Genomic DNA, 144,179 nt, shown 5'->3' with positions numbered 1-144,179 from the left:
AGAAACAGGCTAGAACTAAACTAAACAAAGAATACTGTCTTTGGATGCTCCAGTGGGTACACAGATGTCAGTGGCAGAAACCAAGCACTTGTCTGTCACTGTGTATTTCTGGAACTGATGGTTTTATGCAAAAACCAGCTAAATATAGCCTCTTCTAGCCACAAGATAACTGATAAGGGCAATGACAGAGGCTTGCTTTTATGAAGTTAGTTACATTGAGTAAGATTATTACGTCAGGTTGCATGGATATTTTTGACGCATTTTAGTTGCAACTTGAGTGAAAAAAATAGAAATGAGGAGTATTTTACCCTGATTGGTTCTACCCTATCTAGAGTAGTCCACCAGGGTCAGTATAAAAATACTCCTGGGAGATACCTTGGAGGAAAAGTAATCTTTTTGATTGCTGAACACTGTTATTTAACCATGCAGAATGATACATACAGAATAATTGTAGCCTACACACTAAATGTGCACATTCTAAATTCATTTCAGTGCAAAACTTAATGAAACTGTCCCTGGCAGCATACATCCCCAGAATCAGTTTAGCTGTACCTGTATGTCAATTAATCTCAGATTCATTACTCCCATTGACAAAAGTCCCTCCAGGCTAGCAGTGCCAAAGCTGGATCATGCAGGGGATTTTCTGTTGTGATTGTTGCCAGGTGATAACTCAAGCAAGTACAGGTCTCAACACTGCATGTTCCCTTCTGTAGGCAAGAAAAGATTACCAAAGGGAATTTAGACCACATATTTTGTGTTCCAATATTTTTCCTTAAGTAACAGAGCAGATTAAAGGAGCCAGTTTACCTTCCTGAAATTTAAGAGTTGGCTGCAGAGAAAACTTGTGAGTAACCACCCTCAGGACTTGTTCTTTAGCTCAGCTGAACCCCCACAAGGATGGAGAAAATTCAACACTATTCTTCACTGTGTATAAGGAGCTCTTCTCTCTTTATAAGGAGCAGGCTCTGTGTGGCTGCAGAGCCATTTGCTCCAGCCTTCCTGCTCTGCATTTTCAAACCCAGTTGCAGAAGGATCACAGGCTTACTCTCACTTGCAGGGAAATTAATTAAGTTCAATGCAATATCTTTTCCAAAGGAAATATGATATTTTTAATACAGTCTTTAAGCAAGTCCATTTTCTAATTTCACTCTACAACACTCACAAACTCATAAAGTTCCAAATATGTTAGTCCATGTGGTCTGGTCAGCAAGGGCAGGGAACATTTGCTGTCAAGTCCTCATCAGATTTTTTGTGATTGCTTTTGGTAGGACACAACAAGCTTACTTTTGCATATTGCTTTTATATCTTTTACAAATCATCAATTATTAAGAAACAGTCCTTTGGTTTGGGTTCATGCTTACATTATCCTTCATAAATCTTAAATCAAATTGCCTCTCACTGTTTATTTTCCCTTGTGTGAAATATGTTTGAGATGCCTGTTCCTGCTAGACTAACAGAAAAAATAGGTGTCTGTGATGTTCCACAGGATTCTAGCCACCTTGAAGTGTGCTGATTGCAGGGTCTGTAGGCTCATCAGGAGCACTGGGTTGGTGGTAGCAACAAAAATGGCACTTCCCTTGATTTTGCTGCTGGAAGTGGTGTCCTGGATCTGTGTTTCTTCTGGTAATCATGTATGGAGTGTCACCTACTCTTCATGCCTTCTTTAATTTTTTTGCCATCAGTCTTGACAAGCTTGCATATAACTGATGCTTATGTAAGATTTTAGTGCTCGGTACATCTTTCAAATGTAATTGCTAGTGATCACTGAGGTCAAGAACCTAAGCAAAACATCATTCGAGGCCCTTAGGAAGATGACTGCCAAAAATTTTATTGACTTTTTTGTACGCTAGTTCATTTCCAGAATCTTAAAGCAGTGCTCTCTGATGGAGTAAACAAGGGCTGAGTGTTGCTAATCACAGGACAGGATGGGTAACTGAGTATATTCAAATATAAGGTAAAGGAATAAAGGAGCAAAAGGTGCCCTATACTGCTATGTATGGAAAGTAAAGTTAAACTTTTCTCCCCAGCTGACCTGAGTAGCAGTTAAACTACTTTTATCTGTACAGTTGTTTGAACAGAAAGGAACAGGGGTGGAAAAATCAATGATGAGGTTGTTCTGCATCATGTTCTGGAAGGTAATACCTTATACAATTAATAAGTACCTTTTAAGATAGACCCAGAAAATCTCTAAAAATGGACTTTTCAAGATTATGAACCAGACAGCTATTGCTGGCAAGTACAATTATACGCTCAGAGGCTGCAACTGTGAATCTTTACAAGGTCAGCATCGACTTTCTTACTCTTTGTTCCGTGCTGCTAAAACCCATTCTTCCACTCTGCTGGGTGTCAGCAAGACAGCTGGGAAGTACGACTCAAAAAGAAAAAGGATGAGAATGAAGCAAAAGTCTTGCAAAAATTTGCTCACATTTATCTGGCCTTCCAACTATTACAGCTTTACCTGATGCAGCTACTGTGCCTCTGGTCAGTTGTTTTTAAAAATGAGCTTTCTAATGTGAGCCAAAGTGTTTCTACTTGGCTGCTGAAGGAATAGATCGAGCTCTCTCAGATGTCTAACACTCACAACACTTCTTTTCACAGAAGTGTACTGAGAAAAACTCTGCAAAGATTCTTGAGTGACAAGGGGTTATTCTCATCTTTCACCATCAAACAGCAGATATCCCCGAGGTTAAGGCTGCAGACTGTAGTCTGGGCTGGATTCTTGACACTATGACTGAAATCTTCCGTGGCCTTCAGCAAACCTGGGTTCAGTGCCAGTGTCTGGGTCCTGTGCCAAGGACCATCACGTGTGCTGGTGTTTTGTCTAGCCCTCTCTTCAGTGCTGATATCGGCACATTCTGGCGTTAGCTGGGCTTTCTGTTAGGCTGGGAGCCGAGATGAGCTGAGGCCAGAAGAGAGGTTTGTTAAGAGAGGTTTGTTAAGAGAGGTATGCTTTGTTACATTGGCTTATGTGACTGGAAAACACATGTAAACCTACAGAGGAGCTAAGCCTTTCTCAGTGCTTAGGGAGACATGAAACACTTGGAGAAAAATCAGGAAAAGTAATTTTCTGTTCAACAACATTGGTTGTGGGGTGGCAGGAAGATACACTCACCAAAAAGGGAATTAGTAGTCATGGATGTGAAAAATTACCAGCTCCTAGAGAAGGCAAAGGAAGAGAAAGTAAACATCTGGGGAACGGAAGCATACCCTAAATTCAGTTGTCTCATTTACTGGATAATTCTGGGATGACATTTCTCTTTCCTTACATTTTCCATTCATCAAATAAAGATAGCAAGGACTTGGTAAAGTACTACAGATAAAAGAAACTGTAGAAGAAAAAAATGTTTTCTTCAATTACTCATTTGGGTATTGAAACTAGTAATTTTAATCTGTAAATCAGGGAATAGTGTGTAATGGCTGCCTGAAACACTGAGGACTTGGATCATTTTTATTGGAGTAAACACACACCTTAATAGGGGGTTGCCAAGAAGTGTTTCTAATCTTTTGATCTATTTTAAAATGTCAGGTATTTAATGCTTATGTTGCTAGATGAACTTGTGAGAGTCTGTGTGAGTTCAGCCTCTTGAGAGTTTTTGTTTAACTTGAAGGAATAATTATTTTTAGATATCAAATTTTAGTTATAATTTAACCAGGCTAAAACTCATATTCACATGGTTAAACCCTATTTTCTTTGTCCTTTTACTATGTTTTGGAATTGCTTCTTCCCAAAATGATGCTCAAACTTTGCCAGGTAGGGGGTAGTTGCCAGGAGAAAAAAAATGTGTCAGATAATGTTGTAAGAGTTGAACAGTATCAATGTACATGTGCCACCCCTTAAGCCTTCACTCTGTTCCTCTTTAGGTTACAGGTATAGGGGTAGCCAAAGACACCAGATTCCTTTAATTGTAATAGTAGTAAGCTAGTTTAGTAAGTGAGAGCACACGTTATGGCTTCTCCATGCTGGAGGTGCCAAATCCAGCAGGGCAGAGTGGAGTCATTCAGAGCACGTTCTCTGTATATTTCAGCTAAAACTCAGACAGCTACAACAATCAAATCTGCTGGAAATCAGTTCCTGGGTTGCTCACAGGGCAATTTATTGTATTGTTGCCTGTGTTTGGAGAATTTGCAGAATGGACTTGCTGGTGCACAGTGGGTGGTACTGCCTGTCCTCAGGGGCTTTGCTGAGGATGCTGGCGGTGCTGGAAGTCAAAGGTTAGGCTGGTGTGGGTGTCTCATCCCTCAGCTTTCTGCTGTGTAGGCTGTGCTTTTTGAGGCAGCCTGGCTGGGGGTGCCAGGTGGTGCAGTAAGCTGCCAGCTCTGCTTAGCTGCAAGAAGTCCTGAGAGTTTCCAGGCATCAGCACAAGGCCTTGTCCATGCCAAATAATCCAGCTCTTCTGTCTCACTATAATTCCTGATTTCTGCACTGGATAGGAGTTCTAAAGGATCCATCCCAGACCTTGCTCCTGCTAGTTCAAATGGCATCATCAAGGCTCAGAGAGAGAGAGTATTTAATTCCACATTCAGTTCTGCAAATTACTTCTAACTCTTTATGATACAAACAAGATTATTCCAGAGGAAATAGATTTGGAGCAAACCCAGTTTTCTACAGCCACATGGCAAGTACAATTCTCAGTATCCTCTCACAGATTTTGGATTGTACACTGTCATGCTGTTATTTACTTGGTCAAGAACCAGGAGCCCAGTAAAATTACATTGACTGAAAACTACAATATAGGGGATGGGATCAGCTTCAATGTGACAAATCACCTCCAGAATCAGATATGCAAATAAAACTCTTGCGGCTTGTAACAATTGCAATTAAAAAACAATCACCATATCTCGTTCTAAGATAATTTCTAGCTTCTGCTCAGGATGACCTCCATACATAGATTATATTCTAATAAAAGCTGAGGTGGTATCATGAAGATATTTTCAGATGTCTTACCTAAAACACCACTTAACAATTTTAAGCATATAAAGCATGTTTTCATGAAGGAAAAGTTACTTTATCTGTCAGAGTTAAAACCAGAGCTGTATTATCTTTACACTACATAGAAAAGAGTTTATTTTATTTGCTTGGAAGAACAATCTGTTAATTCTGATCCTCAGGACAACTCACTGGATTGCAGTAGACAGTCTGCATGTCACAAAGATAAATTTGCATTACATCAAATACTCATCTCATGTCACAACCCCTTACTTCTTCAAATCATAGATTTATGGAATCATTATGGTTGGAAAAGACTGTCAAGGTCACTGAGTCCAACCTTTGGCCAAAACCCACCATGTAATCATAGCACATAGTGTCATGTCCAGTCGTTCCTCAAACTCCTCCAGGAGTGATTCCACCACCTCACTGGGCAGTCCATTCCCGTGCCTGACCACACTTTTAGTGAAGAAATTCTTCCTGAATGGCAGAGAATACAAGCTCTTCACCTGAGAGGAGAAACATTAGCCATCCACAAATTGCATAAAGGGATCTATGAACCTTTAAAGAGTTGGAGGCTATAATTCCTAGTTACAGGAAGAGCAATAGCACCTGTCACTTTGCCAGAATGGTGCTACCTCAGAGAAGGCAACACTTGGCCATACTTTTACATGTAATAGGAACACTAAAATAAAATATCATACTCTTTAGGAGACAGGGAGGTAATAGGGGATTGAGCGACTGTCTGGTAGTAAAACTTTACAGGTTTTGGCAGAAGTTCAAAATAATGGTTATTTGAAGTTAGGATGTTAGTTGAAATGTGAACTGTTAGGTTTCTGAGCAATTCAGAAACATCAACTGCTTTAGGACCCTAATGTTAGTGTAAATATCCAAGCAATATATCAGGCGCAATGATGAACCATGTTCAGCTGTGACAAGAAGCAAGAAAGGGATGAAACAAAAATAACATACTCCCATCTTTGGTTTTTTGCTTTAGACTCCTTCTGTTAGATAATTCAGTCCTTCAGGGGAATGTCAAGAGACTACATCTGGCCAGTTGTGTTTTGTACCTTTTTTCCCTGGCTAACAAGGTCTGCAGTGCTGTGTCCTGCATGGATTTCTCTCTATTATCATGTCTAATCATATGACAGATTAGACTATATACTGCAAAATATAGGCTAGAATTTCTTCTGTGTTGAAAGTTGCAATGACATGTTTTGAACCTGAGTTGTAATTAAGTTTTAACTTGGTTTGATGTTTAGATTGATATTGAAGCCACTAGATAAGCCAAGTCAGAAGAATGTAACTGTCTGAGCTCAATAATGGAGTCACAGGGTCAACCGTATGAAATGCTTCAGAAAACACAATCTGTTAAAACAGCAAGATCAAACAGAAAATGATGCATTTCCAGAATATCTGAGAGGTAAAAAAATCTGTATGGAAAAGACTGGTGATGTGTCAAATAATGAGTGTATGAAATACTGAAAGCAAACAAGAGTTTGACTCTTTTTAAAGGTGACCAGGCCCAAGGGTGTTTGTGCACTATAGCGCCTGCTCCAAAAAGATTTAGTCTGACTGACAATTGGGCTATGGCCCGTGTCCATTGTACTAAATCTCTTGCTATTGTTGTATCAGAAATCAGATTTAGATGCGTGTGAGTAGCATGTCTAATGAGTGCAGAAAGACAGCCAGGAGAAAACAGACAGAGATATGAGTTATGATTGTATCTAGTTTTTCATTTTGTTTTTCTTTGATTTCAAACAGAATTTGGCTGTTAAAAAATTAATTTTAATATTATGTCTTTTTTCCCCCTGTGAATTGTTGGTAGGTATATAGAGCTTGAACACTGTTTTGCTACTGGAGATTGCTATAGAGAACCATACTGAAGGTGATTCACTTATAATTCTTAAGGCATCTTTTACCAAAAGGAACATTCTTAAGTACTCTAACACTTGCTCCCATTTTGTCAAGTTTCTGCTGATCAAGTCTTTTGTCTGACTTTGTACCTTTTAGAAGGATTAATTTAGTTCTGATAATCACCTTTTCATTTTTAAGCTGCACATCCATTTTCTTTCTGGATGTGGCAAAGCCGCAATTAATTTATTCATACAGGTGCTTTTGCATATAGCCTGCCAGAGATCACGTTTAAAGTCTCCAGAAACTTTTACAATTAAACAGTTGTAGCTATTTAGCAACCAACTATCATTAGTAGCCTCTCTGTTCAGGTTACTTAATTAGTTACAACCAATTACCAGTAGGTCGTTCCTCTCTTCTGTGCAATTTGTGGTTTAGTGAAGCAGCTTTTCCCTCACCCATTTAAAAGCCTGTTGTAGGTTGTTGTGCCTGAATGATTAATACCTGCCTGGTAGGAGAGCCATAACAGGCGCTTGATCCTGCTGCGGCAGGACTTGCTAGCGAGGTTTCTCTAATGGCAGCACCAGCGCAATCCGCTCGGCAGGCAGATCAGAGGGTGAGGCTCAGTGTGATGTACAGAGGCACTGGTGGGAGAGTCACCTTTTTCCCCTTGAACTGTGTGGATTTATGATAAAGCCGAGGGCTTTATCCTCCCATGCGTTTATAATAAAAACGGCTCTAAACCAGCTCATTAAAATGTCATTGCGCTGCAACAGGAGCTCCGTTTTTTCCTGGGCACATTCAAAAGATCAGACTTATCAGATCTGTGCAGGCAGTAGAGAAAGAGGAAACTCATGCCTCTGGGGTGTGCTCCTCCCTGCCTCAGCGAGCACGTTAGAGGAGGGAGGAGAAGGCTCTGGGGAGATCCTATTTCTGCCTTTCAAAGGCAGCTTACAAGAAAGATGGAGACAGACTTTTTGGCCTGTAGTGATAGAACAAGGGGTAGTAAGTTTATATGAATTTAAACTAATTTTTTTTCTGATGAGAGTGGTAAAGCACTGGAGCTGGTTTCCCACAGAGGTACTAGACCCATTCCTGAACAAGGACAGGTTGGACAGGGCCCTGTGCAACATGATCAAGCTGAAGATAGCCCTGCTCACTGCAATGGTTTTGGACAAAATGACCTTTAAAAGTTCCTTCCAACTCAAACTCTTCTGTGGTTCAGCAATTCTGCTATCTTCCCCTCTTCATCAGATATGTTTCTGCTTCCTTGAGAAGTCTGCTGTGACCGCAGAAGCCTTTTCCTAACAATGGCTACAGGACCTGCCAGCTTTTTCTTGTAGGAGCCTGAAATTGAAATTCCCATAAGAGGACACGACACTTGCCTGAAAATGCCTAGTTCCCATCAGTTAATGTGTATCACTGAACAAGCCTTCCTTGGTCCTGTGAAACACTAATTTCTTCAGAAAGCTGAAATTTTAGTGCTTTGATTTTAACTAGGTATTCAATGTGTAAATTTAGAAAAGCATTTTCTAGTGCCAGAAATCTGCTGGGGGAGATGCTCGGTGAGATTCTGCAGACTCCAGGCCTTTTTCCAGGGAATGCTGCACAATAATGAATACCAAACAGAAATTATTGAAAACAGGTAAATTTTAATGAACAGCACTTGTGTGCTGAACATATGTAGAAAAAAGGTTTATTTATGAAGGCTCACCTGAGACTTGTTTGTGAAGATTCACTTGAGATTTGAACATCCCAATCTAAATGAACACTGCTCTTGATCTGTGCCACTTTGTCAAGATTTCTGAGCAGAGAAACAGGAAAAGAAACTTCCATTTAGCATAAAACACCAGTTTTATTAATATCCAATGAAACTGGTTGATCTTTAAAGCAAAGGGAAACTTCAAAAGGAAGAGTGAAATGAAAAAATTGCAAACAATCACAGTAGTCTTTTTATATGCTATGCCTATAGAATGGCCGGATACACTGATGTTTGAGCATTTCTTATTGCAAAGTGGTCAGAACTTGACTAGAACTAAAGAAAATTTGCATGAGGTAGCTTTTGTAGCCTGACAATTTGCTTTGTGTTTCTCAGCATATAATTAACATGGTATCTGCTTTACTTCAACTCATCAGAGCAAAAGTTCTTACTTCGTACTCTGGATGTGACCAAATAATATGTGTAAACTACATACAAAACAAATGATGATGTTAAGATTAATTATTGAGGCAAGGAGTCAAATAGTACATATGTGTAATTATTTCCAGAGGCTGAAGTCAGGGTACAGATTATGGTTAAATTACCTTCCTTTTACCCATTTATTTGGATAGAAAACAGAAACAGTTTTCTGAAAGTATTTATTAAGTCTATTTTAGGCTCTCTTTGGAACAGTTTTGGGTATTGAATACAAACTGGTATCAGCACTTTCCATGCTCCCACTGTAAGTGCAGTAACAACAGCAATTACATGATGCTGTATATGATTCAAGCTTGCAGTTTTTTTGGGTTATTCTCTAGCACAATAGATGGCTCTGTGTAGTGACACTTGCCTGTATTTTCTCAAGTGACACTTTGCAGACACATTTAGTTATAACACTGAATCTATCTTTTATGAAGTAATTAAGATGGTATTTGTGTTTCTAACTCCCTCAAGGAAGAATGTAAATGATGTATATTATGCTTAAAGTATTATTGTTGAGTTGGCTTGAAAATTTCAGCTTGAGATTCTGAATGTGGCTAGTGCTGTCTGTGTCAAGAAATAGAAGGTACCTGTAATCCCTTTCCTATTGAATACACACCCTATGTTTAAAAGAACTGACTGTAAATTTCTGTTACAGAACAGAGTAAAATATTAGATAGAATGCATATCATATTCTCTATAAAAATATATGTATCTGAATAAGTTTTATAGTTAAGCACACCAAAAATCGGGAAATCTGGAAACTGTTGACTGTATAGCTGAAATTTTCACTTTGTATTATCCGTGGAGGAAAATTCTTCCATTGTATCTTGGTTACCTATAAAAATGATAGTGCTGCAGTGACATACTTTAAACAGAACTTCTTTACTGGCGTGACAGCACTTTAAACAGAGCACATGAGGCAGCACAGAAGCTGAGATGCCAAATAATTTCAACTACATGTAGTTACATAGCTTTTCATATGATTCCTTTTTCTTTTTTAGCCCAGAATTAAGTTCTTAATTTCAGTGCACCTTCCAGCCATATAGTGCTCAGTTAAAATTAAATGGGTAATGTTTATTGAAGAAGATGAGCCCATGCCATTTTGGTTCTGGGTCATACAAGATGTTTGTCTGTTACTAGATTAAGTACTGTAATGATAAAAAAGCCCATTAGCCTTGAAACTGTGACTGAATCAATTGTTTATAGATTGGTAAATGTGCTATCAATGAGTATCAAGGGATCAGTAGTACAGACCTCTGCACTTGCACTCTCTTCTTCAATGGAAGTCCTCAAATGCTTCACGTGCGGATGAGTGTACCGTGGGTTTTAAAGAGGGAGAAATTAAGATGGGGGTGACTGGAGAATTTTCCAAATAAGGTGTGATTATTCAGGATGCTGTTCATTAGCCTTGGGCACAGGAGCCTCAGACGTCCTACAGCTTTATAGCACGTCAGCCTTCTCGCAATGGTTGCATATTGAAAGGCACTCCTACAAATCCGGTTAAGGAATGGCCACCTGAACGTGGCAACAACTTATTAGCAAGACCCAATTGTTTCTAGGTCTCAGGCTCTGATTGAGACATGTCCAAAAAAAAAGGGGTTGCAATTATCTGTTTGCCTGTAACTCCCAGAGTGTCCCATTTTTATTTTTTAAAGATGTAGAAATGCAATCCCATTTCTCTTTTAACTGTGATTTAAGAAGGCTGAATTTTTCTATGACAGGCAATATCTTAGTCTGACCCAAATTCACTATTTTTGGTGCTGCTTTGCTGGAACAAGATGAACAAATGTCAATCCTTGTTTTCTGTTTTCATGGGAATAGATGAGAGTGGATATATTTCCACCAATAAGATTTGGAGGGTGATGCGTAATGTTAACATGCAAATCAGGTTGAGATGATATTTCTGTCAGGGGAAATAAAAACTCTTCCATGAATTTCCCTCATCATTCCTTTCATTTTCTGCATATAAGCTCCATGTAAAACTGTCAGGCTGGTAATTAGGCAAATTATAGGGACCTTCTCATATGAAAACTAATGCAATTTCCAGAGAGAATTTCAAATGAAGATGCCCACAAGGAAGGCAGAAGTCTGAGCTCGTTTTCCTTTATTGAGACTGATTTATAAGTACACAGATTTTTCACTGTCTAAACCTGACAGCAGCAAGAGGATCTAAAGGTGGACTTTCTTGCAATGAATAGGTCTCTGAAAAGTACTTGTCTTCCAGAAAGTAACGTATTTAAATGCAATGTAATTTTTTTGAAAATATTCCTGCTTAGCTCTGGTAAAATTGTGCAAGCTGTCTGCATATTGCATGATTTTTATGAGAAGTCATGAACTGGTGAAGGTTTATCCAAATTCAGCACAGACTTGTAAAGCTGGCAGGAATCTTTCCCAAGAGAGAGTTTGTGGGAAAAGCCAATTATAAACTAGTTTCATAATTTGCTGCAAACTCTCTCTATAGAGATCTACAGAGAAACAGAATTTCTTGCTTTTAAGGATGTGGGGCAATAATAAAAAATGGTGATCATCACCTCTGTTTAGGTGTCCTTTTAAGAGCAACAAATAACATTCAATTAACAGAGAAGAGGCTGGGAAAAATGTAGTAAGCTATGTAAGAAGGAGCCACCTCTCAAAACAATCAGGGGAAGGTTTTGGGGTGGCAGAGTCAAAAAGGAATACAAAATATGAAATAGACAAATTTTTACAGTTAGAAATATATTGTCATTAATAATCTTATTCTTCTGTAAGACATTTTTCTCAGTCCTGCATGATACCCATATAAAAAGATTAGCATTTCTCAAAATCAGTGTGTGTTGAATGAATCCAATTTAGAAGAAACTCATTGTAAAATTGAGGAAGTTAAACCTGTTGGCATGTCATCCAGATGACCATTCCTAGCTGAGGTGTCCAGTGATTGGTTTATAACCTATATTTAATACTTTTCCATCAGTGATGCAGAAGGGGGAATGTCAGCTGCCTGCTTTGGTGGGTCTGTGAGGAAATCACTCTGGCCCTAAGAACAGACCTGCTCCATCTCCACTGTTCTGGAATGGAAACTCTCCCCAGATCCTGCAGCCCATTGTTTCTGGTCCCTCTTTACAATTATTAAATCATGTCTACCAAAATTTACAGCTCACACTGAGGTCACATTTTAAGCCAGCAAGAGGCTTTACTGAGGCATGTGAAGGATGTTTGAGAGCAGGCCTTGCTGTCTATGTAACACAGTTTAAGTTTGCTTTCTGAGCAGACACTGGATTGATCCCGTGTCTGGGACCTACCCCACCAGTGATGCTGGGCAGGTGCCCAGAGGCATTAGTGCTCCCTGCAGGAAAAAAGGCCACCCAAGGCTAATGTCCTCAGGAGGGCACATCCCTCAATCACACTGTCCTGGTGAAAAGACAACTAATTTAGATATAAAATCTATTTTCCTCAATCACATACCCTTCTTAACCACTTTGGAAATGATCCCCCAAATCCTAATTTTACTTCTGCAAGTAGAACTGATTGTTTTCAGTCTGTTTTTCTGTGTATGTCTGATAACTGTCCCTTTCCTTCACAACCTTCTCATTGTGAAGTGGAGCCTGAAAATAGAATCATCTGCTTCCAAATACTGGTTCCTGTGATCCATCTGGGAACATCTTTGGTATTGGAAGATGGATTGCCATTTATGCTTATCATATTTCAGTGAAAGGTTTTGAGGGCTGTTATGGAAACTAGGTAACCATTTCCTCATAAAACTGCTTCAACCAGTTGCTAGAGATGAAATGCATTCACCTCAATTTATTAATGAACTCAAACCATATAGAAATAACCTAGGAAGGAGAAGCACAGCCAATATACAGGAAAAATATTTTATTTCCTTCTTAACTTTTAATTAAGCTTCAAGTAAAATATCTAGGGACATCATGGAGTCCTAATTTCCTCATTGCTGAAGGGTTAATCTCAGATGTGTCTGCAGAGTGAAAGCTCTGAGGTGCAGGCAGGGATCATTGCATTAAGTAAGGGATGTTATCTAGAGGGTAACATTAGACAGAGAAATGTTTCTCTCATTTTTAACATGGTATTAACCTATGCCTTTCACTAAACTGGAGTGATTTTATTTTGATGATTTGCATTTTGAACATTGGTCCACTTACCTCCACCGTTAATGTATATGTTTACATTTTTGACAGCTGTGTCAATAAAGTTAGGGCTTATGTAATATTGTATCTATGGCATTGCATAGCATTTTCATTCTTAAATCCTTGGGTTTGGTAGTTCTGGAAGATAGTGAAGTAGAATTTAATATCCACAGCACGGAGAAAGTTCATATTTTTCTATCTATACAGCTGCAAGGATATGATGCCCACCCCTACTCACCTTTAAGTCTGTTACCTTAACACCCAAATAGGAAAGCCCTCTAGAAATAGTAATTTTATAAGCTTAGGGTAGTAAAGTGCTGGTTTTCATATCACAGTTATACTCTTGCTATTTTCATCTATTTAGTTGCTGAAGAATCTTGCTGCTTTATCTCAGTTTTTCTGAGCATTACCATGATTTCTAGGAGATCTGGATCAGCATTAATATGTTTTTATTACCAAAAGGTCTTATCCAGCACAGGGCACTTAATACGCGAGTAGAAGAGCCAGATGTGCTGACAACAGATCACAGGTCTCCTTCCACAAGGACTAAGGGCACAGAGAAGTTTCTGCTGACATCACTGGGAGAAGGCACTAAGAGTGTGTTTATTATCATCTTGCCTGAGATCATCACTGTAAATCACAGGCCATAACTTTGGAACCTTGTGATAAACTGCACAAGGTTTTTTTGAGATCACAGTGATGCAAAAATGGGGTCCTTTTTTTAAGAGAAAAGGAACAGGAAAGGGCTGGTGAATCACTTTCTTCTGATGTCCATTGTGTTTCTCTGGTCCCTTGGGCTCACAGGAATGTCTGTGTAAGAGTAGTTTTCCTAACTAATTTTATCACTAAAAGCAGAAATTATTTCCTGGAGATAGGGGAGGTATTTACCATAGCATTCTTGCCTGGGAGAAGCAAGACCCTTTTTGAAAATACCCAAACCAGCTCTTGCTCTGTCTCACTCCTTTGCTGGGTTGATTTTCAGTTCAGAGGCAAAGCTCCCACTCCACATTCCTTTGACCTGGACATTATATCAACATCCACAGCATGGTGGCAACTGTGTGGGCCGTGTGAAGGGTGGGTGAGGAAAGGGTGAGGGTGCCAGGCAACAGTGAGCTCGAGACACACAAAATAGTTCTTGTGGCTCCTGGATGATGTGCCTGTTAATTGGAGACCCATGCCTGCATCTCAGCCAGCTGATGGACTGACTTCCCTCCTCTCCCTGTTTACCTTCCAAATCTCTGACCAAATGGGGAGCTTCCTCTGACTGGGGATGCTGCCATCCTCTGAGCTCCTCCAGCCCCCTCAGGCTGCCTCTATTCTATCAGTCACGGTCTGCATCCTGCAGTGTGAGCAACTTTGGAAAATAATCATCAGTCAGGCCTTATCAGTGAAAGTGAAGATGAGGACTCTCAGGATAACTAAACCATCAACGCTCTGCTTACTGGTGAATTTCCGGACTCTAGGCTGTGCTCAAGTTTTTCACCCAACAGCTAAATCAACCAAATTCAGCATCCATAGATGCATCTGAGTAGATTGTTTCATATGTGTGTCAGGTGGGGAAGGAGAGAAAAAAAAATAGCTTTTTCCCTGCTGGTGAGTTTGGGAGGAACAAGAAAAGGGTTTGTACCTGAGAAATCTCTTGCTGTTTCAGATAATGAAACCATTTTTTCCCGTAAAGGTTTGCCTCCTCACCTTTCATGTGTGCCTAGGATAGGAAACCCTCCCACACTCTGCAGTGACTAATTATTGAACTGAGTTCAGAAAAAGCTCCGTCACATGGCAGTCAAATGGGAACAAGAAATTATTACAAATGACACTGTAGCCTAGAGGCAGTGGAAACAAGAAATCTTTAGAAATCAAAAACAAGAAAAAGAATCACTTGGTAAATACATGTGACATAGTTAATTATAGAATCATTATATCTATTTTTCTTGCCTGTGCTGGTCTTCTAGACCTAAATATTTTTCTTCATTTTAAATATTTTATTTACTTGTATGGCTTGACACAATTTTCTTCTTCTGATGTGCTTTCTTATCATATCATTGAAGATAGCTGCCTTCACTCTCTCTTGTCCTCTTTTCCCTGATGCTTACTTTTGCATAATTTTAAAGGCATACTTAGTCTTTTTACTTAGCGCAGCACTTCAATATATTCAGACTGTGTTTGACTCCATGAAGAATTTCTTTTGCCTCTGTGATTTTAGAGAGCCTGAATTTATAGCAGAATATCACACACACACACACACACACACACACACACACACACATATATATATATGTAAAAATTAAGATGCGAAACTGTGGGGAGAAATGTCTTTGAATTGTCATGCCAATGTAATTTTATTATTAAAGCATATTTGGAGACCTGTTGTTCATTGCTGTAGTGAGAAAAATCTTTGCATTTGCTGATCTGGCCTTGAAGCAGAGGCATGGGTGAAACCCGGCGTACTCTTGGTGTCACAGCAGTTCTGCTCTGGCGTCTGCAGATCTACAAGCCAGGCCTAGAGGTTACTCCAGACTGCAGGCTCAGATGGGAAGGGTGATACTGCTTCTAGCTCATGAGAAAGCAACCCTGTAGTGGGTGTAACCCAGAGCAGCCTTTACTCAGCAGCATCGGCCGTGTGACCAGGGAGAGTGATGGGGGCACAGGTCAAAGTGTATTACTTTAATGCCCCTTGAGCATATTCTCAGCCACAACACAGGGCATGCAGCTGCATGTCTGTGCCTCTGTGCATGTCAAAGTTAGATCATGCTTTAATTCCTCTTCTTGGATCAAGGGAGGGTGGAGAATCTCAGAACTTCTAAAGTAAGGAGAGCCTGACTTTGGAAAGGAGGTGCAGCCCTTCCCTGGATGGAGACAGCCTTGGAAAAGCAAAAGGCTTAAAAACAAGGGAGTTCGGCCCTTTTTTGGGTTGTCTATGTCTTTATACTTCTACCAAGGCCAGACTGTTGAACCTTTGGAACAGCACAGGGATAAGAACCTCACAGTTTTTGTTTGTGCTGTGGAAAAAGTGATCAGTCGCCCTGTGGATTGCTCAAGAGACCTGAGAAATGCTCATCACAACAGAAATAAGACTGTAAAGGTTTTTCTTACGTTATTATTATGCTGTCTATCTCAGTTTCAGTACTGATCCAAGCACCTTTCAACATTTGCTCAACAACACTTGTTTACCTAATTTTCTATTACAAAATTTTTAGTGTTCCAGATAAAAATTTTAAAAGGAGTAAGGTGTCTAAAGATGTGGACAGACTTTGAAATTTCTGAACTTAGAGAAGTCACCTGCCTGTGAATTGGGTGTCTCATTGACTTCAAAACTCTGAGGCTGTGACTGTTTACAGGGGTTCTAGGATGAGGGAAGAGATGAGAAAGTTGACTCCATGTTCAGAAGGCTGATTTAGTATTTTATGATCTGTATTTTATTAAAAACTATACTAAAAGAATAGAAAGAAGGATTTAATCAGAAGGCTTAACTAAGAATAGAAAAGGAATGAATCACAAAGGTTCAGACTGACTGAAACTGTCGGAGACAGACGGACTGTGATTGGCCATTAATTAGAAACAACCAGATGAGACCAATCACAGATCCACCTGTTGCATTCTACAGCAGCAAACAATCATTGCTTACATTTTGTTCCTGAGGCCTCCCAGCTTCTCAGGAGAAAAAATCCTAAGGAAAGGATTTTTCATAAAACATGTCGGTGACATGAGGCTCTGTAGAACTAAACTTCAAGGGCAAGACTTACCTGTCCTTAAAAAGTTTATTTGGAGTTTTCCATTTGGGGAAAAAAATGTTCAGTGACTGGGGACGATGAGAAAGGTGCAACTGTATAGCCTACAGAAGAGAAGTCTCAAGGAGGGATCCTTTTAATGGATGTAGGTGCCTGAGGGGAGGGTGCAAAAAAGATGGAACCAGGCTCTGTCCAGCAGTACCCAGTGACAGGATAGTGGGCAGAAATCGAAACACAGGAGGGTCCCTCTGAACATTTTTCCATGTGGGGTGACCAAGCACTGTCAAAGGTTGCCCCAAGAGTTTGTGCAGCCTGCATCTTTGGAGGCTTTTTAATATCCAGTTTTTGAACCTTTCTGGACACTGTTCTTGGCAACATGGTGTAGGTGATTCTTAACCAGGAGGCTGGACCAAAAGGTATCCAGTGGTGCCTTCCAAATTCAACCATTCTGTCATTGTGTGATTCTCCGGTGTCATTATCACACTTAGATGTCATTAATATTGGAACTTTATTAACATCGTTATTTAGCTTGTTGTTCTGGAGAGCTACAATACTGCTTTTGCCAGTTATTCATAAATCTGTATCTCATTGTATTGCCTGTTTCAGTTTGAAACCATTCATATTTCAATGGTTTTACATTAGTTTAAAAAGAATTTTGGCTTTTTGTCTCTAGTAATTTCCAATTCTTCATGTAGCCTGAAGTTTCTGCAACAATGTAATAATAGAAAACTAAAATTCGGTAGCCCTCACATTTTTCCCAGAAGGTTTAATTTGTAAACCATTAAAAAATCCTCCTTTGCTCACAGATTAAGGACAAATTTACCTTGAAGTTACAAAAGTAAATCTCCCTTCTATCAGATTTGTTGCACGGTAAGTAATTTTATTTTGCTATATAAATTTGAGGCTGTTACAGTAGTAAATATAATTTGCCCTTTCCTTTTCTTGGATGTTACGTTTTGGGGGCAATGTGTCAGTAGGAAGACCTCAATGAAGACAGGATGGTCCCACTCTGCTCTGCACTGGGGCAGCCTCACCTCAAGGTGTGAGGGCAGTTCTGGGTAGCACAATATAAAAAAAGCATTAAGCAATTAGAGCATCCAAAGCAGGGCTAAGACAGTGGTGAAGGGCCTTGAGGGGAAGCCTTGTGGGAGCAGCTGAGGTCACTTGGGCTGTTCAGCCTGGAGGAGGCTGAGGTCAGACCTCACTGCAGTTAGAGATTCCTTGTGTGGGGACAAGGAGGGGCAGGCACTGATCTCTTCTCGGTGGTGATCAGTGACAGGACTTGAGGGAGCAGCCTGAAGTTGAGCCAGGGAAGGTTGAGGTTGCATTATCAGAAAAGGTTCTTCACCCAGAGGGTGGTTTGAGCCCTGGAAGAGGATCCCCAGGGAAGTGGTCACAGCACCAAGCCTGACAGAGTTCAATGAGTGTTTGGACTTTCAGGCACATGGTGTGATTCTTGTGGATGGTGCCGTGCAGGACCAGGAGCTGGGCTTGATGGTCCTTGTGGGTCCCTTCCAACTTAGCATTTTCTGTGGTTCCTAGCTCCAGGGTACCCAGTATTCTCCCACATTGAGCTAATCTAGATGGATTCGCAACCGGAATCATGGCACTGAGGATGGTGAGGGATTCAGCAAAGCAAGAAGCTGGCACTAGCTGGTAGGGTTAAACTCCCCACTAACCTACCCTAGAGAAAGAGACAAAAATGGGGCAGGCCAGCAGAACCAAAATTACAACACATTAAAAAGTTCCCTGACCACTAGGTAGCAAGATGGAAAAGAAATGTTTTTTGACCAGTAGTTTGTCCTATTTGATACCAGGTGCACTGATTTCACATGATGCTTTTCCACACAAAGGACTGTATTTAGTGTTTGAATCCCACACAACAGCACGACATGCCTGTTCATTCCTTGCAATAGTGGGATCACCATGCTGCAGACTTCCTAATGCTCCTCCGGGACTGCTATCAAAGGGAAATGTCTGAATCACGTGGAGCATAATAATGAGAGGATAAAGTCAGGTGATCTACTTCTTACCCACTACCTTCAGGCAGTAGCGTTTCTGTGCCTGGAAACCTTGAGGGCAAGCATCCCACAGCAACCCTGGGTTAAGGAAGTGATGAGGTGTTTTGGGGGTTAAACCTCCTGATCAGGAAGAGGGCTGCACCTTCTGAAAAGAGGTGTGGGAAGTGGGGTTTCCGGACTTTGCTGTTCCTGGGGAGTTCTGCTGAAGAGAAGCACTTTCAGGAATTTAGAAAAGGGAAGGAAAATAGTGTTTTGTCACAAGCACTTGTCATGAAAATAAGTGAATTAAGCCAACACACATGTGCACACTCTGAGGGGCAGATCCAGAGACCTATTTCCTATGGTGGCTTACTTTTGTATCACACTGTAATTCACCCTGGGGCTCTGAGGGTAATGTAAATGAGCAGCAGTCATGACCATAGCTGCTCTCTGAGCTAGAGGTGGGGGGCAGAGTGCAACCTGTCCTGTGTTTCCACAGCTGTTTCAGCTGAGAGGGTTTAAGTATGCTTTTGGCACCAAAGGAGGATGGCAGGAGAAAAGGAGACTTACACAGCCTCTCCTCTTTCCCTCTGCATCTACCGCTGTCCATGATGAGGAATAGATTGCAAGAGACACAGCAGAAGAAGATGCAGGAGAAGAACTGAGCAGACTGTCTGCTCTTGATCCCATAAATAATACACAGATATGCACAGTTTCAGCTGATAACCCCAAAGTGTGATTAGGGTGAGGAACAGGGCAGGAAGGAGGGTGTTTGGGGTCTCGCAGTGCTGCTAAACAGACCATGTTTCCTTGTGATCCTGCTAGAAATTCCTGGCTTTGGCTTCAGCAGAAACAGGATCTCACTTTAGAAGAAGAATATCTTCCTTCAAGAAGGATAAGGTTTCATGCCCCAGCACTTGGTAGCAGGTCCTTCACCTGCTATTCCCATTTCTTCACAGGAGTATGAGGAGGAAAAAAAGGTAATTAAAGTTACCATCATTGCTTTTGCTCAAATACAGGAGATGGGAAAAACCTCATAGATTCCAAAGCATTTTTCTGCTTGCTTTAAAAGTAGATCTTGTCATATTAACCTCACTTTAATTATAAATTGTACCTATTCTGAGGGAAACTGAGGGAAAGATAGCTGTAGAGTATCCCTGGATAAGTGTATTTTATATACTCTTTTTAAAGACTGAAGAATAGCATTGGAAAGATGATCATATTTCCTTGGCAGCTCCATAACCTACATTTTTTCAGCTTCTTCAAGTTACAAGGACTATCACTAGCACTATCAAATTGAAATTCATGTGAAGGACCTCGTTTCTTTCCCCCTCTCTGCTCCCATCTCTTCCACTCCTCTCCCCTTTTCCCTTCCCCTTTCTCCCCTGCTTCTCTTTTTCTCCCCCTTCCCTCCTCCTCTCCTCCTCCACCCACCTCTATTTCCTTCCCTTTTACTCTTTATCTTCTGGCCTCTCACCTCTTGCACTTTCTCTGTCCTACATTTTCTCACAAGAAAACATGTTGGCTAGCAAGAATCTTCCTGAAGGGCTGATTCAAGAATAAAGGATGGTACTTATCTGGCCACAAGAGATTTTCTTTCATTCAATTTGAAATAATAAAACATAATTTATACAACATAAATAATGTTAGCTTTCAAAATTCTATCAGAGAATGGCAGTGTGTCTTTACTGAGCACAATCTAAAACCTCTTGTGTGAGCTGATCAAATTAAATAAAGCTCCTGTGCTGTCAAAGTTCGAAATCTACTGGTGTGCCAACATTCATTCTTCAGCTCCGTATTTAGCTTTGCAGGCAGACAAGGTCAGCTGTATCTGATTGATTCAGCTTCTGTCTTATAGCAATACCAGATGGTTGTTTCTCTAAGAAAAAGGGTGTTTTCCCCTATTTTCTTCCCACAGCAGAGCAGCTGATTTGGTCTCATTCCACCAGATGGCAAGCTTTAACCAAGGGAAAAAAAAAAGGTTTTTTGCAACTATCCATTTACCTTAGGGGAGAGGGGGAAGCGAGCTGTGCTTAGTGGTTATTTTTGTTGGTTTTTTCTTTCTGTTTTAAAAAATGTTTTTACTATGAGAGGCTCACATCCATCTTCTGGCATGATTTGTAGTGTTAGAAAAATAAATCAATAGAACAACATTTGCTGTCAGCTACTGAGTAACTGACAGGTGTCATCAAGGGAAGCAAAAAATGGTTTAGAATATATGATCCATCCCCAAATTTCACCTCACAGAGGCAGAATCAGTGCTCCTAAACAAAAAAATGGGTATAGTGATTCCAGTAATAAATGAGAAGATATTACTAAGCTCTGAGTGCTGCATAACTGACTCTGAGTTTTGGTTATCCCCAAACCCCACATTAATCCCTACCTTTGGCTCTCAGGAAGGAGCTGTATTTCAGCTGTTATAACCTGCCCTTAATGCGTGGACGATGCATGGAGCAGAGAACTCTGCTTGCTCTCTTCAAGCTACATTATCTCTTCAGTCCAGGGCAGTCTGTGTCTCAGATCTCCTGGGAATGGAGGTAAAGTCTGCTTGTATTAGTGCAGCAGACTTTTTCTGCTGTGTTAAAGGTGCTAATTTTCACTCCTTATGTTTTATGGACTGGCTGTTCCAGCTTCACAGGGGAGGCAGTTTTGTCACCAGGTTTGGCTCGGCATTGGTGACCCAGCCACGGAGCATCACAGAGATGTGTGAGGACCAACTCTCCCAAGCCAAACTCAGCAATCTGGCCCTGTGGATATGGAGATATCTGCTCTGTCTCCAGCAACAACAACTCCAGGGGACTCTGCAGGCTTTGGATTAGAAAATCTGGCACAGGAAAAATCACAGTTGCAAGTTCCTTCATTACTCTTCTACATGTTTTTTTGCTTTTTGTTTTGATTTTGTTTGTTTGTTTGTTTTTTTTTATTTTTATTTTTGTGGTTGTCGTTGTTGTTGTTTTTGTCAGCAGTTCTCTCCTCCTTGAGGTGATGGCTCCATCCCCTCTTGGTAACTGGTCTCCAGGTAAATTGCATGGTGGGAGCCTTGGCAACCCCGGGGGTTGCTGTCCCCATCCCTGCAAACAGAAAAGTGGTACCTGGCTGTTCAAGAGGACAGATATGATTGGTAAGCATCATGAAAGTCTTTAAAGGGTGGAGGGGAAATCAAACCTACATTTCAGCTGCTGACCTAATGACTGGAGAAAAAGAGCTCCCATTTTTTCCTGTAGGTTCTTTTCAAGTAAATTACTCTTCCGCTATAAACATCTTTACAAGTTTGAAAATGGCTTTACCTGTGTCTTTACACCTGTTTCTTAGCTCTTCTAAAGAATAAACTTCTAAAAAGTAAATGAATGCCATAGACATTTGGAAGATTATGCCAGATGAGCCTGAGGAAAATTTATGCAACAAACACAATTATCTGGCAGTTTGTAGAGTAGTCAAAACTTGTGAGCTTCAGTTCTGACACTGAAAAATAAATACATACATTTTAACTACTATTGGATTTCCTGGTTCATGGTTTTAACTTTTTTCTCAACATCATGGGAGGTTGGAAGCCTGAGTTTTTCCAGAAGTGGGAACTCATTCTTCTGTTCTGACTCCTAGAACTGAGGGTTTACAAAAGGCTCAGGATTGATTATACTATGATGATTGGAGAGCTGCAGCAGTGCAGACTGCAGTGAAATGGAACAGCTGAGGAATACAGGTGGAAGGCTGTGGGTGTCTGGCTCTGTATTTATGCTATGAGGACTGAGCTTGTGCTTCATTTCTCTCAGGGAGAGGATTATGGGCTTTGGAGTTTCGTACTGTGCCTGCAGTTTGTGTAGGTCTTAGATATTTTTTTTCCTTTTGGATAAAGCACTGCAATTTCATCCAGTGCCTCTGCTAGAGCTCCAGGCATGCCTGGGGAAGTTGTGAATACCCTCTGTGACTCAGGCATCCCTGACACACATATCTCCTCTCTCTGGACAAGCAATATCTCTCCAAACCACATAGGTTTGACCAACAGCACGATTCATGTCACCTTGCTTTGCTGTCACTCATCTTACTATTCACTTACTTTTTTGAATTAAGGGAGCTTTTGAAAGCATCACCCCAAGGTGACAGAAGTACAGGTCAGTAAGAACTGTTTTGTGCTTCCAAAGGCAATTTGTCCTCTGAGAGATATGGGAGCCCCCTGTCCTTCCCAAGCTGTTCTCAGCAGAGCAGTAGTGTGTCAGCTTGGCATGCTTCTGAGTGTAAGGACAGCAAAGTTATTTTTGTGCTGGGCCTTCCTTGTCTACTGCTACTAAAAATGCCACTGCAGTGGTATACAGTCACAAGAAGATTTTTTTATTTCTGCTCTTGCTTTGGGCTTTGGTTCTGTGAACTTTGCTTTGGTTTTCCCAGCGTGATTTAATTTAGAGATCATTTGTTTTTGAGACAGAATGCACTGGGGTGAGACCAGCGTGATGATTCTGGAACAAGACCACAAAAACCAGGCCAAAATTGCTCAGAAAGAGAAGTATTTTTCCTTAATTGCATCCAGTAAGTTTGAATACTGTACTAAAGTGAAAGTCCCCCAAAACCCTGAACATGTCTTTTACTTGGTTTTAATTTTACTATTGGTCTCATATGTGAAACTCTGCTGAGTCTGAATTTGACCTTTTGTTTTATAATTCAATTGTTAATATACAAACTAAAATAAAATCAGATTCCTTTTCCATATTCATAATGGATCTGCAATTCTGAAAGAACTTAAATAACCAATAGTAATATACCAATGTAATAAACATAAACCAACCAGTTGTAATAAACCAATGCACATCAAAATTCTTTTCTCTTCTGCTAAGAAAATTCTGTAATAAAACATGCAAGTAAATGTCAAGGATTGTACATCCACATAATACCTTTTCAAGGGTAGGAATAGATTTTGAAGTCATGCATCTTAGTTAAAAAAATGCTTTCAGTTCATCTCTGAATGACATTTTGCAATCTGTAGGGTTTGTTTAAGCACCAATCTGTCAAACATGGAGAGAGCTGAGATCACTAGTCTAAGTAATTTGTGGAGAGTAAACAACCCCTCTACCTTAAATAAATCTGAGCTTTCTTTGAAAGAGCTGCTTGAATCAGAAGTGCTGGGCTAGCAGGTGGCTGAATCCACACGTGATGTTTGATCTCAGATGTGTGTAAACCAGGCCAACAAAGGTAAATAAAAGATGTATCTGCAGTAGGCTAAGAAGGATGCCAGTGTTGCAAATGAAGGTGCTGTCGAGTTTTCAAGGAAAGTGCTAGATGTATTTGCCTTGTGCTCAGTCTTTTTTGGGATTCACCTTGCAGTCGGGCTGGAGTCAGGGTCCAGAAGCAGATGAGTCTTTGGTATGAAACGTATGGCTTCCCTCATGTTATGTGTTTGCAAACATTTTCTATGTTGTTATCTGTCGACAATATTCTGAAATCTCTAATTTTACTTACTGAGGTAAAAAACTTTTGCTTCTGATGGCAGGCTCCTACTCAGTCTTTCTTCTTCAAATAAATGTTGTTTTGTTGTTACTGCCTCTCTTTGCCACTGCTAAAATAAATCATAATCCCCATCTCAATGCCTGTAGAGACAGGAACATTTAATTTATAGCAATTTCCTTTTCTCTTCATGGCTTCTACTAAACAGAACATGCTGGGTCTCAACCTGCATTTGCATTTATGCTAAATTACAAGCAGAACAATCAATACTAGTCCCAGCTCACGCTGCCCACAGCTGAACAGCAGCAAAAAAAGAAAACTGCCAAGGAAATCTTTCCCACCCAGCCAGCTTGTTACTTGTTTGTTGTTAATTTACTTTAACAGATGGCATTTAGCCATCTATTTATTTATCACGGTGGTCTTGGAGTGCCTCCCAAGAGTTGTGGAGATGAAAAGAGTAGCTTATCCTTAAACACCTTGTGAAGGCACTAAGGTGGTCCCAGAGAGCCACTTCTCAGGGCAGGTCAGGACAGACAGAGAGGGTGTTGGGCAGCATCTCCTCTTTGAGTGCCCAAAGAGATGAGCACAGGACCTCCCTTCGTGCAGGACTGATCCTGAGACCTCCACTGGGGTGGTTATGGCAAGCACTCCAAGCATCCCTGACAACTGCAGTCCTCTTGGTGTGTGTGTGTCTGCTTTCCACCTCAGGGACCAAGCCAGCAGACCCAAGGTGACTGGGAGGAGGGATCTTAGTGCTGGCAGGATGCTGACCCTGCATTCTGCTGTGACCGCTCCAGCCCCTGAGTGACATCCCCTGTGCCCTGCCACCCACCTGCTGAGCTGCTGCTCTGAAGGTCTCTGCCAGCCCTCCTTGCAGAGCACACGTGGGAAGGTGTTTGCAGCTTTTGCCTTGGGACCCATGCTGAACTTAAAACAGGCAGAAGAGCATCTCTGTGATCCTGCAGATAGCAGCCATATCCTGCAGAGCTGCAGAGACTGACTGAATTGACAGGATTAATGTGACTCCAGGGGGTGTCCCTGCAGCTAATCAGAAGATGCTGGTCCTAATGAATGAAGCACAGTGGAGACAACTGGTATGCTAAAGGCAGTGAATGTCCCCTTTATTGTAGTTACAGTGCTTGTGATTAACACATTACTCTGTGGGATGCAGCTGACTCTCAGGCTAATTCTTGAGTTGAAGCAGGAACAGCTCATAAATGTCAGCTGCAAATGTAATGACAGTCACAGCTCAGGACACTCGTATGTTTTGATCAAGGGTCGTGCTGTAATTGAGGCAGGTTTTGGGGACTATGGCTCCAGCTCCTGCCTGTCTCCCATGCAGCTTCTACTCAGAGCCTGCTCCACGTCTCAGAAACAAGTAGGTTCAACAGAAATGAGATGAATTAATCATTTACCCTCCATAAACTGATGCTTATAATCCTGGCTGGGATTTCTTGTTATGTCTTCCCTTCTGCAGAGAACTTTATTCCCTACTGAGATGAAATAAAATGAACCAAACCATTGTCAAAACAATTCAAAGCGCTCTGCTCCTTTGAGCAGAGGGATCAGCTCTATAGCCTACTTTGCCTGTTAACTCCTCAAACTGCTGAAAAAACAGATGCAGGAAAAATGATAGTGTGTCTAATACTATGTATTAAATTGATGTGTTGATTTCATTGGTAACACAACATGGGGTGCAATACTCCTCTCTGTCCTTACAAACGCCCCGCCTTAGAATAAATCAAAATCTCTGTGTACCTGAAGATTATTGGCTGGGAGCCAAATGAGCTGTTGAATGAACATGCATGAAATATCACATAAAAGACAGACAAAAATAGCAGCTGTGAAGAATGGGCCCTCAGTCTCTGTTCAGTCACACATTTAGACCAGTGGCTTAAACCAGTGCCAATCACACCAAAGGTGCAGCACAGCTTCCTGGAAGGCATCAGCCTGGAGTTCTCTGGTCTGATGCACAAAGTGTGTGTGGGTAGGTTTGGGACAGAGTCCCTCATAACACACTTTGATGGAGTGGGTAGCCAACCAGCCAGTGTCTTGGTCAAACAGTAATATCATGGTTGCTGAATTATGTATGTATATAAGACCAGTAAGATTTGTTTATTTTACAAATAAAGGCTTTTTAATTTTTTTTATTTATTAAATTATCACTTCCAATGGAGCCCTCTTAGCAGCTCCCATTCATCTTTCCCCCAAAATCTTGTGAGTCCATGAAGGAATAGAAAAATCTATATTTACATTTCACTTTTGAAAAAGGCTAAATATGATAATGGTCAAGAATGTGTTTTTAGCAGGGAATAAAATGTTATTATTCATCCTCTCCTTAGCAAAACCTACTTTTCTCCTATCTTGTATTTCTAGGGGTTCTTTTAGCTTATCTATGCTAATTAGCTCCTAACTTCTACTTTCTCTTTTCCCCTCTCTCCTATTTAATTAACATGGTGGATGTGTTGTCTTTTGTCTTATGGCTACAATGAACAAGGCTCCTGTGAAAACAATGTTTTTTTTAAACATTTTTAATTGAAATGGCATGAATTCAAAGATTGTCAGGCAGTTCTAGTAATTTTGTCACATGAATGTTGCTTTGGAGACTCTTCCCCCAAAGCACATTTAAAAACCCCCAAACTAGCTTTTTGCTTAGGCAGCAACTGTTGTGTGAAGGAACATAAAAAAAGGCGAGGAGTTAAAGAATAATTAAATATTTTCTAAATTTTGGCAGTTGCACCTAGAATGTTGCATTCAAGTGTGGATGCACTCTATTCACACAAATATCTTTCCTCTAAGGTAGAAAATAAGCCTGAGATACAGCCTGTTTTTAAAGATTGGTGCTAGGTTCCTGTCCAGGGTGTATTTCCATATGTAGTTTCCATAACTTCTTTTCCCCCTGCAATGAAATCCTTCTCCTCAGCATGTGGGCTCTAGATATTTTGCTCCTGCAGGTCAAAGCACTCTCCTAGTTACCAGGATGAGGAGGTACGGGGCTGACCGACCTCTCCAACCCCACTGAAGCTGGATTACTCATCCATGTGGGAAGCAAACCACCGTCTGGGGAGGACAGCAGGGAAATGACAACCAGAGCTCAGCCAAGAGGGAGTGGACGCCGATGGGTTGCTCTGCTACTTTGCTGTGGCTCCGGTGATTTCTCACCCAGCTCATTTCAGCTGAAATTTCCATGGCTTTTTGCCTATTTGTCTGTATCAGACGTTTTGTTCTCAAAGGCTGCTCCTGCTTCTGTGGTGTTTTCTCTTTGTTCACAGAGCCTTCCACCTGTGCATGTGTAGTGCCCTGCATTGCTGAGGACCTGTGGGGCATCACGTTCGTGCGGAGCGCGGCTGTCACTCCACAAAGGACGTTAACAATTGTTATTTAAGTTTTCACTGAAAGACAAATCTGAGCAGGTTGCAGTAAGATGTAGTAGATGCTTTGATTTTTTTTTTTCCTCTAGCACCCCATAAACAGCTGAAAAACTCATTTAGGCATCTTCTGCTTCAAGTGTTACCTAGTGCAAGGTGCTGGCTGCAGAGTGGAGTGCCGAACAGAGGAGATTAAATGCTGCAGTATGTTTCTCTCTACTTATACTGCTAAAGCAGATGGGATTTGTTGTGAAAGAAGTCCAGGGTGAATCTCCTCAAACGGAGCTATAGGCCATAACTGCAGAGTTTCATTGATGCTAAAGTGTCTGATTTCAAATAATGAAGAACTGCCTTTGCAAAAAGCACCAACAACTGCCCCAGCCTGCTTCATTTCCCCTTTCCAGAATCCATAAACCTCCTGGGTCCTGATGCTGATAACTTTGTAATAGAATAATAATACTAAATCAAGGCCTTAGTCCAGTCATTATCACAGTTACTCACATTCTGAAAAAGTATAACAACATGAATATCTATAGTGATTTTTATCACAGAAAAAACGATGGAATTTTTCAACTGCAGAGATGCTTTGTAGTAAGTCTAAGATCTGCTCCAGCCTTGTTTTACTGCAGACACGCTCTGCAGACTTAACTTCATTTGATTCACTAATAGTCATGCCAGTTATAAAGTGGAGGCATTTAATTACAGTGCCTGCAGCTTGTGAGTTCTTGATTCAAAGCCCACCAAAGTCAAAGAATGCTTTAAAGCTGAATGAAAGAAATTCAAAGGACAGCAAGGATCCCAAAGTAAGCTGTGACTACAGAATCAAGGCTGGAAGAGACCTCTAAGATTATCCAGTCCAACTGTTCACCCTGCACTGCCACTGTAAGCCCTGAACCACTAAACCACATCACTCAGCACCAGATCCAAATGCCTCTTAAACACCTCCAGGCCTGGGGACTCCATCACCTCCCTGGGCAACCTATTCCAATGTCTATACATTTTCCAAAACAAGAAAAATTTTATGTTAAAAGAGTGCCTAATTTTGGAACTGTACTTCTAATAATTTCTATTTAATGGGCTTCTGGCCTCTCCTTCCTTGACATATTTTTTTGTACCACAATATTTGTTCCTTGATGTGTTAGTATCTTTAATTTATTCAATAGTGAGAGTGCTCACAAATATTCTGCAGTGGGTATCGGTGGGTTTCTTGCAATTCTGAATTTAAACAAGTTGCTTTTAGGAACTGAAAATTTTATTTCATGTATATTCTAATTGAGTTACGCTTACTCAGCAATGGAACACAATGCTTATTTGCCTTCTATTCTATTTTATGTTTCTATATTTTATGGTTTCTTTTCTCCAGGTTATTGTGTTTCAATAATACAATATGATCACAGAGCAGATTAAAATGCCTTGTGAAACTCTTGTACTTTGCTCTTTTGAACAGATGGCCAGGATGTGGGTAAGTGTTTATCAGTGCAAACTCAGTGAAACCAGTGGGAAAAGAGCATTTTGAAGAAACAATTTCTAAATATCTCAGAACTGTGAGATGTGATAAGGCTGGACACTGTTCTTGGTTACCCCCAATTTCTGTAAGCATTTATGCTCGAGGAGAGTGGATGCAGTATTTCTGCAGGATGCTGCCATTCTGACTGGGTGGAATGTTTACTCTCTGCTTCTTTTGAAGACAGTGGCCCAACCACAAGGTGGCATGAAGTAGACTAGCTTTGACAGCAAAATATTGTGATTCTGGTTAATTTTCCAAATCTTTCTCTTTCCTTATCAGTAAATGGGATAACAACGCATAAAATGGCACTTTATGGAAATGGCAAATCTTAGTTTTGACCTTTGCACATGGAGCAGTGATCCATAACTGGGAGAAGTAGGTGTGTGCAGAATTGGGTGGTGTAACTCTGAAAAGATGGTTTTACCCCAGAGATTGGTGTGCTACTGCTGCTCCTTAATGGGAAATTTTTGTAAAAATGGGACTGGTCAGCATTCCTTTTGCCCACTGAAGGAGCTGTGGGAGAAGAGTCTTCATGGTTTTCCACATTAGAGGTCTCCTCTATTTTTTTCTAGTCTGACTACTGTGATATCCTCAACATTTCTGCAGTACTATTAATGCTCCTGCTATTTTTTGAATTAAGTATTCAGCTATTGCTAATCAGATGGAGGCACAGAATTACTCACCCTTGAAGGTATGAAGAACCTACTTTAATGTTGGAAGCCAGAACATCAACTTGACTGAAGTTATGTTGTCTTTTTTTACCTATGGGTTATTAATATCAAGTAAGTTCCTGCTGATTATTTCAGCAGTTTGAACTCTTATGTCTTTTTCTTGGTCCTACACAATTAAAGCTTGCACTTTGATTTGTGCAGTGCAATTCTGCACAGTCCCAGAAAGCTGGAAAGACTTTTGTATCTAGTACCTCTTTACTCTGTGAGCTGATCTGCCTGTGCTCTCTGGATGGGGAAGGGGAACCTGGAAAATCAGGAGAAAGTCTGTAGACCATCACCACATATTTAGCTAGTGTACTTTTCTGAGAGTTGACGGAAGTGCTTCATGAAGCTAAATTTGTTAAATTTAATTTGAAAGATCTCATGTTTGTAGAAGTTATTTGCATTTTCCATGTTTTGGAAGTAGGTTGCTATCTTTCATACCTAAAGCCTTAGCAATTGTACTGTGTTTGAGTCCTGTAACTTAAATCATGGCAGAGATACTGTGTTTTATCAACTATTTTGCAAGGATTGCAGTTCGCTATTTTTCACAGAAAAATAAAGAAAAATTTCGTCTATGTTTGTCTGTAACACTATCTTTTAGATAGTCTGTTTCATAGGCATTTGGGTGTTTTGCCATTTTGGGTTTGTGGCCCAGTTCCTTGCAGTGCCAAGATATGTGCTTAGCATGAGTGAGGTAACGGAGCCATCAACTTTCACATCAGACCATGAATTTACAGCAATTTGTTTTTCAATACTGCCAAGGCTGAGACAAATTCAGTGATTTACATGTAGTCTGGTATCAATAGAGCTGTTTTTTTTCAGAGATGTGCCTGTTCCTGTAGCTCCTTTTGGAAGCATGGGAGCATGAAGAAGTTTTGCTCTGCTTGATTTCATCAAAACAGCATTTGATTGAGGATTGGACCTCACACTGTTTTGATAGGTGTCACTGCAGCTGAGACAATCTGGCTGTGGAGGGATCAGAGCTGTGAAATTAGTTTCTGCCTATTGATTGAGATGGTTCTGAATGCCACCAACACCATTAAGATAAATAAATTCTCTAACACTGTGAGAAAAGGGAACTAGCATTTCTCTCAAATTTATAATAATTATTGATGTTTCCAATATTCATATCATTGACTTACAGGATGGATTGTTAAAAGGGAAGGAACATTTAAAAAGAGACTACCCTGAATGTAATGAAGAGCGACTAAGAACTGCAGAAGTCTTAGAGTATAACTTCCTACCTGTTCTCTGCTACAAGAAAGATCTGAAATTATGAAAAGATAGGGCAATATTGCAGTACAGCTTGACTGGGACATTGAAAGGTTCCTTTTCATTTAGAAGTTAAATGGAATTATATGGATTAATGTAGCTTCAGATGTAATTAACCTGATGCTGTTTTATAAACATTAACTCCATTAATCTCTGGACTGGAATTAACTAATGTTTGGGCTTGCAATAAAAACAAAATTTTTTTATCTCAGCTTTATATTGAGATAATTTTAAGCAGACAAAGATTACACTGTGTCCTGGTACATGAGCTGTAAGGGCACAGGTTGGAATGTTCTAAGAAAGACATGGAGTGGTATACCCAACAAAATGGAATAATTGCAATCCAGTGAAATAAGCTCCCTATAAAATCAGAACTGCATTCAGGCAGGCAAAGTAAGCAATGACATCTTCATAAAAAACAGTCACATCTAAGCTGATGTTGGAAAGCTGAGCATCTATATCCCATTTCCTGAACCAGACTGTTGCAGTGAAGCAGCAATGCAGAAGCATGCCCTTGGTACAGAATTCAAGTTCTTACATCTGTCCTCAAGCAAGATCAGCCCCATTACAATTTTTTTCTGGCTAGGCCATTTCACTTCCTTGGAATGTTGGATGAATACCTAGGAACAGAGCATTAGGAAAAGATAGGCTGTTCATATTTGCATTTCCACAGATCCAGTTTTGCAATAACCAAAGGGAACTTTTAAAGCATTCTTTCTCATGTAGCCTGTTCATGCAAGAAGTGACAGATAGGCTTGGTCGCTAAGAGGAAAAACAGAATTGTGAGGAAACATGCATGCAGCCAGGTCAGGCTCACTATGATATAAGCCGGTGTATTGGGACCAGTACCTCTGGAGAGGAGATCTGGAGAGGAGGCCCATAGTGAAAGGAGAAAGGCCATCATGAATGGACATTTACTGACCCCAAAGTCAGAAGCAGGAGTTATTAAGGTGATGATCTAAGCCGAGACTTCCCCTGCTCACAACAGAGCATGCTTGTATCAGCTCCGCTTGTCATCACAACTGGGGACAGCAAGGATGAGAAAGAGAAAGGTACTGCTCCTTGAGAGCCTAATTTGGGGAGTCATGAAATGTACTTTTCACAACACTAGAAGAGAAAAACTTGTGCTAAAATTAGCTAAGCAAAAATTAAAGATCTGTAGTAGTTTGTATGTGTAGTAAGAAATCATATATATCAGTTTGGTATCACCATGCCATGCCTGACTGGCACAAACTTATTAGAGTCAGGGAGTTTAGGCATTCTTTGTCTGCTTCTTCTCTGCTCCGTGAGGCAAAGCAGCACCTCCACACCATGATAAGTCATACTGCTTGACTGGCCACCAGGTCCTGAGGGAAGTGGTGCCTGGTTCATAAACCCCGTGGCATTTCCCTTGAAAATATCCAAACTTAAGTCATGTTGCAATTTTTTGGCAAAGTACTATTTCCTAATGCATTGACTCTGGAAGAAAAAGCAGGCTTTTCCTACGAGCAGCTCGCTGTATGTGGAGTTCTTTTGGAAACTGCCTTGATGAAGGGTGTGAAAATCTGGCTCAGTGCCCTGTGCCATTGATGCAAAAAGCAAATTTCTTTCGTGTACCTGGTTGTTGCAGAGACCAATGACAAATGTTGTGCTTACTCAGACATCCTGGGTTAGATCTTTTCAATTATGCACAGCTCTCTTCTGTCTCCCCTGAATCTGATAAACTGCAGTGATAACACATCTCATTTCTTCCTTGTGGGTGCAAGGCTGGAAAGTTAAACTGGGCTAAATGCATAGCCAGCCCCATGACCTAGTGGCAGCTTCCTACATTTTAGGGTGAATGTATATGGATGTGATTTGTTTGCTCAGGGAAAGCACTCACAGGTTTCAGCCTATGGACCCTCCTTCATATAGGCTGGAATGGGAATTTCCATGAGTAGAAACAGCTGGATCAAACTCTCTGTAAGTAATTAACACACAGGAGAGACAGTTGTGCTTGCACTTTATCAAGCCTCTTGGTAAGATTATGTACTCCAGATAATTAATCATTACATTTCCCTATACACATAATTACCTCTACTTTCTTGCTCTCCCACCTCCACACATATAAACAATTCATATGCATGTATTTACAGAGTAATTACAGAGCGCATATGCTGTGATTAAAGGCAATATAAACTGTGTATCCCTAATTACAAGAGAAAACAACAGCAAAAAATACCCAAACAAGTGAAAGCTCAAGCAGGAAACCACACTACTTTAACTGGATCAAATCCTTTTCTCTTCAGACTAATACAAAGAAACTCAAATACTCTGTGCTACGAGCCTGGCAAAAAGATGAGCGTCAGCCAGCCCAGCAGGTCCCTGTGTTGTAAATTATTTAATATATGGGACATAAATCAGAAAGCAATGTTACTTGGGACAAGATGAAAGAAATGTTGCATCTCAAAGTTAGAACACTATTTGGGTTTAGTTCCCTTCCACCAAATAAGAGAAGATCCTGTAGGTATAGCTTTGGTGGAAAACACCTGCATCCCACGTGAAGTGAATACAGGTATGTTTGCCTTCTGAAAACCCTTGCTGGCTTTGTTTACGGGATGTGATGTGATGTGATGTGGCTCTTATAAAATGAGCAGCATTGCTTTCTCCTGCTGAAGTCTCACATTCCCTCATGATACTTTGATGTACAACCTGTGTGTTTTCCATGGCAGACTGCTCAGACTTCCCTTAAGAGATTTTGGGCCCAAAGCATGCCAAGCTGCTGGCAAATGAAGTAATTCTGTGGCATGGGGAGAGCAGGATCAAATGGAGTAATTCTGTATTTTCTTGGAAAATACTCTTTGGCACGTGGTGTGACTCTTGAGGATGATCCTGCTGAGGGTCAGGACTTGGACTTGATGATCCATGTGGGTACTTTTCAACTCAGTGTACTCAGTGATTCTGTAATCCTTTTGTCTGGGCTTCGTGAAGCAGGATAGTAAGAGTAGCCAACAACAAAGAAAGAAGGTGACATTGCTTAGATTTATTTCACCTGCCACAAAATTGTTTAGAAAATGCCATTCACTTTGGCTGCTAAAAGTCAGTGGTGAGACTACACTTCCAGCTTTTTGCTGACAAACCCCGCTAAGAATGACTCATCATCAGATCTGAGAGCAGGCATAGACTGATGGTTGGTTGTAGTTTTTATGTATCAGCAGGACAACTGGGAAAGCCTGTATGCCTCCCATGTACCCAGTGCTGAAGTTCAACACAAAGGGCTGCTATTTCCACATCTGCAATTTCAGACAAGCTACTGTAAGGTCTGTCTGAAGAGGTCCTGGACAGCAGCTCCAGAAGTAGGTCAACTTGCTTTCTGCCACAAGAGGAGGATGAGGCTCCATTGTCCCTGTGGATGTCAGTGCAATTGTTCTCTGCTGGTCATACTGGGACACCACACTTATTGCTGTGGGCATTCTCTGGACCTGTCTTTGTTGAAGTGGATGCATTGCCTTGTGCTTTGAAGTGGTTCCTATGCTAACATCCAGGCAAAATTTAGTGTGGTTAATGAAGTCTTAATGTTGACAGATGAAACGAAGTAGATGTGGAACATAGCAGAGGAGGATCAGAAGCACAAAATCCTAGGGCCGTTGAGGAAAAAGTATGTCATAGCAGAAGATTGGCAAGGAGGACAGACAAAGATACCAGACAAAGGAAGAGCAGAAATTATCATGAACAGAGACAGTCTGGTGGCACAGGAGTTCTCATGGCTTTGAGCAATTGCAATGTACTTATTGATAGAGATTGTAAAAATCCTCAGAGTCCCAGCATCCCTGTTGTCCCAGCAACAGGGAGTAAAACACCCTGGTGTCTTACAGCAGCCAGCTGATGTTGATGGCAGGGTCTGCTACAGACACTACAGACACTGTCTTGTGTTCTGTCCAAGTGAGTATGTGCAATAATTCTCCAGACCTTCACACTGCCTGTAACACCGCGACTGGGGGCCTCTGTTGCAACCCAGTGAATGACCATGAGATTAAATCATGTCCTTCCTTCTCACCAGAATACTTTGCAGCTAGTGGCAGGAAGTTACAGCTAATCGTCTGACATGTTATTATTCTGGCATGTACTTTGTTTCTGAGGCCTTTTAAGCTAGTTTAAAGTAGTCATTACAGCACCATTTGCTGTCTAAGAAGAAAAAAATTATCTCCCTGGTTGTCTGAAATTCAGAGCCTGACCCAACTTTCCTGCAGACCATGCAGCTTTGGATCACCACAGTGTCAGCCCCAACCCCTCAGTGTCTGGCTGGAGTAACAGTGTCACATTAATTAATACACAAGCTGTGAAATGGGATTGGAGCCAAGTGGCTTGAAATTCTGCAGCCTTTGAGGGGAAATTCTGCATTGTGTAAAGCTGAATATGCTGTTGATCCCAGCAGAAGTGAAAGTGAAGGTGTCTCTCTCCAGCTGAAACTATGCCTGGGATGAAACTCTTCGGTTTGAGCCAGGGAGGTGATTTAGGGTGATTTAAGAGTGCCATTACCTGAAGTGCAATTTAGCCAGGAAACAAACCTCCACTTAGAAAAAGCACTTGATGATCTTTAATTGTCACAGCAGGTCTGGACCTCAGCTTTCAATCTCATCAGGTAAGTGTTTGCCCTCTGATATCAGGCTGAGTCACTGGCTGAATGAAGAGGTCAGAAGAAGGAGAAGGTTTGCAATGTCAAAAGACAGAACCTCTTCTTACAGAGATCCTCTGTCTGAAGGGAGACTGGGACCATTCACAATTAGCAGTCTGCATCCCTTGAAAGAAAATTCACTGGTCCTGTAGGGTCACTTGTAGCATTTGTAGTGCTTTCAAAGTATCCAATAGCTGCTTATTTGCTCACCTAGAAAATACATATTGGACATTGTGTAGGTTGTTCTGTATGTTTCTTTGCTAAGTCCTGTGTTACAACACAGATTTTTATTTGGAAAATGTTAATAAAACTCTTGTGTTCCTCAGAGCATAGGAACAGTTTCCTGCATACCAATACCTTGTATAATAAATTTGTAGTGAGTAAATGAAAAAGGAAGCAAGGTCACCTTCAGGCTTGCTATGGTATCTGGAGTGAACACTGTGCAGAATTAGTGTTGCAGGGCCTTTGCTGAGGTGGTGTGGTCTTTTGCCAAATGGGTCATAGTGTGACAAAGGCCCAGGCTCTTTAGATCACATGTAGCTTGGGTCTTGTTAGGGCAGTAGAGCAGGCTCAAGGTTAACACACTTGGTTTGCAGAAGGAGCAAGTGCCTCAGGTGTCAGCCTGGCCAAATAGATATCTCGCAGCTATCCTCATAGTCTAAATTACACATGCATTCCACAAACCCACACATACTAACTGGGAATTATGTCAGCTGCAGACAAAGCAATTAGGCTAATTTCCTCAGTGCATATGGCATGTCAGCAGCTGGCAAACTGTTTGCAGGAGGGCTCCTAAAAGTGCAACCATTAGCCAAATTATTGTCATGGATAATCAGAGATGGGTTTCCTTACATTGCCAATGTAATGCACAGTTTGGTTAGGCTTTGAGATGGGAAATTTAATTGCAGCAAGAAACCTTTTTCATTTTAAAGGGATACAGTGATAAAATAGTTTACCTATGACTGGTCGAGGACTCCCTTACCTGTGTTAAATCTGATATTTGGACATAATAGCCAGAATTTATTTTACTGGTAGCAGTTGTTTCATCCCTTTGTTCCTTCTGCGAAATACAATTTGCTCACTCTTTTGTCACCTAAACTGTGTGACTAATGTTCTAAATTAAAACACTGCCCTGTTATTCTAACAGCCAAAAATTTCATTACAGTTATAAGTGTGATGCCAGAGGACTAAAGTTAAAAATATCCCTTTCTTTCTCTTTCCTCTGGGACCTTCAATCCACAGGGATTACATCCCGTATGACAAAAAGCGCTGGGCTCAGCCTCATTAAATCAAAAGGGAGGGAAAGGGGAACGTGGATGGGAGGCATAGCTGCATGTGTTATGTGTGCTGTACTATTAAGTTTGAAAGGCATTGCTGTGGAAAAGAGGAGGTTTGTTGCTTAGAGCATGAGTCTTGGTCAGTTAATGAATGTGCCTGGGGCAGAGGGAGCAGCGAGGAATACTCCTGGAAGGATGCTGAGCATCATTGAGTCACAGGAGCAAAGACAGAAGAGAGGGTTCTACCTTGTTTCAAGGTTCATCCAGAAATGTTTTTTGGGTGTGATCTTGAGGTGAGGCCTTCTCATTTGGCTTTCAAATGTGGTGTCCAGCGCTGCAGCTGTGACTCAGTCCAAGCAGTTCTCATCTGGTGCTGTGTCCTCACAGGTATTGAAAAGTGCAGACCTGTGCATCCACAATGCAGAATCGGCTGGCTGAGCTCCTCAGTGTCTCTTTGATGGCATAACACTCCATACATTTTGGGTGATGACTTGCTTGTCGGCTTGCCACCTCTTGTGTCATGTTGTGTAACATTCTGACACGTGGGCTCTTGTTAGATGATGGGGCGACATACAACGAGGCATCCTGCAAGCCTCAGCCAAAAAAGGCTGCATAAATTACTGCTTTGAGTCCAGGTAGGGAGAGACCATAAAACACAAGTTCAGAAAATATAAGACTTCATATTGTGCCTGTAAGGGCAAGTTAACATTGATAGGCTAGGATTTGTGCATAGTTTTAAAGTTTCTCCAGGATTTTACACACTGGGCCAAATTCAGATCTGTCATGCCATTGATCTCTGTGTTCCTCAATTATAATCACTGTTACATGATAATAATTGCTTGGGCTCCTTGAAATGGATTTGGGGCACGTTCAGCCAGGTATACATTCAGCTACAACACTGTATATGAAAAGGTCTGTTTGTAGTCCTGGCCCCAAGTTTTTTCATGGCTATTTTGATCTTCAAAGGGCTTTACAGTTATTGATTAAATCTCAGAGTAGACCTGTAAAATGGTTGCAGCCAGTAACCGTCACTTCTGCAAAAGCTGCAAAACTGAAACAAAGGGGTTTTGACTGCACAAGAAGCTGAATTGGCCACTGTGAGATCTTGGCTATCCACCCTGGCCTCAGACCTCTTGATCATATACCTGTGTCAAATAAGTATTCTACTCTTTCCTCTCCTAGCAAGTATTTATTTTGGATTAATTGTTGATCCCGTGGGGCACTGAATCCAATATAAATCTATTTTTAGTTGAAGAAATACCATCTGGAGTTAGCTCAGAGTGACTGACTAAAGTTACCTGAACTAGATTGCATTGTTCCTTCTCTATTTACAAGGAGAAGAGGTATAGAAGAGCACATATACAACCAAACAGAAACTGATGAGGTTTATTTGGATTGCCATTTAAATTCATCTGCCAGCATTTTTTTACTGGATATAAAATAAAATTCTCTGTACAAAGGTGTGAAATATGCACAGAATGATCTCTCTCTGCTGAACTGTGCAAGCAGTTGTGTTGGGACAGATAATGAGAAACACTATGAAGCTGATGTGTGATCTGGTAAAGAACCACAAAAAATTTGCAGGCAGCTGTCTTTTGCTGAGAAGCAGTCTTGCAGTGACCTCAACTGATTCAAAATCTTTTATGTGGATGAAGATATGGGGAAGTGAAAAAACTAGGAAGAGGAGCAGAAAACTCAGTGTTTGGAATTGACATTTGGGAAGAGGTTTCAAAACATAGTTAGATTTTACTTTCAAGAGGAAAACCCAGTCAAAATGATTCATCTGTTTTTTTTTTTATTGTTCCCTGGGGAATTCTGCTACCTATGTGTTAGCCTTTCTGTTGAGGGGAAGACATGAGGACAACTCATTTTGGAAGTTTTGATGTTACAGAACAAAAAACTTGAAGATGCCAAGATGTATCTTCCAAGTAGAACTTGGAGCTGGTAACAAACTTAGTTCGCTTGACAAATAACAAAAGTCACCAATCCAGCTCCAAAGAATGGCAGTTCTGATGTAGGTGGTGTTTAAAAGCGATATTTCTTAAACTGATGCACCCTACAGATGTTATAATTTCATCTTTCACCTAAGCTAATGCCCAGAGAAAGCTAGTGCAAACCTTTCCTCTGAGTTCCCTTTTCAAGGCTGAAATGAGTAGCTTGCACTAGGTGATGATGAGTGATCTTTTGCAGCTGGCATACAACTTTGAGTATTTCATCTGTGTTTTGAGGATCCAGGCTAATTATGGCACTATAGAATTACTTAAAACTAATTTTAAGGAAACACTTATATTTTAAAATAATTGGGGTAAATCCTGAGTGGTCTGATAATGGTGGAGAAATCTCTCAATAGGTAAGATTTGGTGGTTTGATTAAAAACAGTTTTCTATAATCCACGAAAGCCTTTGAAGTCAGAATTAGAAAAATCTAGATTTAAGCTACAAGTAATCCTATAAGTCATTTCAGGTTTTATAACTCACAGTAGTCTGTGAGGTTTTTGACCATTTTTACAGAAACTGAATTTGTTCTCAGGATACTATAAAAATATTTAAAGTTGGCAGCCTAATACATTCATTCAGATATGGTGATGAGATCTCTGGATTTAATAATTACATTCCCAGCAATCACAATTATAAAAGTTATGCTTGGAGATAATAATGCCAGGCAGATATAATTCTCTGTTGCTACCTGAATTTCAACTGGCTCTGTATCATTAAAGTCGAAAAATATTAATTAAACACCTTTCCCTAACATTAATTTCTCTGAATACATTTTTGTCTCCATTTTTCTTCTCTTTTTTAGGAAGTATCAAATGAAATATATTAATAAATTCAGAAATAAGTGTTTTATTAAGGGTATTAAGGATGTAGAGTGTAGCTGAACATAGTACCACAGGGGAAAAAAGAAGAAAACCAGGTTTTTATTTTAGAAAAAAAGAGAACATTTTTCCTTTATTTTTTTCCTAGACAAAGAAAGGTTTTTACCTAAAGGAAAATAATGTATCCATGCATTAAAATAGGCTTTTTAGATTATGAAAGGGAAGAAACTGCTTAAAAAAGGTGACGATATATTGGTAGAACTGAATTAAATGTATCTTTTCTTTTAGTGCCTATTCTCTTCTTTTTCAATAGAGTAAGAGATATGTGGATCTTCAGAAATGGTGGCATGCATTTGAATCAGAGCACATGCATCAACTTTCTTCAAGGATCTAGTGAACTAAAAGGGTCATGCTGCAGCAAATAGCATCTCATTTTTTTGCAGAACTGATGGATGTTTGATTCATCCAGGGTGTCACAAAAAGCTAGTGCTAGAGTCCACTTGCTGTAACCATTTGTAGGCAATTAAGGAAGTGTAAACAAGCAGCATATTAAAATAACCTTTCAGTGTGATTGAGTAACCTCTGGTATTGCATCCCTCTCAGCAGTGCCACTCACACACTTCACTTGATATTAAGCAAATTGCTAATGCTGAAATTTCAGTGGGTAGAGATGTTAATTAACTACAAAACCAGGAGTGCAGTGAGACAGGGATGGGCAAGGAAGACCTGCATCTCTTGGAGCTCACAGGAACTCCTTTGAGTGACATCTTTCTTGCACAATGTTTCTCACTTATTCTCTATTATCCATCTTACTAACCATATTTGTTTTTTCTGTTTTTTTTTCTTTTTTTTCCCTGCAATTAGAGGCTGCACTTTTGAGCCCAAAATGACAAGATAAAGAACAAATACCGTGACTCTCAGAAAAAAGACTTAATCCAAACTCCCTAGCCATTGTAACCAGCAGAAATTTCCTGTTGGTATAGAAACCTCTTTATCTGATAGCATTTTGTTCTTTCTTCTGGGACTCATTTCAGTATCTAACTCAAGTTTAAAGTAAAGAAGAAGCTTCCCTCATTCATCTCAGGAAAACACTGCAGCATTTTTTATCCAAAACTACCACAAATTTGAAAGGATATTTCTCTCTATGTTCCTTCTTCGACACCTGGTGTTTGGTCCCAGATGGAAACTGATTCTGTGCTCACTACTCGGTTGCTAAGTGACCCAAGCAAAATCTCTGAGTTGATTTTCCCTCTCTTGTGTTTTGACCATGAATGAAAGAACCAGGTAGTCAAAAGATGGATTTCATTCATATTCAAGATTTCTCAAAAAACATGAGAATCTTTTGTCATACTGCTTTCAGGGCTGCGAGGGAGAGTAGCAGCCTGGCTGCAAAATAGGGCTGATGTGTGACAAAGATAAGCAGTCCTCACCTTCAGTGGTCTAACTCAATTTCAGAGGAGAGACAAGATAATAAAACTTGGAGGACAGTCGAAGCCCTACATTCTCTTTCTTGAGGGATGGCTGATTGATAAATGGCTGCTGATTTTGCCCAGGTGTGTCTGATTTTTAAATAAAGCCTTGCACTAGGGACAGCTCCCGAGTCATTTGCTAATTAGGTTCAGAAAAATGACTTTATGATTTTTTTTTTGAGGCAGAAAAAGTGGGTAATGAAATAAACTGCTATTATACAATCTAGTATTTATCTTCAGAGTGGCTTTGACCTGTCTCTTTCCTGTTTAAGAATTTCATATGAGCAGGAAGGCAGTGACACAGAGAGGGGGTGGCAGAGGGGCAGCAACCTGTGGACACACTTGTAGGCAGGAGATGATGTGTATTTGCAGCCTCAAATCATGCTGAATGGCCTGTAGCTCTCAAGCCAGCTGTTTGCAATGTTATGCTCCAGTAGGACCTGAGGATTAAAGAATCATCTGCAATGCAGATCAGATTGTCTTTCAGGGAACAGAAGAAGGCACAAAGTACAAGCAGGTGCAAGGTCCATTCAAGAGGGCTCTTCTGTGGTCTGCATATGAGAAACAAGACTGTCACCTGAGTTAACTCACTAAGCAGATTAATCACTACTATTTTACCCTCTATTTTATTAAAAAGGACAATGAAGCAAAACACTGCCAAAATGCGTTGTATTAACAGAACATTGCCACAGCATTACCTTATAATGGGAATCAAAATTGGAGCCAAAGCACTATGTTTTTCTTCAATAATACATTGCCATCAGTACATTTCCCTGCAGAGAAGCCGCATCTTCATGCCTCCCGTGACAAAGAAGATAGTTTGGCACAGAGACAGCATCATTCTTGCCCTGAATCACACAGACCCTTTTAACCAACAGGAAAAAAAGCTGGATTACTTTGTTTTTGTTCTTTTCAGATGTGGGGCACAGCTGTGTAGATTTTAGGCAACAACTGCCTGCTCTGATGCAGCATCCTGCACAGCAAGAAAACGAAACATTGTCGCTTCTCTCCTTCATTTTGAGCACTGGCCTGTGCTTTGGGAGCATCAGTGTGCATCTGCCTGCTTGTGAAACACTCACCGGATCATGATGCAAGTCTGGCAGTAGCCTTGTGAAAGGGTTTGGTCCTGTGATTTACTATTGATATCTTTCACTACCTAATCCCTGGGCGCTGCACATCTTTAAATTAAGACACATGCCTCAAGGTCTCCCAAAAATAATCCCTATCTCTGGAGGGGAAGCAACTTTCAGCTTAAAAGGCTTATTGTCACCATGGCTTTGATGCTGCCGTCTGTCAGAGCCTGAATGACTATAGATTACTGTGAGCCAGTTACCATCTAACAGCCTGCACTGAGCAGGTGTCTCGGTGTAAATGTCTGTCTGAAGGCGGCAGAACGAGGCAGTGCTGCAAGGTGACAGATCCAGAGTTCATCCAATTCCCAAAGGAAGTCTACAGGTGAATTTGCTGGTCAACAGTGCACTACAAAATACAGTTTCCTGTCAAAGAGCTGTTCCAAGGAAGAGAAGAAAATTCTGTTGGTTTTCTTTTTTTAATTTTTTTCCATGCTGCAAATTCTCCAGATGTGTTTCTGGTTATATGAGGTCCAGTGAAAGTGGAACCTTGATCCTTACTGGAAAAAGAAAGGATCACACTGTGACAAAGGATTTGACAAGATTTCTAGACTGATATTAAGACAGAATTTCTAACATCATCTGAGTTGTGTTTTCTTGCATATGGATTATGATTTTCATTTAAATTGACATGACATTTTTTTATTTGGGCATCTGACACTTCTTCATAAGCACCAACAAATGTTATTTATAACTTCCATACTATTTATTTTCAAACAGACTCCTCTCTGACCTGCTTTTTAGGATTACTCAGTTGTAATAGGTCCAGCAAAGAGTATGGTAACAACAGAAGCACTGTCAGGTGAATATAGGGGCTCTTATGTTAACATAGGCCTGTGTGGAAAGCTGACAGGAGATCCTGCACAAATTATATTTCTAAGTTCACTTTGGAGCCTTTGAGAAATTTGAACAAGATTTGTAATTCTCTTGCATTCATTCAAAGTCTACCAGAGCTGTATCTTATAGTTAAAAAAAAAAAAAAAAAACAAGCAAAAAAGTTAAAAAAAATGAATGGCACAAATCACTTGAAAATTAGTCTAGATTCAAACCAGTACAGTAAGAACCAATCTCCCTAAGTATTAATGAACTATTTTCAAAGAAATCAATGAAAGCAAAGAACCAACTAAGGTTCTGGGTGTTAGATATTGCCTTGCAGTGTCTTGAGGTGTTTATACAGGTGTGGAACATCAGAGAAACAGGCTGGTGGTGTACTCATTTTCATGCAACATGAACAACAACAAAAGAAAAATTTATTACTGAAGATCTATTTACAGGCCTCTGAAGTCAAGAATTGAAAAACCATGGCAAAAATATGTATATAAAATACAAATCAGGTTCAGCTGAAGGCAAAGTGCATGAGAAATTTCAATGACAGTTGAAATTTCAAATAAATAAATAAATAAATAAAAATTCCACAATGTTTATGGATTCCTTCTTCTGTCACTCTGCTTTTAGATCCAGGCTATATAACACAGTGCTTGTTACAATTAAATGAATATTAGTATTTCATAGTTTCATGTATATATAAAAAAATAAAAAAAATAAAATATGTATCTAGAAATCATGGCTGTGCTATCTCTCAGGCTTGTTTGCATAATTTTGTCTGCAGGCAGAAAGTGTGGCATTCACAGGAGGCAGCTGAAAGGCAGCTGGGCTTAATGTCTGGCCTGAACACACATTTGTTTGGTTTAGCTGGGGATGGCGAAGTGTCCTGCCCTGTGATGTTGCTGGGTATGAGCTGAGTGCACCCAACAACACACCAGGGAGCCAGAGATGGGGAAGGGAACTGGGACAGCTGTCAACATGCCTCTCTCCTGTTCTAGCAGCAGGATAAGAGTCTTGAAATGGGAATGTTTTTTTTGCATCCCCTCAACAGCTCCTCTCCATTCCCAAAGTGGGCTCCAGAGGTACTTTTTACAAGAAGAATAAAATGACCCCACCAGTGGGGCTACTGGATGAAAAGCTGCCTAAACCAGTGCTCCAGTCTGGAAAGATCCAACAAAAGCCCTCTAGTGCTCTTGGGTGTTTACTTGGCAGGAAGCAGTAGAGGATGTTAAGCAATCGCCACTGTGCATACATGCATTATAAATGCAGAGTATTCAGAGCACTGCCTGTGATGCCAGATGTTCACAGCTCTTCTCTTTATTTTTCAGTAAGGGTTTTCCATGCTGTACAACTGTTTATGGGTTTTGCTCCCTTGGTGTTTGGGGGTTCCTGCTGCGCCTAAATTCTGCTAAGGCATCAGGACATCAGTTCGTTGATGCCAGCAAATACCTTCTCAGTGCTCATAATAAGAGAAGGAAAGTTAATTTAAAAAAATCCGGTGAATTAACACTTCCTAAATTCAAAAATCTTTTGCTCATGGAAGAATCTGAGATCCTGTGGAATTAGAAAGACTTATTTACAAAAGAGTAAAGAAAAGCTGAAGCAGTGCTAACTGTAAGAGGCAGGAATGAGGAGCTTGGAGCTCAACTCACCTCAGCCTTTCCCTTCCTACATTTTGCTCTGAATAGAGCAGTGTGGATGCTGATTTGGCATAATTTCTGAACTCACTGGATAGGAGTGGGGGCAGCCTTCCAGGCATCGCATTGATTCGGCAGGGTCACGCACCTCTTCTCTTCAGAGATTGGGAAATCCTCAAAGGAGGGGTGGGCAGAGAAGGTTGACGTTCTTTCTGTAGCAAAGACACTACAGAAAACAAGCAGCTTCACTACTGTGTTTTGCTGACTATCAGATTTGTGTCAGCTTCAAAAGCAGCCTCTGCTGAAGGGGTCTATTCAGCAGGTGGGAAAGACACTGAGAGGGCGTAGGTGTGAGTGATTTGTGCTAAGTTTATATTTTGCCCTTTATCTTAACAAGCTTTCTAGTGTTAATTAAGCCTGTGAATTTTTTTGTGTGACAGGATTCGACAGCCATTCTCACTTCATGTGGGGGCAAGCATCACAGGAAGGTAAAGACATCCAGTCATTAAACTACTGAAGCAAATAATTTTGTTTTCAAGGGTACCATTGCCTGTTGTGTGAAAGCCAAGCTGTTCTTTCAAAGTTTCTGCGCTCATTGTGCTATTTATTTATCTCCCCCCATCCCTGCCCCCCTCATATATAAGTAAAATCATGATCTTATGTATACTTCCTGACAGCTTTGACAACTCAGCCGGGGATATGAAGGTCAAGCCTGGCACAACGCGGCTTGCATTATGTGTCTTGTCTTCTCACCATACAGGGATAGGTAGATTACACATACAAGGCCAGAACAAAGCTAAGGTTAAGCTGCTGAGCTTTATTTAGCATTTTTCTAGCTTTCACAAATTATGTTTACTCACTAATTAGACTATTTTATTTAATTTAATTTTAAATATTTTGTAAAGTCTTACATAAATATTTTATATGAGAATACTTTTTATGTCTGTCTTGGGTATTTAAGAGGATAGAAATTCTGCTGTTAGTAAATAAATGCATGTCTGGGCAATTCAGAGCAGTTTCAGGTTGTCAGAGGTAATTTACGTAGGATAAAAATCTATTGTTATATAATGCAGTCCCAGCTATGTACCACAAAAAGCAGAATTCAAATCACCAGTGTGAATAAAAACTCTGGGCATCATTACCACGTGCACCCCTGTGGTGCTCACAACTCACCAAGGCAGGATAAACTCTGTTGCAGCCAGTCAAATCTCATAAATGTAAAATGGATGTGTTGGGCTGGTAACTTCTGCCTAGGCAAATAACTGAGCTCAGCTTGCTATGACACTGCTATCTGGGTCAGCTCAGAGCGCTCATTTTGGTCAAGGCAAGAACCAGTATTTTTCATGATTCATAAACAAATAACTTTACTGGGTGCAGACACAGATATAAGAGAGATGTAATTGCAGCTACATTCAGTTCTTCTGCAATACTGCTATTCCTGGTCAGGACTGGTATTTGTTATAGCTGTGCCTGCAAGAGGTTTCAGCCCTGGTATCTAGTTTAGCAATGAAGCAGATCAATTCATTCAGATTTGGGCCAATAATTTTTCTCTGTGAAAACTGTGAAAACTATATCCAGTGTATTGCTGTATCATCCTATCTCTAGCTTGCCACAGACATTAATGGCACAGGGAATGAGGTGGCAGAGGAGCAGACTCAGAGAAGCAGCTGGAACAATTAAGCACACCTAGAAAAATTATCAGCTTTCCTTCTTTCTTTCTTTTTCTACTCCTGTGTTCATCCCAGTTTGTTTTCTGCCTGCAGTGAGTACTTTTCATCCAGGGAACTGCAGGAAAATCAATAATTGCCTGGTTAAACTGCCTGGAACCAGTGTTTCTGAAACCAGGTAAAGTGCTCTCCCAGACATTGTCTGGAGGCATTAAATAGAGGGGAAATATAAGAATAATATTCTTTCTTCTGCTTACAAGATTTAAAATAGCTCAAGATTTGAGCTTGCAGAAGCAGAAGTCAAAAAAGCCAGGCTTAGTGAAGAAAGCTTGTTATTTAGGGTAAAGGGATTTAGTTCTAACATTACAGAGGTTGTGATGGTTTTGCTCTCTGATCCCTTCATCTTTTACCAAAGGATGTTGGAATGAACTAGATTCTAGAAAGATTTCTTGCAGAATGCAGAAATTCCAACTAAGAGATTTCCTTTCAAAGATGCAGTGTCCCAGTTTAGCAGAACAACAAATATATTTTCAGTAATGGGTGTTGTCTTGAACATTAATGTCAGATTTTGAGTTTAGTTTTGATGCTTCTGTTATTCAGCTGTATCTATAACGGATGCTCTGTAGGTGGTGGTATTTTTTTCTCCTTCTTTCTTTACCCTTTTCTTTTTGTTTTTAAATAAATTGTCAGTCATGTCAGAAGTTTTTTCATCTGTTCTTCAGATAGGAATGCTTTTTGTCAACAGCAAATCCAGGGGTCCTTTCTGACCCCAGGCTTCTGAGCAGAAGAATCCCTTTTCATATCCAGGGCAAGTTAAGGCTGGTGACCCTCCTGCAGTCAAACAATCCTAGACAGCACTAAATGAAATGCTGAATGGCCTTACCACATTCCTTTCATCTTCTTGGATATTGTCCATTCACAAGTTCATGCTCAGAGGTGAACATGAGGCACAAGGATGTCAAGGTGTCTCACTCAGGGTCACTCTCTTCACACCCCCAAGAAGAGGTGCAGAAGGTCTTCCAAGTGTTCCTGCAAACCTGCCAAATCACGTGTCCTCTGGGCTCAGCCCTTCCTCTTCCCAGTGGAGCCCTAATGGCCCTAATGGACTGGAAGTGGTCTTAGAGGTTTTTTAACTGTCAAGGAAAAAATCCTGGATTTTATACCAGCTGGGATCAGGTGTTGTGCAGGACTGGACCCAGTTTCTAAGTGCTATAAATGATCAGTCAGAAATCCAAATTAATAAATGGGAAAGATTTTGTTTCCGTGACCAAAATGCGGTCCTCAAAACCCACCTCCAAAGAGACAGAGCCGAGCCCGGGATCGGCGCTGGGTGAACCTGGATCCGACCTCTGCTCTGTCGCACTGGCTCTCCCTCTGCTCACCAGTTTCCAGCGGGACTGTTTTATACAGTTTTCTATGCCTGATTCCTTTTGTAACCCTGCATATGTATGAAGGTTTCTTTCACTGTGCAGGGCTGGACAATCGCTGTTTCCTGAGTAGCGGCAGGCGCTGATCGTGTCAGGGGAAGTCGAGTATTCCGATATATCTTCCGGCGACTTCGGCTATCTCGATGGATGGTATCAGTTGTTGGTATCAGTTGATCGATGATTGCTCTTGTGTGTCTCCTGATTACCCAGAGGACAAGGATCATCAGCTGGCCACGTCTACTCATAGGTAAAGGGGGTATTGTTCTCCTGCTGCCTTCTGGAATTTCGACATTCCGAAGTAGACATCTGTCTCTGGGCTGCTTGTGGTCAGAGACTCGTTTGGATTTTACAATCTTATAAAATACATTCTCTCTTTAAGCATGAATTATTTCATCACATGTATTACATAAGCATAAAGGCTTATTGATACGCTCATTGTAGGGCTCAGGACTCCATTTTGGGGCAGCCAGTCCTGATGTCCGGCAACCTGACAGCAAGCTGAGAGAAACTGCTGATTGCCAAATAAAACTATTTATTTTGAGAGGAAGCCCATGAACACTGAGAGACAATTAATTACATCCCCTTTTATCTATTCTGAGATTCCCTCATTGATCCTAGAAGTCTTGAAGACATTTAGCTTATGAACAGCCAAGGCCATAGCTGTCAACACCTGGTGGAACACTTAATCATTGGAAACATGATAAAATTCATTCATACACAACCTTCTAAGTAAGGAAATTGGAGCAGGTTACCCTTTAACTAACTAATTGTAGTTTTCACCGATGTTTGGAAGCAGAGGAAGTATTCCCATTTTTCTCCAGTGTAATTTCATCTCATTCATGACTTATACATAGCTTATACAAAAAATAGCAAAAAAGCTTCCTTAAAATTGATGCTTCAATAAAAAAAAAAACCCAACAAAGCAACCAAACAACAAAGCCCAAGAAATTAGGAAGAGCCACAAATCTGCAATTCAAATATCTCAGCACACCAGAAATGTGCTCAGCTGCATACAAGGGTTGCATCTGCTCTGTTCATTCCCACAGACAGCAAGCTGCCCACAGAGACCACACATCCTCCCTCTGCTTTTCCTGTTTAAGTTGCTGAAATGCTGCCCAAAACCAACAAAAACAAATTTGGCTGTAGCACTTCTTTAGTGGGACCCCATTATTCGCTTCAAAAAGGGCATTTGTTGCCACCTGGTTGTGGATAGCAGGACATCAGCAGCAGTATCTCTGGTTTAACTAGGCTGTTGACTGGACAGAGCATTTCCAAGGCAGCGGACAGCACCATTGTCACAGACCTCTGCTCTAGTTTGATCCCTCTCATCCCTCTGATGAATGCAGATTAGAAAGGAAATAAAGAACTCCTGCATGGCTAGGAAAACCACTCTTGTTTATAAGAGGTTTGTTTTCATTGGTCCTGAAAAATTTATTACTTTTCTCTTTTAAGTAACCTTTCTGCAGAGATGCAATTTTAACAAAGCTCTGCAAAATGGCTGCAGCTAGAGGGGAAAAGTATGTATGTGAAGGTGGCTTCAAAGGGATATGCTTTTATTATTAGCCTTCCCTGGTCTCCCTCTGATTTAATTTTCTTTTGTGCTCTGGGTCACTCTTGGTTTATTTCTAAATTTATTGTCTTCCCCTCCTCCTCAGTGGAAAATAGATGTAATGCAGAATCCAATTTGTTGTGAAACCGATTGTTTCAAGTGAAATCTGAACACAAATACTTTATTCTGGAGCCTGTTTTGTGGAGGAAGGTGAATGCACATGGAATGAGACTCTTCCAGCGTGAGGTAATACCACCCAGTCTGAGAGGTTCATTCTGCTCTTCTGTGTGCCTTTTTGACACTGTTAATATCTGTCAGTGGTGAGGACTGTGTCTCTTTCAAGGGATCCTCCTGCGCACCCGTGAGTCAGAAAATGAGTGACTGTGAGAGACATCTTCCTCAGCTCATCTTCCTCAGCAGTTGCATGAAGCAGGGAGTGAGCCCTGAACCTGATATGCATTTGGTCCTCTGTGCATTGAGCCAGGGGAGGCTGGAGAATCAGGGGTTCCTGTGATCTCAGGATTTAGTGTGTTGGCTCACTGGCTGTGGCTGGCTTTCCATGTAACCGTGCCTCAAGAACAGCCGTGCTGAAGCAGCCAGGCTGATAGCAGAGGAAGAAACAGCAATGAAGTCATCTTTCAAGGAGTCTTCCTTCAAAGTGTTCTTCTAAAGAGTTTGTGTCTCCTCACAGGGTTGTGCTGATGCCCTTTGCTGAACATGGAGAGCCTGAAATAAGAATGGATGTGTTGATGGAGTTACTTGTCTTTTGCCACCCTGAAAAGATCACCTCTGGCTCCATGGTGGCCCCTGTCTTAGTTTTCCTGCTAGTCACGATGCTGGGATCAATCTCTCCTTTGGCCAGAAATCTGTCATCATCAGGAAGCATGTCAGCAGCCTTTATTCAATGGTGGAGAGTGGTGGGAGGGATTAGCTGCAGGGAAGCTCTGTGTTTTGCTGAGCATTTTGAGCTTCCCATCCAGGACAAATCAAAATGACAGCTTTTACTCTACCCACATGGAAGGCTCTTAGGATTTTTATGCTGCCTGCAGGGAAAAAGAGGCTGTAACCAGAGCAAAAAAATCTGGTCCGGCTCTCCTGCAACTCTACAGTTCTCCCTTAATGGAAAGAAGACATTTCACAGACATTAGGAAAAAAGCCAAAACACCAAATTTTCTCCTAAATTTGACAGAAGTGGTAATAACAACATATCTGTTTGTGAAATGATTGCCAGACTTACCTGCTGTCTGCAGTGCACCTCCTGGACTGCTCATTTCAAGGAGATCCCAGGACAGGCTGAGGGGCAGGCAGTGGCCAGAGGGGAGCACATGCACCTCCTACACACTTGAAGCAGCTTAGTGAGCTGGTCATTGCAGCCTGTCAGTGTGTTTCAGAGGCCTGATGTGCCATGGCAAACATATGTTTAGGTATGAAATGAGGAATCGATATACAAGTTAATTTGCAACTTGGTCAAACTCCCATTTTACTCCATTTGCTTCTTAGATTTTTGTGCATACTTCACTCAAAAAAGTTGACTCTTCATTGCAAATAAAAATCTGGACCAGAGACAATAGGCTGCGTTGTCTGAATCTGTAATTCAAATTGCTGTTAAGGCATGGAAATGTCACAGGTTCTTTTGGAAAAACCATGTCTGCTCTGAGTTAGTCCTGTCAAGACCCAGCTATCCATGTTCTCTTCTCACCCTGCGGGAATACCTGCGGGAAAGACTGACAAAAATAAGGCAAGTGTCATCTCCAGGGAGCTGCAAATAATCTAGAAATGGAGTTTGCTTTCTGATCAGCTACCATGAAGCATTTCAGAGCTCCAGTACAAGGCAGAACTTTGCAATGCAAGTTGCTAAGGCCTAACATTTAATGACCATGCATCCAGCTGCCTACAAGTGGGATTGGGATAAGCATCCCCCATGGTGTCTCCCACAAGCTGCAAAAGTTCAGGAAGGGTTAGGCTTAACTTCTGAGATTTAAATGGCTTCTTTCTTTTCATAAACATGAGGATTAGCAACTGGAATGTTTATACAGGGTTTTAGTAAGTAAAAAATAACTGGTTCTGTTTGTCAAGCAAAATACCATGAGCTGTGAGAGCAGTGGTAGCAAAACCAAGAAGAAGCCACAAATGTGCCTTTCTGAGTCTGATTCTCCAGCTATTGAAATGCAACTGGACAACGACAGAAACCAGACACAACTGACATTTTTTCTGTTCCATCCAGGAGTATCAGCCCGTTCACAGATGCAGTAGGTGGGAAACACTTCAGGACACAACCCTGTGGCATCCCAGCAGATCTAGGCAGTACAAGGCCTAGGTAGAAGGGACACCAGTGGATGCCATGCTGGAGAAGCCTGAAGTTGAGAACAGGAATAAAGATAGGACCTTAAAATACAAATCAGAAGTCTAGTGGTGAAACTGAGGAAGAGGTGAATTTTGAAGTTGCTATGAGGAAAAAAATAGCCTACGTGCACATGAGAGGTCTGTGAATTAGTGCTGTATGACATGGGAATCATTAATTTCTTTTTTAGCCCAGATAAATAGTTCCCTTTTTTGATTCCACTAACTGGCTTCCCTGTCTACAAGTCTGGACCAGAACTCATTGCCTCACAACGCTTTCAAATGCAATTTTCTTGAGACAGCAGAAATTTGTTTGTTTCCATTTACTTGTGAATGTGAGAGCAATCTGTAGAGAATTAACTTGAACAAGTGATGCAAAAGTAGCTGAAATTTTTGTCCATTTGTAGTTGACATCATTCAGTGAATTATCCAGGATATTCCAGAAGCTGCCACAGCAACTAAAGTGTTGGTCAAGGTGGGGAGCTTGCTAAATGTAGAGAACCATCACCTTTAGATCAAGGACTACAGGAACATGTATTTTAGTTGTGATCATTGTGTTCAACAAGAAGTGGCTATTTTTAAGTTTTTTCAGAATAAACAAAGCAAACTGCTCGGTTCCCCGTGCCTTCATATCTATCTTTAGAGTATTGTGGCAGAAAGAAAACAATTATTTGGTTCAAATAGCAAAGAAATTCAGAAAAAGAACTTATTCTAGTTTCCAACACATTATTTGTAACATTTGTCCAACAAAACCAGTAAAGTGGGTCTAGACTTTAATTTTATGCCTTTCAAAATATTCATGGCAAAGCATACTGATCAGACATATGAACATACATCTCCTTTCTCTCATTTGTCTTCTCTCATTCGTGACTTCTGTGCACAAATACATAATTACCATTGTCTCATTCTCCTCTTAGCTCAATAAGGTTTTTATCATGCATACATACAAAATACATGTTTGTATATTCTTTTAAGTAAAAACCACTTTTCTGCCGCATCCACCCTTTCTCCTTTCTTAATCTCCTTTCCATGACTTCCTCTCAGATAATAAACAGATTTTCTCTAGGTTTTTGCCACTTTTTCATGGGAAGATCTCTGTCTCAGAGATGTTTTCTTCCAGCAAAAATGAGCCAAATCCTTTGCAGGACTTCAAGTCTCTGTGACTTACCTGTGGAAAGGCCAGGAAGGTGTCTCTTTTAGCTACTGGGGAGGCACCTGAGGGAGTTGCAGCATTGGTTTACCCAGCTGTATCTACAGGGGATGTGCATCCATGGATTTTTAACCCTGTGCCTTCACACCTTTGTTTTTTTGGCTGCATTTCTGCAAGGCTGTGATGTTATGATGACTCTTCTGTATGCTCAGCATTATTCTCATGCCAAGCCCATCAAGGTGTTTTACTGCAATGAGAAGAAAATAGCACAGGCATGAACTACTCCTATAGCAGAGGCTCAGTGCCAATTTGGAGATAATTATCTACATAGAAATGCATACCAATAAATTTCCAAAGCGCTTTGTAAAATTTTCTAGAAGTCCCACTTCTCGGTTTTACCTCAATGCATTTCAGCCAGTGTAATAAATTTCCTACACTCATTGCCTGTAAGTTATTTAAATCCAGGATGCTATCTTCTCATTATTTTGCATTTACAACTACTATTCACCACACAATTCATTCAGGCTGTTCTCAGCTTCCTTTAGGAAATCAGTTCTATGGTCTTTTAAAATTTATTTATTTTGGTGAAAGCACAGGGAGGATCAGCAGTCTTCCTGCCTAGCTGCCTGAGAATGCAGACATTTTCTTTAGCTATGAACATACTGTCTCAAAAATATATATAGACCTAACTTAATTATATTTCCCTTAGGCTATTCAGAAAATGCAAAACTAATACTAATACTAATCCCCCTTCTCTCTCTTCACCCATCTCCACAGCCTAATCAAACTGTTTGGTTGTTAACACCGAGTTTGTATTCTCTCAACAAGATACATGCTATGTTCTAATGCCCTGGGTGTCATTAAGGCTTCTGCAGAATGCAAAAAAGTGAAGCCCTCCTTCTAATGCTTTTTAATTATCTCATGTGTCATCTGAACTTGCCCGGCACTTAGCTCTATGAAAGCTCCAAACCCAGATTAACCTGGCTGATCCTGCAACCCCTCACAATCTAGTCATGGGGTGATTCTTGCCTCCCATTGACTTTGTGTTTTAATTGGTGTGTTGTTATTAACAACTGACAGTGCAATGTGCTGACATCAAGGAATATACTAGATGGCTTATATTTATTCATGTAAGAAGGGAAAGGAAAATAACTTAATAACCAGACTTTGTCTGGCATCCCTATTATCTCATGTTTTCTTATGCTTCTTTATAAAAATATAAAGAAATTAACCTTTAAAAACAGAATAGCTTTGGATATCCAAATCTTTAAACTTCACATTCTTTCTTTTTCTTTTTTCTTTTCTTTTCTTTTCTTTTCTTTTCTTTTCTTTTCTTTTCTTTTCTTTTCTTTTCTTTTCTTTTCTTTTCTTTTCTTTTCTTTTCTTTTCTTTTCTTTTCTTTTCTTTTCTTTTCTTTTCTTTTCTTTTCTTTTCTTTTCTTTTCTTTTCTTTTCTTTTCTTTTCTTTTCTTTTCTTTTCTTTTCTTTTCTTTTCTTTTCTTTTCTTTTCTTTTCTTTTCTTTTCTTTCCTTTCCTTTCCTTTCCTTTCCTTTCCTTTCCTTTCCTTTCCTTTCCTTTCCTTTCCTTTCCTTTCCTTTTCTTTTCTTTTCTTTTCTTTTCTTTTTTTTCTTTTTTAGAAGGCTCTTTTAGAAATTAAACTAGTAGAAATAATATGAAGAGGTAATGATATTCTAAAGACTTGTGTTGATGTTTTATGGGTTTTTGTTTTGTTTTGTTTGTTTTGTTTTATTTTGTTTTGCTTTTGTTTTTCAATTTTAGTTGGGTTTTTTGTTTGTTTTTGCTTATGTTTTTACTCCACATTGTATGTTTATTAACTTAAATGCTTCTTAGAAGTCTTGAGGAAAAATGAATGAATTTTCTTCTTTCACTCAATGGTTCTATGTGCAAAATATGGTCACCTCACATTTACAAACCTTTTAAAAACTTTTCACATTGACAGAAATGTCCTGATGAACTTAGATCACATGAAGAACAACAGGGTAAGGAAGAAAACTGGTTTTTTCATAGCATGTCCAAACAGGGTAAATTCTTACCACATTTATAATACATTTCTAGAGATGTTGCTGTCCACAGAATTATCATTATTAACATTATTAATGAATAAATGAAGGGTTTTATCAAAAGATGTTAATGTAAGTTACTGATCCTATCTTGGCCTGAGGATTTTGTGGCATACTAGAAATTGTTGTCCTAATGAATTTGTGGCTGACTAGGCGTGAGCCATGCTGTGCATGAAGGCACTTTCCTCAGAATTATTCCAATAAAAGACTGACAGAGATAATGGATTGATGAGAAAGTCTTCAGTCTGAATAGTCTTTGTGTTGCAGCAATTTAATCTCAGGGAGATTTTTTTAATTTATACTTACACTACAAAACAAGTTCAGTTAAGATGGTTTGTTTTTTCTTTTGCAAATAGGTATAATGAGCTTTTTGTCCATGCTTTCCCCAGAAACCTTAGACTCATTAAGGAACTTTGAATTTACAGACACATGTTGGTACCAAAGAAAATGTCTTCCTCAGGAAACAGAAAATAAGGAAACAAACTTATAGATGGAGATTGTACCTATAGGTGCAAGTGCAGTATAGCAACCCATAATAACACAAGGTTTAACCTAATTCTCAATTCATTAGCCTATTAGAATGTTCATAAAAACATGTTGATTTAAATTCAGAAGAGGCCATGCTTTGGCTCTTTGCATGGATGACAGTCAGCCCTGCAAGGCTGAACTATCTGTACCTGTTTAATGATGCTGTTTTGGTTTTTACCTTTTTTTTCTTTAATATATATTCTCTGTACTCTTTACAGATATATCTGTAACCTATTGTATTAGTGACTACTTTTCCCAGCTGTTTTCCATGCCCTTTCCCTAGGCAGAAAGACAAAACATACTCCAAAGCCCCTATTCTATCCTGGTTCTTTCTGCATAGTGAGGCCAAACAACAACTGAGCCACATTTTCATCAACAAAACACAGTCCCATCTAAGGGGGAAGAACTTAGAAGGGGCTTGGACTGGGCGGAATTGCATCATCACTTGTGCTCCTTATTTGTGCTTTTCTTTCAATTATGCTAATTTACCAAATTACAGAATTGCATGCACACCCCCATAGAGGGGTGGGCTTTTGTAGACATTTTTCCATGGCTGCTTCTGGAGGCCTTCAATGAAGATCCACTTTTATATTTCCTGCCATACCAATATTATCTCGGAAGTGTGTGTTGTTTCATTTCTAGGTTGAAAAAGGCATCGCTACTTTAAGTGGTTTTCTCACCTTAGATTTCCCATTCTGCTGTGCGAATAAGAGCATATGGTGCTCTCCTCTGCTTTGTGTGATGAGTTCAGCCTGCAAACAGAAATCTTGAGCTTCACAGCTGCCTTTGTAAGTGAACGTGTTAAAGGGTACGCGAGAGGCAGCCATGAAGGTGCACCTTGCCAGAGGGAAAAAACGACAGTGGAATACTGGGGAAAGTCAGTGCCGCTTTCTACAAGCTGTCCATGTATAAGCAGAGGTGGTACTGAGAATCTTAAATGTGTGTTAGAGAAGGAGAGCATCTGCTGTGGGAACTGAAAGGGTTCTGCCTGACTGGTTGTCGGGCCAGAGGTTCTATGTAACTGTCAGAAAATTTGAGCTAACAAAAAGTCTAGTGATATTTAAATTTTTCTTGCTCTTCTGTTTCAACCTTTTGTTTCTTAGAGGAATAGGGATGGAAGTGAGCTTTTTCTCTGTATTTGTTGAACCTGTCTCTCCTTACCCTTTTTTTCTTCACAGCTGTTATCTCCTTTTCCCCTATTCAGGATCTTTCTCCAAAGCTGATGTTGCTTCGAGGGAGCTACACCAGGTGCCCTCCAGAGAACCCTTCCCATCCAGCTTGTTTGATGGCTTTGTTACTCAGTGTCTTTGTGGTTCTGAGATCAAAGAGGCTGGGCACATTGGGAAGAAACCTGGGGAAGATGGAGATGGCTACTGAGCACCAGCCAAATACTTTCATGTGTTTGTAGCAGTGGAAGTAGTGAAAGCTTTTTATTTAGGCATCGTAGAAGGCAGTTTCCTGGGAGTGATGGAAAAGGAATTTCCTATCTGAAATGATAAGCTTTTTTTTTTTGTTTTTTTTTTTTTTTTTTTTTTTGGTTGTTGTTGTTGTTGTTGTTGTTGTTAGAGAGAGCTTCAGGGAACTGTGTGAGGAGAGAGACTTAAAATATGAGCCTTATGAGCCTTATGGTGGTTAAACTCATGTGTGTGCTGGGGATGCCCAACAGACCAAGGGGGCAGGGTGGAATGGCCAGCACGCTGTAAATCAGGTACTGGTAAATTCTCTCCCAGAGAGAGAGCTACTGGTGCATTCTCCCATCCCCTGGGCCCCTGAAATATCACTGACCTCTAGGTGAAAGTAGCAGAATAGACTTCTCTCTCTGCAGAGAGTGGGATGGCTTCAGTTTTCATAAAAGCAACTGGGGTTTAATGTGACTGAGAACAAGAGAGCAGTATTGAGAGATATCACCTCTGATGTGTCATGATGGCAATGTGGGCACAGTCACACAGAAATGGACATCTTCTTTCATGTTACTGGAAACAACTTGTCATAGAGACCTTGGGGATCTTATAATACTAACTTTATTTATTTTAACCTTACTAACACCGAAATAATGGACTGAAATCCATATTGCATGGAGACCCTAGCAATGCCCTCAGCAGTGAATTGCAAAACTGTTACAATGAAGTCCCTGACATTGAAAATGACTGCTAGTTACACATCCATAGCGAATGCTACCTTTCACTACAACAACTTTGTGGGTGGGAAAACAAAGAAACTTCTGTCCTTCTATTTCATGTTCATCTTGTCATTAGTAATGTATTAATCTTAAGTTGCTGACTGCATTCATTTCAGAGAATATCAATGGAATATTTCAGTTGGAGCAATGCTGGCATTTGTGGAAAATTCCCTGCTTCCTAGCTCAATGATTTTCCCACCCAGTGGCTAATTCAATGGAAATTGCTACAGCACAGAATGCTGATACTTTCTCATTGATGTCACTGATAGATATAGAAAGATTTGAACCAATAAGACTTTTATTTCAAAAGCAATAATAGAAAATTACATTTCTAGATCTTAAGAAATGGTTATGCTTTATGAAATTTCATGGTTATGGTTCAGAGCATCACAGGCAAATTTCCACATTCATTCCAAATAAGTAAAGGGCTGAAAAGCAGGATTTAATTTCTCTGACCCGTTAGTAACCTCATCAAAGCCTTTACAGGGTGTGTAACCATGTCTAGAAGGCAAATAGATAGATCACTTCTGTATTCTGGTGTATGAGCAGGCCCTGAGTAAATGGGCAGAAGGTCATACAAAAGAGGGATACATTGGGTGACATACACTGGATTAGTACCAGACTAGCTGGCATGTTCCTGAAGCTGATGCTCTCACCAGCTCTTCTGCATCTCCTTGACTCTGTCCAGAGGACACTAGTTTGTGCTTAGACTGGTCTGTGAAGGCTGGGAACCCAAAACTGATGTGCAAAACTGATGCTTTCCTGTACTAAACCTGAGAGGTGCTACTCCATAGGTGACAATCTTAATGCCTTCCTTTCATGTTTTTCCATGAAGCAGCCTTCAATTTATGCTTATATGTTAGTGGGAAAATGGAAAAGAGGAAAAAATCCTACAGCTTAGTTAAGAAAATTTCAAACACTTAAAAATTCACTCTGCATAGTTATTCTGCAGCAAACTCTTGGCACTGTAGTTGTGGGGAGCTTTGCTTGCTCACCTTTGAGTCTACAGAGGGCTCTCTACAAGCAGATGAACTTACACCTGTTCAGACCTGTGATCCTCTGTTGGAAGGGAGGAAGAAAGGAGTAGCAATGGGGAGGTATAAACTCAAAAGTTCTTAACCTCTTGTCTTTGAGGGAAAAAATCCACAGATTCCTTAGTGTTTATTTTCCCCTTTCTCTTTCTCAAGTATAGTATAGCAAGATATGCTTTGGATTTGGTCTCTGAATCTTTGCTTCTATTTCCACTAAAGGGCCCCTCTGTGACATGGCAGGATCCCTGTGTTGGACACTGGCCTAATGTTCCCTGAAGCGCTGGAAATAATTTTCACAAAAATTCAGAGCTCTGGGAGGTGGCTACAAACCACACTGATGCATGCTGTGGGATATGAGAGTGAGCAAGCCTGGCTGCTTTGCTGTAGCAATAATTTGTTATTCCAGTATAATTTATGACCAGGCTGGTGGGACCAGTTTGGAAGGGCGCTGCTTCTAAGTACTTCTTCTAATGCTCAAACCTGTTTGTGAACTGAGATGGGGAAAGATCATGTGTGAAATTATGCTGGAGCTCTGAGGTGTCAGTAGCCTGTGCTGTGTGGGAGGGACAAGCAGATGAGATAAAACTGCTTTACCTAGACCAGCTGTGCCATATTCAGTGCATCCGATTGTGACAATTAATTCTTCCAGGAGTGGCTGGGAACTTCTTGGGAAAAGCATGTTACTCTGACCTCTGCTTGCACTACATAAAAAGCTTTTAACCTTACCTGTTTTAAAAAAACACCTCATCTTTCATATGTGTGTTTTCACCTGCCTCCTTCCCTCCCCAGCAGTGCATTTCTTTAACTGTGTGGTTATGAGGAGAGATCTTTGTTGTTAGCAAGAATAGCAACTGCTGATGCGGAGTCTTTCTGGAGGGATAGAATCTTAATTGCTCATTCTAAGTTTGTCTTTTCCAGGTACAAAATAAATCAATCTCAAGCTGTGTAGCTATTGAGAGGAGACATTTCAGTGTAATGCAGAATGCAAGTTTATGTGTGAAAATGGCATACCTTGAAAATCAATTTCATGTCAAAATGGGGTGTTGATTATTTTCACTTATTATATTTACGAGGCACTAAAGGGCAAGCCACAGTATGTAATTTGGTCAACATTGGTCTATTGCATGTGCATATAGCTAGTTAATTATACACTGCACTTTGCAATGCTAAATGTACCGCTCAGGTCACATAACTGCTGATAGATTGCATTGTAGGCTGAAGAACAGATCTTGTATTACAAGATTAAGATTAATTCACAGAATTAAGACAGATTCAGAACTGTGGCAATTGGTTTTGAAATGATTAATGGAGAATGTTATATGTCATTTTCCTCAATAATGACATTGTACGTACTTCCTCTGCCGCATGAAACATTTCAGGATGTAAATGTGTTAAGGGATTTATATCATTACAGTGCAGAATATCTTAAATAAGGATGAGAAAAGCAGACTGAGACCAATATGCTTTTGGCTGTCAGGCTGCGAAACCATTTGGTACACAAGAAAAAAAGGAGCCACATTCTTGGTATTTTGAGGAAGAGGATAGAACTGTGCATTGAGCTCTTCATAAAAAAAGTTTGATCTCCCTGTCTCCTGGGAGAGGAGTAGGGCTCACTACCAGGTACCCGGAGTACTTCATGTCCCTCACTTGACAGACAAATGGCCCTGCTTAGTCTCTTCTGGACGCAAGGATACCCAAAGAATTATGGCAGATTTGGGCCATACCATGAACTCCTTTGCTTGACCCTGGGCAGGTCACAGAGGCTCAGTCTAGTACCATACAGGGCATTCGTGGGGTGTTTTTCTCCTGCGGCTGCATTCCAAACAGCTTGATGAGGCCATGGCTGTGGTCAATGAATTCCTACCTCCATGAAACCCTTCTGCCCCATAAAGTAGCCTTAGTTTTTTTTAATCTAATTTTTAGTGCACTTTGGGTTCCATCAGGAAGCAAAACCTACTCATAGTGCAACTTCCTGCAGTCCTGGTAGATTGATAGCTGTTGACTGGCTCTCAAGTCTTAACTCCCTGCTAAAAGGAGGTGAAAATATGCATTTTGGAGGTATATGCTGTTTGTCACTGCAGTGCTTTCTCTGTCTTGCCTGCAGACATTCATCATTTCACAAGGCTAGAAGCCTCAAACTTATGTCTTTAGAATATTAATGTGAAAAAAACACAGAGAACTCCTTGGGATTCACTGAGTTTTAGTCTGCAGGTTTCTATTTCAGTCTGTTCTTATTTTCTCTGTTGAATTTTATTTGGCCCTGGTGATTTATCTTTTTTTGATTATTGTTTGGGCTTTTTGAAGTGTGAGGTTGTTCAGGAAACCTGTTAGTGATGCTTATTCCTGAAGGTGTGGCGGTGTGCAGCAGCAGCATACCTCGCTCTGTTCCTCACCACTCTGACCTCCTTCCAACAGTGACTCTGTTCCTTTTAAGATTTGGGAAATTACTTTTTTTTTCTCTTCCCTATTACTACATAACTTGCTGATGCTCTGAGAGAGTTGATGTGTAGTTTTTTCTGGGTAAATAAAGCCTATGCTGACTATAAAAGCCAGAGATCCCGCAGAGCATGAAATCCCCTTCTCCATTTTTTCTTGAATGTTACCTGCACACCTGGGGCTGACTTTCACAGAAGAGCACTGCACCTGGGGAAGGTGGTGGTGGTTTTTTTTTTTGGGGGGGGGGGGGGGGGGCGTGTTTTGTTGTTTTTTTTTTTTTTTGGTGCATATTAGGACAGGTGATAGTTTGAATGTAGACCAAGTCTGACAAATATTATGATGAGCTTTATCATAAAGTCACAGATCCTGCTCCCTTTCATGCATGGACAAGATTTTAGCAGGATTTTTTTCAGCCCCTGTAAATTTAAACATATTTTGCACCCAGTCACTCTTGTGTTTCTTCTGGTCCCTTGGAGTAGTGTGATAAATTCTTATCATCAGAATCTCTCATCTTAGAATCATTTCACAGGAGCACAAAAGATGCAGAGCTGGTTCATCAGAAAATAGTGAGTGACTGTCCTCTACCCAGAAAAAATTCTTGGGGAGGTGCTAAACATCTCTGCTGTCAGCTGACATAACCACTTTAAATCGAGTGAAGCAGACATTTCACATAATGTCTTACTGCCACAGAGCAGGTAACCTTGACATACCTAGAGGTAACAATTTTAAGTCAGGGCTGAGACACACACTGGCAAGAACTGCAGTAAAGGGAGTCTGGTCTTGCAGCTGTCACCTGTGGCCACAGGCATTTGGACATATGTCTCCAGCCTGTGAGTTGAATGACAGCCTCCATGAATAGGAAGTTCTCCTTTCAAGTTTTGGGGCTCTATTGATGCAGAGTGGTTTCAAAACACTTCTCCTGTTTTCTTTGTTCTTCTCCCTCCCACAGCAGTAAGTAAGTCTCCCCACAATAGCATCCAGCCTGTCCCTTGCCCTTATAGGCTCTTTTTGGGGGTCTCCTGGCATCTCTGGGGAGAAGCTTGCTAGTGTCAGTTAAAAGTGACATTCACTGCCTGATTTATTCTATTTCCTTGTGAAAAGACTTGGACTACAGTGTGTTAAAAGCTGAAAGAAATCTGGACAAACACAGAGGAAAGTTGGAACTAAGAGGGTTATGAAATTCACTTACTTTCTGAAATGAAATACGCAGGTTGGTATGTTTTTTGACATAATTGCAGTACCAAACTTACCAATCACACTCACAACAGACTTCTGAGGCTTTCAGAGGTTCCACATTCTAACAGTCCAAGCTAGCATGCTCTGTATGCCTTTGGAAAGTGCAGCCATTGTAATGGAGACTGGCACTAGCACAGTCTTGAGCAATGCGCCCTCGTGGGATTTATTACTGCAGTCCTGATCTGGGAGGATGGGGTTAACCTTCTGGAAGACAGAGTGTCCACACAATACCTGGACTACAAAAGGAGTACTTCATATCACTCACTTCATCCACTAGTGGCCCTTTTCACTCCCTTTTTGAGTAGAAGAATACTTGGAGAGCTGTTGCAGCTCTAAGTCATGCTATGAGCTCCACTGCTGACTCGCTTGACCCTGGGCTGGTCAAAGATCAGAGTCACGTTGTGGGAGGTGTGCCTGTCCACAATAACTTCCTGGCCATGAACATGAATCAGGTGGAATGAAACTGATCCTTTTCCACTAGGATCTATTTGAGCCTGAAAGCCCTCCTGGCTTCCACGTACCTGCAGCAAGCACTTGACCAGTTAGTACCACAGAATAGCAGCAGCCTGTCCAGGCTCTGAAGGCCTGAATCTGTTTGCTCTCCCCACAGCTAAGAAAAGGATAACAGCAGTATCACACCTTAGAAATGTGTTGCTGTGTTGATGGGGAAAAAGTCAGTCAATTTCACTTTCATAGATAGAATGCCATATGCAGCCCACGTAATAATTTATCTCCTATGTCCCATTTCATGTATTGACTGCTACCAGGAGCTCTGTGTTAATTTACCTAAAGAAGAATACCCTTCCTAAATATGCTGTGGTTTAAGCATCACCAAATGAAGGGATTTGAATAGCAAAGAGGCCAAACTTGTTGATGAAAAAATTACTGCAAGTAGCTTGAGACAGTTGGCAACATGATGGTAAATTACATTCATTGTTGCTGGCTGCAAGGGAATACAAATCAGATGGAACAAATTAATCTCCTTATATACATCGATGGCTTCTGAATTAGTTGTCACCTCCCAAGGAAAAAAATAAGCTATGGTTTGCTTTGTGGGAAGTTCAATGAAGATGTCTGCTCAATTTTCAGCATCAGTCAGAAATTAATAAGCTGTTGAACACCTTTAAACTGAGGCTAGGGAACAACACAGCAGCAATGTTCTGCACTACATATTTTCTGCTTTGTGTAAATGTATATTTTAGACTCCTCTCATTCCCCTCTTAGAAAGCAGAAAAAGTCAAACTCCTGAGAGGAAATCAAGGAGACATGCCTGGACAAGCACAAAACTGGGCAAAATTGATAGTTGCTATCCAAGGAATAGTTGTGCAGCGGCTGTTTTTTCCCAAAAAGTCAAGGAAGGAGCTGCATATCTTCAGACTGTAGTCAGCTTTGGATTGTCATGATTTGCCTTGTGACAATCAGACTCATGGCGGAGGTAAACATCCCTGCCCAACTCTACATTTTCAGTTATGAGAAACATACTTGGTTTAAGCCATAATATCAGAAACAAAAAAGTGAATGAAATTCCTTTTCTTACTTTTCTTTTTTTTTTTTTATGAAAGCCTTTGCTATTACTTTTTTTCTAAAAATAATATTAAAATTGTTTCCTTTTATATGTTTGAATTTCTTAGCTTTATTGTTATTTTATGGTAGAGCATTGACCAGTGGTTAGATGAGGTGCATTCCTTGTTATAATATAAGTGCGTATTTTGTTGTAGCATAATGTTTCTCTTCCCCTGAAGCAGTGTCCTTTGGTTCTCTCTAGTGGGAGACATTTTGACAATTCTTGTGTTTCTATGAACTGCAACTTAATTACAGTCCTTCTGGGAAGCTGATGGGCTTTTGGGATGTTTTCCTCCTGCTCTCAATGCTCTTTCAAAAATCTTGTTTTTTGTTTGTCAACCAAAATACATAGATGAATTGGGTTTTTTCAGCTTTATTTTATTTAAACACAGAGAACATAAGGTATCAGATAAGAAATTATGAGATGCCTAAAGGTTAAAGGTCGAAGTATTCCCACAGTGTATTAAAGATTACAAGATGTTGACAGTCCAGCGGCAGTCCAAGAAGACGGAAAGTTAATGGACTGTGAGATTAAATTATGAATCTGGAGAGAGCTCAGCTTATTACTGACAGGTATTGCTTTCAGAAATAATTGTTCATTTTTAAAGGTGTTTCTCTGCTTTGTGCTGAACTGATCAGCCTCCAGGAACTGGTCATTTAAGGGCATCAGCATGGGAGTTACTTTTTTGCATAGAGAAGATTAGTGATGTAATAGGATAGTTGGATTTTATGGATTTTTAGTGAACAGTAATTGGGTAGAATGGCAGCTTTGCTGCTAGACACATTTTGACAAGGTTATGTTAAAAATAAGAATTGAATTTTTGACTGATATCAAGAAGGCTGAATGCTCTCAGATCCATGGGATTTCAGGATGCTTATTCAATCCTCTTTAGGGAGAAGCTTTCAGTGCTTTTCATAAAAACATGGAGTTGTGGAAAGTAATCTCTGAAGGTCCACAGTACAGCCTTCTGCTCCAAGTGGGATTTCTGTCAGCATGTCTATGTCTTTGCCTAGTCAAGCTGCTTTCTACTATCATTTTTCTTTGGAAAAATGGACAAAATCAATAGCGCTCATTCAAAAAGAGGGGACTATGTCTGCAATTTAACTTTTATTTTTCTTGTTTTGTATATATAAAATAATTTTCTGGGCAGGTATGTTGATTTGTTCAGTTAATTCCTTTTAGGTGCAAATCATGTTGCTTGAGCTTCTTTTATTCTCACACAAGGCTCTATTGCCTTTCAGCAGGGGTTTTGTTCATGAATAATGCAGAAATTGAGCACCTAGTACAGGCGGAAGCTGGATTATTACCCTTACACATCCATGTTTTGTAGAAAAAGCAGAAATAAGAAATGCAAAAGCCCTGCCCCTTATAAATATCTGTAGTGATGCTGACACACACATAGCACGCAGAAAGTCCCGCAATAAATGTGCCTTTTCCATTCAATACATCTTGAGCTCCTCTTGAACAGGTGACAAAGATTTACCTCTGTGCTTTGAACTGCCCTGAGAATGGGATGAGGCCATGCAAATGACTGTGGTACTTGGTGGTTATAGGGAAATCTCAAGTAGTGTTCTCCTGAGGTGGACTTGTTGGACATGGTTCATCTGTTTCAAAGGAGACTGCATTCTGACACCTTGCAGGTGTTTGAGGATGTGCTGGAAGTCAGGGCCACCTGTATGCACTTGCTGCAGAGACACTGGTGGCACACTGGTGCAGATGCTGTGATGCAGGGACCGTGCAGGTGCATCCTCTGTTGGTGCATCCACCTTCACTTTGCTTGGGGCAGATGGGGAAGGCGCTTCCTCCTTTCTGATTTAGTGTCTCAGTCTGTCCCTGCATAAAACCACCATCCTTCTTATTTTCTTCTCTTTGTCCCCTTCCTTGGCTTTTGGTATAGACACATCCAGGTAATAATCTTTCCAGCATTGCTGCTGTGTTAGCAGCATGAGACAGAGTGAAGAGGCAGATGCAGAGCTGCAATCCTGCCTCTTCTTCCCTGCTCCTGGGAGGATGCATCTGGGCAGTGATACAGTGGCCTTACCATCTTCTCTTATTAGATTTTCCTTCCCTGGATTTCACAGTAGACCTCTAATGAAAGTGCTTATACAGGCCCTCTAGCCAACCTGATGGATTTTTCACTCCCACCTCCTCAATTGCAATGTTTCTTAATGATCCTCCAAAGGCCCCTGCAGTGACAGCATCATTTAACTGGGACATCACCATGGCCTTTTCAATGTTCAAAACCAGCTGATTGACACTGGGGGGAAGCCAGCAAAGCAGGTAATACACCAGCTCTTCTGAGCCCTCTGCAGCCCTGCCTAAGAAAAATAATCCCTCAGCTGTGTCAGGCACTGTGGAGACAGATGAAGCATGCATGGGTGAGCCTCTAAAGGGACTCCCTCCAGAAAGACAGACGAGGAATGTCTAGGGGTGGGAGTAAAGTGTGGCAGCTGTATTTACTCTAGCTTGCTCTCAGTATTAGTTTTATGACTTGAAATTACAGGGCAATACTGCTGTGAGGAGGAGACGTCTGAAAAGCTAAGCGGGGCTCTTTTCAAAAACAGCTAACAGCAGGGGATGTTCATAGCTCTGTGCCTCTGTGTTTTCACTGAAGATAAATTAGATATTCTGAAACTCTCAGACTGGGGGACGCAGTTGCATTTTTAATAATTTTGCACAAGTATACACACATACACATATATATGCATGTATATGTGTATATATATATAGATATGTATATATATAAAGCATGCATTTAAAGCTTTGCTTCTCCTCTCAAGATCATTCCCACTTCAGAGTGACAGTGATGTGCAAAGGCATGTGAAGGCTCGAGGGCAAAATTCTCTGCAATTAAGATGTGCTAACACTGCTGTCACCTCTCCTTTTCTCCAGCTTCCCCATTACATTTTTATAACTTTTCTGCTTCAGAAGTCAACCGTGGTTGTACCTCCTGGTGGAGAAAGGCATTGGGTAGATCTGACAAGTTCTGCTCTCAGGGAGGAGGAGACTGCAGGGCATCTCACTGCAATGAGATCTCTCCCCTGCCCAGGAAGCCCCTGCTGGTGTATCATTACTGTACTTTGTTGTGTTGGTATATTTTTCCCATCTTTCTGGAGTGGCTGTGCCCCCATTCCCTATGGAAGAGACTGTGCCAGCCTTGTCTGTCTGTGTGTGCCTCATCTGCAATCTGCAGTCTGGCCCAGGGCACTTTGCTGTCTTTTACTGCCTGGCAAAACTTGCCCTGATAAGGTACTGAGATTGCACAGTTTCATGGATTCACTAGTTGGCAGAAGACAGCATTGCATCCAGTGCAACTGATAACAGCTTGACACTGACCTCTTTTTGGGAAGATTGAGAGTGAAATGTGTAAAATGCAGAAAAGATGGCCATAGACAAACTTCTTAGCAGGTTTCTAAATTACCTTGTTTTAAACCGTGTCTTTCAGAACTTAATATGGTGGAGGTCCTTGAAACATTTAAGGGGACATTTTGTCATTTTACCCCACATGGGTACCACATCCCTTCTTTCCTACCATTTTTGGATCCATATTTGTGGAGAAGATAATTTCCTAAATAAATCCTCTGTCTGCATTTTCTCAGATGTGGTATAGGAAAGTTAGCCCAAATATAAACTGGTATAAATAATTTAAATATTTCTTCAACAGCCTTTCAAAGATCTTATTGAGATGTCTGCAGATTCAGTTACTACAGTCACAAGCTCAGGAAATACTACCATTAAAACTGTGACAGAGCTGGTATTGACTTCAGTGGAAAAGTCTGGATAAATACAGTTTTAGCCAGGCATCTTTTTTTTTTTTAATTTTTTTTTTCCACAAAGCAAAGCCTCTAGAGGTTTCTGCAAACCTCTCTTCACTGGTTTCCATTTTGTCATCATTCTTATTTTACAGGCAGAGAGTTGAGACAGATCAGACAGGTGAACTAGAACTATCTGGTAGACAGTGGCAGGTTTGGGACTCATGTCTCCCATGTTGCCCTTCATGTTTTGATCCAGAATTCCATAAGGATGGCTGATGAAATCATGGCCCATGTTACCAAATCTTGGCCCCTTCCTGGTTGGACAGAGTCATTCTTTGAAAAATAGTATGGATGACAAAATCTTAGTAAGTGAACAGAGAAGCAGTTCCAAGAACAAAAGCAAAAGAAAAAAAAGAATGTAAGTAATTGTGAACCGGTTATTGGGGAAGGATGAGCTTCTGAGGCAAAAGTAAAGGAAAATTCTTTGTCCTACTCGTCAGTTTATGAAAGGTGAGTGGCTGTTGCACAAAGAAGAAGTTCAGTGAATTTGGGTAGGTTTTTTTGGTGTGTGTTGAGGTGCTTGCTTTTAATTTTTTTGCAATTCAAAGTTTACTTTTCTTTTTTTCCTTTTTCTTTTTTTTTTCTTTTTCTTTTTTTTTTCCCCAAGTAATGGCTTGTCTTATTCTGAGTGTTGGAACAGTCTGCTGCAATCCTGGAGTTTTACAACCAGGCGCAGTCTCAGCATGAGCCACTTCATCATAGTAAATTGTAAGCTTGCCTCCCCAGGACTTTGGGCAGGGCTGGGTACAATGGTGTGCCTAAGAAGAGCATGAAATGGGGCAAAGCTTGCAATTTTACATGGATTCCCCTTCTTAAGAGAAGCAATTTTGTTCTGGACTGAAGAATGTCCAGAGAAAAATGAATACAAACAACAAACTCCATGCCAAAATGAAGCACTTGCTAAAGTCAGGGCTCTTGAACTGCAATGATCCTGATACTCTTCCAACTTCTTTTATGCCACTGAATCTTTACTGATTTTTAATGTAATTAATTCTGATTTATAGCAGCAGTGTAGGGACAGGGAATGGCATTATCAGTTTGCAATATCAGGCTGCTTCCTGAATTTGCACCTATAATTATGTTTTTAGAGGCGAGTTAAAGTTTCCTATTATATCCACAGCAAGATCTATTTAAGATAGCAGTTGCACATAAAGAAAATTTATACCACTGAGGAGTGAATCAGCTTAGAAAAAAGATAGAGAAGATCTGTATCTCTTTTCGTTCTCACAGCTCCCAGAGAAAATTTTTCAGGTTCCAGCAATGCTATGAGCTTGATTTTTCTATCTCTCTTCACATAAGAAAATTCCTCACTTTTGTTCTGCATCCCAATTCTGAAACACGGCATCCTGGAGCGTGATATTCCACGTGCCTTGCAGAATGCCGTGGACCTAATCTTACCAGGTAAAATCCCCATGAGCTCCAGTGGAATTCAGGATAAGAGTAGAAGCAGGTGGAACAGAAAGAAGTGTGAACTGGTGTGTGTGTATGTGTGTAAGTATTAGCCATCACACAGGATTTTTCTGTGAGAGCTGATTCTGGTAGAGGAGCAGGTGAGCAGGTGAACTTTCCTTACATCACCCAATAAATCTGCTTTGGAAAGGATTTCACGGAGAATCTGAAAATAAGCTGACTTCCCCAAATTTCAAACCACAATGTTACTGTTGGGATAAAAAAAGCTTTTACTGCTACTTTGATGATTTCCTTGAGATTTCTTTTTGTTGGAAACAAGTTCAAACACCTTTCTCCAATTTCTTCTGCTATCATTCTTCTTTCCTAAAATTGCCCATCAATGGTACCTTTTTTTATCCAGAAAAATGTGAATGCTTAAAACTTTTGGGGTGTCTAGTCTTTAATGATATTCTAGTGTGGAAATATTTCAATGAAACAGACAGTGTTATTTCTATCTTTTTCATGTAGGATAAAACCTCTTTCCAACTAATTTGGTCTGGAAAAGAGAGAAATTTGTAATGTGTGGCACAGATAGCTTTGTGCCACATATGTGTTTGAGCAATAAGCTCAAAAATTCAACTCAAGTTCTTTCTAAACACAGAGAGACAGTTTGTAGATGAGGCGTTCTTTCCCAAAAATTACAGGTACTGAAATATCATAACATGACCCCTATGGCCTCACAGTCTGACATTTATCCAGAGGTGAATTTATTTTAGGGTTTTCTGTCTGGTAGTGCTTTAACATGCAGTTGTCTGACTTATGAGTCCAGGACTATTTTTACCTTACGTGACTCTGTAAAAATTAAGAGGTCCTAAGTAGAGCAGTGTCTGGCTAAGGAATGCTCTTGCTTCTAGGAAAATTCAGCTGACCTGTGTTCTCCTGATCCCTGTTCATTACCAGGAATGACAGTCCCTGCTGTGGTGACAAGGGCTGTCTGAAGAGCAGGGCCCATCTCTGTGCCTCTCTGCCCTCCACAGGGCGTGCAAGCCTTGGAAACCTCTGTGTGCACAGCCCAAATGCATCCCACTGTCCCACCAGGGCTGGAGCTGTCAGGGGGTCAGCTGTGGGTACAAGCCTCCCTGGCTCCTGCAGGTGCCAGCTGGGTTTCAGTGCTGCTCTGTGGATTTGGCCTATGGCTCAATAGATGCATCACAGCATCAGATAGGAAGACTTATGCTCCTTCACTGTCCTTAATACTCAAAACAAACCTGATGATTAGCCAATTCCTTTTTTTGATGTTCACTTGTGGGACACATATCAGCTCACAATAGGGACCTTCTTCATGTGCTTTTATCCCTTGGCTGATGCTCCAGGGATTCTGATCTGAATCTGTCTACATATAAAAGCAGGAAGGGAAGAGAGAGAGTAAATCCCTAGCTCCCATCACAGATGGCTGCTAATTAGTGTACTGGTTCCATCTCCTTAAAAACATAGCAAAGATAGTTTTCTAGTGACAATGTGATTGACTTCAAGCTGTTTTGCATCACAGTAATCCTCTTGGAAAAACACAGAAAGAATTTCTACCTCTGAATAAAAATAAACACTTGAAAGTTTATTTTTACTTATTTATACTGGGTCAAATATTACATGCCCTTCAAATTTATTACATGGGAAATTTTGTCTGAGTGGGATCTGCAGACTTACGGAAATGGAGATATATTAGTAATAACGACACGAATTTTAGACACGAATATAATAATAGACCTTAAAAGTAAATATATGTTAAATTAAGATCCATGGATGGGTGAACCGTGACCCAATTTTAGATTCTGGTTTAACACTCTAATTTCAACACATGCTCTGCTTTCAATCAGGAATCTCATTCCACTGTGGGGTCCCCTCATTTGGTTGATTCAGTCCCGTGGCTCCAGGTGTGCATGGTCCATCCCACAACCCTCACGGATAGAGCAGTGCTACTCACAGGCAGTGCAAGGTGTGCAATCTTCTAATGGACAAACTGTTACCCATTCCCAAGTATCTCCCTCCACCTACAATACTTCCCAGACAACTATAATCCCCAAGCAGTCAGCAAAGTTTTGTGGATAGCACCAAATTCTCCAGTGAGGCAGGACACAGGACCCCATTCCGTGGAGCTCTGTTTTCCTTTGCTGTGTCAGTCTTGATCACATCCTTCAGCCACCTCTTCTTGTCATCATCTCTCCCCCTGTTAGAAATGATGTCTCATTTATTTTTCTGCCTCACTTTCTTAATTAAGTTTCTGCTAAAGGGAAATGGGGACCTTCTATCCCAAATAGCTTTGATAAATGATGAGGCTAAGGCCAGATCCTGTAGGATGTCTATAGCAGTCTTGGAATTTTACCACTTCTCAAGCCAGCACCTCACTATTGGCAATTACTCTATTTCCTTGCTGCAGTTCAGTTGAAGAAGTTAAACAAAACAGCACAACTACTTGGATGAAAATGCTGTTAAACTGGTCTTCAGGATGGTCAAGAATTATCTAGATGTTACTGTAGCTCTAAGTAAAATCCAAAGTTTGCTGTGAAAGCTTAATTTTAGTTAAATATCTGCGGAACAGATTCTGACTTCACATCTATTAAGAGATCAGCTAATGCCAAGTGAGATTAAATGCTGTCAGCCTGTCTCCCTCAGTGAAGACAAGATGAAAAATAACCAGACTATGCTGCTTCTGGGACCTGTGCATTAATCTTGCAACCTCTGTAATGAGGCATAGACTGGCGCTGTGTGTTGTGCAGACAACACAAAACACAGTCTAATCATGCCAGAAGCAGCCCTGCATCTGACCTTGCTGGGTAAAGATCATCTGTGTGCCTTTGGGCACGTGTGTGTCTCTGGCTTTAATGCATTTCCTCAACAATCCAAAAAGGCTTGTACTGAGGGTTAAGTAATATGCTTTGACCCTGTTGTTGGGCCTTAAATTGAGATGGGAAACTAAGCACCATGCAGCATTTTGCTCAGCCCTTCATTATCACTTTCACCCCACAGTGGAATGGGGAGGAGGATCAAAAGAAAAACTTGTAGGTTGAGGTAAGAACAGTTTAATATTTAAAATCAAAGAAAAATACAATAAAAATTGTAAATAATAGATGAAGTAATAATAATAATATTGGGAAAGGAAAAGACCCAAACAAGTGATGCACAAGACAATTGTTCTCCCTTCTGGGACTGATGCCAGACCCCAATCCCAAAGCCAGAATGGCCACCCTCTGGGTATCTCCCTTGGTTTATATAGTGGACATGATGTCCCATGGTGCAGAATAACCCTTTGATCACTTTAGGTCACCAGCTATGCTCCCTCCCAGTTTTGTTTGAGACAGGGAAAAAAGAAGTCCCTGATTTAGGATTAATACAACTCAGCAAAACCCAAAACATCAGTGTGTTATCAACACCAATCTCATTCTGAACCCAAAACACAGTGTTGGAACAGCTACTGAGGGGAAATTAATGCTACCCTGACTGAAACCAGGACACTGCACATGTGCTGAGTAGGACTGAGATGCGATCAGATTTTACCAATGAAAGAACTATTGCCATAACAATTTTCCGCAGTGTCTTCTTTCTTTCAGCTTTTTATCATTTGTGACAAGTACAGTTGAGATCAGTTAAAAGCCTTCTTTTTACTGACTTAATATTGGCCTAAAGTGCTTCTAATTCATTGTGGTCCAATTTTCAAAGCCTTCCATGAATGTGAAGCTTTAGTAACTAAGGAGTACCGTCATCATCACCAGATTTTGGAATTGAAAATCTCTGCAGTTATAGAGGGAAGCCAGTGAGTGACTCCCCAGCCTCTACATGTTATGACATTTGCTTCCATGCACTTATAATACATCTGACTAGTAAGCATTAACAAGGTACAGGCTTTTGCTTCTCTGGAGTTAGACAGGAATGGCTGTGAAAAATGAAAAAAGAAAGTCTCTTGGTACACCTATATACCAGCTTGCTGGCAGTCTCAAAACCTTTTAATCTTCATTTATGTGTTTAAAATCACACTGTTATTATTTTGGTTGGCTAATGTTTCTGATCTTTTTTTTTTTGGTAAATCACCATATGGGGAAAATACATATATGGGAGAAAAACACCTTGCCAAGTTGAGCTGACTTCACTGGATGGTGCCAAAACTGAACTAGACAATTAAAGCAGTGCTTGTAAAAGGTTTTGGGAGACAGATTTCTGGAGTGCCCATACTTTTGGAAATGCAATGAGGTGGTGGACTGAACAGAGAATACTACTGAAGTGGGTGCTTTCTCAGTGTGGGCGTATATGGTTGTTTCTCTCCCAGAGCAATCAGCGTTTAGGAAACTGCCTCCAGCTGGGGAAATGACTCTGTGGCTCCAATGTGGCACTGTTCTTGAAGTCTGAATGGGCTGGTTCAGATGACAGTCAAAGAGTGCAGCAAACACCGAGCTTGTTGCATGTAAGAAGGCTTGTGCCTGTCTTTGAATTTTTTGCTTTGATTTAGGTGTATGACAAAAAAGCATCAGTCTGAAAATTTTTGATTTCTTTTATTTATTTTTAAGCTGGTCATTTTGGATAGTTCTGGCAAATAGATGCAGGGAAATAACAATTTGCATACTCATTTTGAGCAAGGGTGTTTAGCAGACGGCATGAAAGTGAGATTTGTTCAGTCAGTGCAGTTTGAGCACAAAGGGAGTGTTCACCATCAGGCATTAAATATCCCAGCTGTTTGCCTGTGAAATCACATAAGGCACCTTCTAAGCATTTTTGTCATTACCAACTTACACTCGTTGCATTGGACAGGAACTGAAGAGATTGAAGTAAATCATGCTGTTAGAGTAAAAATAAGGAGCTGTCACATGATCTATTTCTAGCTCCCAGTTTATGGACCTGTCTGTTCCTGAGGACATAATATATGTTTTGTGATGCAGCATCCTGAAGCTCCACTTCTCTCAGTGGAAAAAGGATAATTTTCTCCTGTGCAGGTAATTTCAAGCTGGTATCAGTGCTTTTTACTGTGCAGCTTTTCCACTCAGGTATGACTTAAGCCCATTGGTTTAATGCAGCTCTTGGAAGACGACTGGCTCATCTTCTGCCAGACCTGCCTCTCTGCAGAGCGAGCCCTCCATCAGCAGCAGCAGGTGGAATTGGCATGACAAACTGTAGTGCAGATTTTTGTCTTGTTGTGCCTGATAGGAAGGCTGCAAAGCCTCCCCTTTCCCTGCCATGCCCCTCAAGGTTCCTCCAGACCCTGTGCCACCAGCAAACAAAGCCTGCAACTGCAGCGCAGCTCTGCAGTCAGACCTTTTAGAGGCATTGGCCTACCATTAAGGACTCTGCAGTGTATCTGAATCTTCCTTCTGGAATGAAGGGAATGAAAGGAAAGGGAAGGAAAGGTAATGAAAGGAAAGAGTCACCTTTAGCTGCTTTGAAAGCAGTGGATAAAAACTGGCTCAGTTTTTTAAAAACCATAACTGTGACTTTCTGCATGGAAAGTTCCACTCGCAAAGATGAATGTTTCATTAAATTTTTAAGGATGTGAAACTGTACTGGAACATTAACTAGAGCTTTTGCTGTCTAGCCAATGCACTAGTACCATGTAAAAGTCATATTATTTTACTCTGTTAAAATAGCTAAACTTAATATGATGAAACATCAAAGGGCAGTTTTATTCTTATGAGTGATTACTTAGAAGAAATTGCTAGTTTTCTCCCTGAAAAATGGCTGTGAACTCTTCCTCAAAAAAACCTTGAATAATGTAAATCTCAATCTAAGATGCTGCCTAAAAGAGATAGTGTAAATTCTATTATTCATAAACAGTGCTCAGTCTCTGGAAATTAATTATCTCTAAACCTCATTTTTCTCTATTACTACTCGATACCCTGTTAGCAGACAAACAACACCTGGTGGCTACTTCTTATCACTGTACTAATGCAGTGGTTTCCTCTCTTTCTTTGAAACAAGTTTCTCAGATAATGCTGGAAATAACAGGAGGAAAGAGAGCTGATTGTCTTTTCCCTTACTTGAGGTGTTGTATAGTCATCCATATAGTCCAAAAAATGCATTAAACTGTCTGACCTAAGGGAAATTATTATATAAGGCAGGAAGCAGCCAAAAATAGTATTTGTAAAGTTGGCTGGGAGCTTGTTATCTTTGAAAGTTTGCTGAGCATATGTGGTTTCACTAACAACAATTTTCCTAAATTTTTCCTGTGGTTTTCAGTTTTTCAGTTACTGTGTATCCTTTCTTGGCCCAGCATAACCAGTTTTTGCCAGAGAAATGCAAAGGAACTTGGCAAACCAAGAATGCAGAGTACTGTTGATATATCCAGGAGAAAATGCTACTGAAGAATTTTAGGGAAGGATTCTTACCTTATACTTGGGAAAATTTTCTGTTAAAACAAAGCTTGTGTCACTTCGATTTTGGTATTCAGTTCCTTTCTGGAGTCTTAAAAATGAAGAACGACACATTATTTCCATGAGGACACTTGGAGTAGGATGGAAGCAGCACATTCCTAAATTGTGTATTTTATCAGCTGAATGCCAGTGCAGAAGGCATTTTGGGTTTATGTTATACCCTTGCACCTGGGTGCTGCAGAGACCAACTTAAGCATCCACTCATTCTGTTACGCATAATGATCCCAAGGACATTAAGGCAAGCATTAAAAAATCCAACAAACCAACAATAAAGCAACCCAAAACAACACAGAATGGATGCCTTTCATCTACAGGTTTGGGGAATCCAAGTGTGATATACTGTACTGCACTGTAATCCGAACATGAAAGTTAGAAATATCTCTGGGAAAGACTAGATGATGATGTGGTTTGTATGTGCCAGGGTTCAGCATCTAAGTGTCATGCAAAACTAATTCAAGAATGTTTTGTAAATCAGAAAATATCACAAAAGAGACACCATCTAATCTGCCATTGGAGGGAATTTGTTTTCAACCAATCTATAGCATCCTCAGCACTGCATAGAATATCTTCTGTTCCCTTAGACATTCTATTTGTTTAATTGTGCTATTATTTGTTAGCCTCTTTTGTACTTATTGGCAGAAATCAAAATCGATTAGACTTTCATAAAACTAGATTTTTTATTCTGTTTTCCTTCCTGTAAATACAAGAATGCAGCCTGTGTAGGAGGAAAGAGTACAGCTGCACTGCAGGAAGATATGAAATGCATTTAAGAAAGGTATAATGCTACTTCATCCAAACCTACTCATATTTTCCTGCCTTCCTATTACTTTCTGCATTTTAAACATATGTTATCCCTTTTCCAGAAGAACATTCTGGTGGTATTCTGAAATCCTCTCTTATTGAAATAGAAGCCTTGGAAAAAATCTTTGCCGTTGAAACATATTTTCTGGTTGGCTTATGATGTTATAAAATTTTCTGACCTCTAGTATGAGCATTGCAAATTCTCCAAAATAGATTCTGTCACTGAAAAGTTGCTAAGCAACTAATCCCGTCTGATCTATTGTAGTACAAATAAATGAAACAGACATATAGAAGAGAGTTTATAAACCTAATGGGTTGTAAAAAACAAACAAACATAAACCCATAAACAAATAGATATATGATGTATTTAATAGCAAAATAAATAACTGAAGGAAAACAAAAGAAAACTGCCAAAATCCCCCAGCTCACAAGAAGTATTTGAAGACATTTTAAGCAAAAGCAGAAAAGGGTCAGCATTGTCACTTCATAGGTCCAGATTAGCTGTCACTTCTCTCTGCTCTTTGGCATCCTTAATGGTTGTTTAACATTCTTTTTGCTGGGTATTTTTCCTTGCATGATATAAAAACATGTTACTTAGACAGTTAAAAAGAAACTGTTTTTTGTCTTTCAGATGAACTGTTATGATTTTTTTTAAAAAATTTATCTCTAGAGTCAGGGGGAAGATTTTCTGCGCTTCCATGCTCTGCTTCCCATTGTCCTGTTGTTGCAGTCTGGCCTCTAGAGCTGGGCAGTTATATCCAGAAGAAGGAGGAGATGCAGCTCCTTGCTGAAACTCAGAAGGGGTGCCAATGACCTGGGGGGCCCTCCAGACACCCATCAAATAGCCAAATAGCCAAATAGCTTTTCCTGTTTGAGGCAAAGAATGCACATTTTTCATCAGGTTGGGTGATTGTGAGGGTTTCTTTTTCAATCCTGCTTTGCCTCCTGCAGGTTCATGTGGTTGGATGGATAAAACTAGCTTTTATTTTGAGGCCAGGGCCCTGACAGCTTCAGCTGGTGTGCCATAGTTTTCTTCCCTAATTACCTGTGCCTGTGATTTTGAGTCTCAAACTTCTGTAATTTATAGTAATCACTGTAAGATTATCCTTATCACTACAACCTCTTAGATGCTTTCATCTCTACAACACATTGTGAATTCTTCCCTTTCATGACCAGGACTTCAGTGCAAGATAATTGTCACAAAATTTATTGCACATTCTTAAGGAAGAAGGAAGCTTTTTTGATTATACTGAATCTTGCAGTTTAATTTCAGGTCTTTCAGGCTCTCATGCTCACAAGTGCCAAGATGTCTGTGGTCTGGTTGTGGTACTTGGTCGAAGCACAAGGATAAGGGGTTCTGTCTGTATCTTTTGGCTACTGCTTGGCTGGTAACAACAAAAGGTGTTTCAGACAGATGTTTTACATCCAATAGGAAACATCAGCTAAAATGTGCTAATGCTTTGTCTCAATTCATGCTTGCTTCACTTTCCTTAAATCTTGGGTCAGGTTGCTGTCCATTGACTCTTCTCCCTCATTTCATATTTATGAGACCTGTCTACAACACTTTCCTGTTGGTCCTAGGGGCAAAAAAGAGGTATAAAGGATACATAACAGCCTTTTAGCTATTCTGCTGGTGTGAGGACTGCAGATCTTCTGCTGATGGACTGTCTGGCATGTGGGCTCATCTCCCAGAAACAGGATTCATACCCACTCTAATTCTACAAACTATTGCATATTTCTGCACTGATTTATGATCAGAGACATTGTTCTTTATTTACAGACTGTAGGTTTGGGAGGTGTCTTTGAGGTGAAATGTTGGTAATGTGAAAACAGACAATACAACTTCCCAGTTCTACTGTGAAGTTGTGTATTTATTTATATGCTGCAAAAGCTACATTGGAGGTCTTTAAAGTCATTATTATAAGGACAGAAGAAAACTTAAAAATGAAATAGCAATTTTAAGAAAAGTTACTGGAACACAAAAGAATCCCAGTAGCCTTCTTTCTCTGTACCCAGTAAGATGTTGGTCCTTTTCAGGCCTGACTCAAAGCTAGGACTTTCCAACGACTTGTTTGGGCCAAAACTCTGTTTTATTTTGGTGTAAAAAGCCACTTGATCTAAGATAATATGTAAGTCAGGACAATACGTAAGTCAGAATTAAATAGCCACCCCAAATCACATTCTTTTCTCATTATTATTCACTTGAGGAACAACTTCTGTTCCAGCCTTGTTAAGTTGTTTGACAGAGAAATCAGTCACTCCTCAGAAAAAAAAGGAATGGAAATGAGTTATTTCTATTTTCTCCTGGTGTTTATGCAAGTTTCCCCTTAAGCACTTACCGGAATGAAAGCTTTTCATCTAACGCTTTAATTCTGTACACCTTTTCCCTGGGACCAAGAAAATAAAATAATAGCAGCACTTAATGAAAGGGAAAAGGTAATCACTGGAGAGGAAACACTCCAGGAGCAGGTAACTCTCACAACTTATTGAATACAGTCAGCATAATTATTAGACCATTTTAATGACTGTCATTGAATGTGAACTCTAATAATGGAAATTCCAGGTGTTCATCTGGAAAGAGTTTCTCTTGTAGCACAGGGAGAAGGAATAGGGATTTGCAAAGTGTGTTTTTTAACAGGTTTTCTCTCAGCATGCCAAATTTTATCATTTTAAGGAGATCTTGGGAGTGAAGAGCTGGGCTGAAACTCAGATATGTATGAAATTCTTATGCTTTGCAGATACTATGTTTTTCAGTATCTTAAAGAAACTTTTTAGTCTGCCAGGTATTTCACTTAGGAAACATGCATCACACCTATTTCTCCTCTAGTGCTGATCACTCTGGGCTATTCTGTTTGCCACTACTTTGGGAAAGGACATGGCACCTTTCATTTTCCTTGCAGAAATTCTCATCCTTCTGACAGCTTCAGGTTTGATCTCACAAAATATTCAAAGACCAGTGAGGAAAGGATCCCCATTGGTGCAGCATCTGTGTGAGGCTCCTCAGGTAGCAGAAACACGTGATGGGGTTAGTATGGGGGATTCTTACAGCCTCTCTCATGTTATGCCTGAAAACTGTGTCACCACACTTCTTACCAGCAGTGCTCATGAGGATTGTTCTTCCTGTGATGGGGAGTTCATAGCCTGCTTGAAAAGTAATCTGTTGAAGCAAAAGGAGTTGAAGATGTATGCCAACATACTTTTGCTTTTTTCTCCCCTCGTCTGGCTATTGCTTCCTCTCCTTTCATAATATCTGCTGCACAGGTGTTCATTATTTTCTTGGTGCCTTTCAGATCCCTTTATTTACCTTCATCCAGAAGAAGGTACGCAGCCTGCCCCTGCAGTCTGCAAACACATTATGCTTTCTGCCTTCTTTTAAGCTTCTGCTTTACTCAAATCTGCAGCCTAGTATGTTTTCATTCCCTGAAGCCTTTCAAAAGGCAGCAAATGACAAACCAGCAAAACTTGTTTGAAGAAAATTTACCAATGCAAGCAAAGTTTTGTGGAGTCCTGATTCATGGTCCTGTGGCAAGCAGAACACGACTGACAGACTTTTGCTCAGTAGTACTACTGGTCTAGAACTAATGAGCAATTATGCTTCTTGACTAATGAGAACTATGACTCTTGACTAAGAGGCCTGCATTTGGTTTCTTCACCACTAGCCAGCAATTGTGCTTAATACTCAACTTTTGCTTGAAAGCTGTATATTAGAAATTACCTAGAGACTGGGTGAAAACCATCTGCTTTCCTTTGTTGCATGCACCGTAAGTGGACTGTTACTGTGTGATGTCTTTTGGTTTACAAAAGCTGACTTAAGTCTTCAGGAAAGGCATGTTTTGAAATTTAATTTCTCATGTCAGGGTAAAACTTCTCTTAGGAATTGTTGATCTGTCTTCTGGTGCAAATAATTTAGAGTAGTCTTGTCTTGGCAGTAGAGTACACTTTCACAAACCCCAAAGCAATTTTTTCCTTGTGCAAAGCCCCATTCCTGCTGCTTTCTACTAAGAGGACAGCAGGTGTTGTGAGACAGTGGAGCAGCAGATTTCAGCTGAGCCTGCTGCTGCATTTTCAACATCAGCCCTTGTGTAAACCAATTAATTCCTACAGTCTATGTCTATGCCTGCCCAGAGTGCTCACAATACTCTGCTATGGGCAGAAATAGAATTTGTCTTACAACCTGAAGGTCCACATGAAAACGAGGGTAAAAAGTATGTTGTCCACAAAAAGTACCATGTTGGAGATAATCAGAAGCTTCTCAAGAACTCTGCCTTTAATATTTGGTATGGATATTTTTGAAGTGAGGCTGACATACAGACCTTGCATTTTTCTGAAGATAAAACAAATCCATCCATCCATCCATCCACCCATCCATCTATCCATCCACCACAGTGCAGCTGGATACCAGAACTGTGCCTGTGTGTGGACCCAGTGCTCCTAAGCCACTAATTTTTGCCAACTAGTTGTCATCAGAAGGGTGATCATGGACTGGCTGAAGATGTTGGAGCCCCTTGTAACCAATGAGAGACTTCTGGCCACCTTCACAATTTGTTATTCAGCTATAAGATGCAGGAACCCTCCTGGTGTAACCTTCTTCTTGTCCAATTTGTATGCTTAAAGGTACCATCCAATATCCTGGTGGGGCAATCTGACTTTCCTTCCAAAGGTGGTCCTGGTTGCAGAACTGATACAGTAAGTACATCCCTTGTAAGCTGGCATTTAAAGCTATTATGCAGAAGAAATAATGCATTGCAGCCTTTTGTACATGATTAAGCTATTTAAGACATTTTGTGTTTGGTTTATAAAATACATAGTGATGGATTATGCTTGTGCTTGAGTGGTCTCATAGGTGTGTAGCCAGCTGGGCTATAGGGGCTGAGAAGGGCAGAGGTATGAGTGATTGCTCTCGACCCAGCTCAAGATGCTACAGCAAGGGCTCTCGCTGCAGAGATAGCTCTCACCATCCAGAAAACAGCCCACCACCTTATTTGGAAGATTTTATTTCCTGAGTGAAATTTTCTCTTGCCAAGATCTCAGTAAATTTTTCCTCTGCGTCTGGCTGTATGTGAGTGTTTGTGCAACAGCCTGAGTCTTCATTTTTTTCACCTTAAGCTGATACTGATCTCTTCAGACATCATGGCTCTCCTGACACAACAACGTGACAGCAGACACAAAACTGACATTGTTCATGAAAAAATTACAAGGATCCTGTTCTAGAGGACTGGCTTCTCCGTCTGCCCCTCTGCCCCAGCCTTTTTAACTAATAATTTCTGTAGATTTTGTGTTGGAGGAGGAAAAGACAATAGCTTTCTCAATGAATGGAAGTAATTTAGTCAGAAATGAGGAGGAGTGGAAGAATCGGGTTAAATTCTGCAGCCCCTCTGCTGTTAGACACCCTCTGATGGGCCTCAGTATTTACAAGGACTCCTGCTGTTGTAATAAACAGCCAGAAAGCAGAACCCTCATCCATCCACAGTCTCTCCAAACCAGTATCCTCCTCTCCAGAGGGTCTCCCAGGAGCCTCCCAGCTGAGATGGGTACTGGCTTTTGTCAGCTGAGAATGGGAACAATGCTTACACTGCACTGGCTGAAGAACAGCCTGTGCAAAGTCTGGTTGTGCAGCAAGGACTGTGACAGGTGGTACCTGGGGATGCACTGGTGTCAGCTCTCAGTATCAACTCCAAAAGTTTCTAAAAAGGTTTCTCTTTTCCTGCCTGGAGATGGGGGTTGACCAGGATCAAGTGAAATATCAACAGTCTTTCCTTGCACATGGCATATTCAAATGATGCATTTCATTTCTGAAAACATTTCTTGGTGCTTCCAAAATAGTTGGAAGAGGGAGGCAAAGGAGTAGAGAGCTTTAAAAAGAGAGCCAAATATCTTTCATACCTGCTAATATGTCTTAACCTAATCTGTATCCCAGAAACAACAAATTAGCTTTTTACAGAGTGTAGCCAGTTGCTTGCCAGGTTGCTAATGTTTTATTTAAAAATACAGCTCTGCACATGAGACATGGTGGTTTTGAGAGCATCCTGGTACAGGCAGAGGTCTCCATTTATTCGCAAAAAGCAGCTCCACAGACCAACAGGAGCATTTACAAAATTTCTTAGCCAATCTGGCCTCTGAGCTTGGGTGAGATGTTTAATCACCCTGGTGTCATGATGAAGTGTTTTCAGATTATCTGTGAGGTAGCTGAAGAGCTTCATGAATATGTCCTGAGAGTAAGGTACTTTTATGTCTAATCAATGACAAGCAGTAGCTTTATTTTAAATAGTGGCTTTCTGTTGATTTAAAAAATGAATTCATTTCACCCTTGGTGATAAAAGAACGTGATTAGGGGGTTCCAAGGCCAAACACTTAAACAGCATAGAGTGTCAGAATTATGTCTCCAATCTCATTTCAGCTGCCACTTTATATCTTCTGATACTGTAATTACGTGTACACTTGTTTTTCTTCAAAGTGACCCATGACCAGTTGGTGCTGGGTTACATGAGCAGTTATTTGACATTTATTTTATCTTCTTTATTGTACACACTTCAAACTCTACTGCGAAGACAGAATAATTAATTTCTTCACAGGCTTTTTAAAGGTGTCTGTCAATGTGTCACTCTTTCTAGGTGCTTTAAACATAAAACTTCATATATTTCTGTGAATTAAAAGGAGTATTTGAGTTTGTTTCACTGATGGGAGAATGATTTTAACAGCAACTAGAAAAACACTTACAGTACAATTTTCATTGTTACAAAGTGGTTCACTGTTACATGCCACAGGAAGATGCCAAAGACCTGTTCTCATTGCCTTCAGCTGCAGCCCTGAGAGCTCGGCTCCTCTACATTCCCCCATGCTCAGTGGCACTTGAAAAAATGTGTCATGCACTTAGAGGTTTGTAAAGTATTGAGGCAACTTGTCTTGTGTTAGACAGGAACTCTCAAGTAGACACCAGAGCTGAAATGCAACTCTTCAGGGCAGTGTTTAAAACTAACCTGTTAGTTAACTAACCAGTGTTTAACCTCCCTGTTACACCTACAATCCTGCCCCTTGTTTCACTCGTCTATCAGCCTATCAGTTCAGCTGAGGGACCCCACTGAATCTTTGCAGCTGATCTTATTGCAACTCTGATTTCTGTACAGCCAGTTCTTCAATCTCAATTACTGTTCCTGTATTCCTCTATTTTGGCCCTTCCCCAAAATGTCCAAATATTCTCCAAATTGTGTCCTGAAAGAAAAAAAAAAAAACCTCAACCAATTGAAGTAAAAAATATGACTTTACTGTGACCAAATTCCTTGAAAGAAGTGGAGTCCTCCTACATCAGCTTGGTAACAGCAAAACAGCCTAGATCATACCCACTTGTAAATGATAACAATTTTATTTCATACTATACATTAACATTACAGCAAATATATGAGCATGTGTTGAGTTAAAATAAATTATTTTATATAGCTTTGTAGTTCATCCTTCTTAAGTAAACTCGAGGTCTTAGTGTTATTATTCCTGGAATGATTTAATCTCTCAAGATCATGGGTTGAATATTTGTTATGATGTGATGTATATTTTTATGAGAATACCTGTTTTCTCCCACTGCTTATATCCTTTTCTTTCTTTTTTCAGAACACTAATTTGACCATCTAGACATATTGTTGTCGGGAATGTTAATACTAATAATGACAACAACAATAATTGGCAGCAACCAGTAGGAAAATTGAGGCCACAGGTAAGTCAACGACTTCCTTGAGCAGCTTACTCCAATTCTCAGTACACTTTTCAATGAAGAAGTTTTTCCTACAATAAGTATAAACCTCATGCCTTCATTCTTTCACTCTATGCTTCACTGCCTCTTTCTAGCTTATGTTGTAATCTAGTTCCACTGAACTAGGTGGACTTTTGTCCTGGGCTTTTAAGGCAAATCTTGTATCATAGGTTTATAAGCTTATTCTAAAATATTTACTATCTAGGTAAAAACTTATGCTTCTCTTTTATTTTCATCTGGTGCAAACAGAAATGCTGTTTAAATATGAATTCCTCTTTCTGCTAGTTAGACATTACTAGCTTCTAGCTAAATCTGGTGACAGGCTTCCCTTTCCACGATTCAGCCTTCATCTTACAATGCCATATGGTTATCCACCCAATGGTGAACTCCAGCAGCTAAAAAAGTATTCCTCTTCCTTGACAAAAGAGTTAATGCATGTATGTAATTACATTTCATAATGTATTTTCATGAGGCTTCTCCCATGCAGAAAGAAAATACTTGTCATGGCTGATAGATTAGGTGTGTTCCCTGGTTAGCTATTAAAGTTGCTTATTCTGCTTCATCTGCACTATTTTTGGGATGTAAGTCCTGACAAAAATTTATGTTGTTCTTGGATTTCTCATTAAATATACTGCTTGAAAAGAACAGCAGAAGATGTATGTACATCTGGTCAGAAATACTGCCATGTAAAAATTGTCTGGACAGAGTAGTAATCCTTCAGAAAGTCATGAACAACAGTAATATTAGCAATTTTGAAAGTAATAGTAATAGTAAAAGATTGTGATTCTAGCAATCCTTGTGATAGCAATAGTGACTTGCAGTATCCCAGGTATGGTTTTGTGTAGGACAGCAGACAGACATACCAGAGTCTTAGTTTGCATTCTTTCCTGTCTTAGGGGATATATGGATCTTCAGCTTAGCAGGTCCATAGATTGTTGATTGTTGATTGTAGATCCATGTTAGATTGTGGCTAACAAAGATTTTGCCATTGTCTTAGGCAGAGATTCCCTCTTGATCTTTTTAGTCAAATTTTTCCATTGCATGTGTCTGCCGTACAAGGCTGAGACCTCATGTCAAAAATGGGATAGGAGCTCAGATCCCTTTAAAACCTTGAAAATGTGCTGGAGTTCCTAGGTTATTTATGCCTGTTTGCTTAGGCTGTAGATTATTTAGGGTAAAATAAAATAAAGTAATAATTGTTAATTCAGAGGGTTGTGTCAGGTATTTGTTCAGGCGACTCGTGTGAATGCACATTTTTTTTCTGTTACTTACTGGGATTTTTGTCTGTAGGTTGTAGCTATCTGTGAGACTGCTGTGATTAGAGCTAAGCTCTGTGTTCTTAGAAGCATTCAAAGCATCTACTTCCCTGCAGCATCAAAGCACTGGGAATCAACATGCTAGCAACTAATGTCTTGAGGAGTTGCACAGTTACTAGTATCTTCAGTGTGTTTTTTTCATAGGACCCCAGACACTAAGACAGTTGGATATAATTTCATCCTTGCCTTGCTTCAACATAAGCTAATTAGGAAGCTCATTATTTATTTGGCACAAATTTAGCATAACAAATCAATTTAACAGGGCACAAGAGACGAAGTAATTTAAAATGAAAGTCAGAATCAAGATGAAATAGCAAGATGGAATATTTTAATTTCTAATAATGCACTAACATCCTAATGGCTCTGTGGGTCTCAGTGGTGTTTCTGACACAGATAGGTCAGCACCAACCTCCCAGAGAAAGGCAGGGTTCACTGATCAGTATTTTCCCTTCTAGGTGGCACCACCTCCCCTCCAGTCCTTCCCATCCAATGTCACTGCGCCACTACTCTAAACAAGATGGATAATCTGAAAGAGGGAAAGTATCTGACTTTAATAGAATCAAATAGCTGGAAACTATAATTACTGAAAATATTTTGGTAAGTTATCCAGTGATAGAAGTTTCAGTGATCCCTATTCAAGCTGTGTTGGAAACAGTTGGGCTGATGTGGAACCCTGGTAACATACACACCATCCCTAGGATTAGTTTTTCCGTGATGATGAGCATTTTGTTTTAAACTTAGAAAGTTTGTGATGAGTTTTCTTAAAAATTATTGATATTTTCTTTTTGGTTGCTTTACTTAACCTTAAAAATTAGTTACCAAGATTATTGTAGAGCAAAATGCCCAGCTAGTGTAATTATCTTTGAAGTCAATATAATTATATTCATTATCACTGGGGGCAACTGGGCTCCCTCTGTATTTCAGAAGTTTCACATAAGTTGTGTCTACCATGGATCTAACTGTTCTTGCATGGCTTATGAGATTTAGGGACAATGCATTTTCCAACCAGTGTTAAACCTGGAAGGTTTCCCTGTCTGTTCAAAGCATGTAGGAGTTGTGTACATTTACAGGTCTCAGCATGATCCTTCTCACTTTCCCAACAGCTTTGATTCATTATAAAAGAGACAATGAGACTTGTTTGAGAGGTGTTGCATATGAGGGACAGAAGAAATACTTAGTCTGTGCTGAAATCCTGCACAATTACGTGTATTTTTCTGGTGTATCTCTGAACAGGTGAAGATTTGTGTGCTTTATGGAGATAAATTTGTCTGATGCTTTTTACTCCTACTTACCTCATCAAGTCCTAACACTGAACCCTGAGCTGAACCCAGAGCTGGTAGAAAAACAGAACAGAGGATCTACACTGACTTATACCCAGGAGAGGACTGGGGAGATGTGAAATAGTGGAAGGGATCATCAGGAATACTTAGTGCTCAGTGCTGCAGTGTGATCGTGGTCTTTTGCACCATTCATCCAGACATGGAGACACATCCACTCCTGCAGATTTCATGTGCCAAAGCCAGTGAGGAACAGTGCAAAGATTTTCTTGCCTCTCTTGCTAGAAAACTCTGATCTCGGAGTTTGAGGTTCCCAATTTCTAAAGCTGCCTGTGACATGTCTGTTATCTACATATTGTATCTGTGATGAATAAAATTAAATTGATACAAATTCTTTGGCAGTCACAATAGTTTATATTTCACAAGTAGCAGATATGTTCACAGAAATGTTCTGAGAAGTCATATTCTTATTCAAATATGGGACTCTTGCTACGATTCAGTAAGAATATACAAATACAGTGTGCAGAATGAGTCTCAGCTGAGATCTTGAGTTTCAGGTACCTATGATGCAGGATTTTAAGCAGATGCCTTTCTCTATTCTGTTTAGGAGTGTGGAAGGTAAGGAAGGTCTTCAAGCAATCTTTGCAAATATAGTAACCTGTTCCTGGACAGATTTTCTCCACAGTTTAACCAGATTTTGACTGCTTTTGGTTATAGATTTTTCTATAGTATAAGGAAGCAGAAAGACATGGTGTACTTATTACCTTGCTTTTCCTGAAAGACAAAAGAGAGGACTTTGTAGTCATCTGTATTTGGGTGATGATTTCTAAGAAACAATTTTACAGGGATCTTTTTTATTTTTTTTTTCCTTTTTATTTATACTTAGGTATTCCAGATTGGGAAGAAATGACCTCAAGATAGGCAAGGAAAAGCTCCATAAAACAGAAAAATGCAACTATTTTACTCCATTGCTCTTTCCTCTGACAATATCTGTATTTTGTGATAGTACACATACATTCCTCGCTAGAGAGTACTTACACTGATTTATAAAAAGGTACATAAAGGGTGAAAGACATTTTCAGATACAATAGTAAGCTGCAAACGACACAGCAATTTCACCACCATCTCTCCATTAGCTTTCATGTTTGTGCATTTAAAGAGAAAAGGAGGGTCTGGAGACTGCTGTTGCAGGCAGTTAAGAGGCTTGCAATTCCTGACTGTTGTTGATCTGTCCACAAAGCTGAAAGACTCTAATTGGCACTGGGGAGCCAAGGAAGGATCTCCTTCTACAGCAGAGGTGGGAAATGGTCACGATCCCAGGTGAGGGGTTTTTGGTTAAAGAGAAGAATAACATTCCAACATCGTAAAAGCCTGTAGATGGAAGTCTTAAGTAAGCTGCAGATCTTTGCCTCTCTGTGTGTGCACATTTTTCTGTAGCACTGAAAGGAAAGGGATTGCTTTGCACATTAAACCATCTTATCTCTGCTCTGTGAGATCACCTCCTGTAGCACCTTATACAGTGTTTTGTTTAACAGTATGAATTATTTTGAATAAAAGAATGTTCTTACTATATCAGAGCAAATGAACAGCCATGACACAGACTTAGTGGGGCCACATGTATCCAAACCTGGAAAAATGAAGAGAGGAGCTATATCTGTACCAAGCTATCCATCTAAAACAATTTCATTTTCTTTAACATGGCCTCTTAAGAAGGCATAAATCTTTTTCCGCTCAGAAACACAGAGCATTTTCAGGTGTTTGCACTGGTCTTGAGCAAGATGATGTTTGGTGAGCACTTGATCACTTTTAATCCTGATGCTGCATCAGCAGGCATTGCTCCTACTCATTGAAATGCCTCATTTTGAATTAGAAGTTTCAAACTATGCAGTTTTTTGGATCAGAGATGCATATTTTGAGGGAGGGACTGAGGGAGGGAGGGAGGGAAGGAAGGAAGGAAGGAAGGAAGGAAGGAAGGAAGGAAGGAAGGAAGGAAGGAAGGAAGGAAGGAAGGAAGGAAGGAAGGAAGGAAGGAAGGAAGGAAGGAAGGAAGGAAGGAAGGAAGGAAGGAAGGAAGGAAGGAAGGAAGGAAGGAAGGAAGGAAGGAAGGAAGGAAGGAAGGAAGGAAGGAAGGAAGGAAGGAAGGAAGGAAGGAAGGAAGGAAGGAAGGAAGGAAGGGAGGGAGGGAGGGAGGGAGGGAGGAAGGTTGGTTTTGGATTTCAAGAACAAGGAAACTGCCAGCAGAGAGTAACAGTCACAGCCAGGACATTGTAGGGAAGCCACATCAATAGTATGTAAAAGAAGGCTCATTCTGCATTGCTTGATTCCTAAGATTGCTAGCGTGGTGTTTTCTCTGCCCAAGATAACATTTTCTGCAGTCTTGAGTCATTTTGAGTGGCCCAGAACCCATGTGCTGATAGCAGGAGAAGATCCAGGCCCACTCACAGCACTTCTGGTAATATGATCTACTTTCTTGCCTGACTCTTGTGGTAGTGCCCTGAATCCTACCCATATCCTTACAGGTTTCTTTCTGAGATATGTTTAGATACAGTGACTTGCTAGTCAAGATTTCAATGCAGCTGCACACACAGATACATGCGTGAAATTTGTCTGAAAAGGTCCAAATTATTCCTGTTTGGTTCTGAGAAAAACAAAGAAGCTACAAGTGGTGTTTTTTCTGGATTAATCTACAAAAACTACACAGGCACTTGAATAAGCAAATGACCTTTTGGTGTATGAAGACCCTTCTCAGTGACCTTAGTCAGAAAACAATCACCATTGATCTAGGTAATGTAAGGGCACACAGAATGTCCGAAGAGAGTTTTTGTTTTTCTTTCAATTAAATTCTGTAGCAACATTGCCAGTGGGTCTTGTGGAAGAGCGTTTTTGCCTTTACTCTCTAACATCAGTAAACAAGAAGATTCTCAGAGTCCCATTTTAGGTATGTATAAGTTTATCTGAACTGCCAAATCAGCACCTAGATAAGGATATAAAAGTACTGTGGCTGAAATAACAAGAACTGACACCCTTTCATATACTCCTTGGGGCAGAGAAACAGACTGATCAAACTGCTAAATATTTCAGCTCCCATCCAGTAAGAATTCCTGGCAACCCATGTTATCAGATTTCTGTGCAGATGTTCATTGGGTAAACAAACACAGAGCTGCACTCCCAATCCTGTCTTTAGAAAACTGGCTGGGATAGTAGCCCTCCTGCAATATAAGACCATCACTCTTAATTACACAGATGCCTTGGTAATCTTTTCTTTTCTGAATGCATTACGACACTGCCAGGTCTCTGTAGCAGAAATTGAGATAAGAGATAATTTGCAATACCCTCCAAGTAAAATAGTCAGAATTTTCTTCCTTCTTGCCTTGATTTGTCTTTCTAAAACTGTATTAATGAAGGGAAAAACAAGGTTTATTGCAAATTTCTGCTGACTTTCAGGCAATCAAGTTTCCACCTTGTGTCAATGTCATATGAACATGAGAGAATTTAACACCTTGAGCTCCTGAAGCTTAATGGCCAGTTATGCAAAAAGGGTGGGACAAAACTCACAACTCAAATGACACCTTGACAGCATGTAGCTCCAAGTTTAGGATATAAATACCTTATTCTTCTGCTGCTTGAGGTCCTAAATTTTTCTGGTAAATTCCCTCAGAATTTAAATTACTGTTTCTGACAGTGTCTTAGTGTCCTGGTTATGGAAAAAAATTCAGGCAGTGTCTCTGTTGGGATACACAAAAGTGTTCTTCTAACCATCTTGACTGATAAAGATTTAAAGGAAACAACCACCCACCTCAAACTGAATCATTATAAGTATGAAATAATTTGCAGGAAAAAAAGGTGCAAAGGGAAAAGAGTTAAATGTGGGAATATGGGTCTGGAGAGTTATAAGAAGGCAAGAAAAGGGAAAGTCACTGGGGAGCATGAAAGAGCAGTCCCAGGGTCAGTGGTGTTCCACTGCAAGGCTGGCCTCCTGGTTATGGCACTAGTTTGCTAGCTGTGAAGGACTTATATGAGAATGAGTTATTATAAACAGCTTAGGTATTTAAGTACCTTGTTAGGAAAAAAAAAGGTTTTGGAAATTTAAAAAAATTTTTTTTTGTCATTTAAACCTTCAAAGAAATGAATGGATTATCCAGGTATGAATGGAGAAACAATTATGGTTTTTTATTTTATGGTTCCTTTTAATGAATTTATAGGGCAAAGAGAAGTGTTTTTTAACACTTTTCCTACCCCACGTTTCTCTAAAAGGTACCTTGTTATTTTAATTTTAATTTTAAAATTCTACTGGAGAGGAGAGCAGGGATAAACCAGACTTTTTGGGTTCTTTTTCTTCCATGAAGCAATCATTCAGAATACTCCTATTGGATTTGCAGAAATAATCTGCAGTTTGTGTGACTGGTTGTGAATATTATTATATGCAGTGTTTAAGAGTAGAACAAAAGAGAAACAGGCTCTATGCAGGGAAGATAGAAAATGGGAATGTTAAAAAGGTAGAGTTATGCTGTAGAAAACAAATGGGTTTTTAGTCACTTCCCTGTGAAAGAAGAGTGCCCATTTATTTCACAGAACAATGGATAATATATAATAGAGGTTCTCAGAATATTGTAGGTGTTATGAAGTGAAACCTAAGGATGAATGCCTGTTATTATTAGGATTATTGTGGGAGGCTGCTGAAATATTTTGTGCTTGTTTGTGCTGAACATCAGAAAAATCAGTGGCTGGAATCAGAATGGATTAAGAAAAGTCCTTAAAATTGGCCTATTCATTAAAAAAGCTAGGTCAATTAGCAGCCCAGAAAGAAATTCTGGAGCTGCAGCAACAGAGAAAAAGATGGTGAACAAAAAGGAAAAGGACAATATTGTAAGAACTAATGAAAAGGCTTATAGTACTTCAGAAATTCAAAGGAATAACAGCAGACAGGATAGGGGTCAGATAGTAGCAAATATAATGTAAAGCTGAAACTCCTGAATTAGCTGATCATTATGCAAAAATCAAAAATAGCTACTCTAGGTGCAGGAAGAAGAGACATGTTAGACTGGGGACCAATGGAAAATGCTGACTTTTTGGATGATATGTAGGAACAAGGAAAGAGACAGGGCTGGGACCTGGACGGCTATCCCAGGGGAAGGTAGTGCTGACAACTGCTTTTGCCACTCAGTGAAAAGATCTCTAGAGGATATGAAAAACATTGCTGCAAATCTTTGGCCTTTAAAGGAGAGCACATCTGGGGATTAGAGTGTTGTGCTGTGCTGTGCAATGAAAGCACCTGCAGTGGGTTCTGAAAATGCAGCTGGGCTTGACCTTTGGAGCTGTGATCAAAAGGGAAGAATAACAACCATCCTCCTAGCCATGAAGCCTGGTGATGGCAGCATAAGACATGACTTTCCTCCCTGGCCTCTCATCCATACTGAGTGAGAGCTGGGTAAATTTCCTTCACCACTGGAGAAGGAAATTTCTGAAGGGAGAGACCACTTGTCTCCCCCTTCAGAATATGTCCTCATGCCCAGGTCTGATGAAAAAGAGGACTCCTTTGGTCATGTTTCAAGCAATCAGGGGTTAACTGAAGTGCAAGAGTGCAACTATTTTTTTGTGTCAGGGGTGTTCACCTGAATGCAATCACAACCACTTTTGCCATCTAGGACTGCTGGTGTGTGGTGGGAGCCCACAGATCTTCAGTTTTCTCTTCCCTGTGCTCCTTGCAGTGGAGCAAGTGTGACGCTTGGAGTGGTTGGAGTGGAGAGCCACTGGCTGTGAGTTGGGTCAGGCTTTTTGTTACTTCATTTCTGTTTAGAGCAAATTGTTATCTCAACCCATGATCTTTGCATTTTGTGCCTCCAGCTCCTGCCAGGCTCCCTCCATTGCATTCCTTTTTTGTTGCTCAACTGAGATTTCACTCAAACCAGTGGAGGCCAGTGAAGGCCAGGGTGGTACAAAAGCGATGAAGAGAAGATCAAAAACCAGCCTTAACTCTTTAGTTAAGTTAATTTTCTTTCTTTTTTGATGGGGAGCATTGCAGCACTCAGAAGAATCTGATATTCTTTGTCATAGAAGATGTGAATTGTATATACTACCTGGAATCTTCACAAAAGGAAGAAAAAAATATCAGCAAGGATGATAGCACAGCTATCAGTCAGCTTTTTCTGCTGGCTAACCATGTGTTACAAAATGCCAGAAGGCTTAGAAATCAGCAGTCAGGGGGATGGTCTTGTCAATTAGCAGGTTTAACATCTTCCTCAATGACTTTCTATCTTGCACCAGCTTCAAAAAAGGATCTTCTTACTGTTGGCAAATTCTGGAAAAAAGTAGACTTGGAGAATGTTCACCAAGTTTTCATAGCTTCTCCCTTTATATGTCTCTGTATTATTTTCAGATTTGCTTGTTTGAATTTTACTTTTGACCCAACTGCAGTAAAACCCAGTCTGATATACCAGTTGAAATCATCCCATTGCATATGGTCTTGGAATTCTGATGATAGGGCTATCTTTTCACTTTCTTGTCCTTCTGGACCTTCTGAAACTCATTCCAGTTATTATTTCACTGCTTTAAAATCTTTCCTTCATGGTCTTTTGAGAGCTTTTATGCTGTGTATAAAGATGCTGTCTGAATCCAGCTGTGTAAGCACCAGCAGTGCAGAAGGACTGGAAATAGTGATAAGAAAAGAAGTTTGCTAGATAAATGGCAATAGTGGATGCCTAGAAATGGAGCTTAAAAATGCTGGTTTCAGAATTATTACAAGCACTGTTAAAAAGAGCAACTGTAATCACATAGATATTGAAGTCACATGTGGAAGCAGATGTTACTCTTTAACAGTTCATGGGAAGCATTTTCCTTTCACAAACTTCGATTGGGATAGGTCAGAAAGCTCATTCCTGCTTGTGAAACCTCATCAACACATAAACCACCACTTATTCTGTGAAGTGGTCAAGGGAAGAGAATTACAACACTTCCAGCCTTGTCTGATTTGGAGGAGAAGAACTTTTTTCTCCTGAAAAAGTAACTAGAAATCCATAAGAATAATACAGAATTATTTTTCTTACTTTTGTGTTATAAATATTTAAAAATATTTGTTGGAGAGCAATACCCAAGAAAATCCTAGACCCGTCATCTCTGAATATGGCTTGAGAGCTAATGAGAGCAGATCTGCAGTCTTTGTTCTGTTCAGATTAACATCTGTTTGTTAATGATGAGGATTTATTTGTATGAGTGATGTCTAGAAATAATATTTGTAAATTAGTATACAAGCATTTTTGGTTTTTATTTCTGTTTTGTTTCATGTGCAGAAGATGGCAAAGAAGTAGATGTTAGAATTTCTCTGTCTTTATACTGGCAAAGAGTAAAACCTTCCATTGTGATCAATTAACATAGCGGCATTGAAGTATCACATGGAAAGAAATGCTGAGTAGAAAACACTAACTCCAAGTTGCTGTGATTTGTTGATGTATTAGTGGGACAAAATTAATCAGCAACTAAGTGAATTATACATTGAGGATCAATATCAGAAACACAACAGATGAACTACAATAACAAACACTTATAAAAGCAAAGGAAACACATACAAATTTGCAAAGACCCTTCTATGGTAAATGACAAGAAGGTCTAATCTAACCCCACCAGTGCAGTCCCATGTATGCACACAGAGCTGCACACACACCCTGCCCTCCACAGGCTTTGGCCAACACATGCCTCTCTTTACAAGTTGTGTGGGTCCCTTGAGGCACTGACCAAAGATGGGCCATGACAGGTTTAGTGGAGACCTCCAAGATACTTTTTGAAGGGATGGATTACAGATTCATAGGATTAAAACAATAGTTAAGGAGCTACCACTCCCATTGCATGCAATACTGCACCCATGAGACTCTGTTTTTAAAACCAGGTCATCCCAGCTCTTCTTCTTCTTGAGGATGGCCCCTTCCCATACTCCTGCACTGTGTAGTGTATTGTGGGGACAGCCAGAGAGGGAGTTGTGACAAGAGAATGTAGTGAGAGGACAAAAGGCAATGTCATTAAACTGAAAGAGAGAAGGTTTAGATGAGGTATTCGGAAGGAATTCTTTCCTGTGCCGTGAGGCACATGAACAGGTTTCCCAGAGACGTTGTGGATGCGTGTTCCACAGATGGTTCAAGGCCAGGCTGGATGGGTCTACCTGGTCAAAGTGTGAGGTGCCACATCTATGGCTTGGAACTAGATGATGTTGGGGGGCGTCCCTTCCGACCCGAAGTGTTCCATAATTTAATGGTCTTATGGCTAGTTTGTTCCTATAGCTAGTTTGATTTAAGTTTAATTCCTCAAAGTAGCTCAGTTTGGTACCCAGTGAGGATTGGAGGTATCTGGTTCAGTTTACTAACTCCTTTTATATGCATCTCCCACTGCAAAGTCTCTGTGGGATTACATACATTACGTTACAATTTCAATACTCCCTTCAGGTTTTACAACCCATGAATCCATGCTCTATGCTTTTATTGAACTTTGCAGGTATGAAAAAGTGTGAGAAATAAAAAAAACCTCAAAAACCCAAAGAATTTATTTTTCTTGGTTTTACTAATTGCTTTTTTTTCATTTCAGAAATGGAATTCCTTAATCAAAGAATTATTGATACAAAGCCACCTTAATATTTCTCATTATTTAGGAAGGCAGTGGGGTTGGAGAGACAAATGACTGTAACCTGTGTTAATAGTAGGCAAGTCCTCTTTAACCTCTTTGTCTTCCAATCTGCTCTTTCCTTGGTGTCCAGTCTTTTACCTATTTCACTTCTCTCCCTGGTTTGATTAACTGCCAAGAAAGCCTTAAGTGTTGGCTTGTATTTCAGCATAGCAGCTTTAAATGTGTGCTTGAGGCTGTCTTTTAACAAACTGTGCAAGTAACTTAGGTGGCCATGTCATATTTCTCAGGCACCCTTCTGCACTGCTAATGTGAACTGAGTCTTGATTTATGAGTACACCTCTAACCCACTACTTTTTTTCAGCTGTGAGGATGTATTTCTTGGTTTAGTGTAAAATTTTATTGTAAAATATATAAGGTTAACCTGCCCAGACACTGAATTTTTGAGAGTGTAAGTAGAATTAAAAATGAAATACAGTACATCTGCATTTGTCCTATCTGAGAATCACTGTTATGTTTTACAAGATGACATCAATAACAAATGATGTACAAACAATAGCACATTAATTTGAAAATGCAAATTCAGGCAGATATTCCCAGCATAAGGCAAATGAATGTGAATGGCTCTGTCATTTGTGGTACAAGCTTTATTCATCATTTGATTCTGGCATCAGTGAGCAGTGTGGTGAGTACCTCTCCTCCAGGTTTTCTGCTGAGAGAAAATCTGGGGTGTTATCTGATATAAAATATAAAGTTCCACAAAAGCTTTCAAATGAAAAAAATCAGACGGTTTCAAAGACTAGCTATTATTTTTTGACAGAAATAGGAGATACTCAAATCAATGTTTTCTAGGTATCAACCCCATTAAATGAGGACTAGGCTGAAACTGCTTAAGGTTTGTGTTTGTAAAGGGTTTTTTTTATTTTGTGACTGTAAGAAGTTATATGTCCACTGAAGCTTGTAGACAGATGAAATCAGAGAACTTCCTACTATGGTTTGTCTGTCACAGAGCATATAAGCAGACCTAACAAGGCTTAGATTAATTTCAGGTCAAATTCATCTTGAGTTTTATGTTTTCCCCAAGCAATTTGGGTTGCAGCTTATAATTTAAGAAAAAGCCTCCAAAAGACTTGCAAAGACATAAAAGTACTTTGATGCAAGACAGCTCTACCTGGGATTCTAACTAACATCACTTAAAGAGGAAAATTTCAACATTTCTACATAAATTGATCCACTTTGCTGAGGTCTAGTGACTATGGTTAAATTTTCGAAGTAGTAGATCAGATTTTAAAGAGACTATTAAACTCTTTGTGGCACTCAAAATAATCCTGTGCTTTACAGAAATTATGGCTGTATTTTGCCAGAAATGCATGAAGCAGGCGACAGTAACAATTCTCCTTCTGCATTGGTTGTACATGAAATGCATTGGCATGTCTAGCTGGTATAATGAGATTTTCTGGTATGGGACACTGTCAGACAGTGGTCTTGACTGATGCAGGGAAAAAGGAGTTAAGCTTGTTTGTCTTTTCCAAATTCCTCCAGTAATGGCCACTGCCTCTCTTGGCTTGCAGGTTTGCTCAGCTATGTATAACTGGTCTCTGTTTTGCTTGCAGGAAGAATTTGTGGCCTTGTGTGCACTAAATGTCTATTCTTTAGTATTTCCTTGAGGAGGTAATGAATGAGTAAAAACTGTTGTAAATAAAGCTGGTCAATATTTTGTGCTGTCATTGAAAGATTCTTCCAGGTCCACTTGCAAGTGCTGCAGCTTCAGCAGTCTCTGCTGCAGCTCCTGGGCAAATGTATGTCCCTTAATTAATATTTGCATGCTGTATCTCAGGTTAGCTGTGAGGACTGAGCAGTAGCAAAAGAGGCTTGTATCTTATCAGACTTAATGACTAGTACAGACTAGTTACATGGCAGTTACTTCATACAAAACACCATTCTGCATTATGTTATGGGAAGTGGCCATTATTTTATACATTTTAATTGTAAATCTAAGAATAATAGCATAACCCAGCTATCTTCTTAGTGTATGTCTTCAGACCACAGACAAATTAATAAATTAATTAGCTTTGTTATGTAGCTCCTACAGTTTTTTTGTTTTGTTCTGAAGTTATAAAATATATTGCTGGTAGATTGTTGGTAGATTGTCATTAGAAGGATGTGGTGCATAGCTAATTATTCAGAATATTTCTGGGGGTGCCCCTGCTTGGCCTGAAGCACTGAAGGGTGATTGTGGGTGAAAACTGGAGACATGAAGTCAGAAGTAATCTCAGATACACTGACTGGGTCTGTCTTAGTTTCTCCCTTCACAAGATAAGATTGTAGATATCTCTCCCCTCTCCAGTGGGAAACTTGACTTCACTCGCATAATTAAATAAAGCTAAGCTTACCAAGTCTGGGGTTAATTTGGATCTCCATGGGGGGAAACAGGTAGGTGGCCTGAGAGGAATGCAGGTCTCAAGGTATTGCTTCAAGATCTGTGCTCTGGTGCCCTAACTGATCAGCCTGTCAGTCGTGCAGGAGGCTGGTAGGAGACAGTGTAGGCAGAATGTACTGCTTGAAGACAATGTGCAGGACTTAGGAACAATAAGCAAGCACAGAAGAGGAGAGGTAAATGATTCTGTTGCAGCACTGTGGTTTCTATTCTCTTCTCTGAAATGTGTCTGCTGGTCTCAGTGGTAAACATAATTTTTCATCATATATTATCCTTGTGCTTTCTCAATTTCTTCTTCTTAAAGATTCAAACCTGAAAAGTAAAAATACTCCCAGATTTATAGGTAGTTGAGCATGGCCTTTAAATTTCACTTCTCAAAGTGACCTAAATGTACAACTTTCTCAAACCCTAGTGCCCCTTTTCGTCCTTCATCTAGGATTTAATTCCAAGACAGGATCTTTCTGATAGGAGAATATTTCCTATTCCTCCTTGTGGAGGAGCTTGGTGGGAGGTGTGTGGCTGGCCCAATTCTCCCAAAAGGAACTAAATGGTGTCTATGGGAACACGGTAAATGCAGTGCTTGTAATTCAGAAAGATTTAGGGTCAGACTCCTGCAGCAAAATTTGTCTCTTGCTTGCAGGGTTCCAGTGCTTTCCTGCAGCAGTTATGACTGCTGATAATGATTGCAAAGCTCCTTCTCATGATGCAGTTAGAAGAGCGAAGTTTAAACTCAACAGAAAAATAACACTTATCTGTCTGCCTTAAAAAGCCAGGGGTGGCTGCTGAAGGCAATGAAGCATTCCAAGTGAGAATGAATTGAGACTGTCAAAAAACTGTGCAGGTAACATATAAAAGTGCATGTGAACAAGGATCCCTAGCTCTGTGTTGGTGTAGGGTATACATCTAACAGAAGATATGAAGATGTAGGTAGTTGTCTTTCATGTTACACATAAGAGTGACTTTTCTATAAAAAAAGACCACTTGAGGATGTGTTACCTAAAAGACACAAATCAGATCAGGAAAAACTACCATGGCATATTTTAAATAAAATCTAGGTCATGAAGTATGAAAATTGAAGTATTGGCACATGAAGATAAAGTGCAATCTGGAAATGAGCTTCTTCTGAGAGTTACCTGTTCTTACAACAGTAAATAGCCACAAATATTCAATAACTAAGGGCTTCTTTTATGAGTGGGGCAGGCATTGCCCAGATAAATGTCAGCGAGGTAAATGTCAACCCATGCGTAAAGAGGATGTGACTCAGCCTAAATCTTGCACAGTCACAAGTGGTTTAGTATGATGTTGACATGCAAAGAAAGTAAGCTCCTTGAAAAATGTTTTGGTTATTTTTATTTTAGTTGCATAGCAATATTTGTTCAATAGTGTCACAGCTGGACCAAAATCCCAAGTGATTTTGTCATTGGTGATGCTCTTTCCAGCCATAATCCTAGCTATCCAGGGCAAACAGGTTACTGGTGAGGCTTAGCAGAACCTTTGTTTCTCCCATATTTAGGTTTCTTGTGAAGGCAAATCAGAACATTGGCACAGACACATACCTGATGACCAGGACTGTGATGTTCACCTGAGAAGTTAAGTGAACTTAAAGCCCATTGAACACAGTGCCATGCAATTTGATAAGGAACATCTGGCATGAAAATATACAGTCTTAAAAGCACACAAAGATTGGAAGTGGAATAATGTCAACTACAGTAAGAGATCAGCCTTCTGTTCCTTGCCTGCCTTAATGTACTGGGTGTCATCAACAGAGTAACTTAGTTCTTATCATTACTATTGATGGAAATCTCAGAGCAGTTCAAAAGGCAGCAAAGGTTTTTTCTTGTAGTTTGTCCTTCCCAAACCTTATACTTGCACCCAAATTTTGCAAATAATCTTCTCTCAATCTTTCCCACACATCTTCAGGATCCATTCTCTTGTTTGACTTACTGAGTTCCATTCCCTTTTCTCTACCCTGAAAGTCATTACAAGGAGTGAGATATTTAACTCTTACTTATGAACTATTTAACTCTTATTTATATTCTTTGTGATTAGCAGGTCCCCTTCTGCCAGTACTTCCCTGAGATTATTTATCTAAAGAAATAGATACATGTTAAAAAAAATCTATTACTTAAATCCAGGCATCCTCTGTTTAAAAGTATTTGGTTTATTATGTGTCAGGTCCTGATGCATTAACTATAAATTTAAGAAGTCAGAAAAACAAACCTTCATTTCTTTTTCTCTTTATTCACTATGATGAAAATATGCTTGGGGTAGACTATGTGGTAACATTTCCTATCTCCTTTATATGCAACTTTTCCTTTTCCTATCACCCAAAAATTATTAAAAAAAATACAGAAAAGGTAACTGCAAATTTAGGAAAACTTCCAAGGCTAGACCCTAGATTAGCTTTTGTTATTTGATTGTAGATTGTTATTTTTATTGGTATTACTGATATTACACTGGTTTTATTAATATTCTACAAATAACAGAGGGAAAATAAAAAAGAAAAATCCTCCAAAAGAGATTCCTAGACAAACAGCACACAACCTAAACGAAGGTATTGCCCTAAATTACTTTTATTATATGTATTTTTTAAAAGGTTAAATTTCAAATTAAAGGTTCCTTTATTCAACTACCCATTCAACTACCCATTTTATAAAGTGAACCTTACTTAATATGTCAATTTTTGCAGCTATTCAAATTCAAGTAAAATCCATTCTAAGCAGTCTGCATTGATATGATTTATTCTTTCATTTAAGAAAGACTGAAAATTAAATTCAAAAGCAAGCACCTATCTCCACCTATTCATCTATTCATAAAAATATTATCTAGTGCATGAATATTCATTTCTTACATCCTTGCTGATAAACGAATGGTTTAATATTGTTCAGGCTTTTAGTCCCATTTATACTTTTTCTAGCTTTGTCAGTGTGGACTATTCAGCAGTTTAATATCTAAAATGGCAGTACATATATATTTAGATTAAGCACTTTAAATTTACCTGAGGTGAGGTAATTTAAATAAACATGTGCAGGCTAGCTCTTATTTTGATTTCATAGGATTTTGTGTAAATTCAGAATACTTGCTGTATAACCAAGCTTATGTTTAATTACCTAGCAGAGGTTTGGAAAACTGTCTTTCCACGTTTCTTCTGACTTTATTGTGGAGTTGATAATGAAAGGTTTTTAGGATTTTTTCTTTCTTACACAAAAGACTAGTGGGAAGAGAACTGTGTTTTGTACAAGTTCATATGGCAGCATTACTGGGTATGAAAAGTATTAAAACTCATTATTGTGGGTAACCTCTAGTTCTTTCATGCACATATCTCTAGGGAAGGTTCCTGGGTTTGTTTGCATGCATCTGTTTAAGATACATGTTTCTGTCTACAGAGAGATCAGAAAGGGTTCAAAAACTTCAGCTGCATTTACCTTGAAAATAAGAGCAATTGAGCCTAGCTGTGGAACCAGCTTCTCTATTCTTAAAGAGTGTAGGAGGTTCTTCAGAAGTGAGGCAGGATGACATCTGGGTCAGAAGAGGGAAACATGCATAGAAATCTCCTTTCCCCTCCCCTTTTAAATGCTGGAGATTTTAATGTCTTTCTTTCACTGCAAGTGTACTCTGTACTCTGTTTTTTTGGAAAATCTTATTTGATTTTGGTTCAGAAAAAAAAAAAAAAGGGAAGATACCTTGAAAATCTCTAGGGAGACTGTTGCAGACTACTGTTCCAGTCCCTTAAACACACTGTTCTGAATTATATCATACAACATAAAGCACTTTTAAAAAAGACCCTTGAAATTAAGATAATTCTTAAATGAAAGTCTGCCAGTAAAGTAAGTAAAAGGTAAAATTTTTTTAATATCTCTGGAGCTTCCCTGAAATGTTTAAAAAATTCTTGTGAAAAAATTTGATTTTTTCCCCCTTGAAATCTGAAATCCTAGGCTATGATTTCAAGTTATACTTAAATTCATTAAAATATTCACTTTCTAGTCAAGAAAAATTCTTAATATGTATTATGTTTATGCCTTCAATTTTCATTTTTCATAAGGAATATCTTCTATAGGGCAAAGAATCTTAGCCTGGACCCTTTTTGCCAACTCTGAAATCCCTGGTAGCGTTCCAGTTTACTTTGAATTTTCACCTGTATCTTTTTCTCTAATCTGCCTTCTCAGAGTCACTTGCAAGTATGAGGATATGACTGAGAAAAACAGTAGGTCTGTTTTAATGTGCCAGTTTTGGCTGCTGGGTTATCTCTGTGTCGTCAGGTGCTTGTTCGTATTTCTCTCTGAGTGCAGGCTTTTTCATTTATCAAAGCTCATTTTATTGCCTTCTGTTCCTGCTGCTTTCAAATCTGTGGCACCCGAATGTTTTGTTCAATTGAGTTCCACTTTTTACTGCTACCTGCAAATTTGTCCAGAGGGGCAGTGTGAAACAGAGGCATGGGTCACGGTATCTGAGATCTACTTGTTGGCAAGGACAATGTATTTTTATAATAGGTTTTACTACTAGCCACTAGCAAACATTTCACCATTACTTATTGAAAGAGTAATATTGAAACATGGTGAACCCAAAACCACAATTGCCGTTCTTCTGGAAACTGACCTGTGCAATATTGAAGGTATTTTAACTTAAACAGAAGATTTTCCCGTCTGGTGAATTGCATAAACATTTTTTACAAATAAAGCAGTTAATTATATGGGCTGGACCTATACAAACCTAGAATGCATGTGTATTTAGTAGGTTTTACCTTTGTTTCAGTGTTTGTAAATCTAAAGAAACACTGTGATTTTCAGCAGTGGTTTTTACCATGTTGGTCAGGGGTATGGACTTTGTCATCATTCCATGTGCTATTTCAGTATTTTTAAGGCTTATCGAAAGCATTTGTCAAAGTGGCACTTGTAAAAGACAAGTTGAGCAACACTACCTTTTAATGTTTAAATGAATGGGGCTGCCACATGGCAAACAGCCAGGACAGAGAAAGGCTTGAATATTTGAGTAAGAGTGGATTGTTCCTATTAGGAATGCAATGAACACAGAAGAATTTGTTTCCACTTTCCCCCACAGTAGGTCCTATCTTCCTTTGAGTATTTTTCACAGGAGGAAAGCATTTTGCACAGCCTCTGTACACAGGGAAAAGGAAGACATCAAGAGCCAATCTGTGCCAAAGCAAATCTAGGAAGGTCCATGGTCTCAGCTATTGCCCCTTCCCTCTTCTGTAAAATGTCTTTGCAGAAGTTTCTGTCAGCTCCACTCCCTTTGAATCTCAAGTTTTCTGGAAACTGGAGCTCTTATTAGGTGCCTGCAATAAATTTCTTATGCATTCCACTTGCTGACAGCTCTGTTAAATACCACTTTGTTTTTGAAGCGAACATATTGATGGTGAAATATGTCAGCATGGCATGTGGAGAAAATGATGCTGTTCTGGTCACCTCCACCATTGCTGTAACTGTCAGGGCACAGGTAGAACATTGATTTTCCTCCTGAGGTTCTGCCTCCCTCCAAGACTCTGGGGACTGCTGCTAAATGGACTTCCTGCCCATTTGCATTTGGAGGCCCACGTGGTTGCCAGAGAAATTGCAGCATTCACCTCCCTTTGAGGGCTCTGACCCACACATTGAGGCTTTTAGACCAGAGCAGATACTTCTGAAAGATTCTCTGCCTAAAATTTCACACTTTGTGGAAATTCTTCACAACTGGGATTCATAATAAACATTTTTGCCTAACTACCTATTTTGTCTATTGGTGCCTGATCATGTGTCAAAAATGGCTATTCAATTCCTTAAAGTAATGGATTTTTACCTCTGATGCTTCTTATGCCTGTACCACTCTGATATTTCTCCAATGCTCCACCTGCAAATGAATGTTGAGGGAGGAGAAATGTGTGCAAGGAGCTGCAAGGTTACCCTTCCATCAGCAGAAACATGAGTTTCCCTGAATGTCATGGGCACTGCATCACCTTGTGCTCGATGAGTGGGTGGTGGTAGGAATGAAAGCTTAGGTAATATCTAATGGCTTTATTTTGGATGAAAGCTCAGGGTAGCCCTGAGTAATCTGGCACTATGTTCTCTGCAAAAGGAAGACCACAGTTAACACCAAGGTTATGGAGCAATTTTCTATTCAGTCCTGAGTGATTGCTCCCACAATGCCAATCAGAAAAATGGAAGTTATCTTGTTTTGTTAGAGACCACCCAAACAAGTTTTGGAAGGGGATTAAAGAAGAAAAATCCAGTTAATGCTTTTTCTTCTTTGAATATTTTTGGTAGCTTTTATCCCGATTCAGCCAGTATGCTCTTCATCATTGTCTGTTTCATTGGCAGCAACACTGAATGGAATTTGTCTAAACCTACTCACAGTTTTTCCTACAAATTCTTTTTTCCCCTGCCACCCCTCAGCTTCACACTGAGTCTCTGACTTTTATCTGATTGTTGACAATGGGAATACTTAGTGTCTTGGTTTATATTGGCATGGATATTCATGCTGGAGCAAGTACTCACTCAGGACCATAAACTCTACTGTGGAAAATTGCCTCAGACTGTGCTGTAGGCAAGAAAACTGTCTGGGCTTTCTCACGTAGAACACGTCCCAGATCCCAGTCTGCTGGAAGGTGCTGAAGAAGATGCTTGGGTAACAATAACCACACCCATCAAGATGCTGTGGGAAAGGGTAAGATGTTTCTAGAGAACTGGAGACCTAGCTCTGAAAAGGCCCCTGGTTCCCAGCAGTTGGGCTAGAAAATTAGGTTTTGATGAATACCTCAATTCTGAAATAAAATAAAATTACTCCTGCCAAGACAATGCCAAGTTGTTCTACTTGTCATTGGTCTGGAAGTTAGCAGAGACATCATACCTAGTACTGGAATGCATTCACGTTTTCTCTCCCTTAATATATGTTTTTACATTCCATGTTTAAATATATTTTCTTTTATTTGCCTTTTTTTTTTTTGTAGTATTTAGATGCTTGTATGATTTTAAACATAATAGATCCTTTCTATGTCCAATGACAGCATCTCCATTTACATGCAGAATACCTGTTGAAGAAAATTGTTTGGAGAGATTGGAGAAAGAAATAGAGCACAGAAGCAAATTGCATGTATCTTTGGGTTTGATTTTTTTCCCTCTAAAACCTGCATTTCATCTGAATGGAGATGCATAAAAATCCCATTAAAATTGCTTCCACTTTGAAATGTGCTGTAAGACTAATTCTGACAAAGTTGACATTTTATACGCTCATATCATGACTTACAAAAGGTAATAAAAATAAATTCTCTTGTATAGTCACTATAAAACCTGGTATGAGATGAACAGTATGTTTGATACAGATATACTTACTGCTATGCTAAAAAAAGACAAGGACCCAATCAAATACTTCTTTTACTTTCACTTGGCTAAATTTTCAGCTGTCTTGTAGGCTGGAATCATTCTTTGTTGATGTCTTTCTTGGTGGAAAATGTGACCTTTAAACAATTATTCAGATTAAACCAAAATTAATATTCTAATTGATTTTTTTTCCCCCAGTCAATCAGCTATAGAAGAACCTACACCCTGCAAAATATTACCAGTGAGTTAATGAAGCACAAGCTGCACAAATTCCATTCTTTTGTGTGAGCTCCCATTACAAGTCTAAAGAGGTCTACAAGCTGTTCACAACAAGATAATCCAATGCTCTCAACTTAAAGAAGTTGCTGTACATGTCTTTGGACAGAACAAGTACTTCTACTTCTACAAGAACTAGTCCTATGCTCATAACATCATTGCTGCTACAATGTTTTTTTGTTTAATCCTAAATTGCTGCTCAAGTGAAAATGTAATCAAGAATTTTTTGCATGTGATCATACTGAATCTCTCCTCTATAGCCAAGTTTGAGTAGAGGATTCAGTAACACTCAAACAAGTACATCACTGCTGCGGTGCTCTCAAGAAAAACTGCTACTGAGTCCAGAAATGAGTCTAGTAATTTGTAAAAGTACCTCTGTAATTTAGGATGCTGAGACTGACTGATCTTAAGATTTATCAAAAATTAATTTGAAAGACCTGTATCAGGTGATGTGTATAGATTTTATAGTGTCAATATTAAAAAAAAGATTTCCAAATTTTTATTCACCACTTGCTGCTTTATGACTGTGCAGTTAGATTCTTTCACTGGTTGGGCAAAAGGTCACAAGTAAGATGCTGCATGTTGCTAAGATCTACCCGAGTTTTCACATGCAATACAATGGAGAAAACTGCGCCAGAGGGGCTCCAGCCCAATGTTGCATGGAAGTCTTCTCTTGAGGGAAAAGCATTCTACAAGGATTCAATTTTCTGAGGAGACACAAAGAACAAACTTTACTCATGAGGAGTTCTGACAAGTGTAAGTCTCTTGTCAGGTCTTCATAAATTCCAGATAATGTATGCAGGCACTCCTCACTTGCTCTCTGAAGAGAAATCTGTCAGCTTAACGATTAAAGGGCCTATATTTCAAATTAAAAGTCTTTTTGTAACTTCAGAAAATGCCCAGCAATCTTGCATACGTTTTCAAACGCAAATGAGAGAACTGCATTCACATAAGTAATATTGTAGCTAGTGATGGTTGAAAACAATGAAATCCAATTCACAAAATACTTTAAATGTCAAGGTGACATGAATTTCATGATATTCAGCCCTTTCTTAACTTTTTGAAGGTTTTAAAAAGTACCATTTCTACAGACTTGTTTCTATTTCCAACCGCAACAAAGACAATCAAAAGAACAAAAGTTCCCTTTAATTTTAATTTCTTTTTTTCTGCCATTCTGTGTCTTTTAAAATGTTCTCCAATTTTCAAAGTGACAGAAATATGGAAAGTGATTTTTTTTCCCCTCTTTTTTCATAGTTTGATAGTCTGTATTCATCCAGTCACAAGGTATTTCATAGCAATTACAGACTGGTAAAAGAAAAAAAGGAAAAGAAAAATGAAATTTAACAAGAAAAAAGGAAAAAGTCTTTAGTCTTCATTTTTTTATGTTCCATTCATAAAAGGAAAGAAAGAGGGAAATACATGAAAACACAAAACTCTTGACATTTGATTTTGAGTATTTTCAACACCAATGAATACATGGGATATTAAAAGCAAAACCAAATAAAAGCCTGAAAACATTTGATGTGCCTCCTCCACCAGAAAAAGGGTACTTTTGGTGTGGCAAATGGAGCCAGGGTACGCAACCGACAGACTTGCGTTCAAACACGTCAGTAATGGTAAATCAGCTCTCGAGTGGAGTACATTTTCTCCATGAATAGGAGCTGGCTGTCATACCTCTGTTTGCTTCAAGCTTTCCATGGGAGGTATCAGTCTCATGCGAGGCAATATCACCTCGCTTTGGTTACCATGGAAACCGGATGTGCATGGCTGCAGCTGTAGGCACTGGGTCCAACCAGGTTTTTTTTATCTTCTTCCATTTGGGCTGCCTTAATGATCTTGTAATATATGACACGTTGCATAAAACAGCTTTCTTCATTCTCAGAGAAGCAATGCGCTTTGCAGATATCCGTGTTTTAGAAACGGCTTTCCAGTTGGTACCCAGTCCTTCTGCTGGGTGGAGTTTTGACTGCCTATTATAGCTTGAATGACCTGATCAAGAAGAAACAAAGGCCGGTTTTGGTTTCCTTCTTCCCTCCCCCTACATATTACTATTTAATTGTTGCCACTTTACATGCAGTCAGGGCTTTTCTTGGAAAGTGGAAAAACCTTGTCTGACTTATACTGGACTTGGGAAAGATGTACTCCCAACAACAGCAGAAAGGATGTGGACCAGTGAAAGGAGGACCGATACCACTGATACCCATTTACACTCTTTCTGCATTTGACAGCCCAGCTGGGTCACACACTAGCTTCCACCCAGTGGAGGTGTCAGGAAGGTGTGTAGGGGTGGGGAAGCTTAATGTAAAAGTGGAGTGGAGGAATCTGATAAAAACCACTGTTTTTTAGAATGGTTTTAAAGGCAAATCTTATGCTATGTGTGCCTTGATCTAACAAGGACTTTAAAAGTTCAAAACTCTCAAAACAAACCTCTTTCTGAGTGCTTTAATTTCACCATCTACATCTTCATCTGTACGTGGGTTACAACTGTTTTACAGAAGCAGTTTTGGGGTTTGTCTGTGCCACTGGGACACTTAGAGCAGTTCCTGAGTGTATGGCTTTGAGATCTTGTCTCTAGGAGGCCTGTATGAAGCCTAGAAGGTTGTCTAGTCTGGTCTAGTGAAAGGTTTCTTGCCTGTGGCAGGGGGACTAGAACTAGATAATCTATAAGGTTCTTTCCAACCCAAACCATTATGTGACTATGATTCTAAGATGGGCTTGTGTAGCTATACCCTAATGCCACGGTCACCTCTAGACCTTGTCTTGTTCACACAAGCCTGAACAGACTAGCTGGCCATCTTGATGTGAATTGTTGCCCCTTGAAGCTCAGCTGTGTCCCCTGATCAATCTGAATGAGTTTAGTCAGCTGCCTACCCTGTGCAAACACAATGATGACTTGATGGCTCTCTGGTCCCACTGCTGGAGCCAGATGGAAGGAGCCTCTTTGACCTTCTGGGCACACCAGAGCTGTTCAATGTCCGTTATAGCTTTCTAGAGCAGTGAATGCAAAAAAAAAAAAAAAGGATACTGTTGACATTTTATTAACTTGAAGGATTATACTTTCAGCAACATTCCAGAAAATAGTTTATCTATGGTGCATTATCTGTTACACCCACATTTGAATTTCAATACTCATCAGTTCATAAGCAGAAACAACTTCAGAGAAAACAGGGACAGCATTTATCATGTTGTGCTGTTTACCACTGTAAGGAAAACAGAGGAGCATTCCTATTCTGTCATACCTATATTCTCTTTGTCACATTACAGTCTCCTGATGGATAGCTTGGCTCACTGCTTTTTCAAGCTTTTGTCCACACGCACAGGTAAAATGACTTATCACAAAGGCAGTGGTACTGAGGGTGCCAGTTAGTCTTTTGGTTACTTCAGAGACCAATTCTGTTTTTCTTGTCTGTCATCTTACATTTTGAGCAGAAGCTTTCTTTTTCTGAGTGCCTATGCATTGCATAGCAAAGAGAGGGCGAGGGGTTTCACATAGCTCTGCCAATATTCATTCATCCCCACTGCTGCAATTTCCTCTTCCATGGTGCTGAGTGTGCTCTACTTCCCCCAAGGACACTGAGACCTTTCACCTGGGGACTGACTCCCAGTCAATGGTTAGTGTTGGTGCTTCTGATTCCCGTGTTGAGCTGGTGGTCAGATATGATCTCTGGCCCATTTGTTCTGCCACGAACACAAAGATGTAGAATAAGCTAAAAGGAAGTTATGTTGTAACTCATTTCTTAATATCTCATTTAGCTTTATGGGCACAGGAAAATGCAGAAAGGAAAAGAGGCAGGTTGACATGCTTTTGTTCACAAAGCTTGCAAGCTAAAAAACAGTAGCTGGTACTCCTCACAGTATTTTCTGATGTGTTTCTGATATGTTTCCTCAGGGTTTTCTGATAACATTTTTCTGCATTTTGTTAAAAAATCAGTGTAGCTTCCACATGTGTACAGATGGGAGGGGTAATTCTGTTGCCCCCCTTTCCCATCTCTCTGATGCAGAAGACAGAAATTGGGGAAAAAAGCATTCAAGAGAATAAGTGAATGGCAGCAAAACCAACACAGCAGGAGGGCTGGGGGGTAGCAGCAGGCAGAACAGGAGAGAGGGCAGACATAGACATCAGAGAAGGAAGGCATACATTCAGGAGCAGCTTTGAAAGAAGAATTTTGTTAAGATTTAACAAGTTAATTGCTGCATGCTAATTGCTGTTAATGAAAAGATTAAAAATAATAAAAGCAATTTATCCCATTCCAAAATAATTAGCCTTAATAACTTGTTTGTATGGCATATATAAAAAGATTTTGATGGGAAACCGCCCAACATCTGTGTATGCATAGTGTATATATCAGCAATAGGTTCTTGTGAAATGTCTGACAGATGTGGGATCATCAGCTTTGGTGAGAATTTAACAGGGTTCCAGGGATCTTAGCACCGAATTATTCTGATTTTCTGTCAAGTCTGCAGGTGCTCGTGTTTCTGAAAATGAGGGTCATCCCTCTGTATTCTCCCTTATGTATGTATGTTGCATTGGTCTTGTTCTACGTCTTGGGAAACTGAGGAGACCTTAAGGAACTTCATCAGGATGATTACAGAATCACTGCTGGGCTTGGGATATGCCTTCCTGGCACCTGTGGCAAGATTTATGCAGGCTTCCAATCCTGCATGGCTCATGTGTACCACAAGTTTGAGCAATAATAGTCTTCTGATAATGCTGATAAGTGGCATCAATTCCCTTTGTTATTGTTGTGAAGTGATTTAGCTGGTGTGTAATTCAGTTTCTTTACACACAAGGAAAAATTAATATAGCACTTAGTGCCTCTTGTATTCAGTCATAACAGCAGTCAGTCAGATCACTGGTAAGGCAAGCTGAGGGGTAAAAGTGTGAAATGGCAGGGATTTCTCATCCAGGTGTCTTGAGTAATTGAAGCTATCTGCAGAGAAGTCTTGCTGAGTAAAAAAGGGCAGAATATTATTAACATCATTACAGCCCTTAAAACACTGAATGAATGAATGAATGAATGAATGAATGAATGAATGAATGAATGAATGAATGAATGAATGAATGTGTTGAGGAGGATAATATGTGTAGGTGAGTATCACCTGTGCAGATTCCTTATTGAATAACTTAAACCATTCATGTGTTGAAGGCTCTGACTTGCACATTTGTTGCCATCATGGCTACTGCTGGAGAGTTGGGCAGTCCTACTGCAGTAAGTCCAACAAGCAGTGCTGGCTGCCCCTTTGACTATTCCTCTGCACTTAGGTCTTCCACACATGAAAGGAGTGCAATCTTCTTCCATCTGTCCTCCTTCAAGTGCGAACTCCAAGGACAGCAGTGTAAGGGACTCTCCACAGCAAGCTGGGCATGTACCTTCTCCGTTTCTGCAGGCTGTGCTGAGCAAGCAGCAGCATGGGGTTAAGCTGATGCAGGGCACAGTCTTTATCCTAAGGAGCCTTGTCTGAGTTGCTCTCTTGCAAATTGTTTTTAGGTGGAGGTATCATCTGCTGCACCTGGGAAGTGGGGTTGAAGCCTCTTAAATGTTGATGAGGAGGGTTAGCTGGAGTCAGCAGAATGAGGAGGATTAGGGCTGTGATGATTCTGCCCACTTTGTGGTACCATGAGGATTCCTACCTTAGGTCCTATGCTCGAATTGTGCTGGGGTTCCTAGGCTTTGTCTTCTGGGGTACAGCTGTAGCTCAGATGTTTGGTGGAGTTTCAGTGATCCTGATTTTCAGGAACTACAGATACTTATTTCAGGAGTCTTACTTGTCTGTCCCTGGTTGGCTGGCTCTTGCATCTGGACTGACATTGCTACCTACTGGAGTTTTGGCTGTCTCTATTTCTCTTAAATGCTCCCGCTATCAGCAAGGGACTTTCATGTACTTGCTGCTGTTCCTTCTTTGCTTAGAAATGTCTTCAGCAGCCCTGGCACGTTCCTACTGTGTTAGGACAGTTTCTCAGCTGGAAAGTACTGTCAGTTACCTTGTTCACCAGCACAACTGGACATGCTCCCAGGATCCTGGAAACAGTGCTGTGGATGTGATACAGAGGAAGCTGCAGTGTTGTGGGGTCTACAGCTACACAGACTGGCTAAAGGCATCATCTTTGCATCATCCAGCTTGTGTCCCTGAAAGCTGCTGTAAGGAGAAGCATTCTCACTGCAGGGGAGACTTAGGCCATGTGGAGCAGCTTTCTGAGGAAGGCTGTCTAAAGAAGCTGGAAGACCTGTTGTGTTTTTCCATGCTGTACATTTTTTGGTGTTGTACTGTGCTAAGCATCTTGGAGCTCTTGGCTGCTGTCAGCAATGGCATCCTCATGAGACGTCAGCCATTCCATGAACTTCATATTCTGGACTCATATATCTTCTCACAGGAATATAGGTACTAGCTGCTTTGCTGAACCTGCTACATGTTTCCTTGGTTTTTACTACTTCATTGTTGGATTGGAACAAAGTTAAAAAGAAATGGCATAAATAATAATAATTGTAAATCAAACTAGCTGATCACTGTTGGATTTTTTTTTCTCTAGTGTCATGATCTTGGGTCAGTTTTCCCACGGGTTTCTTTCAATAGCATTCTTTATCTGAAAATCTTCTGGGGATGGGTCTTCAGCATATGCAGACACAAAACAACGGTATGTGAGTGCAGGGAAAGCAGTAAGAAAAGGTGTATCTGTATGTGAGTGCAGGAAAAGCAGTAAGAAAAGGGAAACTTGTTGTGAGGTCATGAGCTGCACTTTTGGACTGAATCTTAACTGTACTAGAATCTTGGAGAGCAATTAATGTGCAGATTCTTCTGCTTCCAAAGTTGTGTTGGAAGCTTTGGTTTTTCTACAAGAAGCCCTTTGGATAAAGTTTAATATTTATTTTTATTTTTCTTGCTCAAATGCTGGTTTAAGTAACTTATTCCTCAATGAACATCCATGTCAGTTTTTGAAGTGGCATGAGGGTACAAACTAAATAGGTTTGACAGCAACAGAGTAAGTAATACGATGATGAACAGCAGGAGGTAAAGCAGTCTTGGGAGTTGCACAAGAACAATTCCCAAATAATAGAGCAAGGAAGTCTGTCTGTATTCATTCATTTATTTCTTGACAGAGCAAAGAAGGAGTCAATTATTTTTTGCCAGAAAAGTAATGTGGGGGCATGTGTGTGCTTGAATTACACTAGAAATACACTGCTTTTTCTTAAGGTATGTGTGCCCTTCTTACTAAATTCCCTTGTCACCAGTTTTCTGTCAGTCTCCCTCCAGCCTGCATGTGCTGGAAGGGACTAAGTCAGCATGTGGAGTACTCATATGCTTGTTTATGTCAGTGCTATTGGTGTTTAGAGAGGTGCTGGTAAAGGCTCTGCTCCACCTGTGTTGGAGTGCACAGAATGTGCTTGTATATACGTGTCTGTTTGGAAAGTGTCTTCAGCCTCTCTGCTGACCTGGGAGTGGGCACTCCAGCTGCTTTATCCTTTGGTAAGTGTGTGTGTGTGGGAGATTTCCAGGGCCTACAGCTGCACCACATTAGGTTTTACTGGACTGGAAACAAGGAAAAGGCACGGGTCACAAAAACTGCTGGACCTGGCAACTCCCTTAGTGCTTGAAGTCAGTTCAATCATTATTGCTCTAAGTTTTTCACCCAACTTCAGGTAACTTAGTGCAAATTTCAGACTCTAAATCACCAGATACTGATTCTCATCACCAGTAAAGAGAAAAAACCAGAGAACTTTAGGTTAGTTCTTGAATGCTGATTATTAGTCATGTGAAACAACAAAATGAAATATACTGCAAAGCTTCTCCAGTAAAAAAACCAAAAAAATCAAACCCAAACCAAACAAAAACACCAACCCAAAAAAAACCCCCACCAAAATCCAAATACCTCCTTCCAAACCTACATAACAAATTAAGGTATTGCTTTAGAAAGACGAACATAACTAATTCATTAGACAGAGTGGCTCTTAAATAAAGAGGGAATGACATGGGATGGGTGTGGCAATGAATGAAGTTTGTGTAGTTAAGGACCACATTAGGGATTTTGTGCTACCCTGGCACATAAATGCTTTGTAAGGCAAATTATTGTTATGACACTAAAAAGATGCAATGAAAATGAAGTGACAGCAATAGGCCCAGGGAGAAAGAGTTTGTTGGAGAAAGGAAAGTGGAAGAGTGGTGTAGGTAAAGTACCTTTTTACCATTTGCATTTATTAAGGAGGTTTTTATTCTTCTCAAATCTTATACCACACAACTTATTTTACACTTTCTGAGCCAGAGTCTCTTAGAGGGGAATGCCCATATTTTTCATCACTTAGCAGAAAGTAATAGTTTCAAGGTGATTAAAGAGAGTTACTTATGTGGATATCTTTATCTATTCTCCTGTCTGCTAAAAGTTAACGTCATTCACGATTCCCTCTATTTTTACTGTACTAAGGAAATGAAAATATAAATATGAAATTAAATAACTGGATGTTAAATATATGAAATAGCTTTTAGTAATTATTTTTTCCCTTGTGCATTCTTCCCTGTAGAAGACCACATCTTAAACCTGGTAATAAGTTATGAGGATGCATGAGACAGACATAATCTGGCTATAAATGGCTGATCGTAGAGTAGAAGAAAAGACAACAGGTTTATTACCCCTTTGATGTTTGGCAGTTTGATTCTGAATACTTACTTCTGGACAGGAATAACTTCTTTTGAAATAAAAATGGTGTTATTTCTAAGCAAGTGCACTTTGTTTCTATATTGTACGTAAATCCTTGGGTGCTATTGCATTCTATGCATTTTGTATTCTTCATTCTGAAAGATCACCAGCTGCTTTTCATAATCTAAAAAAATTAGCAGCTGTATAGAAAGGCAGCAGATGACTTACAGTTAACATTTCTGAAAACTGTGTTGCTTTAGACTTTAGGGGAAAAACTGATATTCAGAGCAAAGCTGGAAATATATTCTGTGATTATTCTTTTACAGAGCTTTTATATATATATGTATATATAGATATATATCCCATCTATTCCATGCATGAGCTGGTGATTATACTGTGATATCTTTTGTAGAAGGCAACAGTAAGAAAGGTAGAATTGTTTCTGAAATGTAAAGGACATTATTTCAGCTTTTTCTCAACTGGCTCGCTGTCTTTCCCTCTTTCTAACTTTTTTCCTAAGAACTTTTTTTCCCTTTTTCCTTTATTGTGAATGATGGCTTGATTTAACTCTGAGTAGAACGTAATTCAGCTTCTGAATTATGAGTTGTTCTTCATCAAATCTCTTGTCTTTTCAGTTCAAAATTAAATTCTGTCTCACAAACACAAAGTAGAAAATCTAGGCTTTGCTAGAAGGTGATTGAAGACTCAGTCCCTGCCTATCTTACATGGAAATTGTTAAATCAGTTAAAATGACTCTTTAATTGAAATTATGGCTTTTGTAGTCTGTTGTAGAGTTGCACTATATAGAGTAGCAGGAGGTTTTAGAGCTACACTTTGTATTTTCTTGAAAAATTTGGCCTGCACATCTAGGCTAGCCTCCTTTCTACAGGGTGGAATTACACAGGGTAACAGAGAAGCTGAGAGGAGAAAGGGAGCCTATGTCTAAAATATCACAGTATCATCCTGGAAGATGATGCAAATAATTTTTGACCTAAGAAGTACAGAAAGTGAGCTGAACTACTTATTCAATTATGTCAAATGATCAGCATTCATTTATTAAATGTTGTAAAGTGAAATTCAATTAGAGCAAGTAAGTGATTACATTATGTAAAGCAATTTTTAAAACTAGGTAACATTATAACCATTTATTACATTAGGTTCAGAATATTGGATATTGGTACTTTTATTAAATTCATGGAAATGCTTCTGATGGACTAGTTAAAAGAGTTTGCAAGTGAAGCCACTCCTCCTTGTATTTCTTTTTTAGTATATGCTGCTACTGCTTTCAAAGCAAAGGCTCAGATTTTACTATGACATTGTTTTTATAAGTAAAATCTTGTAAACAGTACTTGTAAAGCTAATTAATAAGATGCCCAAAACAGGGGGAAAAGGATCACCAATTAACCATCTTAGCAGGGGGGAGGCAAGGGGAAAAATTGAGTGCTAAGTTATGCATAAATAAATATCTTAGTATCTTTCTATAAGATTAGATTTTCTATTTTGCAGACAAATAGGATGAACCTATCAGATTTGAAGATTTTATTGAGACTTTTCTGGAGTGGGAGAATGTGATTTCAACCTCTGTGTGCTGACAAGAGGGTCCCATTTTTTCATACTTCTCTGTTAGCACATTTTCCTGTGATTATACTTGGCTAAGGCGAAAAACCACCTCATCAAATCTCTTAATGTGTCCTCTTTTGCTACTCAACCATTCATGTTGTAGAGCTGGGTTGGAGGCATAAAAAATATTAGAAATAGGATCCATTATTAAATGGTCTTTTTTTTTCCACGGTACTTAGTGAAAGAATATTTGTCTAAGGACTCAAATACCAATTTATTATTTAAAATCAGGTATTCTTATAGCCAGAACTTTTTAATGTCTTAAGGAATGTGTGCTTACTGTATGAGGCAGGTGCAAAATCCCTAGCCTATGGAATTCTAAAATGATCTAAGTGTGCAATTTTATGCTGATTACTTGCAGAGCTGTGTGGTAGAAAATAGCATTCCAAATTTTAGGCAAGAGTTACTGTGCGAGTGGCTCAAAACCATGTGCAAGTAGAAAAGGTAGGACATCTGTGTATTTTAGGACATCTGGAAGTGTTATTTTAAATATGTGGAGAATTTCCTTTGGCTGACAGAAGTAAGGAAAAAAACCCTGATGTTTTTATTTTGTTTTGTGTGGTTCTCTCCTGCTCTGCATAGGATTTTCATGCAGGAGGAAGCTGGAATGTCTGTGTGAGACAACCTCTATAATTTCACTCAAAGAAGAGTTCATTTTCTTACCAGAACAGTTTGGTCTAGGTGGAAAACAGTTTAAGAGTGTGTTAAAGGTTGTGTGAAAGACCACACAACGATAAAATAAGAAATTATACAGGAAATTATAAGCAGCGACTGTTGGGCTCTAATTGAGGAGAAAATGCTGAGAGAAAGCAGTGCAGTAGTATAAATGCAATAGCAACAGCTATACAAAGAAAAAAAATAGAAAACAGAAGTTTTTAATTTCTGTGTCTCAGTTATCATAGTTGTCCAGTGCTGTTAATAATCTAAGGTTAAAAACTCCCCACAATGAAATTTGGAGATTGCAAAACATGTTCTTTAACCTCATGTCATAGTAACTGCTGAAATATCTAGCCACAGGATGCCTGTCTAATTTAGCATGGTTTGTATTTATTATCTTCCCCCCAAAAGTTTATTTTAAAGTTATAAAATGATGAGCTTCAACATTCTATAAGAAAAAAACACATGTAAATAATCTTTTATGTATGGTGAGCTGTATTTTTTTACCATGTAGTCTGGAAAATAGATTAGCATGGGACAGATAATCTACAAAGTGAAGTATTCATTCATAAGTACCTCGTTTAGCTTTGCATTAGGCAGGGGGGGTAGGAAAGAAAGGAAAAATGTACAGTAGGCATAAAGAAATATTGAAATTCAAACTAGGTTTATGTAGTATATATGAAAAATGACAATGAAATATGATGGCTATTAAAGAAATTTCTTTTAGCAGTTTTAATATTTAGCAGCCCTGTCTTATGCAAATTTATTATCTCCTGGCCGAACTAAAGGATCAGAATAGACTAAGCAATTGATGACCCTAAATTAATACCATTTAGTATTTTCTATAAATTAATTTCATACAGTATATTTGCAGTGCCTTGTCTAGACTGGAGAATCATGGTAGTGAAAGCAGTGTCACTCTCGGAGCTAATAAAATCTCTGGTGACAGTGCATTCTTATGAGTGGAGGACACTGGCATCAATCTCAGCTAAGGGAAGAAGAAAAACACAATCAAAATCCAAATCAAACAGAGCAAAAGCCAAAGCCCAAAAAACCCCAAACCACCACCACCAGCAGCAGCAAGAAAAAGCAGAGGAAAAGCTTTTAAAGCAGGAGTGGATCAAAATTATTCTCTCACTCAGCTCACTGGTGTAATGAGGGCTTGGGAAGCCCAAGCCTTACTGACACCTCTTCTCCTGCCTCATTTTTCACTTTTTGGCATGTGGTATCAGCTGGCACATGCCCTCTGAGGGCAGTGTGGGAGTATGACAGCATCTAGTACAAGTAGCATCCCTTCCTTCCTGATACACAGTCCTGACTCCTCAGGGCTCCTCATCCTTCCTTGCATTAAAAGCTTTCCTGGCTGCTGTTTACATGAAGATTAATGGCTTAGGCATCTGGGAGGTCTGATTGAAATGTACCACAGGATCCCTGCAGGTACGTTTAGAAAGAAGCAAACCCAGTCTTGTTAATAAGAATAAATTCTTTGAAACTTTTCTGACTAAGCAAGATGAGAAGATTTTGCAATTTACCTAGATGTCTCAAAACCACCTAAAGAAAATGGTATGGGCAAAACACTCTCACGCTGATAACAGGCAATGCTGAAAAGCTGCTGTTCCTTCACACTGCACCCCTTTGGTACTATGGTCTCCTTTAATCATACCAACATGAAATTGGTTTCAACAGGTGGGTCCAGGTATCAGAGGACAGTACCTAGCTGTGACTTGTTGGCCTTGCTGCATCTCCCTTCTGACCAACTGCTAGATTCAGTAAACTTGCACAAACTGGGCTCATGATGCAACATATGACTAGCTGATCAGAGTCCAGCAAAACAAAGGACTCTGTTCTACTATGCTATGTGTTTTACTCTGGGATAAGAAGAAAGGAATTTGGTATGTTTCTTCATTAAAACAGACTTTTCATCCTGCATTAGGCAAAACTCCAGGGAAACAACCTTTCCCCACCCTTAATTAATCCAGAGAGTGAACAGGAGGATGACTAGACAGATGGGACATAATTTGAGTATGGAAAAATTGTCATCATCCCTCTTTAATTAGTGTTATAGGATGGCTCTCTTCAGATATAAGTAGATATGACAAAGATGTGTTTCACATATTCAAGAGGGTAATTAAACTGCCACATGCTCAAACCAATATACATACAGATCTGATTAAAAAGCTGACTCTCTGAAAACAATGATGGATGAGGTTTTAATGCACATGGGTATTAGGAAAGCAGCAAGAAGGGATTGCTGTGAAACGAATTGCTGCAGTTCTTGTCTGTAGAGGGAAAAAGAAAAGGGAAAATATATTAAATTGAAAAGAGGGAAAGGCTATAAGGAGGAACTGAGGACACAAGAGGATGAATTCATGCTATATAGTTTAAAATAATGCTTTAATTATAAAAACAGAGGAGAGCAGGCAGGCTGCACCAGTCATCTCTAAATAGTTATGCAGTATGCACCATGCAGACTGCGTTTTCCCTTCCAGACCATATGGTTGCTCCTCAAGAACGTGTAGTAGGTTAGGAGTATGTATTTCTGGAGATGATTTTCAACATTTGCATAGAAACAGAGGAAAAGGAAGCCTAGTCTTCAGTTGCTCTACCAGGGCAGAAACTGTTTTTTGGGTTTCTGGCTGTTGTCTCTGCCTTGCTGTTGACAGTGTAGCAGTAAAACCTTTTTTCACCAATTTAAAGAAAAATCAATGAAAATTATTTTTAGTGTATGCAGCAACACTTTTGCTGATTAAATTCTTGGTTTAGCCTGCTTTCCTCTGGTGAAATCCACGTGGACTCTTGGATACAGTGCAAGAGTAGGTACACAGAGGAAGAAGCCTGCAGAACTTCCTAAGTGGATCTATAGTTATCTAGTCGATGTACATGATGCATCTACAGGTATATTGGCTCATGTAAGTTGATTTTCTGAAGGCTGCTCCCTTTCTGAGACAAACCTTGAAGCTGTTTTGACATTTGGTTTCCAATTACTGTCACTGTGTTGACAGAATGGCCATTGTGACTCAAAATCACAGAATAAACTCTGTCTAATTGCTCTGAGGTAACATGAAATTGACATCTTAATGCAACACTAAAAAAGTTGTGGAATGACCTCAGTAGGCAACAAAATTAAGGGAAAAAAGGACTTAAATATACTCGTGGTTCCCTGCCAAAATATTGAAAAAATCTATTTGCACGTGAGAAAGTCAGAAGAAAAACAAATGCCAGTTCTGTTGGTTAAGGGAAAGCTGGCATGCCAAGTTTGTGCCCAGTCATATTGTATTCTATTTTCACTATATCTGCTAAAATGGACACTGTATCAAAATAAAAAACTTGGATGGGAAGTGATGGTGCAGTTGCTTTTATCTGTGAGATGTAAAAGGAGGCAAAGCAAATGGTATAATTTTTGCTCTTCCACAGATGCTTTCTCATTCAGCACTCTTGAAGGATTTCCAGCTTCAAATCTTATCTTTTTCTCCTATGGCGAATCTTGTTTCATCGTGCCACTTCATCTGATCATTTCCTCTTTTTAAAGTGAGGTGCTATGTTGAAAGCAAACCAGTGGGAGATCCTGAGTCACAGCTACAATTTAATAGGAAAATGGAAATAAATGCAATTATACAGAAACACTGACAGAGGACACAACTTGACACCCTGTTGGTCAGGGTGGTGGCAGCAGTCCGATTAAATGGTGGCTGCAGTCTTGTTGAAATGGTGGATGTTGCTCTTTTGAAGCAGTGATACTGTAGAGGGTTTTGTCTTCCTCTGAATGTCCAGTGGTGGTTATGGAGCTCTTGTCCTCTGGGAATTCAGTGGATAACGCTGCTTGTGGTGTTCCAAACAACAGATTATATCCACGTAGGAATGCTTGGCTCCTCCCTCTGGGCAGAGGGATGATGGGATGATGTAATTTTTATCAGTCATGCAGTGAGGCTCAATGGCCCATTAACAGAAGGAAGGAGGATTGGTTGTGGAAGAGATAAAGAAAACTGCCCCACCTGGTTTTAACAGATGGTGATAGAATACATACTTTTGGTTACATCTTACACCGTAGCCTAAGACAAGAGAATACCACACTCAGTAGCAGATAAATATTGTTTCCTGTACATATTTAGCTTTGCTATTGACTTTGTACCTACATCCCTGGCAGAGGGGTGCAGCTAATGGGCAACTTTGACGGTGCAGAATGACTAGATGTTTTCTTCATAACTGTATATTTTACTGGAAGACTACAGCAGTTCCTAGATTATTTTATTTTTCCCTCCTCCAAATTAGATATATAGTTACATTCTGAAGGCACAAATGGCCTGACACTGAATATATCTGAACAGAAATCAGTATCCATCAAAATTTGAGCTAGGGTTAAATAACTAAAGTAATATAGAAAATCCCTGGAACCTGCCTCAGATAGAAATTTCAACTCCAGACACTCAGCCAGCAGAATTGCCCTTTTATTTATTTCCTGCCACTTTCATTATGATTTATTCTTTTCTATATAAATAATCTCTGTACCATACCCGGGGAGTTGTTTCATTTTTGCGAGGTAGAAATCAGTCATTTCCTGCCAATGAAAGCTCATAAAACAATATATTGACAATTACAGCCAGCTGAGCTGGTGATTATGAGATTAATTATTCTTGTGAGCAATGGCATTTAGCTGCCCTAGGTTTCCAGCTCTGTTATGTTGGGCATTTTCTGCAGACAGGAGGCATCTGTGCAGAGGCTGCTGCGATGGACGCGGGGTCAGGCCTGTGCTGAGGACTCACAGCTCTCCTCCAAATGGCCTGGGGCACGATGGGTTTCGCTCTGGGATTTCCAGCTGATGGCTTCCTGACAGCTGACATTCTGTGAAAATGCCGCTAGTACAATTTGGGTCAAATGCTATCTTTGGAAAGGAATCTCTGGGTGGATAGGAAGCTATTTTCACTTTTATTTACAGCAGATTGCTCGGGATACCGCACAGCTAGCGGTCACTGGTTTCCCCTGCAGTTTCCATGAGAAATTAATGTCATGACAGCTGTGTTAAGAAACTGATCTGCAGAAAAAGTAAACAAATATTTTGGGCAATGAGCTTATCAGTGACTGTGATAGCTGTCCCAGAGTCCAGCTATGTGGTGATACCGAAAGCAGTTTCACTGAACAGGATGGATAGTGCTTTAGAAGCCAAAGGAAAGAAATTTTAAGTGAAAATTTTCTTTCTTCTTGTCAGGGAAAGGGTGTGACTTGACATGTATTTGCTCCACACCTCATAAGAACCTTGCTTTTGCCACAGCTCTCTGGGCAAAAGCTGGTGGTGGCCAAGCCTGGGGTGAGCCAGCGGACTGTGCGACTTGCACTGCCGCGGACGTGCACTGAGAACAGGGAGCCGTGACACCACGGGGCAGCCCAGAGACAAATGGCTGAGGCACTCTGCTAAAAGGGAATGCTCCTCTCAAAGACAACAGTGGAAGTGCTGCATTACAGCAAGCATGGCAGGGTGGGGACCTGACCAAAGAAAGGCAAATGTGGATGCCAAAATCAGTCACTCAGCCAGTTCAGATGACTGACCTTGAGGCAATGTGCCCCAGCGCTGAATCACATCACATGCTCTCTGCACTGCCAGACTGGGCAGGCCCCGGTTGGATTGTGATGAGTCCTCTCTTTTGTGCCCCTTGTCAATATCCTTGGAATGGATAAATGCCCACAGTTGCCATATAAGATAAAAAAGTACAGAAAACTTCACACAATGACCCAGTGAAAGGACACTTCATGTTCTAGGTAACCTCTAGAAAAATTAGGTTTCATGTCAACATACAATGATTATATAGATCCCTCAGTTATACAGATCCCTGAGAAAGTAACTGCTAAAGATAACTTTATATATATATATATATATATACACACGCACACACACACATATTCACACATACATATATATACACATGTATATGTGTGTATATATATACATACATACATATACATGTATGTATAATGCATAACTAAACAAATATTTATAAAATATACGTATATATAACTTTAAAATAATATATAAGATATGCATAAGATATATAGATATGTATGAAGGGAGAGAGTGGCAGAGAGAGAGAGAGAATATATATTGAATACTTGTACGTTCAGTTGTATTCACTTCCATGGTTACCAGACCTTTAAACTGGTCTAAATGTCAAAGTTTTTCTCATTTCTGTTCCTTAATCTATATAACTGCCAATGAGAGCATTATGAGATATTAGCTGCTTATTAAATTTTGCTAATGATGGCATTTGATTTATCAAAAGGTAATTATGATGAGATTTTACTGGGAAACAAAGGAACATGATCTGTGTGGTAGACAACAGAGAGCCTGTTGAGAAAGACTGATATCTGCAAATGTCCGGAGCTCTAACTTGGTAGCTGGCTTTATATTAGCACAGATAGAGATCCATCAAGTGCCTTATATTTTAAACAGGCAGTGCAAGAGATAGGGAATAGTGTTAACATTAAGGAAATGCAAATTAACAACGAAAGTATCACCACTGGATGATGATACAAAAGGAAACAGTATGACCCCCTTCTCCCCTGATGCCCTTTTTTAGAGTGCAGTTGAGAAGCCTCAATACGCAAATGTTACTGACAGCAGCATTTAGGGAGGGATCTGGGAGGTGTCTTAGGGGGATGACCAAACTTTCTTCAGTTTCTAGAGTGTTTGGATGCTGTATGAAAATCTTTGGTTGTCACAATGACAGGTGATGTTTTGCAGTCTACGTGAAGTCCCCTGCTAAACTGCAGAAAGTGACTCAAGTCCATTGTGAGGAAACGGAGAGAGTTCAGCCTCTGTGATCAGTCCGTACCAGCTGTTCTTCTCTTGAGCACTGTAGTTACTTGTCAGATAATTCTTTGCACAATCTTTAAGAATTCATGCAACTGCAGCTGTTTTTGTTTGAGTTTTTTCTCCCTTTTAAATATGCTTTCTTAACAGTTGAAACATTTCCAAAACTGACATCTGGCCTATTGGAAAAAAAAAAAAAAGAAAAAGACGAGGTTTCGGCTATTACAATTGGCCTTAGCTTCCTCACTCAGTGTTTTGTTTTGTTTTGTTTTCATGTGAATAAACAAGAAGTTTGTTCCTTCTTTGAAAACTATTTACTCATTTCCACTGAAAGATAAAAATTTTATACAAGTTGTAGAAGAATGACCGGTCCCAGTTATCCAAATGTTCTCTCAGTTTGTCTGATTAGACCCTCTTAAAGTTTCATTGTAATTCCTGAGCCTATGCTGGGGTGCATAAGCCTGTGGTTTGGATTGTAGGATGGTGACTTATGGACCTATGCTGTGTTATGGTAACACTGCACATATAGGAAGGTATTGATCCTGTCCTTCCAAAAGAATGAACAATAAGGAGTAAAACAGATTCCCTCATTTTGCTTTGGTCTTTAATACTGCTTTAACTGGAGACAGTGCACAGGCAGGGGTGAAATTTTTAGTTAATTTACCCTTCTGAAAGGTGATTTGCCTTAAATGAAGAATTTTCCTTCTATACTTTAGTTTCTGTCCTTTAAAAGTACAGTTCACTTTTATGTGCAAATATTACAAGTACATAAGCCAGAAATAGCTTTATTTGACATAAAGTTGTATTTCCAAAATTGCGCCTGTTAAGGCAGTGCAATTTTTAAGGAAAGCCAGGAAAGGATTTTTCCTTTGTAATGTTTAACCTTCTTCCAGAACATCACAGTTAATTGAGTTACATTTCCTGCTCCTACCTTGAGCCATATTTAATCAGGATTAGACATAGTTTCAATCTAAATAAAATGCACTTGTTCTGTGAACCCCTCTGTTTCCATTTTAATCTTTCTGGTCAGCAAATCAAATAGCAATAATTTGCCTCCATTTATTTCCAATTGATGCCCTTCTCATCTGAAATTGCTTGTTTCTTTGAACAAGGGCTAATAAAGAAATGTTCTTTCATCTGGAAGAAAAATGCTGGAAACATTTCAGAAGAGAGCATTAAAATGTGGCAGATTTTGGTTGTGACTGAGCTAGTCTCTGTACAGTGGAAGCATACAAATATGAAATGCTCATGGTTTATCACTGGCAAGGCTGGAGAGAGGGGATGGTTTGACAGGTATAAGAAGTAAAGGAGTTGGACTAAAAGGCTTTGCACAATCCCGTGCTGCTCCCTCCTCTGTGCCACCCACTATTTCTTCACAAACGTCTGTATGGTTTGCTAAGGATGATTTTATATATACCTGCCAGCCAGATTTCCCCAAGTAAATATTGTTGTACTGACAGGAATGAGATGAAATGTTATACACTCCAATATTTTATCTGAAGCCACAAAGTGGAATATCTTTTCATCATAATCTTAATCTCATTCTTTGTGAAGAAGGGCAATTCCAAAAACAAACAGAAGTATTTAGTTGCATTACAGTCTTTTGTTACAAAGCAGTTGGTTTAAATCCCACGTTGGGTTAAGTGTGAATACAGGAACTATCTTAAATTCAATAGCACTTTTCAGTGATTTATGAGTGCTGAAGTTTTTTGATCTGATTAATGATTATTTCATTTTTGGTCAGTTATAGGAATCCTGTTAATAACAGATGCTATCATGAACTGTAAACATCTCAGCAGAAATCGGGGTATTTATTCACCTAAGAATTACTTCTTGCATCTGATAAATTGAGAGCAATAATAATGAATGACAGACTTGGCCAATATATCTATGTACTTTCAGCAAACAGTTTTCAAGACACTTAAAGTTTGGTGGTCTTGGGAGAGGATTTATGAGCTACAGCACTCAGCAGCAAAGAAACAGTGTGGTGGTAAAAAAAAAAAAGGTGCCATGGGGGAAAATTCCTCTTGTTTATAATTTCTAATTTTGTTTTAATACATTTCCCTCATAAAAGACCAAACAACATTGTAAGGCTGCAGTAACTCTTGACCAAATCCTAGATCTGCTCAGTACTGGGGAGACCAGAAGTGTCACAATATCAGCAAATAGCGGAGCTTCAGGAGAATCCAGTGTAGGGTGCGTAGCATATGGCTTTGTGCTGGCTTGTTGGTTTTGACATCAAAACATTTTACAGAAAATTAGAGCTTAAAATATACAGTCATTAGGAAGATAGAAATAGTAATCTAATTTAAATCTTTAATACTAAATCAGTTATTTTGCAACTTAGGTTTCTAGTAACAGGAGAGGAGCTTTTTCTCAGGAGCCAGTCAGTGGTGTGCCAGGGCTAATCTTGCACGGATTGTGTGGCTATCCAAATACATGTGTCAAGCATGAGAGTTGTCACATCTATGGAGCAGCTTGTCTGTTTGCATTATTTTGGGATGCCCAAATGTTTTTATGATGGAACAAAAATGTCTTTACCTGAATGACCGCTATAAATTTTCAATGCTTAAGGACAGGAATAGTCTGGGGTAAAGCTATCAGTTGCATCTTTGGGGGAACATTGACAAGGAATCCACACCTCTATGACAGTGCTTATGAGAGAGTGCAGAGGGGTGTCAGCTGGTTTGTAGGTGTTTCAGAACATTTTAAAAGTGTCTAGGGTTGCTAGTATTGGTCCTGAAATTGTATTTCACTGGTTGCTGGCTATTGGTATGTTGCTAACAAATAGGTGCATTCTGATTTAAGTATGTTAATGTAGTTTAAGTTTTGTGAGCTGAGCAGTTCACCCTTGTAATATACATGTGAGTATAATTTCGGATTTTGTTTGTGACTTATACCTCTTACTCACATAAAGTCCACAGGTATTTCCTGACTTTGCAAGTCTGGTGCCTCTTATGTAAAGATTACTCTTCTGAAGGAGTTACCAGTGTTCTGTTTGTTTCTTCAAACACCAACACCCCTGTTTATCTATTTCCTTCTTATAGATGCAAACATGCAAAAGTAAACATGCAAGACTCTGGTAGGAATACTGTTTAGAGATAGAATTTATTTATTCAGTATCTTAATTTTTCTGTATTAGACACAGTTTTCTGTTCACCTCTCTAGATGCCTTCTTGCCTTGTAAACTTACCTAGTTCATCCTGTCAATGAAAAGGGTACGTTCATGGAAGGAGAGAAGAGATGCAGATGTCTGTGTGTTAGTCTCAAGTCTGATTCCTAGTGCAGTCCTGCAGCCAAAGTAGATCAGACAGACATTGACCGTCTCCTAAATGGATATGAAGAGCCATCGTGTTGCATGAGGATTCCATGGTGAATGCAAATTGAATCCCTCTGGGCAAACATTTACTGCAAGCGTGATGTAATTTAAGCTCTTCTCTTGGAAAATCCAGATTTATGCAACTACTGCCTCTCTGTTTCGGGAGATGGGTACTTGCCACATGGGAGAAAAGAGACCAAGAAGTGCTTTGCAGCCAAATGCATGCATAAGATGCATAGAATGCAATTTATTATTTCAAATTTGTTGTGTTTCTTTTCAATTCACCTTATATTGGTAAGACGTCTCTTAACACATGGAAGCTGTCTGTCTGTTTCTTCTGTCCAGAAAAAAAAGGCAATAGTCCCATTTGTTATTTTTCTGGTTTGTTTACTGCAGATATTAAGCAACAGCAAAGAGCAGAAACAATGGCTTTCCTTGACTAGTGGAGTTAAACAGCATCAGTTTTCTTTCTGCCTTTGCCAAAGCTGAAGTAATCAGTGGAACAGATTCAAATGCTCAAATGATATGCTTTTGTGCAGCTGACCTGGGTGTCACTGTGGACAGCCTGTGGTGCATTTAACTGCAACATTGCTTCACTTGCCTTTTTCTTATTCTTTTTTGTTTTGAGTGGCTGGTTGAAGGGAGTCCCTAGATTTGATTGTGCATAAAAGAAATTACTGAAATCTTCACAGCAAATGCACTGGGAATTTGTTTTAGATTCTCAGGCAATCCAGCCAATCTGAACCTATATGCCTCATTAGTCACAACAAATTTAAAACTCCTGGTACAAACCTTGTTTATCTTGCAGTCTGCATTAAAAACTTCCAGCGTATGAATCTGTGGCACACTATTTATAAGACATCCTAGCCTTTAGTGGCCCCTCACAGCCTTTTTGCACAGTAGAAGAAAGTTTACAACATCACGTATTTTCCTCCCAGGCTAACAGCTTTTGTCTTCATGGGTTTGAAATACTTTGATGTACCATATAATTCTTTGCTGCCTTTATGTATGCAGGCTTGCACACAGAGGTTGCTATCCTGGTTCTTCTTACTGCAATACAGATTTCTATCATATGCGGACAGAAAAATTAAATAGAAGGATCTGCTAAGTTTGCAACTTAGCTCTCGAGACAACAATTAGAGCAGTTTGACTGTAACGTGGAACTGTTTTGATCCTGGATAGCTTTATTACATCTTGTACTCTGAAGAGAAGGTTGCCTGTTGCAGAGGGGCAGGGAAGAGCACCAGCTCCAGACTCTGTCCATCCTGCTGTTTATACACACCAGGGGTATCTAATGAGTCTTTTTATTACATTCTGTGTTCACCTGGTCAGACCCTAACCCTCAGTTTATAACTCCAAAATATCTGTCTGAACCATACTCAGTAGAGAATTGATCTTATGTGGTGGCTATGACAGTTGATGACAGTTCTTGTGACCCTGAAGTGCAATTGAAATATAAGGGATTTAATTAACTCTGAAACTTGCCACCTTAAGCCATCAGCTGAAGTGGTCTCCAGCTGGTGGTTTCCAGGTTGTGATTTTCTGTTTATGCTTTGCTGTCCAATCAGTTCTGCGCCCTTATTACAGCTCTTGCATTTCACTTTGACAAAATATCATCGCTGTGGAAAGAGCCTCTGACATAAGACTGGGCTGAGGACTTTGGTTTCACCCGATTTCTTTCCCTCATCTCAATCACTGTAACTTTCTCTATGCTTTTCTGATCGGAGAACAAAGCCCATGCTGGGTGAGTGGTTGGCTGACTGACCCATCTGAGATATCTGCAACAAGATCGAAGGAACACTGGAAGCTTGTCTCTCGGTGCCTATATGCAGTGGCCTCCTGGGGCCTTTCTGTTAATTGGGCAACAAAATTTCCACTGGAAAACTCAGAAAAGCTGAAGTTTCTAATAGCAAATCTAAGCAAACACCTTTTACAGTCTTCAAAAAGCTCGTAATAAGAAAAAAACCTATAAAAATAAACCAAAAAGTGCAAAGGTTTCCCCTAAATGTTTTTCTAATTAAGTGTCTCACATTTTGATTTAGTGACTTCCCAAGGGTTTCTTTAGATTAGACTGCAAAGCTTAGGATCTTTGAATTTTTGTTTTCCTGCTTCCTCACCCCAAAAGCCACTACTCTACTTTTGGACTATTAATATATGTGTATGCATACACATTACATATTACTATTGCTATATTTGTATAAAATCCTACCCATTGTGGGCTTGTCAAAATAATATTTTCTTACTGATAACTACCACAGTAATCTTTCCTCTTTTTGAGTATGTCTATGCTTGCTGAGTACATGAGTTATAAGTCTAAGGCCAAAATCCTGCTAGTTTACCGAATCCCATTTCTCTCCATGGGCAGCAGTTGTTCATAAATACACTCAAATACTCAATGGACTCTTTTCATTACTTACCACATTCTTCATTCAACTGAGTTTTTTGAGAGAATAGTTGCACTATTGGAATGGAGTTGGCTCATTTTGGTGAATGTGCATTGGAAACGAACCTGAGAAATCACATAACCTTCATGGGATTTAAACAGTGAGTGTTCTTACCTTGATTCATGATGGGAACCCTGCAATTAGCAAGTGGAGCACTTCTTAATTAAATAAACATTAAATGCTGCAGTAGATATTTTCATCAATATTCTCCGACCATCAGTGTGGATAGGGAGAGAAGGCAATTTAATGCTGATTGGAGTCAGCAGCACATTTTCATCACAGGTGGTCATAAATACGATTGACTGAATAATTCATTGTAGACAATACTCATGAAGGAGCCAGACCCTTGTTCTCTGCTCCTAGTGATTCACAAGCTTTGCCCACATGAACAACGTCAAGCCCCATTAAATCCATGAGGGAAGGGCATTAATTTCTGGAAATGTTTTTTAAAATTGCTATGTATCTGCCAAATAGCAGAGGTTATTTTATAGTCAATTCACAAACTGTTTACTTTGACTGTCTCTCATTTAGCATTCAATGAATGAACTTGGTCAGCTTAAAGGGATGAGGCTAGAACTTTGCAGAGGCAAATAAATTTGGTTGAAAACTTTTATTTTTTGAAAAAAAGATTTTTTTATTACAAAACTGAGGAGTGAAGAATACATTGTATAATAATCAAATTATACAATTTATCTCGAAGCCAATAGGTGTTCTATCAACAATATTTGCTCCTCTCCTGGATTTAAACTCATAATAGCCCTGTAACTGGAAATGAAAGCTGAGAAGTAAAAGTTAGATTTGTCATGTTTTGACAGTTTTACTTTTTTAGAGCTGGCTGAAAGCAGCGATTCTGCAGATGAGATACTTTTGACAACGTTGACAGTGTTTTTGTCCAAAGTACATATTTTTTTTGGAATAATTTTGACTAATTTGAGTAATTTTGAATGCTTCTTTTTTTCACATTAACCATTCCCCCCCTCAAAAAAACCCCAAACCTTAAAGCCCTGCTGATTATGACTGGACTGCTTCAAATTTGAAAACAGCAAACCTTTCCACTAACTTCTCCTCCTTTCTATGTCTCTTTTAAATTTTTTTTCAATTAAAAAAAAATCCAATTTACCTCTGCACGACTGATGATTAAATAATCTTCTGTCTCCTACTTTTTTTCCCTCCCTGGCTTTTGTCCACTTGTGGACACCTCTTCATTTTATAATTATCTGATGACAGTTCGCACTAAAAGAGAGGTGAAAGAGATGTTCCTAATTCACTTAAACAGACCACTGCCCAAGGGATATCTGCTGAATAAGAGCAGTAGTTTGTGTAGACCAACAATGTGGCTTCAAGAAAAGGGACAAAATAGCCAATTTTCCTTGTCTGTACACTTGCCATTCTGTGTTTACAGTTGTTGCATAAAGGATGCTTTGCACACAGATGTTGTCTAACAGATCTCTATCTGTCCTTCTTTTAAGTATCCATTTAAGGGCAATTAATAAAACTGTCTAAACCTCTATCTGAATCTTCAAATACTGACTTCCTGTACAGAGATCTTGTGGTGCTACATTCTAAAATTTTGCAATCAGCTGTAATGTTCCTTTTTGTGCATTTAGTGACAATCTTCTTCTATTTTCAGTGAATACCTTGCTGTTTTCTTGTATTTTTGTTTCTTTGAGGAAAAGGGAATACAGTCAACTACGGCTCCTCAATTTTTTCTCAGTTTTCTTTTTCAGTAAACTTATCAACTGTGTCAGACTTGTTGCTAAAGCAAATGACATCATCATTCCCTGGCATTTATTTTAAGACAGTTGCTTCTTTCTTTTGACAAAATCCAAGCACAATATATGACTATTGTAAATATGTGGGTATAACAGAAAAATTATAACCATTGTCTTGTTCTTGCTTTCTTGAAGGCAATTTTTTTTGTGAGCTGCCACTGCACTCTAGATCTAGGAATGTGAAAAAATGTCCAAAAATAAGTTCAAAATCTATTCTGAGATAAAGGTTGATATATTTGGGTTGCACTTCTCCTCTCAAAAAAATTTTCCTTATTTGTTTCTTTAAACACATAATGTCTTTCTTTTACTTACTTAAAAATTTTAAAGGCTTTAAGTCTCTTAATAAAAGAGGCAATTATTGATTATTCCTTATGATACTTCACCTTCATAAAATAGCCAATAAACTCATTGAATAGCTAGTTTGAAATAAGAAAATTAATATTATTTTACCTCATGTCATCCTTACAAATTTAATTTCTAGTTGTTCTTCAAAAGGTCAGCAGAAGAGAGACTGGAAGATAGATGCAATGGTAGCTATTGGACATTATAAACCAGTTGTAAAGCCCAACTCAGAAAGCTGTGAAGGTCTATTATCTAAGCTCTGAGATGTTATCTTAAAGCAAGCACATAACCCAGCAGCTGTATTTTCCTTCAAGCAAGCAATGCTACTGGTCTCATCTGCAAATTTATGTTCGCAATCTGTATGGATGTACAGATACTGATATGCTGAAAGCAGCTACTGATATGCTGAAGATATGCATCTTGACCAATTGGAATGAAAATCATAATAATAGAGTGGTCAGTGTTTTTGGCAAGGACAGACTTAATTTTTTTTTGCAGTGGTTGTGTGTCACATTCACATTCTCTGAAAAATCCCTTCACCCAGAATTTTTCTCCTGGGAAGCTGAGAAGCCTCAGAGAAAAAGGAAAACAACTCTTATCTCATTTGCTTCTCCTGTGCTTTGCTGCTTTGGAAAGTGTTTGGACATTGTTTACCAACAGGTGATTGTTTCATTGGATTCTGGTGTGAGTTGTTTTGACTCATTGGCCAATCAGTGCCTGGCTGCATCGGGACTCTGGAAAGAGTCACGAGTTTTCATTATTATCTTTTTTGCATTGTGTAAGTATCCTTTCTGTATTCTTTAGTATAGTATAGTATAGTATTTAATATAATATAGTATCATAAAATAATAAATTAGCCTTCTGAGAACACGGAGTCAGATTCATCGTTCTTTCCTTCGTTTGGGGGGAACCCAAATAAAATAGTTGTGAAGCAGCAGAGCTTGAAGCCATGTGGGTGTGTCAGGGTTGTTCTAAACTGCTACACATACATATAAAATAGTTGGATATCTACAACATTAAAGTCAGTAATTCCTAGAGTGAGCGCAGTTGCTCTAAGCACAGTTTTCCACTAGAGTTTTGCCCTTCTACCTCTTAAAGTAGTCTGGGATAGCGGAGTAGCTAATGTACCCTGTACATGAGTACACCAGAATTGTAATTCTTAGCCCATGACCGTAAAGCATGCTCAGACTGGAAGGTTCATGCATAACTAATTATTTGTCATTAGATTTAAATAAGTTAAGTCTTAGGATGACTTATTTATTATATTATATGCCTTTCTTTAGGTTTGGAGTATCTGCTGAGAAACAAAGAAAAATTAGTGGAATTTTATTTCTATCATCCTTTAATTTACCTTATATTTTTCTTTACACTATCTTTTGTTAATATACATCACTGCTCCCCTTACTGAAAAGATGCCATAAAATCTAGATAGTAGTAGCTCAGTTTAAACAAAGATACCTAAATGCCTGACTTGAAAAGGGAAGACAGAGTAATTTTTGTTCCACTGTAATTGAGAATTTAATGTTTCAGGAATGAACTGTTCATTTAGGTAATGTTTATGTGCTTTAAAACATTTAGTGGACAGAATGAAAGAAATTGTTCTGGAAGAACATATAATTTCTCTTTATTTGCGTATGGTTCATTGACCACTATATAAATGTTATCCATTAAGGAGAAATTGGCAGTTCATGAATCAGAGACAGGGATAATTTGGCAGAAATTATTGTTTTCACAGAATCAGAGAATATGCTGGGTTGGCAGGCACCCAGGAGGATCATCAAAGTCTAACTCCTTACCCTGCACAGGACATCCCCAGAAATCACACATGTACCTGAAAGCATTGTCCAAATGCTTCTTGAGCTCTGTCAGGGATGGTGCTGTAACCAGGGGTGGTGCTCTTCCTTCAGTGAGGAGCCCGTTCCAGAGCCCAGCCACCCTCTAGGTGAAGAACCTTTTCCTGAAACCAGCCTAAACCTCCCCTAAGCCATCTTCAGGCCATTTGCTTCAATCCTGTCAGTGCTCACCAGAGAGAAGAGATCAGTGCCTGCCCCTCCTTTTCCCTCATAAGGAAGCTGTAACTGCAGTGAGTTCTCCCCTCAGTCTTCTCCAGGCTGAGCAGACCAAGTGACTTCAGCCGTTCCTCATATGGGTTCCCCTCATGGCCCTTCACCATGTTTGTTGCCCCCCTTTGGACACTCTTGACAGCTCAATGTCCTTCTTGTACTGTGGTACCCAGAACTGCCCCCAGCCCTCGAGGTGAGGCTGCCCCAGTGCAGAGCAGAGCGGGACAATCCCCTCCCTTGTCCGGCTGTGATGCTGTGCCTGATGCACCCCAGGACATGAGTGACCCTCCTGGATGCCAGGACACACTGAGGTGCACAGAGGACTATTGATTAATTACATGTCTATGGTAACATGTTGTATTGGCATAGCAGGAGCAGAGGAATAGGTATTATGTCCCGCAACCATAAATGTAGTCCTACAGTGGTTAATATGTTGCTGGTTCATATATGTTTTAATAAACACCTGCTTAATTTATTCCTACATCAGGCAACTGATGGAGGGAGCAAGAAATAATTGTAGTGTGGCAAGGATTTCTATAAAATTGTCTTATTGTTCAGGAAGTATGGACATGAGAAAGCTGAAGAATACAGAAATAGCTATAGGAGACCCAGGAGACTGGATGTCTTCATGGCTCTGATGATCTGTATGAATTATCTAGTCACAAAACAGATTTTACTCCAAGTTGCCAATATCCTGCAAGAGGCAATAAATCTTGTTCAGTAGTAAGGTCAGAGAACAGCAGACTTGGTTGAGTGCTGCAGTAGCTATTTTACTACAAATAGCTGCTCATGGCTTGGGAAGTTATGCTCTGCGTTAAAACTTGGCTGGATGGGTGGGCCCAGAAAGAGACGGTGAATCTTGTCACAATCAGTTTTTTAACTGGTCATTAGTGGGGTTCCCCAGGGCTCAATATTGGAACCATCCTGTTTAATATCTTAATCAGTGATCTGGACGAGAGAACTGAACGCATCCTCAGCCACTTTGCAGTGACACTAAATTGGGCAGGAGTGTTGATCTGCTGGAGAGTAGGAAAGCTCTACAGGGAGACCTGGATAGGCTGGATTGATGGGCCAAGGCTGATCGTGTGAAGTTCAACTCCACACATCGCTGCAGGCTTGGGGCACAGTGGCTAGAAACTCAGTTAAAAAGGACCCTGGGGTTCTGAGGGGCTGGAGTGCAGGAGACCCCTGGGCAGGGGCTGTTGGGGTGCCCACCTTCCTGAGAGCATCTCCGCTTTGGAGAACAGTTCCTCCAGCCCAGCAGACGCCCGAGCCCGGATGTTGTACTCAATGCCTCACCAGTGAACAGAGAAGACTCTTATGGAAAATGCAACAGGGTTTATTTAGGCATGAAATCGAGGGTCCAGGACAGGGCAGGAGGACAACCACAGCGGAAGGGATCCAGGGTCGAAAGGCCACAGACAAGGGAGGATCCAGGGTATATAACTGGGGCAGGGTAGGCGTGGTCAGGACCCAAACACACCAATAGGGATAGGGACAGGAGGAGGGGTCAGAGTGGCATCATGCAGCTTTGGCCAATGAGGGAGCAGGGAGGGCGTGGTGTTCTGGGGAAGACCAATGGGGAATCTGGGAATATAGAACATTCTGTAATGGGGAGGGAACTTTAAATGACAAACAGAACTTCATTTACATTGAGGGGCAGGAAGCTCTGGGAGAATGCTCCAACTTCTCACTCTAACCTAAACCAAGGAGCTCTCCCAAGGCATCCCAGCTACTACTGACACCATCTCCTACACTGCAGCATGTTAAAAGAAGAACAATGATGCTGCTGAAATGTTTGAAGCAAAGTTTTATGAGGAGAAGCTGAGAAAACTGGTGTTGTTTACCCTGGAGAGCGAGAGGCCTCATTGCTCTCTGCTGTTACCTTGAAGGACCTGTGTGGAGGTGGATGTCAGTCTCTTCCAGGTAACAGGTACAGCAGGTACAGCAAGAGAAAATGGCCTCAGGGCACACCCAGAGGATGTTTAGATATTAGATGGGTAATAGGAAATTTCTTCACTGAAAATGTTGCTCAGCATTATAATGGCTGTCCTGGGAAGCAGTTGAGTCACCATCCCTAAAGGTATTTAAATGAGTAGTAGATGTTTTAGTGGAAGACTTGGCAATTCTGGGTTAATGGTTGGACTTGATGATTTGAAGGGTCTTTTCTAACCTAAATAATCCTATGATACTATGACAACACAAAATCTCTTTAGGATTTGAATGCAAAATCCCTCATCTATATTACCACCAAATGCTTAAGTGGTCTTTTTACAGGTTCTGTAACTTCAGTAACAGTTCTCAGTTTTTAATCCCCTGAAGTGCTTTTATAGATCTTGAACATCACCCAGCTTCCCACTGTTCTCTTAACCATTATCATCTTTTACTGAGTAAATTAATCTTATCATGTGCGTCATATGCTCCATTAATATTTTTTCCTGTTGAAAGGATATCAAGTCCTAATCATGAAACATTATTCAAAGTTGTAATCCAGATAGCTTCCCATCATTGTGCATATTGTTCTTTTTTCATCCAGTGGTTTATTTTTTAAAATGATATCTCAGAAAGTTTGCCACCCTTACTACTTAAGCAAACTTTATTGCCATTTCTTATTGAAGTTGAATGAGATCCTAATCTACAGAGATATTTTTGCAAGCTTGGATTGGTATTTGTCCCTTATTAGTACTATTGATTTGACAGAAAGCTGAAAGAACTTTTTGACAGAAAGCTGAAAGACTTTGAAAGAAGCTGAAACCCAAAATATACTGATTTGTATGTGCTGGGACATTATTTGTTCCTTCATTTGGAATGTCATAATACCTGAACCAAAATCTAGCCAAACACAGATACTCACATTATGTCTTCCAGAATTGAGAAAATGCTGTGTGAAGTATGCTTCAGAAGAAAATAATAATTATTTTTGTACTCAATACAGATGTTTTTAAAGCCTTTGGATTTTAAAATTATGCCAATCTGCACAATTAATTCCTTTGTTACTTTTATATCTATACACACACCCCCAGTAACACACAAATACGCACACACACCCCCCCACACATGTGTGTGTATATATATATATATATATATATTCCCTTATCCAAATTTCATTTGTTTGGTCCTGTAGAGATGGCCCATATTGCTGAGTGGAGTGCTCTTTTGATTAAGAAATAACATCTGAAAGTAGAAAATTCTACATTTGCTGCTCCTTCAACAGAACTGAATGAAAACATTTTAATTCTAATATACATCACACATAGTAACTTTTTTTTCTTATTTAAAGACTCATCATGTCACTGTTGGTGGACAACCTTATTTTCTTGATTGTATTTTCTGAGCAAAAGCAGGAACTTACAGGAATTTTGTCTCTTGATTTTTCTAATTTACTCCTCAGACACATCTGAAATGTAAATACAGCTAGGGATTTTACATAAATCATGCCAGTTATCCTCAGTCACTTAGAGTACCTTAGAATTTCTTCACTTAATCAGAAGAGCAAGGCTTGTCACAGTGGTATTTTCTGAAAAGATCCCTTTGCCCAGGATTTTGCTCGTGGGAAGCTGAGAAGCCTCAGAGAAAAATGAAAACAATAATTATCTGATTTGTTTCACCTGTGTTTTGCTGCTTTGGAATATGTTTGGAGATTGTTTACCAACAGGTGATTGTTTCATTGGTTTCATGTGAATTGTTTTGACTTATTGGCCAATCACTGCCAAGCTGTGTTGGGACTCTGGAGGGAGTCACGAGTTTTCATTATTTTCTTTTTAGCCTTCTGTAAGTATCCTTTCTGTATTCTTTAGTATAGTTTAGTTTAGTATCCTTTAATATAATATAGTACAATAAATTAGCCTTCTGAGAACATGGAGTAAGATTTATCATTCCTTCCTGCCACGGGGCACCCTGCAAATACAGTAAGGGCTGGGATGACTACAGTCTCCTTTGGGTAAGCCACAAAAAGGTTTGGGGGTGGGATTTCTTTCTCCCCTTTGCTTTCCTCTCTCACTTCCTGTACTGTACCTCCACTTAAGACTATCCTTTGCAAGCTAAATGACCCAATTTTTTCTGTTTCTTCCCCAAATTATGTGAATTTATATAAAGAACTCTCAAATAATTAATTTAGAAGGCTCTGACATAACAAGAAAAGTCCAATACTTAGCTAATTCAGAGCCTGTTTTGATATTTGCTTTTCTATAACTCACTAAAGAATGTCAGCCAAAGGCACAGCAACTTTAGCAGATTTTACCTGCCCTTTGCTGGATCTCTGAAACTTATTTAATATTTAACTTATTAATATGCTCAGTAAGCGGAGTTTGTATTGTTTTTTAGAGTTATCTCAGATCATCTCTCCTTTCTTGTTATTGTTTTTCTTTTAGCAGGCATCCATTGCTGCTCTAACACATTTTGGGCTGTAACAGAACTCTGCTTTCAAGCATAATGTTGTCTGTGGTAAGAAATGCGGTTGGGAGAGACTGTATTATTTTCTGCATAATGATCAATGAGCTTGAAGTTTGCTTGAGCAACACTTTTGCTTAGCTGGGCTAAGCAGAAAATTGTATGAGTGTATTAAATATACAAGAAGCTGTTCTTTAATTGTGCAGAGGAAACACCAGCTGTACTAACTTTAGAAAGAATTACTGTATTAATAAAAATTTTGCATCAGAAGATTACTTTCATGTATTACCTCATTATGGGTAAATTTATCACTTTTGGTGGGAAAGCTTGTAGAGTTTTGTAGAAAACATAAAAGAGTTAGTTTAATAATAGAAATATTTCATATATAAGTATTTGTCTTTGGAGTGATAATTGTTCCTATTTTATTCTGCTCTTGCTGTTGGTTTGTCTTAGAGAATTGCTGCCCCTGACATAAACGTTCCCCACTTGTTGGAAGTGTGTGCAATGTTTTACTCAATTAGGCATACAATGAAGTCGTACAGTGGTTGTTGCTAAGTGTTTCTCAAAAGTGAATCATCTAGAAACTAAAAATGCTTATTTTTACATAATAGGTGATATTAAAGTGTGTTGGTAAAGTAGACACAAAACAAGGAAGTGTTAGTGTTTTAATTTCCGATTAAGCATTATACACTGTGTACAGGAGGTCATTTTTACCTTGCAAAAGGCAGGTTATGATTGTTTATTTTAATTGTTGCAAATAAAAAGTTATGTTGCTAAAGCAGTTGTGAATTAAGAATATACTTTCCCCCTTATATGTGCAGATTTTTATCAAAACTTTGGAGTCTATAGAAGTAGCAGGGTAATTCTGGAAATGCAGTTTGCTTTCTGAATGGAATATTCAATAATGAAAACAAACAGCTAAATTAATTGATCTTCTCACCATATGTATGTTGCTATTTTTAGTTTCTTTTTTTCCCTCACCCAACCTGTTGTTTTTGCAGTTGGAGCTAACTGTTCAGCCATCCACTCCAAATGGTAAAATAATGATTTATCATCCCTTTATTACACCGGAACTATAACATAGTTCACATTTCCAATATAATAGTTCTCTTTTCCAAGCAAAATAAAGTTGATCTTTTAATATTTTCCCCACAGTTCAAGACCCTTGTAGTAATTTCTTTGCTGTATTTTCTCCCACTTTTAAGTACAGAGACAAAACCTGAGGCAACACCTCATCCAGTGCTTTGACACTGCTCTGAATGGCTGAATGGTTATCTCCCATGCCTTCCAGAAAATACAGCTGACAGTAAGACTTTCTTAACTAAGATTGTCTTGACTGAGATCTGCTTTTCATGAAGCACCCTCATTAACTTAAAATGAGTTTGCTGCTAGGATAAACTGGAAAGGTTTATTTCACAGCATTATTATTGCCAAGAGTTATCCTTTTCATATCTACTTATTTTGAATTTCCCTTTTCCCATTTGACACTTTCTGCTTGACATATGAGGATTTTTATGACTGTTTTCTACATTAGCTATGAAACATATAAAGCTTCCTAAAATTACTGTTTAAAGTGTTGTATCACTCAAAAGTTAGCAAAAAGATAATAAGCAAAAAGATTGATTATGTCTAAGAAAGCCACTTGTGTGTCCTTTAAAAATGGTAGACAGCTACTGATAACCATGCTTAAAGAGTTTAATTGGTAATGAAATTATCTCCATTTTCTCAATTCTCCCTGATGTAATTAATAATTTGACCTTATTCATGGGCTTGACCAGCAGGAAACCAGTCCACAATGATTAACAGCTGCTTCTTTTCCATATATTTCTATGTGGAAATATATGGAAAAGAAGCAGCTGCTCTCAGTCAACTCCACTTTTCTAAATACATTTGAATATTCTTATAGTAAAATAATTAATTGACTTGGTTTTTTTAGCTGAGTTGGATTCTGCTCAGCACTCCTTTTTCATGCTCCTATCTCCACATGAAAATCAATTGTGTAATTAGTTCTGTTCTCAAAACACTAGTAATAAGGAATTTTAATACTTCGTAACTTTCTATGGCTATTTTCTCTCTTGCTCTACAATTAATGAGCCTATACTTTTCATTTACTCTTTTCTGAATCTGTGAATGCAATATAATGTTTTTGTTCATATGCTGAGTATCTCTGGCCAGTTTTAACTTGTACCTCCATCCTTAGAGTTTCTGTTTGTGTATTGCTGCACTACTCTTTTGTGTTCCTCTGATATTTTTGTGCATTATGTTTTGATTTTCAGAGATGTCTTTAAAATTTGGTCACAGCTGTATCTTGTAATTTTTTGTCTTTTCCACCTCTTTGAGAGAGACTTTCATATCATGCTCTCTTATAGTGCACTTTATAATCTGCCAGGTCTCCTGAATACTTTTAGCTTCTGCATTATCAACACAAGATACAGATGTTCATAAGATTACCTTGTTGCTTATCTTTGTGCTGAATCTGAAATATTTTTCTGAGGAAAAATTATGAAAACAAGAATACTTTCATACTAAGATATCAGCATACATTAAAAAAGTTGATTAACAGTTCTAAATGTTTGTGATTTATTTAGAAATACCTGTATTATTTTCAATGACCGGGAAATAAGACTGGTCAGTTCACTGGTCAGTTGGAGTGCATGAAATGAATGTTCATGTGTCCAATAACTAGAAATAATCAGGGAAAAAAAAAAAAAAAAGGACTTGTTAATCAGGAGAACAAGTTTGGTTTGTTTAGTGTTTAATAAAGTGAAGCCTCTTGTCAGTGATCCAATGAACAACCAGGTCTGTGGAAGGTTCCCTGCCCATGTCAGTGGGTTTGGAAGCAGATGATTTTTGCAATCCATTTGATGATTCTAAGTTGCACACAGCAGAAGACTACCTCTACATGAATTACAGCTAAGTGGTCAAACAGAGCAGATGATGTTAACTGTAATCATAACATATTGAGATAGTTTTACACATTGCATTTATCAGTGCAATGTGATAAATCACTGTTTAAAATATCATATGATTTGATAATATCCTCTTGTTCCAGTGATAGAGACATATACCTTTCATTCATGTTAAGTTTTGGAGAGCAGTTTTACTTTAAAGAGAAAAAAGAATTCACACCTTTTACAGCGAGGTCTAATGGTGTTCCTTTAGGTATTGAAGCTGGGCTTCCTTTGAACACTGGTGAGGATTAAAGATTTATAGAGCTAACCAAACCAAGTACTGTGACCTACACTTGCATGCCGTAGTCCCCTCTGTGTGAAACTACAGTCGTGTACAAAACACTGAACTTGGCATACTCTACTGGGAGCAATTGATCTTTAAGCACCTTTCCTTTGTGAAAGCTGACTCCAAACTCACCAAAGCCTGCAAGAATGTTCCCACCACTTCTTAATAGGAATATAAATGAAGACTCTCTTTTTGCAAAACTATACTTACAAGAATGTGTTAAGCCATCCAGTCTCTTCAGAAGCCTTTCAGAGAGTATTACTTTTGAGACATTCGTTTAGGTATGGGTAGAACTTGCAGCTGTACCTGTTTTTCTTGTCCCTGAATAGTTGTGTTCCTGAGGATGAAATTTCATAAGGTAAGGGATGGCTTGACTCCTCAATTTCTAAGCCTTTTGAAAAGGGTGTTTTAAATTTCTGTTTTTTTCTTTTTGTTTTGTCCAGATAGTTTGTGCCGTTGTATTTCTCTGCATTGTCTTTAAACTCAAAAGTTTGCCCTTTTCTGCATGGTTTTTCCATGACTTTTTATTTTCCTTTTTTTAATTTTCAGTTAGTTTTGAGGTGTTGTTTCACTTAAACCCCGTTTCTTCACTCCTTTGACTTATCATAAGGATCTGTTTTCCTTATTTCTGGTACCACAGAGGCTTGTTTGCACTCATACTTTCATTAAAGCATAATCAAATTATTTGTAAAAATAGAAGAGAAAGCCATTTCCATGCAATTCAGACAGGGTTATTGCACTGGGGCAGAGGTGAAGGTAGTGACCTGTGGGGGAAGAAGAGCGATGAGGTAGGAGAGCAGGAGTAACGTTACACCCTAAGAAGAGGCGATGAGACATCAGGGTCCCCGAAGCGCCGTGGCGGGGCAGGAGGGACCTGAAGAGTGATTGAGTCTGGGTCTGCCTGTGCCATGTGGAATATATCTTTTCTAGAGGCATGGCCCTGGCAGTGTCAAATACCTTCTAAGCTGAGCCTTAGCACCAGCAGGTCAGAAAACCTGTAGAGCAGCTGTCAGACCTGTAACGCTCAGTGTTATGCGCTGTCCTTTCCTGGGGTTTATGATGACTGATTACAGTCAGTGGCCACTCTCAGTACAGAACTGTAAATCCAATGTCAAAATAGCAAAAAACCAAGGAACCTGCCTACATCTCTGTCACTGTAGAGATAGGTGTGTTAAAATCTCCTGCTGAATCAGGCTAAGTCCTAAAGTTCCTAAAGATTCATAACTTGTTAATGAAATTTCTGCATTGCCCAGATGCTGCTGCAGCACAAATAACAAGATATATTTGCTTTGTAGCAGCTATGCAGAAAACTTGAATGAAGGCAGCAGTATGCAATTTCTGATCTTTGAATCGCTTGAGGATGAAGCCTTGAAGGCTTACCTTTGGGAAGTGTGATTTCCTACCAGAAAACTCTTAAGTAGGACATTTTTGGAAGAGGATATCCCCAAATATTTAACGCAATTAGTCTTCACTTTGGGTGCTGTAAATTGTGGAGGCTGACACATAACTAAAGCCCCCAGTTTTCAGTTTTCAAATAAGTTTTAATAGCCAAACTTAAGGAAAATTTATGTCTCACACAGTCAATGAGCTTGAGAACAGTTGTATCAAAATGAAAATCCTGTGGAATGCTACAGGGATGAAATGTTTCCTGCTAAAATGCTTAGCAGTGCTTTTGAAGCAGGGACTACAGAACATTATTTGAAAAATGATGAATCTTAATCTGTGTGTCATGGATCATTCTGTCCTATGAACCAGATTGGTCTTGGACATATCTCAGTAAATCCTGTGTCTGAGTTACAGTATTTTTCTCTTGGACATTTGTAGAAGTGCAAAGGCAGTAGGTATTGACATGTAACACTTTTAAAGAAGCCCATAGTTTTCAAATTCTGGATTAAGTGTTTTTTGTATTTGAAAAGCCTCAGCCTTTCTGTAGGGATTCTTTAAAAAAAATTGTTTTGAAGCGTGTTTTCTTGCCAAACATCTGTTTAATGCAATAGAAAGTAAGCACAGAATTGTGAAAAGACAATTTATTGTCATTACACTTAATCAGCACTTTAAATGATGGTTATTACACTTGAATATACTTAAATAGGATACACAGTACATATCTAACAGAAGCACACTTATGCTTCTGTCTGAGCGGCCTAATGTCAGTCAGGAGTGGGTATGTGTTTGACAGTGGGCAGTAATAGACACACAGCAGATGCCAACTCTCAAGGGCAAAGGCAATAGCTAAAAAATTTGGCCTTGGAAATGTAGGAATAGCAGGGGATCCTATGAAACAGGAACACATTATGCACACATTCCTTTTTATACATGCACTCCTTTTCTCATATATCTACTTTGCATTTTTTTACTGGCTTGCTCTTTCAATGGAGAGAGCTCCTAGAGACATCTTAGAAAGACTACTGTCATAAGTGGTCTAAGAAAGAAACATAATAGTGAAAAAGAAAAAAAGAAAAATTGAAGCACTGCTGCAAAATGTTGGTGAGGGTTTGGTTCTGAAATTCTGTAAAGCAGAAGATTTGCTTGTCTGGACTGTTCTGGCTTGACCTTTTGCAAGGAGAGTATGAAGCTCACATATGAAATCTGGAGCAGAACATAAGCAAGATGAAGATATAAAGGAAAATTTTGTCCTGAAGACCAAAGGATGCCTCAGAAAGCTGAAACTGAACTTTGCATGCAACAAGAATATAATGATTGCAGTTCCTTTCTGAAAATGTGGGTAATGACATAATCTTAAATAGGACAACTTTAACAGTAGCAGCTGAAATCTGGGTTTTGCTATTAGAGTTTCAAACTTGCAGAGATTGTGATAAATGAATAGTAGCTGATTTATGACTCTAGTAATATCTCAAGCCACTTTCTAAATGTTCTTGATAAAAGATTGATTGTGTCAGTCCAAGGGAAATGTTTGACTAGCCACAAAGACACTGAAATCAGAGAACCTAAAGATATCTGCTCTCAAGGAGCAGAAAGGTACTTCTGCAAAGCCCTTTCATTTTCTTATTGTACACTGATAAGGAAGTATTCCCATGTTTGCTGTGCAGCATGAATAGTGCCTAACTTCACAGCTTCTATTGCATGTAAAAGAATCTGTATATTCATTAGTTTTCACTCATATGGTTGCTGAAAACAGGTCACTAAGAATATGAGAGTTCAGAGGAGGCTGAACTGAGTATCATAGAATACAGACTAACATGAACTTCATATTCATTAGCTGTATATGGCTATCAGTGAATTGGTATTTCTCATCCCAAACATTTTTTAATAGGAAAGGAAGATATTCCTGAAAAGAGTAACAGAAGAAAATACTAGAAGTTACGCAAAACTATACAAATCTCCCTGCACACTCCACTCTTCTTCTTTCAACAGGTTTAAAAAAGTTATGAATAGGTTAATTCAAATTTGAGTAAAGATTCTTTCCATTCAAGGTACTTTTAGCATCGCAATA

Source organism: Fringilla coelebs (assembly GCF_963513975.1).
Source record: "Fringilla coelebs genome assembly, chromosome: Z".
NCBI lineage: Eukaryota > Metazoa > Chordata > Aves > Passeriformes > Fringillidae > Fringilla > Fringilla coelebs.
Note: the sequence above shows the minus strand (reverse complement) of the source record.